General features: G+C 43.2%; 1 protein-coding gene across 1 annotated transcript; it reads right to left on the bottom strand.

Moving 5' to 3' along the window:
- Nucleotides 1-40,883: 40,883 nt before the first annotated feature.
- On the bottom strand, nucleotides 40,884-140,492 carry PRDM6 (PR/SET domain 6; the record flags this gene model as incomplete). The annotated part of the gene is made up of 7 exons (XM_081090344.1): nucleotides 40,884-41,818; nucleotides 48,718-48,894; nucleotides 57,228-57,570; nucleotides 69,286-69,410; nucleotides 72,892-73,019; nucleotides 130,639-130,946; nucleotides 139,919-140,492. The coding sequence occupies 7 exons, from the start codon at nucleotides 140,490-140,492 to the stop codon at nucleotides 41,704-41,706; spliced, it is 1,770 nt and encodes a 589-aa protein (XP_080946470.1). The 3' UTR covers nucleotides 40,884-41,703.
- Nucleotides 140,493-144,179: the final 3,687 nt, after the last annotated feature.

Here is a 144,179-nt window from a genome sequence, read left to right as displayed (position 1 = left end):
TAAGTAAGTAGAGCAGTCACAGTGCACAGCCGTTGGGAGCTTACAATATCAAACAGGAAATGTTTCATAGCCGGCAGGCACACTGGTGAGGCTGAACCCTAAAAGCATCCATTCACACCACAGGGCCCGGCTTTTTTCCCAGCCGGTGGTTCACCCATCTGCTTCCCAGGCTCTAGGCTGTCATTTAGAGGCAGCTAAATCCAAGCTCACTTAAAAGGACCATTTTGGGGGAAATTCATTAAAAATTCCTGTGCTAAGTCAGCCCTTACACCAGAACCTCCACAAGCCCAGTCATTTCCCTTCCACAAGATCCAGTGAGCCCCACACAGGTTACAAAGGGAATGTCACATTGCTCTCCATCCGGAAGCTTACAGAGGCACGCCCAGGTACCCTGGATTGCAATAGAGGCCATTGCAATAGAGGTGTAACGTTGCAACACACATCTTAGTACGTAACACAGGACATGCAAATGAGCCCCTGGAAGAGAACACCTCATTCTGACTTGTGGGGACCAAAGAAGGCCTCAAGGGGAAGAGGGCACCTGAATTAGGCCTTGAAGTTGAATTAGGTCTCTGATGGGCAAAGACCAGGGGCAGGGAGGCACTGCACACTTTTGGGTGGGTGCTGGAATAGGTAAGGGAAATGATGACTCCATGGGTCAGGATGTGGAGGGAGGCTTTCTCACACAGGGCCTATTTCATCCACTTCAAAACCGTCAGATCTGCAGGTTGGAGGCAGAATTGGGGCGTATTTCTTGCAGGGCCAGAAGTCACCCCTGTTTGCCTTCATCCTGCTGCTCCTGCTTCTCCTGCTGTTTCGTTTGGGAGACACTCCACCCCAGGAGCTCAGGAACGACAACTAAAAGCATGGCCACAACCCAGCCTGCAGCAGTGCCAGATGAACAAAGACTTTTGGGATTGTTTGGAAATTCAAAACCATCCAGCCATCCCTGCCGTTCTAAGTCACAGTCCCATGACCCAAAACAAGGCATGGTCACACGCTATTAAACACGTGTGGCCATTTTCTCCCGTCCTGGGAGTCGACGGAGGAGCCTCCGGGGGATTTTGTCTGCCAGGTGTTTGGCAGTGGCATTGACAGGAAAGGAAGCCTGTGTCAGCCTCAAAAAGTTTGGAGGGACCTCAAGGGGTGATACAGCCCAGCCCCTGCCTTTAGCTGGACAGCACACAGGCAGACATCAGAGACAGTTGCTTCTTAGAGTTTCTCAGAGAGGTCCGGTTTACACACTGATGTGTCCAGCCTGCTCCTGGATGCTTCTCTCTTGAGCCTCCCCTGCCACAGGTTATGCCCCCTTTACTCTGCCCATTGATTTGGGGTCACACCTCCAGGAGGCACCTGACTGCCTCCACTCCACATTGCCATAATCATCAAGGAAAAGGGTGACCTTACGCAAGGGTCATCGTGGGGGGAGAGGAAATATCCGCTCTGCACCAAATTCCTATTTAGTTATATCCTACAATTTCCTCTGCCCACGGTGATCTCAGAAGAAAGCACACAATCATAGTAGATACATGTTTCCACCAAAAGGAAGCTATTATTATCTCTCTCTTTTTCTTAAGAAAAAGGCAAATGATGCCTTAGTCCAAAGGATTTCACAACCTCACGTACAAAACCAGCCAAGTTTGAAAGAAAACATTTCAGCTACATGAAATGAGGCCTTTACCATGTGAGCAGCCAAGTTCAGGAAGGACTCATTCTTGGGTGAGTTACTCGAGATTCTCCCTGATTTTGCCGTAAGTCTGCAGTCTTCAGCATGACTCACAATCCCTTTTTTAATGTGGTCACTTATTCTAACCAAACATGTTCTGCTTCTATCCTGTGGTAACAGCACGTTTGGATTACATGTTATTTAGAAAAAATTGTATAGTGTTATTATAAATGAAATTCTTCTGGAAGCCTGGTTGGTTGTATATGGTGATTTCATCCGTCTGCCTACAAAACTGAAACAATTCTAAAGCTTTTGTGACATTCAATGAGGAGCTGTACAGAAATCGCTTGGAAATTATCTGGTTAAGAACAAGTAACATTTGGGGACTTATTGCTATTATTGTTATGATTTTTTAAAATAATTATTCTGGCTGAACTTGTTTCTTCAATCTATAAATTAAAATCCAGACAGGGAGTTCTCCACCAGTGAATGTAGAACTCAGACCCGCTACCCCAGATTTTCACCACCAATAAGATTTTTCTTCCTTTGAGAAAAAAATGGGTATGGATCATTTCATCCGGGACAGCAGGAACAGAAGTGGGTCTCTCATCATGTTTATAATAATAACTTTATACTCTTTACCTAGTTAACTAAACAATAGTCTATGTCAGATGAGCAGTCAAAAACTCAATCATTAAAAAAAAAAATCAATCATTTAATTACCTTAACAGTCAAGTGCCTGCCCACATTGGACAAGTGAAAGAAAAGATTAGGCTAAGATGATTCATTCATTCTTGGAAAAATCAAATTTTTCCTTCACTGTGAATATTGCATACTTACTATAGGAAAGTATTAGAAAAAAAAACACACCCATAATTCACACACCCAAAGAGCAACAAGTTACAATATCAGTAAATTTGTGTCTGTTGCTCTCTCTACTCATGGTTATTGGGTTGTGGATGTTTGCAATCTGTATTCAAATTTTCACATTATGACTTAACATTTCACGACAACTTTCCAGGCCTTTATTAATTCTTTTCACATTTTATTTTAAAATGAAAAATATTGCAAATAATTTACTTAAAGGCATTAGATGGTTTTCCTTGTTTAAAAAATGGCATTGGACACGTTTGTGCATAAAGCTTCCTCCATCTTTAGGATTAATTTTCATTGGATAAATTTTTCAGAAGTGAGAATAAAATACTGATGTGTTTTTCATCTTATTACAAAACTGTTTAAAGTCCCTAATTATTTTATTTAAGTGGAATCATTATCCCTGCTATAGAGAGCACTCCCTCCTGTGCCATAAGAGAAAAAATGGTCTCAAGGTTACAATGCATAACTTCATAATTTCAGAGGCTTCTCTCTCCAAACTGTCCCTACTTTTAGGAAAATCACATATTAATATGATTGCACTGTTGTTTTTCAAGATCAGGATTCCAATATTCTGTTTTAGAAATAGCTAGGTTTTAATTCAGTGTCCCGTGTAAAGGAGGGAACTCATTAAAGACTTGAAGGGGAGGGGGGAGGAGAGAGACAACTTCTCTTGGTGGTATTAGAATATTATTTATGTGGTGGGCCCTGAGTAATTTCATTTTGTTTTTGCACCGTTGTGCTATACAGTTCCCTGGGAGGGTGTGACACCGGGGTATGGGAATGTCTGCGTGCACACATCTCACATCTGCGGGGCCATGTGAACAGAGCGGCGCCAGGGCCCGGGGTGTCAGCTGGCTGCAGAAATCATGCTGCTGAGATTTACTTCCTGAGCAACTGTCACAGAGATTCCAGAGGGACAAATTCAAGAATGACTAGAAATTATAGACCAGATCACACAACTGTCATAAAGCTATCATCAGTTAATAAAACCAGGTTATTTCAATTAAAAAAAAGTTCGCTTTTTTCCCCCTTAAAAAAAATATTGATGTTGGAGGCCTTTGGAACTTTATCTGATCCTCCTTCTGTCTGCTGACTTTTTCATTTCCTGTTTCTTTCCTTTCTTTTTTTGCAAATAGTGGGGATATTTAAAACAAGCTCCCAGTGTGTTAAAAACAAATAGACATTCCCTAAAAATAGTTGAGCGTCAATGTCCTCACTCCCAGAGCCTTGCTTCTGTGAACAAAAACGCAGTCGCCCTCCTCCCCTCTGCTCCCACAGAAATCAGGCAGGGGGGACATCTGTAGGAAGATGTCCAAGAATTATCATGAGACTATTCTGAATGGAAAGCAAATCTGTAGTAAGGATGACTACAACGGTGTCTGTAAAATGCTTCCTCCATGAGCTTGGTTTAAAAGCAAATCCTTATTTATAACTCCACGGGGAAAAATGAGGGCACAGATAAGCCAGAATAGAAAATCTGTCTCTCTCTTCCACCCTCCCCTCCACACACAATCACTCCAGCCTTTCTGTGCACCCCATTACCTAATAGCAAGGTGATACTCTAGGGCCGTGGTCCCAACCTTCCTAATGCCGCGACCCTTTAATACATACAGTTCCTCATGTTGTGGTGACCCCCAATTTCACTGTTACAAATTGAAAATAATTAAAGCATAGTGATTAATCACAAAAACAATATGTAATTATATATGTGTTTTCTTATGGTCTTAGGGGAACCCTGTGAAAGGGTCGTCCGACCCCCAAAGGGGTCGAGACCCACAGGTTGAGAACCGCTGCTCTAGGGCCTTATCTGAGGCACCGAGAAAGTGGTATCAAGTAGCAGGCCCCACACCATCAGCACCATCAGTACCAGCACCATCAGCACCATCAGCACCATCAGCACCATCAGCACCAGCACCAGCACCAGCAGCACCAGCACCAGCAGCAGTACCATCGGCACCATCGGCACTCTTAAGGAACTCACAGACATTGAACAAGCCTATAATGTGGTGCTTTCTGCATGACAGGTGAGGAAGGAGAGGTACAGGTGCTACTGTGAGATCCCAGAAGAAGAGAATCAAACCTTGTGGGGGAAAAGGCAGCCCCCCAATGAATGCATATTTTAATCCAGACCTAGAACTTGCTAGCAGTGAGCTAGATGGGGAGAGGGCAGGGGAAGAACATTCCAGGCCCAGGATCAGCGCATTTAAAGACCCCAGGCCTGGTTGACTGCAGACTGTTCAGAATGTCTGAGATAGAGGGGAGAGGGTATGAGAGGAGCTGCAGAGGTCAGCAGAGATGACATCATGCAAAGGTCCCCAAAACCTTAAGAGACATTTGAACTTGATCCCAAGGACAACAGGAAGTAATCAACTAGATACGTGACGCAAGCAGATTTGCACGTGGGGCCCGAGAGTATTTTGAAATAGTGGTTAATTTCTTTTTCATCCTCACATTTTCTTTGTTATCTTTTCCCTTCCCAAACAGGTATCTGACTGCACTTGCCATTATTTCAGGGGAGTTGTTTACTTGCAGGGCAGTAAGAAGGTACACCCTGCAAGAATTCTGACTTTTATTTACAAAAGTTTAAGCACTTAGGAGAGCACAAGATTTGCAAAGGAAGTAGATAGGGGTTGTAGGGAGAAAGAGGGTAGAGACATTGGTTTCCCTCCAGGTAGAAAAATATAGATACCTTTGGAGATGGGGAAGAGAGGAGAGTATTAGTAGTCTGTGGAAGGGTGGGTACATGGGGATATAGTTTCAGCAGCAGCAGTGAGACCTCAGAGAGCTCCTGGAAGAGAAATAGAGATGTGGGCAAGGGTCATCCCAGAGAACCCCTGTTGGATACCTCTACAACCTTGACCACACAAAGCCCTGGAAGCTTGGCAATTCCAGAGAGTCATCAAAACCTCAATAATATGTTCTATCTGCCCAGAAAGAAAGATCTTCAAAAAGCAAGAGGAAGGCGCTCCATTAGAAGTAAAGTGCTACCGTATTCCTTGCACTGCTGATGTTGTGGACCATGGTTCACCAGGGGGACACATGGGAAGGCTTAGCCTGGCTGCTGTGTGGAAATGGATTGGAGAAAGGCAGATGAAAGATGACAGTGGCCTGTATCAGAGTGATGGAAGTGAGAATGAAAAGAAGTGGATGGATCTGCAAAATATTTAGAAAATAGAAGAGCAACTACTTGGTGATTGGTCAGACGTGGCGGTGAGTGAGATGGAGGATTCAGGGATGACTCCCAGGTTTCGGGCCTGAGCCACTGGGTGGATGGTGGTGTAACATATGAGTCCATTTCCTGTAGTGACTGACGGAGCACTTGGAGATTTTACCGTGAGGTTGTGCAACAGTCATATAGGGGGTGGAATATTTTACCAGTCGCATATGAACAAACAAGTGGTAAATGTTCCCAAAGGCAGAAACTGTAGTTATTGGTTAAGGATACATTGTCTCAGATGTCAACACGTTGCTAGAGATACCACCAATCAAAGTCCTTTCCCTCCACTGTCTCAGACACAGAAAATGAAATATCAGTGTTGAAAGAGGCCTCAGGAGTCCCATGGCTGGAAGGGTTCCCTAAAGCAGGAATCTTCTTTCAAAGGTATGTAGCAGCAGCCTCTGCTTTTGCACTCCCAGCACCTCCGCATTTAAGATCTTTAAAATGACACCACATGTGGGATTCATTCCAAATTATAAGAAAGTTCGCCTTATCTTACGTGGAACACTGCTCCATGCACTCGCTGCTCCCCGTTTTGCCCCCTGGAGAGTAGCTACACAGGCCAATTCCTCTGTCACACTACACTTGAAAGTTGCTGCCATGTTTTCTCAGCCTTCTTTACGCCAAGCTAAAACTATTCATTTCCTTCATCTTTTATTTTCACCAGTCAAGTAGTAACAGAAATAGCATTAGAATATGAGTTGCATGTTGTGAGTGCTGTAAGAAGTGGGGGTGTCTTCCCTGCTGAAAGAGGGTGTCTTTGCCCTCTGCCTACTGAACGAAGAGGGTTCTGAAGACCAAGAGGTGGGTGGAGGCAAAAAAGATGCTTGGAGCCTGGCCCCTGTACAGGGATGGCCACCCCACCATGACTGTAATGTGAATAAGAAACAACTTTCTCGTGTTAAGTCATTCAGAATTTGAAGTTTATCTGTTATAGCAACCGCTCTGCCTTCACTCTTACAGACATTGGGAGTCAGATGCGGCCATAACAAAAACTTAAAATATGTGGCAATGGCTTCGCAGCCAGTTCTAGGAGTTCGAGAAGTGGTAGGAAGGGTCAGGATGATGGTACATGTTCACTACTCACTGGCTTTAGCGAAGTATTACAAGAAAGAGATGAACTCGTCTCTTTGGAAGAACTGGCCAATTTTCAAGCAAGGTTGGAGGGAATAGAGAAAGTCAAGGGATCAGAATGGAAAGGCCAATTGCTTCCAAACCCCAAAGTACAAGAGATGAAATTAAATGCTTTGGTGGTAAAGGCCTAATACGACTTCCCAGTTGAACAAAGAGACTCAGTCCTAGTGTAAAAAATAGATTAAAGGTATATCACCCAACATACTGTGACCTGAACAAAACTGCCATGTAATTGAGACGAGAGAGAGAGAGAGAGAGAGAGAGAGAGAGAGAGAGAGAGAGACAAGAAAGCAAAGAAATATGAAGTTTTGAGAATAATATCTAAGAAAGAATTGAGTGTGGTTACTACTACAAGTACCTGACAAAAGCAAATAGACTGGACGTCTCCTAAATTTCTAAGAACTTTCTATTGGTAACGAAACTCTGAGCCTGGACCAAGAAATAAAAACTCTTGACTATTTAACCTTTAAAACATCCTTCAGGTCCCTGAACCTTCACTATCAGGAAGCAAAACGACCTGTAAGGGAGACTCCGCAAGGCCCAGTTTAGGGGAGCTCTTGGAGGTTAGTGGACAAGGAACATTTTCAGAGGGTGGAGGCAGAGTGCTCAGGTGGAAAACAAGGGACAAGGGTTTCTCATAGAGAGCAGGACCACAAGGACCCTCTTCTAGACCTGGTAGAAAGCATTATCCATCACCCAGAGATCCTGGGCTTTGAGCCAGATGCTGTCACTGGACGGGACTCAAAGTTGTCTCCTTGGGAAAGAGGTGACTATGGAGGAAGAAGGAAGTGGGTAAACTAGTGATCAGAATGCTGGACCGTGGCAGAGACTGCTGTGTGTCCACCAAAACTTGTTCCCTTTCTTCCCTTTCTTCCTGGGCATATTTCCCAGAATCTCTCGCATTTAGGTATATTTCCCAGAATCCCTTGCATTTAGGTGTGGCCACAGGGTTGAGTTCTTGACAATGGCATGTGATTGGAAATGATGTATGTCACTTCCTTACTAAAGAGGTTCAGAAAAAAGTAGTCTCTCTCCTATCTGCAGGGATAGCCATAAGATAGAAGGATGTTGGGTCCCTGAATAACTTCACAGAAGGCCATCTGATGGCAATACCTACAAGCAAGATACAAACTTTAATTGCCTTGGGTCTCTGAGAATTCAGAGTTTTTTTCTGTTGGCAGGTCTTACCTTCAGTAGGCTTACTTGAATAGCAAATAGGTCTTACTTTAACAAACACAATGCATTATCTCATTTAACACGCATCTAATAGGTAAAGAAATTCAAGAAGCTAACTAACATGTTCAGGAAGACTCATTAAGTAAGAGGGGCATCTAATGCTAGAACCTACGTCTATCTGGCTCCGAAGCTCATGTTTTTATCAACGTGTTACTCTGTTTCCCACGGAGCAGGCTTCTCGGTGCCGCGCCTCCTGGCTCTCCCTCCTCAGGATGTTCTTCGTTAGTCCACACTTTTTCAGAACTGAGCAGGATAATTTATGTCATAATTAAACTGGGGGTGAGTTGACCTAAATTTCTTCTCCCTTCTGGAGTCATCATCTATGAGAGCAGTCCAGGAACTCTCCAGTTACAACAGTGGCCACGCCTCAGCCAGGACCACAGACTTGAGCCAACCAGCACTCGCAGACTTTCTCACCTCTGCAGACCCCTTCCACCAACTGGCACTTGAATCATTATTTTTAATCTACGGGCACATTTTATAACCAGCCTGCTTAATTTCTTCTTGGTAATTTCAGCCCAGTGTTTCAGCTTGTCCACATTTTTCTTGAATCATCCAGATGATGGTCCCGTCTGGGACCATCCCACACTTTGTGAGAGAAGCAGAAACTCTGGATTCTTTCCATGACCTGTCACTGTGCAGAGGACTTTATGCGCTCCCTTCAATTAAACCTTTTCTCAGGCCCACTTTACAGATGAGGAGTGGACGTTTTAGAGAGTGGAGCCCATCCTCAGCCCTAATCGTGAGCGGTCTGAGTTGGTAGTTTATATTATTTTAAAAGTGGAGGTGAACTAGAGTTTACTAAGCACATACTTTTTGCAAGGTGCTTTATTCACTCCATCTCACTTAATCCTCACAGCTGTATTGGCACAGCGAAACTTGGAGGGAATAATTTTAAGAGATTAGTATTATTTTAGGAGGGTCTCTCTGTAGTAAAAGAGTATTTATAAATAAATAGTGGAAGCAGAAAGAAGCTACTGAGATATCTTGAGCCCAAACTAGCTAGACTGGGAATCTATAAAGTAAAGAGCTTTTTCCCTATGGACACTGCCTGGCACAGAGTAAGTGCTCAATACTCTTTGTTAAATTGAGTAAATGGCCCTGGCCAGGGTGGGCTCAGTTGGTTGGGTGTCATCCCGTGCACGGAAGGGTTGCTGGTTAATTCCCAGTCAGGGCACATGCCCGGGTGTCAGGCTCGATCCTCTGTCATACTATTCTTTATTAGTCTCTCTCTAGTCTAGAAGACAGTGGAATTTGGAGGCTCCAAGGAGCAGTTAAGTACCTCCTTGTCTTTACTTTGGAGGCTGAGATTAAAGCTGGCAGGGAACAATTAGAATGCACTTTTAGGAGCAGCCATTCACAGCCTACATCATACTTCCTGCTCACAAATCTACCAGCTGAGCTATTCACATGCTGTCATCTCAGGCAAAATTGTTTATACATCACATAATGCTAGTCTATGTTGTGTCTGTCGGAGCCCTGGCGAGGACTCCGTCCTGGATTGGATGGTTGGACCCAGGCACATGGTCAACACCAAACACGAGAGATCCATATTTGGGCATGAGTATGCCTTAAACACTAATGGGGTTTGGCACTACCGTGGCTCTGGAAATCCAGCCCACAGATCAAGTCACACATCAGGGAAAATCAAAACAGAATTAAGTTGGCAACTATTTCTTTGCATAGACACAGGAGGCATTTTGAGTTAAGTCTGTGAAACCCTGTTTTTCATGTTCACATCAGCATTTGGGCATGGCCAAATGTTATCAGTGCTCTATTTTATGCAACTTTTTCCCATGCACAGATGGAGGCCCAGATACAAACCTAAAGCATGGGAGCACATGATCAAATGGTACATTTTTTTCCCTAAAGAACTTTGAGATGACTGGATAAACACCCATCTGCCTACGACAGTTTGCATATGTTCCTGCTCAGTGGAGGGGGAATAAACAGGGTGGGGCCCGTGCTTCTCAGAAGTAGAAGAACAAAGCACTAAGTCTCGGGCTAGAATGCGGATTACTGGCTCCTCATTATCCTTGGCCTGGCCTTCCACGGACCCCGAAACTTGAACCTTCTCAGATGCAGCATCCATATTCCTTTTTATGAACTCGAAATCTCAATCATCATGGTTAACTCTTCGTTTGCCTAATTCTCTTTCCTTCTGGTCTTAGCTAGTGTGACCCTTTCTCTTTCACTCTCCACATGTCCAGACTCTAATCACCCTTCAAGTTCCAGGTCACAGGTCACTTCCAAATGGAATCACTCCCTCCTCTCTCTAACCTTGTAGCACGTCATGCCTCCATGAGGATGCGTGTCATCTTTACTCTGTGCCCAATTGTATCCTAAGAGAATTCCGGTGTCACTAGAGGGAGTGCTAGACAAAAGGAATGCAAAGTTCCAGGACCTGCTGGCGCCTCTGATTCCAGAGAGAAGAGTTTGTGCTTCTTGGTGATCCTGAGGCTCCCACCCGCTCCAGCATCTACCCTGCACTACCTTTTTCTAAAACATACACTTTTTCCCTCTTAGATTTTGGGAGGGGTTGCGGGGAGATACTGATCTGAACTGGAAAGGAAAATAAAATCGGAGCAGCTCTGAAATGAAGCTGCAAGAGTTTTCTCCCTACCATCTGCTCAGCCTAAGGGCTTGCCTAGCGGCCAATTTAGGAAATGAAAGGATCGAGGCCACCCAGGAAGGGAGTGAGTACAGAACTTAGATGAGACCAACACCGAGTCTTTGGGCATTCCAGGCAAGCTAGAGAATCAGAGGCTTGGCTACTCAACTGCAGCTGCAGTAACTACGTCAGAGGTCTTGACTGAGAATCCTGGATGGGAAGACCCCTTCCCTCCCCAGCGATGGGGAACAATGCTGACGGACACTTAAAGTGGGAGATCTCTGTAGTATTTCAAAGACTTGATATCTACCTATACCCACACACATGTCCTGTCAGCTAAACCCATTTCTTTACCCAGCGCTACAAGTATGCTTAGGAGGTGAGGGTGTGATGAAGGGAAGGGCTGGTATTCAGGCAGGTCCAGGGTAAAAGCAATTCGGCTGGCCTTTGTCTCTGGTTCCTGAGAGGGAGCCTGACAGGAGGACGTTATTCGGGTGGGCTCTCCCAGAACACATCCAAGTTTATGCCAATGAGATGGCTCAAGATGGGGCCGATGATGCCAGAAAGACCAACCATGTGATTAAAGGGTCGGGGCTTTGAGCCATGTGATATCAGCCCCGTCAATGAGGACGGGGACTGGACACTGAGCCAGGTGGATGATGATGTGCTCAGTCATACATAGTGAAATGCCAGTCACAGTTCTGGACATGGGAGCTGGGGCAAGCTTCCCTGGCGGTCAGTCCTCCATGTACCTGAGCACGATACTCACTGAGAGCACAACACTGCCCTTGGGCACCTCCCAACCGCATCCTGTCTATCTTTTCTTTTGGCTGGTTCTGACTTGTATCCTTATACTGCATAAAACTGCAATCCTAAGAAAAGCACTTTCCCGAGTTCTGTGAGTCACTCTACAAAATTATCAAACCCGAGGAGGTAGTGGGAACCCTCTGATTTGTAGCCAGTTGATCAGAAGTGTAGGTGGCCAAGGGTCCCCTGAATTTGCAGTGCCTAAAGTGAGGGTAGTCTTGTGGAGGACGTTGCCCTGGACTGTGAAGTCTAACTCCAGGTAGCTGGTGTCAGAAGTCATTGCAGCAGGAGAGTAGATATTCACAGGGAAGTCTGGGGACTGAATGATACTATTCCTAAATCTAGAGACCTGAGTTTCTCATAAAAGAATCAGGACCCAAATAACAACTCCATGTTCACATCTGTCAGAGGCCGGGCTGCGTCTGAAATACATACTGGTTCCCGGTATAACTAGTGCACAGTTTTAGTCTGTGTTTGTTGAATGAGGTAAGTAAATCTATTACTTTCACTACTTTTAATGTAATCAAAGTTTTCTAAAAAGCCACATGGCTGCCATGCCTGTTAAAAACAGAGTGGCAATATATACATCAAAATATTAACAATAGTTATTTCTGAGTAGGAGAGTTGGAATTTTTCAAAATATATATTGTTTTTTTGCTTGCTGGTTTGTTTATATTATGTTTTGCTTTAATAACCTACCAAATAAGGTTAGTTGGGGCCAGGTAGTGGCAAGTGTCTGGGAATAGAAGAATGTTTTCCAAAGGCTAAATAAGGCATTGGGCTCTTTCTAGCATTTCTTATGCATAACTTATGTAATAGCAATTTTCTCCTGTTGGTGTCATTTTGGCTCTGTGATCTTGGACAAGTCATTTCAGCACATGTTAAATTGGGGCTTAAACAAGATGCCTGCTAATATTTCTTTCCACCCTAAAATTCTAAGTGCATAACTAAAGACTTAAGCTTATGTGCTCAGAGCTCTAAAACATCTACAGATGTTGGAGGTGAGGGAGAGGAGTTCTTGAATAGGTGAGCCCCTGTGGGGGACATTTGCATAAAGCTGATTTAGCAAGTGAAAAATGGGCTGTGACAGATTAATGCTGGGAGGCTTGATCTGCTCAGTATCTGGCCCACACAGCCTGGTCTGATCAGATCTTCAAAGTCATATGGTCCCTATTTGGTTTCACAATAAATAACTCAGACTTATGAGTTAGACATCAATTAATGAAATCATCTAGCCCAGAGGAGAGCAAGCCTCGGGGCAGTCATTTTGGAAGCATAGACCATCCAGAAGTTTTGCCAACCCTTGGGCTTTTAGTCCTACCGGTGATAAAAATGGTAGGATTTCTCCCAATTCCAGATGACCTTTGCTCTGAAATATACCAAGAGCTGCCGTGGAGGTCAGGGAGGGATTGGCTCTCACAGACTTTACTGATGACAAAAGGCAATTCTAATTCTAGTCAGGGGTTGGACTCAGTAGTGGGAAGTATAGGGGGGTCCACAGGTAAAGAGCAAGAAACTGCTGATAAAATGAAGCTTACTTAATTTTTGTTTCCAGCCATCTTGAGAGGATATAGAAAGGACTCCAGGTAGAATTGTTTTGGAAACCATTAAAGCAGCATCTTGAAGCATCATGTTTTTGGTCGAGAAAGAAAATGCTGACGTGTTCAGATATACTGAGAACCAAACCCACCACGGGTCCTCAATAAATATCAAGCAATCAATCAATTCTCCAGCCACAGCGAAGCTTCCTGTTCCAAGCATGTAGTCATGGAAGGGAGCTTGGCCCAAGACCTAGCCCTCTTTTCCAAATGATGTGGCTCTAAACTCCAGGAAAAGTTCTGGATGGTTTTTTTCCTTCTTCTTCTTCTTCCCACAATAACTGAAGGCACAATCCTTGGCAGCCCTGGCAACAGTGATTGCCAGATCAGGACACCAAAGCAGTGAAGTGCTGCTGTGCCCTGGTCAAGCTTTTACAACCAATGCAAAGGGGATGGTCAATGATCACCAGGAGGCTGTTTGGAAGGGGCTGTACCTGTTTTCAGAAATGCTCTACGTAAAAATTGATGTGCCTTGGAAAATGGAAATCTATTGTACAGTACTCTTTAGCCATGGAAGCACTTGCTGGAAGATAGCTATAAATTGCATTTATCTGAGTTAATTTCACACCACTCAGTGTGCTTCAAAGGTGCCATTCTGCATTTTTTATTTAGTGATACATAGATTATAAATCTCACTTCTAAGTGTTGGGAAAGAGAACATTAACAACCCACTGTAATGGTTGACAAGCTACTAACAATTTTTAAACAGAGGCTATTGCAAAGACGAATACCACTGGAACTGAAACATGTGGAGTTACTCACTTTGCAACGTGTAATACTGAGGTTTCCCCAAATGTGAAATCACTTCTGAGGGTTCCACTTTTACATTGCCCTTTAACATGATGCATGTTTTAATGGTACCTTCCGCACATGATTAGAAAGACTGTTTCAGTTGTAACTTTATAGACCTTTTGATGGACCATTTGTCTTTAGCTTTGGAAAAGGGAACTAAAGTTATGTGATCGTGTGTGTTTTGTATTTAATAGCCATGTATCAAATCTCTATATACTTCTTAGTGTGGAGGGAGAATAATGTGATATATTAACTATGTGCGGGGGTTTTTTTTCCTTTGCATTTTTTAGCCCTGTGATCCCGTGAGCATCTCCCATTAGGACCATTAGCCACATGGCTTGCACTGGAGGGCAATTTCAGAGGGGACGGGTGAACAAAGGGGCAACTTATAAGGTTTTCCGTTCAAAAGCTGCTTATGCTTGAGTGACAGAAGAAGTGATGGTAATCAGACTGAATCAATGTCTCTGGGGCCCTATCCCCCACCTCCACCTAAAAGAGTGATCCCTAGAGCTGGAGAGAGAGAGAGAGAGAGAGAGAGAGAGAGAGAGAGAGAGAGAGAGAGAGAGAGAGAGATTTGTGAATGGCCAGAAGGTGGGGTTGGATACTTTGACAGGGTGGAGAATGGGTTTCCACTGGGGGTATTGAGAGGTGACCGCCCCCCACAAAACTCCTTTCATCACCATGCCTCTGAACAGCTAGCGGAATGGGATGCAGCCATCGGTGGGATCGAGAGCGGGCAGAGCAAGACATTGTTCCGGTGTCTTGAGACCAGGGCAAGCAGCTACTGCAGCAAGAGGTATGTCCTGGGGTTTCCAGCCAGAGGTCTGATCATTCATTGTAGCAGATGCCAACTTGAATGGTGCAGACCAGCTAACACCCAAAACACACAGTACATCAGAGCAGACGCCAGAAAATATAAAAATACAAAAAGGTTCAAGCAACTCCCGCCTCCTCAATATTTCACCCCCTGAACCAGATACCATGTTGCTAAAAGAAAGACCCTCTCACATCAACTCACATGCTTTATTGCCTAAGGAACACTCCCCCCAAATCTCCCCAGATACCTCGTTGCTGAGGTAGGCCCTGGACCCAGAAGCCCTGTCAGGAGAAGGGGTAGTGGGAATCCTCAAATCTGTAGCCAGTTGGTCAGAAGTGCAGGTGACCTGGGGACCCGAGTTTGTAGCTGGTCTGACCTTAAAATCACGGATCAAGTATTCGGAGGGACTAGATTGTGTTTTGGCTGTCAGATGAAGAGAGAAATAAAATCTAAGAACACAAATCCGTAGCCTGGTTAAATTCCTCCTCCACCAGTGCAGTGTGAAACAAATACTTTTTTTATTGTCTGCACAAACATAAGCAGGGCAGGAAACAGAGACATCGCAAACCTTGACGTAGTTAAGGTCAAACACTAAAGGTTTGCCTGGGGAGCAGAAAGTCATTAGAAGGCTGGCCTCCAGTCTCAGCCCCACTACTCACTAGCCATTAATTAGGTGAGTCGCCTGGGCTTTCTGAGACTCTGTTTTCTCATCTGTAAAGTGGGACTAAAGCTACTCTACTTCACAATGACTTGCACAGGGTCATGGTGAAGGTCAAATGAGAAAAAGTATGTGAATGCTGCTCTTAGGTATTTTAACTTTTTTTTTGAGCAGCAGAAACATGGAGAGGTCAGTCCCAAGAGCCAACAAGAATACGGGATGGCATGCACTTAGGTTATTCGAACGGTCTGTCCTCCAGATCTAAGATGCAAAAGCTCACTTGAGATTTCAAATAATTTTCTTAACTGGCATAAAGGAGAACAGTTGGTAGTTAGACCATTTTCAGCATAAGATCTAAACCCAGTAAGTGTGGAAGGTATAATGTCTCCTTCCCCTCAAATGCCAGGGAAAACCCCTCAAAATAGGTATTAACCTATTTGTATTTCATTGGTACTAACCTATTTGTGTTTGCTTTTAATTTACAAGGCTGATTTCTGGGTCCTTTTCTCCCTTTTTCAAACTAGCCCTTCATACCAGAAGAATGTCTTAAAAAGACAGTGTCTAACCCAAATAAAAGATGTCAATCCTCTTACGTTTCATCTCATGGAAAGCAAGTTAGAGGCCAGGAACTTACGAGATGCTGCAAAGAAATAGAACCATAAAAACGAGGACTGGTGATGCATAAACACACTCTGGGAAGGGCGTATGTGAATACAGAATTATTCAGGATTGGCCCCACGGCCTGTGTGGCCCACACAGACGCATGCCTGGAAGAGGCCACATGCACTCAACCAAAGTCTGTGTTTTCCTACAATTAGAAATAATACAAAATTGTTTCTTGCATATGTAATCTTTATATTTCATTTTACTATATAATGAAACTTTGGCATATACATATTACTGTACTTTATATGTATTACAAGGGGTTTTCAAGGATTGGACTACACACATTTCTTGTCTTAAATACTGATTTTGGAATCAAATCTCCATATAAAACGGATCTCATTACATATTTTAATTGTCAATTTCTGCTAAGTTAAAGAAAATTTAAATAAGAAAGAAGCATGCAACCCTCTAAGGTAGCGTCATCTTATCTATATTTATCTATCTTTGGAGAAGGCTATGATTCCAAATGCATTTGGAAGTGAATATCCACTGGGTTACAGACTTTTTGATGAGATTTGTACCTCCTTTGCTAACCTGCTTATTTCACGTACAGCTAACCCAGTTCCAGGGCTCACACTGTATTTTCAAAATCCACAGGCACTTGGCTTCCAGAGGTGCTGGCTCCGCACGTGGAACAGAAGGTAAGGTGAGTAAGGCATCAGACACACAACTAAGGCCTGACATGGGCAGAGGTGTCTGATTTGAAAACCAATCCATTTTAATCACACCCCAAATTAGAAAGATCGACAGGCCATCCTTGGGAAGGGATAATGCTCGCAGGAAGTCCAAAGATAATCTTAAATGGCCTCTTTGTTTTTGCTAACAGTCTCTGTGGACACACATGAATTTTGGGTGAGAATAGTTTTTGCAAGCGCAATGAAGAAATTATTATTTACATTTTCAACATGCAAGGTTGTGATAAATCCATTTTTCTGAGACCTTTCAGACTGCTTACTCCTACACGCCAATTCTGGAATTAGAGAGTAGCTGTGACAGGTCTTCCCAGCCTGGAGGAGACTTGAACGAATGGAACTCCCATGGGTTTCATACGTTGAGTGCTGGTGCAGAGGAGCTTCCCTAGCAGAAGGGAGGCAAGTGGACAATGATGGCAGCTGGTGGCATTCACTTGGTCCCTGAAGGCATCACTCATGGCAAAACCAAGCCCAGAAGTTTCGTCTCCAGAAATGCAGAGGCTAAAATCCACCCACTCTGGCCCCTTGGGAACAGGTGTGTGCAGGATACCTGGTCCAATGCTTCCACGCTGATGACGTTTTACAAATAACTACTTAGAACACACATTTCCATATTCCCTTCTATGGAGCCCTCAGTGTGTTTCAAGGGGCACGAAGGAGGCCAGTGGGTCCCCCTCCACCAAAACATTTCCACTGTTATCTGTTTTATATATTGTGATATTTTTAAAAAAATATTTTTTAATTGATTTCAGAGGGGAAGGGAGAGGGAGAGAGAGAGAGAAATATCAATGATGAGAGAGAACCATTGCTTGGCTGTCTCCTACACAACCCCCACCTGGGATTGAGCCTGCAACCCAGGCATGTGCCCTGACCAGGAATCAAACAGTGACCTCCTGGTTCATAAGTTGACGCTCAAACACTGGGCCACACTGGCCAGGCTATATTGTGATTTTGTTTAAGATTTTCATGTTTCATAGGTTCCACTGTTTTAGGACGTTTAAAAAAGTACTAATCTAAACTGCAGTCCTAACTATTATTTTTTCTTCTTCTTCACTTAATACCCCCCAGGTGATGCGTTTCAGAGGCTGGCGATGCATAGACAGAGAGAGTCCTTGAATCCATTGTCAATGGAGCCTTTCTACTTAATACTGTCTGGGTCATGAAGTATGTGAGAACAAGCCAGAAACACCTGTGTGACCAGGCATTCCTTAAATGTCTGTCAGTTCTCCCCTGACACGTCTCATTCTGGCCACATACTATAAACCAATGACGTCCAATCGGTCTTCTGCATAGTTTCCACATCTCTATCCTTGAGTTTCCTTTGCATAAGGCAAGTCTTGATAAAGTGCAAAGTTAGTCTCCTTCTAATTTTCAATTCAAGAACTTCCTAGCCTTCCCTCCTCGCTGGTTGGAAACTTCTTTGTCAGCCCATTTTGGATGGTGAATTAGAAATATGAGAGCCATCTTCACAATTTTTTTAGCCCAAGTAAAACTCAAACGTCCCTCCAAAGCCGTGGCTTTGCATTTTCCCTGCAGCAGGATGATAAAGGTCTCTGCGCATGTACTCATCGCTCTGAGGGTCGGAGAGGGGAGCCCAGCCATTGCTGGCCAGTTTTACACCACTTTTGTCCTTCCGCTTCTAACACATGGCTCTGGGCGCATGAGGAGTCCTGTTCAATGTTGAGACTTATTGTTCTATGGAGTGGCCCCTTGAGAGGCAGAAAACTCCGTATGTACTTGCAGGGGTGGGGAATGTCCGGCCGGCCCTTGGGCCTTGTTAGGATTGCACAATCCTTTGGTCTGGCCCTGCCAGGGCATTAGGGGTGAGTTAATTAAATGTTTGACCAAATAGAGCAGGCTAATTTTTAAGGTGATAATTTTGTATGGCCCACGAATGATGTTATAAACATACAAATGACCCGTGGCAGCAAAAAGGTTCCCCACCCCTGCAAGGGGAGCGCTTGCCCCAGAGGAGACCAGTTCTCATTGAGGAGTCGCTCTCTGGCTTTAGTGAGGGACATGGGCACTGCCCCTGAGCTAAGTCACCTACAGGATCCCCCCACCAGGCTCGTTCACGAACATCCCATTCCAACTACGGAGCGAGCGCCTGGGAATGGAGGCAGGTGTGGCTTCCACCGCGGGTCATCCTGAAGAGGAAAGCATGGCCAGGCAGAGAAGAAGAGGTGCCATCTTATCACCAAGGCCCTTTGATAGAATCAAGCACCCTTGACTGGCTGATGAACCTCGGGCCTCCCGGGGCCACCCTCAGCACAAACAGGCACCCACTCCTGCTCGCTGAGGAGTGGCTGTCTGAGAGCCTCACAGAGCTGGAACTTACAGCATCCCAGCATTGCTTAGGGCCCCTGGCTCAGCAAGGGCCACAGAAGACAGGCCTCTACTCCAGCAAAGCCCGCAAGACCCAGGCTCCTGACCCTCGCAGGGATGGAGCTGACCCCGCTGTTCCCACCCACCAAGCCAAACCCAGAGAAAGTGTTCGGCTGGATGAGGTATTGAGTTTTTCTGTTGGCTTCTCAGGTTGACCCACTGACCAAACATGCTACCCACCCCTGCTTGGGATCTTGCAAGTTTATAATCCATACAGAAGAAACGTTGTTATATAAACCTTGCCAAGACTATAGGCCTTTTAAATTCTCAACTAAGAAGCCGGAGAAATTTATGGCAGTGTTGCTAGATGGGGAGGCCAAGTAACGCACAATGTTGATCTTAGGTCTGTTTAAACTTCTCCTGCCTCCTGGCACTTTAAGCAGTAGTGGAGAGAAATCATTTACTCATAGGTGCATTAAGCATTTGGAAACACAAGGGTACCGGGGAGCAACATAATTAATGTGACATGTGTGGTCCTGGTCTGTGGAGGGCAGGATTGCACACCAACCCTGTAGCCACGCCTGTCACGGGTGGCACAAAGGCCCAACAGCATCTTTGTGGGATAAATAGAGGGAATTATATGAAGGCTCGGTTTTCCTACCAGTGAAGTCTTGGTGATTAACCAGCCCTCCCCCTGAGCCCCCGTAAAAGGACACACAGCTTGGAAATGGAGCGAGTCATCCTGTAAGGAGATCCAGTTGGCCCCAATATATAAGCACGTGGCTTTTAATGCAGGTTTTCTCTGCTCCTTTGTCATTAGTTATGGGTCTCCTGCTTTTTGTGTCTGCACTGACTGCAGGATTAGCCACAGGTGTCACTCAAGTTCAGCTCCTTTTAGGACAGTAGTTGGAAGAGAATGATATGAACCCTAAAGAGGAAAATCAGTACTTAGCACATGATTCGGCCTTCATCTGCTCATCGCATGTCTTTGTGGGAGAATCTGAGAGTCAACCCACACAGCATGCTTTCTGCCAGAGGTTGCACAGCGCCGGGTTTCCGGGAGGAGTGCGAGGCGAGATGCTGTGGGAAGCTCCTCTCCTCCCCGGAGTTGGAAGTGCAATGAAGGAGCCTATTTCACACGCCAGGTTACCTAGATTTAATATGAGACGAAATGCAATCTGATATGAGAACTGGTAACGGACTAACAAATGACTCAAGTAAAAAGTCATTTTAATGTTAGGTCCTGGCCATGAGGTACAACCTCCCTGGGAAGCCTGCTGACTGCGCCCCTGAGGTGCATGGCTGCAGGGCTTTTCTGGATGGGACGCCTAACCCTTCTCTCCCCTCCCCCAGCCGTCTCCACTTTAGTGCTCACTTGTGTGTAATCCGAGTATTTTATATACGGAACACTTGCTGGACTTGAAACTGGAGGAAAATATGCCTCAATAGAATTTATAATGTAACCATCCCACATGTCAGACTAGGATTTATTGGAATAACATCTCCTACGGATCTTCCATATCCCAAAGACCACAATCAGTGATGGAGATCTTTAAAAGAAAAAGGATGCCTTAGAAATGTTTTCAAGCTTAAGAAAGCTGAACTTATTTAAAGGCAATAGAATTATTTGTAGATACAAGGGAGGGAGGGAGGGAGGGAGAGAGAGAGAGAGAGAGAGAGAGAGAGAGAGAGAGAGAGGTGCCTTGGTTCCCCATTCCCTGCAGCAGGAATTACTTTCTTCTGCTTCCCATTCCCTCAGTCCCTACCCTCTTCCCATTAAGTTTCTTAGATTTGTGTATCTTTAGATGCAGACACTTTCTTCACTCAGGAAGTTATTCTCCTCACGCCTTGTGAGGTCTTGGAACAAAAATTAGTTGAGAAAGAAACAACTGCTCCTTCTCTGTCCAGAAAAAAAAAAAATCCACGTTGCATCATGTAGCTCAAAAAACATTTGTTTGGGGCAGGAAGGGGGGGTGGGGGGTCAGGCGGGGAGAGATAGCATTGGGGTGGGGGAGGAAGGCGGAGGGAGGAGAATCTCATTTCCTACATGTGTAATTTTTCTCCTTAGGGGCACGCATGAGCCAGCAGTCACTGTCTGCAGACGTGGTCTGCAGGGGAACACAATGAGCACAGGCAGTTGACTGGGTCCAACCTCAGAGTCAGAATGGTGTTTATGCCAGGGAGGGGTTTGCATCTCACTTTTTGGTCTAATTTCTTCATGTCATTCCCTCATTCTCACTCCCATAACCCCCTCCCCACCCCAAATGTTCAGGCTTTTCTCAACCGTGCACACACAAAATAATTGATGAAAAGTCGCTTTTACACTCAGAAAGTTCATGGCTCGCCCCGTGGAAGGCGGGGCAGCAGGGTTTGGAAAGGCCCTGTTTATTGGTCTATAAATCATGGTCGCCACGTCTGACCCAGCCGCCGGGGTGCCTGGGGTCAAGGGAGCCTTCGGGGCTCAGAAGCTCTGCAGCTCCTCTCTTTGCTGGGCTCTTAATCAGCCCTCCGAAGGCAGAAACAACATCAAACAACCGCGATGCCGAGAAGGACTGGCGGCGTAAGTGACTCAGCCTCTGCTTGAGAGAAAGAATGTCTTAGAGATTCTGCTCTGTAGTAAGCGATTTTCCTAATTATTTGGAGGCAGATGGGGGTCTGACAAGGGAGAAAGAAGAGCTCATTCCAAATAACACAAATGATTTAAAACCAAGAGCAAAGACATACATATCCACCCGTCTGAGCTCTCTCCTCGTTAAAATAAAGATGATAATCACTGCTTCTGGCACCCCTGAGGAAGCAGGGCAGCGCCCAGCGTGCTGTGGGTGCCGTCTCCCAGCCGCCTGCACAGGTCCGATCCGAGATCTTTGCGCTTCAATATTTCTCATCAGTAAAATGATGATAATTACAGAGAAAAGACATGCACTGTGTTTGGAATAGCCAGGTATGTACTAAGTGCTCAGTACAAGTTAGCGATTATCTTAACACCTGTCAAATGGCTAGTCTGATACCTAGGCACTCAATGAAAGCTGGTTTCCCTACCCACAATTTTGAATTATCCAGGACAAACCAGTATGAAATAATTACAAGAACATGACTTTTGATGCCAATCAAATCTGGGTTCAAATCCTAGCTTCTCCACTTACTCACTAGCTTTGTGATTTTAGACAAATTATTTTCTATGTGCCTTCGTTTTCTTATCTTTAAACTAGATAACAATGCCTGTATCACAAGGCTGCTATGAGGGAAACAATCAGCAACTCCACAGGAAAATGTTTCATTGGATGGTGATGTCTGGGTTAGAAGCTGCCAGAAGCCAAAGCTACAGGCTCCGTGTTCATTGGTCTTAGAAAAAAAGCATGGACTGAACTCCCACTACATGCCGCTGCTAGGTACTGAACATACAAAGGTGATTATCACACATTCCTGCTACAAGGAACTTCATGTCTAGGGAAGGAGACTCGTAGGAAACATCAATGTAATTCTCTGTAGCTCAGTGTTGTCAAAGCATGTTCAGAAGACCAGAGAAGACTCAAAAACATCCTGTCTCCTGATACACCTTTCTCCAAGTCTTCCCTAAAGCAACACCTATTGTCCTTCAGCTTCCAGACTGGACTTCACTTGGTCAAGGAAGATTCTCTGAACCCCAAGCTCTTACACACTATGAAGGCACCCCGTGTTTCTCAGTTTCTAGCATCCATCAATATTCAATGGCCTGCTCATTATACTCCCTCCTACCTCAGCCCACTAGCATTTCAGGGACGTGTTAACCCATTCATTTGGAAAATACAGTATACATCTTTTATACAGAAATCTTTTACCCTCCCCCAAAGCTGCTCATGGGTAAATGAACTGATTATGATGGTGACTTAAGTATTTTAAGACATCCTGGGGGCCAGTGTCTAGCAGCCTCTGGTCTGAAAGACTTCTGTGATCATCATCAACACAATCTATTGAGTCAAGAATTACTTTGAGAGCCCCCATATAAACCCTCACATATAAAGTCAAATAATTTTCAGCAAAGGAACCAAGATCATTCAATGGAAAAAGGGCAGTCTTTTCAACAAATGGTGCTGGGAAAACTGCATATCCACATGCAAAAGAGTAAACTTGAACCCTTATAACCATATATAAACATTAGATCAAAGACTAAACATAAGAACTAAAACTATAAAACTCTTAGAAGAAAACATAAAGAAAGCTTCATGACATTGGATTTGGCAATGATTTCTTGGACATAACACCAAAGACACAGGCAAAAAGGGAAAGAAATAGATAAAGTGGACTTCATTAAAATTTTCAAATGTGTATCAAAGGACACTATCAACAGAGTGAAAGGCAACCCAGAGAATGGGAGAAAATATTTGCAAATCATATATCTGATAAAGGGTTAATATACAGAATATGTCAAACTCTTATATTTCAACAAGAAAACTAACCTGATTTAAATATGAGCAAAGGGCCCCGGTTGGTGTGGCTCATTGGGTTAAGTATCATCCCATGCACCAAAAGGCCACCAGTTTGATTCCCCACCAGGGCACATGCCCAGGTTGCAGGTTTGAACCCCGGTTGGGGATGTACATATCGGAAGCAACCAATCACTCTCTCTCCCTCTCCCTTCTTCTCTCTAAAATCAATAAAAACAAAGGACATAAATAGATGTGTCTCCAAAGAATATATAACAAATGGCCAATAAGCACATGCAAAGGTTCTCAACATCACTAATCTTTAGGGAAATAAATGCAAATCAGAATCACAATGAGATCCCACTTGATACCATTGAGGTGATTATTATTTTTGGAAAAAAACACAGAAAATAATTAGTTTTAGAGAGGATGTGAAAAATTGTAACCCTTGCCCCACCGGCGTGACTCAGCGGTTGAGCATCGACCTATGAGACCTATGAACCAGTAGATCATGGTTCGATTCCCAGACAGGGCACATGCCCAGGTTGCGGGTCCAATCCCCAGTTGCAGGAGGCAGCCAATCAATGACTATCATTCATCATTGATATTTCTGTCTCTCTCTCCCTTTCCCTTCCTCTCTGAAATCAATAAAAATATTATTTTTAAAAATTGCAAAACTTGTGCACTGCTGATGGGAGTGGAAAAGAAGGCAGCCATTATGAAAAAAGACATGATAATTTTCCTCAAAAAATTAAAAATAGAATTGTTGTATATACCCAAAAGAATTCAAAGAAGGATCTCACAGAGATGTTTGTACATCTATGTTCATATCAGCATTATTCACAACAGCCAAAAGGCAGAAGCAACCCAAGTATCCACCAGTGTATGAATGGGTAAAGAACATGTAATATGTACATACAATGGAATATCATTCAGCCTTAAAGAAGAAAAAAATTCTGATACATGCTACAACATGAATGAAACTGGAAGATATTATACTAAGAGAAATAAACCATCACAAAAGGACAAATATTGTATGGTTCCACTTCATTTGAGGTACCTCAAGTAGTTAAATTCATAGAGACAGGAAATAGAATGGTCATTGCCATGGGTTAGGCCAGGGAGAGAGGGGAATGGGGAGTTATTGGTTAATGGGTATAGAGTTTCAGTTTGAGAAGATGAAAGTTCTAGAGATGGAATAAGGTGATGGCTGCACAAAAATGTGAATTCACTTGATGCTTCTTTACTGGACACTTAACATTGATTAAAATGGCAAATATTATATTATGTGTGTTTTACCACAATTTTAAAAATAAAATTAAAAATTTACTCTGAACTAAAAGCATTTTGGTAATGAAAAGAGTCCAAGAATCCCACCCAGCTTTGAAGTGTGAGGTTACCCCTATGGGGTAAGTCAGGTTTCTCTGAAAGGCTGAAGGCAGTTTCGGTTCAAGTAGACAGGTGAGGAGAGAAGGCAGGATACAGCCTGATGGCGTTTGGAATGAGGCTGGAGTTTGGAAAACCCAAAGACACTGGTCTGCAAGAGTTTCCCTTCCTGCTTCTTTAGATTCTAGTCTTGTTCAGGGAAATGGACTCCATCTGATCTGAGTCATCAGCATGTTTGGAAATGTTGCTTTGAAGCCCTTGTCCACGTGCCGGAAAACCTTAGCCTATTCCCGTCTCTTTTGTTTTAATGAAGGAGGCCTTGTGATTGGCCAGATGACTGCAAAGCCAATGACTCAAGTTCATATCCGAAGCGCAGGCCTGTGGAGTTCGAGCACTTTCAAAACTTGGGCCAAAGGTAAAGAGCAGTAAGGAAATGCTGCTGAATGAAAGCTGCAGACCTTGGGGTCCTGGAAAAGTGAGCAGTGATGAGCCAAAAGCAGGGGGAGGGCATGAGAAGCCTCTGGGTTGCATGGCCCATATTCACAGAGACTCAGCCTATGGAAGAGTAGCATGCCCCACCAAGTGAGTGCCCAGCTTGCACATAAAATGACTCAGTCCAGGAAAGCCATCTTAAAAGGAGAACAAGCTACAAAGTGGGAGGAAGACCAGGATGCTGGACTGATGCTCTTAACTGTGAGAAATGGTCTTTTACTCATAAACACCGATGACAGTATGGTTACCAGAGGGAAGGGGGTTGGTAAAGGATAAAGGAGGCCAAATATATAGGGACGGCAGATGAATTTACTGTGGGTAGTGGGCACACAATGCATTATACAGATCGTGTATCATAGAAATGCATACCTGACACCTACATAATCTTATTAACTAATGTCACCCAAATAAATTTAATTTTTAAAAAAGAAAAACAAGCTACAAAGGAAGACCAGGATGCTGATGGGATGCTCTTAACTGTGGGGAAACAGCCTTTTAAAAGAAAGTCAACCAAACCTATTAGTGACTCTTTGCACCTCATTTGGTAAGACTCAAGGAACCTCTACACGGAATCCAGTTTATTCACCTCATCTGAGGGACACATGGCCTTCTGTTATTTGGCCCAGAGAAAGCTCATCTAAGTTGCCCTTAGTTGACAGCAATGGAGATACCATTACCTCTCCCACAGACAATGCCACCTTTTAGAAAGTAAAATAGTTCTAAACCTGAAAACAGAATTCATCCAGCTGTAGATTTTGGCTTATTTTTATAAAGATCCATCTAAGAATAATTGCTCTTACAGAAGTTGCTTTCTGGACTGTTTCATGTGGGTGGTACCCTCATATTTGGGACTCAATGGATCATGCCCCTTCTTGCCCCTAAAAAGGAGAACTCAGCCAAGAGGCACTTTAATACTCTGAGCCAGGAAAATTCTTCATATAGGAGGTGCCATTGAGCCCTGAGAGTCTGTGAGGGAGACAAACAGCATAGTGTGAAGAAGGGCTTTTTCTACAGAGTCAGGTACAAAAGTCACTTAGAGAAGCAATAGGGCCAAGAAACAGCAATTCCTATCACCAGCTTTAGGAAAGCTGATGTTTACACACCTGAGGCTGCCCCTAAAGGGAGGCATATAATTGTCCTGTGGTTGCAGAACTATGAGCTCTCCAAGCCCCGAGGAAGATGAGTATTGCTGCCAATGACTTTTAAGAAACTTCTCCTCCCTCTTTCAAAGTTTCAGCTGATTTCCAAGTTCTCTTTGCTCTGAACCCGGGCTATTGCTGCTATGAAAGTCCCAGAATAAATCTCTGTCAATGGCTCAAAGGTTAAAACATTAGACATTTAAGGAAAAAATGAAGAGGCTAGGATTGAATAATCTAGATATACATATTACAGAGGAATGTTTCTACAGATGGTTGGTTGTTACTGGAGTTCTATCAAGGGGTCAGTGGCAGTTTAAAAACATGGCCAGCCCCCAAATTCTTTGACATTCCTTCCATTGAGAAGTCAAGGGTCCATGTCCCCTCCCTTGAATCTGATCTGGTTTGTAACAGCTTCAATCTATAGAATATGGTGGAAGATATGCTGGTCCTTTTGAGATGCTCTATTGGGGGGAAACCAGCCATCATGTAATATATCAAACTCCCCTAGGACTGCTAGGGACTCTGGTCAATAGCCCCTCTGAGCTCAGAGCTGACAGCAGGCATCCACTGCCAGCCACACCAGAGAGCTCTCTTGTACATGCAGTCACACCTCAGGTGACCCAGCCCCACCCAAGTGCTGGCTGCAACTTCTTGAGAGATCCCAAACAAGGACCGCCTCACTGAGCCCTTCCCAAATTCCTTATCCACAAAATTGTGAGTGAAGTAAAAAGGTTGCTTTAAGTCACTAAGTTTGGGGGTCACTGGTTATGGAGAAACAGTAGCCTGAGCGTGGTCTCTTGTAGTTTGGTGATTTCAGCAGAAAAGGTGAGGAGACAACTTTGTCTGTATACGTGTCACAAATTTACAATGTTAGGTTGATTATGGTTTTCAAAAAATCCAGTTCTGTCCTCAGTAACCATTATAGTCGTAAAAGTGACATGTGCACTGTTAAAATTACACATAAGGTTGTCATGGCTAACTTTCAGCTAACAGGATACAGTTATTCTTTATATTTGCATGTTGATGTTTATAATAAATTTGTACTTTGCATCTTTGTTATACAGACATTTTTATTTGTTAGGTGGCATAAAAGCACTTATATGCCAGGTACTGTTCCAAGTGAATACATTTAACCTTCAGACTGATCCTAGGAGGTAGGTACTATTACTTCTATCTCTATTTTATAACTGAGAAAACTGAGTTACAGAGAGATTAAGTATCTAGTTCATGGTCATATAATTCTTAAGTGTTGGGTTTGAAACTTGAGCCCAGGTAATCTGGCTTAAGTCCATGAATGATTTGACCCCTGCTGCATCATTTTATTTCCAAGTCTCTCTCTCTCTCTCTCTCTCTCTCTCTCTCTCTCTCTCTCTCTCTCACACACACACACACACACACACACACACACACATAATAAAAATATACACTTTGTGTCTGGCCACAGTGTATCTCAGTGTTGAGCACCAACCTAGGAATCAGGAGGTCACAGTTTGATTCCTGGTCATGGCACATGCCCAGGTTGTGGGCTTGATCCCCACTAGGGGTTGTGCAGGAGGCAGCCAATCAATGGTTTTCTCTCTCTCTCTCACCATTGCTCTTTCTCTCCCTCTCCCTTCCTCTTTGAAATCAATAAAAATATATTTTTAAAAAGTTGTTCTTCAAAATAAAGTACCTTTAAAATATGTATGTGTATGTGTGTGTCACACACATACACATACATATTTTAGAATAATGTCATAAATTTAAATGATCACCAGAACTCAAGTGGAAATATAAAGTATGTATTATATGATCTGCGGTGTGCAAGAATCCAAGTATATGATACCTGAAAATTACATTTTATAAGATCACCTACCCATTTATCCCTTATCTCTAGTTATGAAACATTATGTTATGAAACTTTATCATGTCAGATTAGCAAACAACTCAAGCCTTTCCCTTATTTTTAAACACAGCATAACAGCCTTTGTGGAAAACCAACAAAGTATTTCTTAATGCTCTCCATTAAGAAATGCCCAATCTCCTGCTGAGGGACAAGAGAGATGAAAAGTACAGAGGCCTCATTTAACAAGTCACACCGCTGCCAATACACTTGTAAAGCCAGCTATATATTTACTGGTTGATATCATGTTTGGCAAGACAGCAGAACAAGCTATGGGAGAAGCTCCCTCTTCAAGTGGCACCGAGGGTGTTGCATCATAACCACGACAAAGTGTGGAGGGACAATGACTTTCATGTGTAGCGGTGAAGAACATAGATTCCAGAACCAGAACGCTTCAATCCACACCCCAGCTTTGCTACTTGCTAGCAGTGTGGCAGTGGGAATGGGACTGCCCCTCCCCGTGCCTCAGTCTCCTCATGTATAAAAGTGATAATAATAGCACCTCAGAGCTGCTAAGAGTAAATCAATAATATAAAGCACTTAGGATAGTGCCTGGCAGAAGGCACCTGCCATATAAATGTTTGTCAAATAAGTAAATAAAACGTGTGCTACGGATAATTCACCCTGCAGTTGGCTAAAACTCCTGCTGTACAATGCAGCGCATATATGCCCATATGTGAGGGAGAAGTGTGGGACGGCTGTTGTTCTCATTAACATGGCAAGAGAATACTGTACAGAACAGACACTTCTGGTTACTCATTATTTGATGGGCTGTGACAGAAAAGGAAAGTTAGTTTGAGTATTGACGGGGTGCTAAACTATGTGTGCACCAAGAATAAAAGAATAAAATAATGGTCCATTATTAAATAAGTGTCAATCCATACCCAGCTTTATTCACCAAGAATAGCCTCCAAATCTTAATTAAATGTTGAAGGAAATAATGAAAATTGTAACTATAATCAATTCACGACCACTGGATGTCTTTTCGGTGCACTGTATGAAAAAGCAGTGATATACAGGCCTGCCGGCTCTCCACGCAGAGCTATCTACGACACAGCCAACCCATGGAACAAAGAATCACAAAAATCTTCATGGCACACAACACACATGCTGCTCGTGTCGGGGGACCACTGGGGATTAGCTTGGCAGCACCGGGAAGCTGGCTGGGCTCACACAGTGTCTAGGAGTTGGCTGGATATCAGCTAAAGCTACTGGGACAACTTGGGTCAGTTCCAAGTGTCTCTCCTCCTCCCCAGGCCTGTTCTCATGGCAATGAAAGAGGTATGAGAGAGCAAGCAGCAACACACAAAACCTCCCGAGGGCCAGGCTCAGAACTGGCACGCAGTCGCTTTACACACTCTATTGACCAACAAGTTCAATGCCAACTCATATCGGAGGTGTGGAGAAACACTCCGCATCGTGTGGCCCAGATACAAGCTCACAGGGCAAAGGGAATGAAAACAGAGAGAGGCAAAGTAAAAGGCCATTCAATCATTTTAAAACATTCCCGCGCTTCCCCCAATATTTATTCTCCAAGGAATGCAAAATGTACCTAAAATTGGTGGGCTGTATTTTTATGAACTGCTCATAATGCATTCTGATCCTATGATACGTTCTACAATATCATGAATTTTAAGTTAAAACCATAATTTCTTAATAAGACAAAACTAGAACACACATGTCTAACTGCCAAGAGCTTTTCTGACACTTGATCATTTTTGTCATTTTTTTGGAGAAAAAAAATCAATGATGTAATATTGGATACATTTTAAAACCATAAACAAATGCTGCAGCAGAACAGGAAAAAATACCTTTCACAGCCACGGCACCCAGAGTGGATTAGGAAACCAGCCTTTAATTCTCACGTTGAAATTTCAAATTTCCAACTTTGAAACTGTGTTATGTTCTTCAGGTTAGATTTCGGACACAACGCCGAATGAAATTTTCAGTGAAAAAATTCGTAATTCCTGGCTTTGTGTCTAACCTGAGTGTCAACAACTCTCTGACAAAGCCATCAGCTACCTGCTGCCCTTGCTAATAACTTAGAATTGGAAATTGTTTAAATTAAATTAAAACAAAGAAAGAAAAAGGAAAGAAACGGATGAGGTGTGGAAACTGATCTATGACTCAAGATATTCATCTTGGAGCCACTTGATGAGATTACCTTTCAGGAAAATAATTTGGGGCAAAGATTACAGATACTATCATTCTTATAGTTTATGTAAAAAAAAATATGGTGACCTTTTAAATGTTTTATTTATTATTTAAAGCTTATAAGAACTCTTTTAAAATACTATACCTAAGATTGGCAGGCTACACATATGCCCTTTGCCATTATATTGTCTACACACAATAAAAGTTTAAAAAAGAGGTAATAGTTAGCAAATGTCTGACAAGGAGCTTGCCAACCCCGAGAGTCAGCAGAATACAGATTCTGTATAGATGCAGGCATTTAACTGACTCAAGAACAGTTATTAGGAAGGTAGTCATTTTGCACGCCAAAAGCCACATGGAAAGCCTCACTGACCAATGAGAGTAAGAGCAAATGAACTTATCTCCATGGAGAGAATTTCCCAAAGTACACTTCCTTGCCCACTCACTGTTATGCAAAGTGCGTAAGCTCCATGGTGTGTTAGTTTCCTACAGCTGCCCTGACAAATTACCACAGACTTGGTGGCTAAACACAATAGAAATTTATTATCTCACAGATCTGGAGGCTCTCGCAGTTTGAAATCAAGGTGTCAGCAGGGCCAGGCTCCCTCCAAAGGCTCTAGGGGAGAACCTTTCTCTGCCTTTCTTAGTTTCTGGTGGCTCCGGGCATTCCCTGGCTTGTGGCTACAGCTTGTGGCTACTGCTTCTGTCTTCACATGGCCATCTCCTCATGTGTCGTCTCTTCTGTCTCTTATAAAGGATACATCACTGGATTCAGGAGCTGACTGGGCAACCCAGGATGACCTTGAGATCCTTAATTATGTCCACAAAGACCCTTTTCCAAAATAAGGTCACATTCATGGGTTCTGGGTGAACATATTTTGGGGGTACCATTCAACCCACTACAAAGGGGAAGGAGTATGGTAAAACTCAGAAGGGAATACAAACAGAAGCTTGAAATTTTTTTATTAAGGATATCAGAGATAAAGCAGATTATCTCATATAAAATGTGTGTGTGTGTGCCTGTGCAGGTGTGTGTGTGTGTGTGTGTGTGTGTGTGTACTGACTACCTGAACACAGGTAAAACTGAAGAAAAGACCTTGTAAGAACAGTCCCCTCACTATAATATGGTGAGTTTGTGACTAAAAGTTCTGTTTTACTTGCTCTGATCGGTACTAAATAATTTATTCTGGTTGTGATTGGGATTCCAAATAATTATTAATCCCTCACATTTGTAAACTGGCATAAATTCTATACACTCAGATCTGGTTTTAATTTGGGGATGGAGAAAAAGGAATAATCTAGAATAAGAGGTGGGAAAAAAATCCCTGCCTGGTTGTGTCACCCCTTTTAATGATAACGAAAGGACCTCTCTAACTTACTGATTTGGCCTGGCTTTCTGTCTAGGTCTCCATGGGCCTCATACCCAGTCATAAACAGGACAAGAAGCACCTATTACTGACCATGACCCATTCATTTTTTTATAGAAGCATCTCAGCACATAGACTTTTTAAAAAGTATTTGTTAAGTGAGTGTATAAATGAGTGATGAACAGCCAATACAAGTTGTCTGAGGACTCGAAGTCACATTAAAGCTGCTTGGAACTGTCCCAACCACAAGGCTGAAAACCAGAACCACCCCCCTGTCAGGCCCTGCCCTCCCCCCACCAAGTGGCACTGAACTGGGTCTATATTCTGACCAGAGAACTGGAGACGCAGGAGAATGGCGCCATGCGCATTCCCAGAGCACCCTTCCTTAAAGAGCCTCCAGAATGAGAGCGGTGTCCCACAGTGCAGAGTTCTACTAATTGCTAAAGGAGAGCCTCCCTTCTGATGTCATCGTTCTCTCAAGAAACGTTTGCATGTCATTCCTGGGCAATGGAATACCCCTGTGGTGCCACAGAGGAAGCAGGATAAAATTCAACTCCCTGTTTGCAAACAGGGCCAGCTGCCGAGCCGGGCCACGCAGGGGAGTCTGCATCCTTGTCAGAGCGCTGCCCACTGTGCATGATCAGATTCCTGAAAACGTTCATCTTCCCGTTGCTTAAGCCCAAAAGCCTTGGAGTCATCTTGACTTCTCTTTTTATATAACATCCCACAGCCAACTTGTCAGTAAATTCTGTCCATCTTCAAAATACACCCAGAATTTAACCACTTCCTGCGCCTGTCCCACCATCAGAGCAGAAGACATCGCCATCTCCCGCCTGTATCAAGAAGCCCTCCTACCCACCTCCATCTGCAGCCCACGTTCCCCTCCTCCATTCTCAGCACAGCAGATGGAAGGACGGTTTTCAATGAGATCAGGCCCAGCTCTGCTCAAAGCCAGTTCCCCCACCTCCCTCAGAGGAAGCAGCCACGTTCTCGTTGCAGCCTTCAAGCTTCTTACGGCCCAGCCCACTTTACCACCTACAATTTCCCGGGCTCTCAATCCACTCCAGGCTCTGTGTTCTCCCTGCTGTTCCTTGAAGCTCAAGTACTTCTTCTCAGAGCAAAGTAGAACTTTATGTTCTAACAGAACAAAAGGTAAATCCAACAGCTGGCTTTGGCTTTCTCGCTGAGTCGCCTGGCCTTGGAATACTCTTAGAGCAGGAGCTTTCTGCTCTTCTCCAGGTCTTATGAGGGCCAGAGGTCAAATGTCAAGGCCACCCTGCAGCAGAACTCCGGCTGGGCCTCTACATGTAAGTTTCCTTCAGAACAGACTGGACTCAGCCGAGCGAATGAGCGTGCAAGCACAGGGGCGAGGCGAAAAGCAATCTAAACATACCTGAAGAAACCATGGGGCTGAATTTTAACAGTCACTCTGATAGCTAGTGCTACAAGCATCCTATTTTCCAACATATGCGTTCCCAGGAAGAGTTGGTTGACTTCCTACTACCTAAGCTGCAGGCTAGGATCAAACAGTTGGACACGCAACCAACATGGGACTGGAGAGAGATACCATTGGCAAATTAAGTCAGCACAGGAATGTTTTATTAATCAAATATATTTACATGTCTTGGTCAATTATCTCTAAAAGTGTGCCTGTTTTTCATTTAAACATAATGTAATCCCATAGATTCTATCATAAGAGTCCAGCTGCATGCATGATCTCATGGGTCCTTTGTAGTTTTTTTTTAAAGATGTGTGTTTAATAGAGCTAAACAACATAAGCACATTGTTTCCCATTCTAACTGCAGGATAATCATTCTTGTCATGCCAGTGACCCGTAAAGTCAGCGCCCTCCCACCCACAGTGAGCTTCTCCTCATTCTCTTGACTGACTTATTTAAAATTTCCAAACCTCAGAAAACTGAAATAGAGCACTAACCCTAGACATTTTATGTGGTAGGAAGATGGAGACATATTTCTATTCCAGTGGGGGACCATTTACAGTAGTTTAAATGAGTATATTAAGGAAATTTACACAATGCCTTGACATCTAAATGTCACACTTCTATTAGCATACTATTAAGATAGATGTGCCTTCCCTGTAATCTAACAAAATAAATGAACTTGGGGACATCAGGTTTCCAAACTTACTTTGCTTTTCTGAGCCCAAGTTTTCCTTCGTGTGAGTCACCACCTTGGCCTCTGCATGTGTACCAAGAGGAAGCCTCTTTCTCCGAGTACTTATAACTTCCCAGGAAAAGAATGATTTTTGCTATTTCATCTCTCCAACTTGGAAGAAACCTGAGTATGTGTCCGAGCTTGTTCAGTGAAAGTCAAGTCTACGAGGATTGTTTCTCTCGTTAGAGAATGCCTGCAAGGGGACCAGCAGGGACTGTGAGTTGGTGGACATTTGGTCTGAAATGGCTGTTCTCATGGACATGTGGTGATCACCTGCTGTGACAGAATTTTTTTTTTTTTTAGCTCCAAAGAGTTCTGCGGTAGAAATATATCTCCAACTTGCTGAAGTTTGTATCAGGATTGTTTTCAGTTGGGAGTGCTGTGCCAAGCACAGGGGAGAAAGGCAGCAGCAGGGATGCTCTGCAAGGCAGGAAACAGGAAATACCAACCGGAGCCCATCCTGTTTGACTGACAGGGAAAACGTGTTCATCTTTTTCATAAACAAATGTGGCCGTTAGAATCCGAATTTGGACAAAAGTAGCATACAGTGTGGTTTCCATGCCATGGTGAAGAACTTCCTTCTAGTAAAGTCAGGTCATAAAGAAATTTTGTAAACTCACTTTTTGAGTGCGTCTTACAAATAGTCTCATCTAGACTGAGCTTAAGACCTTGAACTGGCTCCTTGAGTGCCTCATTCATGGAACTGCGTTACCTGTGCCTTGGACAAACCAAACCTGACCCCAGGCTTTCTATCTCACTGCTTTAAACCAGCAGGCAAACAGCATAAGCTCATATTCTTAATGGACACAACTGCGTAATTACTCCATTGATGCCTGAAAAGGCACTCACTTAGCATTCAGTCAGAACAAAGACAGACAACTAGATTCCACTTAGCCTTGTTCGGGATGCGTCTTCACTTGTCAATAGTGTTCAAGCCTGGTTCTTCAGTTTTGGCCACTGCCCAACCTCACCTGCCTTCCTGCCTGGTGCCATTTGTCCTAATGTGTGATCACATACTCGAGAGGATTTGTTTTCTTTTAATGCGGAATTTTAACTACATAGTTAAGAAAATAAAAACAATTCCTGCCAGCAATGGGGTGTTTGACACTCTGCTGTCCAGCCGCACAGATTTGGAGATTACAAAGTCGGCAACTACAAGGATATACTATATTTTAAGAGTATTTTAGCATTAAGGGATAGCATGGTTTCCCCAAACACATTTTGTAAGTAAATTATACTTGTGTTTATTTTTAAAAGCTCTCGTTCTCAGAAAATAAGCTTTGAATAAGGAAGTATTTTTCCTTTGAAAAGTTCCTATCCTGTGGGGGTTTTTTTGGGGGGGGAGGGGGGAATAAAGAAGTGGCTAAGAGCAGATTAAGTGTATATTTGAAAGGAGTAATGATAGTGTCTTTGTCACAGAGTAATTGGGGGTTAAATGAAATAATCCCTGTAAAGCACTTCAAACAGTGCCTGACAGTAATTGCACTGTATACGCTGCTGTCGTTATCATCATCCCCATCTACATCTGACGGAATAAGCTCAGACTTTATTTTTCCATTAAAATTCATGCAACAGAGGCTTTCATAATTCTAAATACAATGGTAGCTCCTCAATATATAGGGACGATGATTAGATAGTTTCATTGTCTTTGCTCTGTTTTCTGACTGACATTTTTATCATTGTTCATATTGATCTGATGCAACATCTGACATTCATTACTTAAAGGATGAACCGAAATAGGTATTCTAAATGTTAAACACAACCATGGATTACAGGCTAAACATCTGCAGCAAGGCTTCCACGGGTAGAGCAATATTCTTTTCAGTTTGGCTCTCTGCTCAGTTATACCTGACAGCTGGTCTCTGGGCTTGCAGAATTTAATCTTGAGAAGGCCTGAAATATGTGGCTCTTCCAGGGACTCCGTTTGCTGTTTTGTGGTAGTTCAGAGAAGTGCTGGTGATGGGAGAGCCTCAGGCCCTTGGGGGGATAAGTACCCAAACATCTAGTCACTTCATCAAATGTCTCCAAACCTCTTCACCCTGAAAGGATCCTGACAAACGAATGACGTTTCTGGAACTTGCTGTTACCACTTAGAGAAGCATATCTCTTAGTATCTTTCAAGGTTTGGTGTCAGGAATTCGTAAAGGCAGTGGGAAATAAAATTAAATGACAGGAAGGAAGGAAACAGAAGCTAACTTTTTGGAAAGTGTGCTTATTTCATTTATTTGTTATTCCTGGCCTGGTTTCTGCAGGCACATGTAGCCTTAATATGAGAATGACCGGTTTGCTCCAAGCAACCCACAGACCCCAGGCTGTTCTGAAAATGCCCTATTTTGTGCCATGTTCCCCATTTGAAACAACTCAACAGATATTGTATTTCATTTTTTAAGTTCATGCAAAACAAATATATAAGGTGTGCCCCCAAAATGCATACACACTTTAATAGCTGATAACTCACTTAATTTTCACTCCTTTTTGGGTTTAACTGATTTGAAATGGTGGGTAAAGCCAGACTAAGCTTTGAACAAAGAAAATTTGTAATAAAGTGCCAAAGACTTTTTTATGGGGATACATAAAAGATAAAGTTTAGGGTTCAAAACTGGCAGCAGTCAACACATTGGGGGCACACAAATACCGAACGAAATGACTCTTGATGGTTGCAATTCCGTTGCTTCACGTTACCAGTCAATAGTGCCTGGACCAGAACGGTCATCAGTTTGAAAATAGGCATTGACCAAAAAAAAAAATACTGTACATTCTTTTAAATTTTGAAGGTGAACTGTATATGAACACTGACTTTATAATAATTCAAAGTGTGTATACACTTTTGGGGGGACACCCTGTAGTAACAGTGCGACTTCTAGTATGAAAAGCAATTAAATACTAGTTGTTTGGGTTTGTTTGTTTTCCACAAGAACAACTCCTTATAACCAATGACTAGCAATGAGCTTTGCAACGATGCACCAGAGACCTGGGGGCTTGGAGGGCCATGCTGCTGAAGAGGAAGATCCTCCAGTTTTAGTGCATAAAGAGCTTAAAAAGCCAAAACTTAACCAAAGCTGCCATTTTTAAATTGGAGATGAGTATCCACTCTGTGCCCTTTGAAGCACCTGAGTGCAGTGTAGGCTTCCCCACCTCTGGAGGCACCACGGGCACACACCGGGGACAGGGCTGCATTGCCCAGACCCGTCACAGGAGGCTCCTCTGACCCAGGCAGGTCTGCAGTTCCTTCCCGGCCCTGTCCCCATTTGTTGCCTTATCACTGGAATAGGGTCATAAAACCCCTACAACTCTGGCCCTAATCCTAGTATCTTGATATTGTTGCTAAGAACCAAGAGCCCAGGGAGTCAACCAAAACCAATCAAGTCGTGCATCTTAATTTGTTTTGAAATATGCTCCCTTCTGATCCTCAGCAGAGAGTACATCCCTCTGATCCTGCAGGAATCCCTATAACTTCACTGAGACAATGGTCCTAGGACTAAGCTATCCATGCTACCAGCCTACCACTCCCGGGGAAAACATTATTTCCTTACAAATAGTCACTTGAGTACTGCTGCTTAATAGCAAGCACCTAGAGTGGGTGGGATCTTATACACATCAAGAGTTCAGTACATGTTCCTTGAGTAAATTAGTAAAACAATGAACCAATTGACTGATGAAAAAACTGGAGGAGTTGGTACATGTGTGTAAATCTTTGCGTAGCTGGACTAGAATGAAGTTTTTCTAAGGTGCAATCCAATAAATTATAAGCCCTGTGAAGACAGAAGTGGTATCATAATCTTTTTCTATTATGAAAAAACCGTTTCCCCCATAAGGCTAACGCTTGCCTGAATATTCAGTAACTATTTACTAATTGAATCAAATTATACAAATTACACAAGATTTCGTTTTATAGCTTTCATTACCTACACAGTAACTTTATAAAAGGAACCAAAATGAAAAGCTTATCTTAAGAAACCATGTGGCCGAAACCAGTTTGGCTCAGTGGATAGAGCATCGGCCTGTAGACTGAAAGGTCCCAGGTTCGATTCCGGTCAAGGGCATGTACCTGGGTTGCAGGCACATCCCCAGTGGGAGATGTGCAGGAGGCAGCTGATCGATGTTTCTCTCTCATCGATGTTTCTAACTCTCTATCTCTCTCCCTTCCTCTCTGTAAAAAATCAATATAATATATTAAAAAAAAAAAAAAGAGAAACCATGTGCATGTCCTGGGGAAAATCTTCAGCTCTGCTAAGGTTATTGAGCTACTTTTAGAAATGTGATGTCTGCAGCCCCACCCCTCCTCCTCTGTCTCTCCATTTGTATGTGGCATTACCTCTGGTTTAGACTCAGAGCTAGACCAATGAGCATGTGCTGTGATGGTAGGTCTTATTCTGGGGAGAGGGGGGAATCTGTCTCCATTGATCGAAAAGGGCAAAGGGATTGCTTCACACTCCGACTGTCTCCCTTTCTCATCTTGGCTATCCTTCCGTCTCATCAATGACTCGGAGCATTTATTCTCTTTATGCCATGATTCATTAGAAAGTCATTAAGAAGGGGGACTTGCCGAAACCGGTTTGGCTCAGTGGATGGAGTGTCGGCCTGCGGACTGGAGGGTCCCAGGTTCGATTCCGGTCAGGGGCATGTGCCTTGGCTGCGGGCACATCCCCAGTGGGAGATGTGCAGGAGGCAGCTGATCGATGTTTCTCTCTCATCGATGTTTCCAACTCTCTATCTCTCCCTTCCTCTCTGTAAAAAATCAATAAAATATATTTAAAAAAAAAAGAAAAGAAAAAAAAAAGAAGGGGGACTGGCAAATCTTTAGAACTGCATTCTCTACCACCATTTATAGTGTTCCAGGGGAGTATCTGCCAATTTTACATAGAAAATGCTGAAGCAATTGTTGGGCGGTTTTAAGAAAATCCCCTCCCCAGAACATACTTCAACTAAAAGCATTTGGGACTACATGATCTCAGTACCTGCTTCAAGGCCCCAAGTCAATGTGCGGTGAAGGCCTGTCTCATGGACAGACAACCTAGGGCCAGTGGTTGGCAAACGGCGGCTCTCAAGCCACATGCGGCTCTTTGGCCCCTTGAGCGTGGCCACCAAGTTTCAATCGCACTGTACATGCGCGCCCGCACGTGGTATTTTGTGGAAGAGCCACACTCAAGGGGCCGCAGCTTGCCGACCACTGGCCTAGGCTGTCTGCTACCCCCTTGGCAATGGCTCAGCAATGGGAAAGCTGTGCATGTACCCTATTTTCTAAAATATTTTTCTAACCAAATTTGGTAGACAATACATGCCAAGATTTTCTCCTTAATAAAGGAGAGAAACAAACTTAACTGGGCCCAAAGGCTAGAAGAATCTTTTGGTACAGAGGTTACTGCCATATTAAGTGACACTTGGGGATCAGATGGGAAAGCCATTGGAGTAGAAGAGACTATTGCTATGAAAGCCCTCCCCGTGCCAGATATCAAGAGCAAAGTGAAGGCTTCCCATGCTTGCAGGGGGAGGAGCTCAGTGGGGTGCATTGTGTTCAATTATGATAAGGGGCAAATGACTGAACTCATTTTTCTCGCAGGAAAAAAAATATTAGAAACATACAGATGAACCCCCTATTATTTTAAAAAGGTACAACCAAGTGTTTTAACCTTAATAAAGGGAACAGCTTGCTCATCTGTGCAGCCCATCTGTCACTGTCTCTCGGGCTTGGGTTGAGATGGCTACATACTCTTTCCACCCTTCCCGTTGCCACACGTTGTTGGCAAATGCCTCCATCACTTCAGGCGAGGAGCAGCAAAATCAGAACACACCCCTAGTGAGCAGAGAGAAACCTTTCAATCAGCCACAGTCACACAGCTTACGATTTGCATGGTAAGACGCCAACGAGAACTGGGAGGAAGCTGTAGGTGGATGACTTGAGAATGGACATAGGAAGTCAGAAGTGGCCACGCTCCTTTCGGGGGCCTATAATCACATACCTGTAAATTACAAACACAACCCGCGGAGCCGTTTTACTCCATTTTGAATTTGGCAGTGGTGCCAAGGGATGGGGAAGCAAAATTAAAAGGGGAGGAGGATTTTCTGAGAACCAAATACATGATGATCCATCACACTGAACCAGTGGTCAGTTCAGTGACATATCTCACATTCTTGTTGAGAGAAGACAACGGGAGGCCTAAAAAGACAAGGAGTTCCTCTAACGGCAGTGCTTGTTATCAGGCGACCAAGAAATCTACACAGAGATTGCTACTGTTAATGAAGCATTCTAGATGGAACAGTTTTATCTGCACTGGCCATCAAGGCAGACTCGGCCTCTGAGATGCTACTGTGAACTAATAGACAAGAGGACAGAAGCCTGTTTTTTTCCAGAAGTTGAATCATTTCATGTAAGATGATCCAATTTATGGAACATCATTGTTGAATTACCAAAAGCCTTGCTGAAGTTAAACTTACTTTCCTAGCACTCAATCCAGAAATCATGAAATTGTGTACATCATTCTTCCTTTCAATGGGTCAGTGCTGAGAGAAGAATATTACCAAGGGCCACAGGAGACAAAAAGGTAATTTCCATTGATAAATTTAGCTTTTTCCCGGGCAGTCTGTTCTACGCACAATCCTCGCTGTGGCTCCTCCTCTCCATGTTTCCTTGTCTCGGTTCCTTGTGCCTGTTCCTGCAGGAATGCTCCCTGCACACCGAGGAAGGAAGATGAAACTGCCTAAAAGGATCCCGACAAAGGGGCTTGGCACTATTTCTCGCATATTCAACACTTCCACAGACACAACCACAAAAAATTACTGGAAGCCTCGTACCTTATATTCAGCCTCATACCGAAGAACTTTTATTTTTGTGGGGTTTTCTTTAAGCTAAAATGTTACTGAAAACAAAATTTTCTCCACTAGCTGCTTCAGAACAATATACTGTATTATGAAGCTCCTTACATTTTACATGTTTTTGAAACAGGACAAAGTAAGTCCCCCATTTTCTTCCACGTCCGGGCTCTTCTGCACCAAGACCAGGCTGTTGGATGGAAGGAACCACGTGACAAGTGCATGAGGCGTGAGCGCGGGAAAACACAGAATGGGATGCCCGTGGGGCTGAAGGTGGCACCGACCGACCGGGCAGACGCTCTCGCTTCTGCTTCCACGGGCCCCGCCGGGCCACCCGCGCCAGGCCAGGCCAAACCGAAACAGCAGGAAGGAGGGCTGTACAATGGGTCCCCTTGGATCATGCTACTAAAAAAAGGTGCAACGAGAAACAAGTCCCTGTGCATTCTTAGTCACAACGGTGGGCAGAAGAACCCATACGATTCCTCCCTTTGGTATTAAATAACAGTTTAGAAAAGCTTTTTAGAAACAAAGCAAATACATGGTGGGACTGGACCTGTGGGCCATCCCAGGTCAGTTGTCCACTGAAATGAGTCTCATCCCTAGTCATAAATAAATAATCTCTTCCCCGGTCTGACTTCCACGCCAGGATCGATCTCTCTTAACATCTTACTTATTTTATTACTGCTTTTGGTTTTCTGGGACTGATTGAAAGTTGCTCCGAGGAAATCTTTGGTTTTGCTTAAGTGTCCGTGACATTTAATCATGACTTTCCTTGCAGTTTAATTCCAACCAGTCAATCAGTTAATCCACTTCGATTGATTCTGGGCTCTCGGTGATTGGCTTGCACTCATTGGGCATCCGCTGGTGCCGGCTCAGCTGGGTGGCCTGTGTGAAGCTCCTCTCACACCTCTCGCACCTGGTGGAGGCAAGAGAGAAAATTGAGACCAGGGAGCGGGGCCTGCAGGGTGCTGGGCGTCCTCTCATCCTGCCTAATCAGAACAGACACTCCAAAGTGGCTTCAGATTTCCCCGGCTCAAGAGGTTTAATTGGTGGCTCCTTCCAAGGCCTGGACGCCTGTGATGGGACAAAGCCCGTCTGATGCAGAACAGAGGGATCTGTCAATAGGCGGGGGAAGGTGATTTCTCCAGAGAGCCCTGTCCTGCTGCAGCTCTGATCGCTGTCAGTTCAAATAGATAAAGAACAAAAAGAGATTTTTAGGAGTGAGCCATCAAAGCAGCAGCTTGTCTCCAGTTTTCTGCTCCATAACCCGAAAGAGAAATTGATGACAAATAAAATTTCACCTGCTGCTCATTTAAAATCGAGAATTCGACTCCCCTCAAAACAGCAGCCAAGAGGCGAGCCTCTTGGCGTTTGGAAACCAGAGGAAGGAATGTATTAGTCTGCGGTGGTGAGGCAGGGTCGTGTGGGCAGTTGCTTTTGTGCAGAAGTTTGTTCTATTTTCACAGCCCAACCAAACTCAGGATTAGCATAATGTCTGTGGTTGGGTAGGGGCTCAAAAAACCTGAAATAAACCTATGATTGTGTGGGTCAAGAAGTTCACCTCTCCCCAAAGTACAGTCATAGAATATCCTTGCGGGCCATAATGAAGGGGTGGTGTGTCTGATGAGAAACCTGGTTTCACACCTCAAGACTATTTCCTCTCCAGAACTTAACAAAAAAGATTATAATCAAGGAACCGTGGGCCTGACCTATCTCCCAGGTAACACACATTACTAACTTGATGGCTATTCAATCTAACACACACACACACACACACACACACACACACCCCTAATGGTGGCTTCTAGTTTTTCTGTGATGGTTGGTGTTACTGGCTGGTTGTCTATGATTGTACTCACACACACTACGGCAGCAAGCTGAACCCAGTGACTTCCTGTCACTACCCTGCTTGCCTGGGCAGCCTGGAGCAATGGTCAGGCTCTCTTTAGGGCATAGCAGCCACCTCAGCCATCCGCTTAATATTCTCTCTTCAAACCTTTGAAGCAAAGATATTCAGGAGAGCTGCAGACAACAGTCTCTCTTTTCAATAACACTACCTTGGGTCCTGGGGTCCCTGAATAATTGGGAATGTGGCAGAAATCATCATGAGAAAAATCTGCATTGCCCTATGCTGTGCCCGAGTCTTGTTATCTGGTGAGCAGTCCCCTCTTTCTCCTTCTTTTTTAGTACAGTATACAAAACCCCCTGCCATAGGAATAATCACCTATAAAAATAGAACACGCCCATTCACCCCGCAGATTCTTGCACATTTGTGAGTGGTGGGAGGCTGGCGCTTGACTATCAGGAATGGCTTTTTCAAGGTCCCTATGCCAGGTGTGTGTGGCAGGGTGAAGAAGTTGTGTTTCTTTCAGGGAATAATTTTAGCAGCCTGTTCCACTGTTAAAAACTGCACTGTGATCTTGACAAATGTATAATGTCAGCTTTAATGTATCAGACCTATCAACTCAATGAAAATAACTCAGAAGTATTGACCAGCTAATGATTTTTGGTGTATTCATTAACGTCCACGGGCAGCTCATCCCCTCTCCAGAGCTCCTGGAGTGCTGATGACATGTTAGTGAATTGCTGATTGTTTATTAGAAAACTGATTAGTTCCTGGATTAGTGTGTCAAAATATACTACCTTTCACTGCTTGACAAACTTTCAAAGTATTATAGTCCTTTTTTTTATTATTTCAAACTCTAGAATCAATTTCGATGAGAGCAGAACCGCTGGAACAATTATGAGGCTTGACAATTTACCTGGCTCATACTTTTGCACTTCTAACCTTGTGTATTAGAATATAAAGTATTCAAAAGGAGGAAGTCTCATATTTCATAGAAGGCAAAAGTGTATGTGGATATGTAATATATAAACATCCAGATTGGACAAAGTCATTAAGAGGAGAATTAGGCATTTCTCAAGTGTTTGCCTACATGCCTCACAGATCTTTACTTATGGAACAGTTTGTTGTAATAGTCAGGGAATTTACGAAGTCAGATCTAACCATCCCATGAGATCATTACTGAAACTTCATTGTTAGTGCCATCTGCCTACAAGTGTGAGTAAAATTACACTCAGAACCAGGCTACTAGAAATATCTATGTGATTTGGGAATTAGAAGAATACAGTTGGTATTATTGAGGAAGAGAGCTTAGATATAAAAATATTTTTAAATAATGGAAGGACTTCAGTTTTATGGATATCATCTTTAATTTTAGAAAAATTTCCTTCACAAGTTATTTTCATAGCTTCATCACACTCATCAGAAGGACAGATTCAATGTAAATACCTAGGTTCTAGCACGTCAGATCTGGACGTCAGCTGGGTTGGCATTTAACCCTGAACTACAATCCCAGACGCGTGACTGTGCATGGGCACCTCTAAGCCTGGACTTCATGCAGGGGAGCAGGATAAGGAGGAGAGAGAGATGCAGGTAATGAGCTGGGAGCAAAGAAATGTTCTTGCACACAGGGTCCTCTTCCTTGTGATGACGTCACGGCCTTGAAGGGAACCTCGCCGGAACAGTGAAGTGGAAAGGCATCCAAATAGTTCAGCAAAGGGGAAGTCCCCAACTCTCTACCAGTAGGGGTCTCTTAACTGGACTCGATTTCCTTTTAGATTTGAGATCATTCTTTACTTACTGTGATGGTTGACTGGATTATAGGTACAGGGAGTTTAACAATTACCATCTGAAATTGACAGAGATGCAAAATAATGTCAAGTTCTGTTCCTTTCTGTGCCCCTCCAACCTGTCAAAAAATACTTCACGAACCAAACCACACTGTACAGGGGGCTTCATACCTATGATGTGCTCAGTGCATTTTTACTGATATGCTTTTTCCAATTTGCTTTGATTTTGCCTAATTCTTATTAAAGTATTAGCTGCTCTCTGGAATATCCTTTGATTTTTTTTAACATTCTGAGCCCAGCTGTCTTTACTTAAGGCAAAATGTAGTGATGAGTATTGCCCCTGCTTCTAACAGATGCAGGCAAGAGCCTCTCCTAGGATACGTCCTGGGCTTCCCAGGCACAGAGCCAGGCGGGACGCAGCTCACAGGGATCCTTCCAGGCAGAGCAACCTCCCTGAAATCCTGAAAGATTGCATTTAGTAACAGAGGAGAAAGGATTTGTCATTGCAAAGAATATGTTTTAGACTGCCAACTTCCTTCTTTATTTCCTTCCTTTTTTTTCAGTCAAGTGCTTGGCAATTGCTGTTAAATGAAACGATGTCTTGCTTTTGTTCCTTGTTTGCCATGACTTCCAGTCTCACAATACAAACTGAAAGCCAAGACCGGTAATATCATCCTTGGTATGCATTTTTTCCTATGTGCTCCTTTATCTTTAAAAGTCTAAGTCTACAGCAGGTTAGCTACCCGACAGACCTTGAGGGATGGAGGCTTTCAGTGGGAATTCAGCCAATCAGACTGTGAGGCAAAGCCTGGAATGTGACTGATCCCTTAGTGCCAAATCTTCTCCAGCCTTCCCTGGGTGGCAATAATCTTGATCTGCCTTCAAAAACCAAGTCGCAGCAGAAGATTTTAGAGGTTGGGAAGATGTGGCAAGTTCCATCAGGCCGGGACCCGGGAATTCTGTGAAGGCCTCCTGGGCCCTGGGCGGGTGGGACAATTGGGAGACTGAGCCATTTGGGGCATCTATCTGGAAGCTGCCCAACGTGGAGAGTTTAGGGTTGTGTATCTTTTACAAGATTCTTTTCCTTCTTTGCAACATTGTTTAAGCCAATACCCATTAGTTGAAGTAGTAAAATTAACTGTTGTGGTGAAACCCATTTTATTGACTAATCTGCAAGAAAAGTTTTTTTGAATGTTTGTTTTATAAGCTTGTAAAAGGACATCTTCATAATATTTACAAATGTCCATGGGACGGATATCCATGAGCTATGTTGGAAGATTCCCAAACTCCCTTGGGATAGTTCAATCCTGACTGATCCGTTTGTGTATGCTGAAGGACTTGGCTCTCCACTTTCTAGAAGATGTTAAAATCTTGCACTTACAAAATAAGCGTAAACTAAGTTCTTCCCCCAGGAATATATATATATAAGTTAAAAAATGCCTGCAGCATGTGGCTAATCTTAGTAAGAGTAGGAGCAGAAGGAACTAAACATACACATAGAATCTAATCCACCCAACTCTGGCTATTTGCTTCCCCCTCCCCCCAGATGAAAGTAGGTTATGGTCACAAAAGCATACATTTAGAAAGGAAGAAGACAAAATTGCTAAAGCCCTTCAAAAGAGTACCCTGATGAATTAAAAGTAAGTTAAAATGGCAACTCTATTGGAAACATGACAAAAACAGGATGTTAAAGAAAAAAAATTGAGTGGAGTCAACGAGGTTACACATAAGTAACACCTTAACATTAATAGAAATCTATTTCCCATTTTGACCCTGAAACCTCTTCAATTAATTACTAAAATCTATTTACACAGCAACAAGATAAAAATCAATCTGATCCTGGCACTGTGTCCGTCTGGCTGCCCTCTGTACTATGAGGGGCCAGAAAGACTGTCAGTCCTGCTTCTCTTTTGAAAAGCTCTCTTGCTCAAAGGCTCTCGGGGAGAGGAGCCACGGTCACCTTCCACATCCAGAGCAGTGGGGAAGCCAAAGTTTGTGACCCCCTGAGGGTCAGCCTGAGGGCAATGCAGAGCCCACCTTGCAGGACACAAACACCCGCAACAGGGAACTCTCGGGCTGTGCTAAGCCATCTGGTCCTAAAGGGACTTAAGAGACCTTTGGGCTAGCTCAGACCCAGAGGTCACAGCGTGGCTGGCGTTAGTGCAGGCTCCATCTGAAAACCCATTCAGTCCCCTTAGCCAGATGTCTTTATGCAGTGATCAAGATGCACCCACATACAAAGACGGAAGTTAAAACTATTTTTCTTATCCATGTCGTAAATTAAACCACAGTGGAAAACAGTGAAGGATAATGAGTGAAGGTGACTGATTCATGGGGAGTTGAGTGAAGATGACAACCTTTTAGGAGCTCCTCCTCGCTGGCAAAACAGAGGTGGCAGGATCCCGACCAGCAGGACTCTGCCATCCTGAGCTGAGCCTGACATAGACTGAGCACCAGGGCAACCACCACACTGGAGGTCCAGAGGGGAACTCATGGATAATGAGAGCCCCGAAAGGCTCCTGCGCTGATACTGAGCCAGGGGATGAGTTCTACTGCCTGAATCTTTTCCTTTTGTGCTTGGTCTTGTCCTACAGAAGGTAAATAGGCTATACATCTATGCCCTTTTTATTTGCCTTCTTAACCAGGGGAAGCTACTATGGTAAAAAGTAAAGAGAGATGTCAGAGAGTTGAACAGAAAGGAGTCCATTACACGGAGAGTAGAAAAGGCTTTGAGACCACCGACCAGTCATCCATACTACTCCACATTCCCAAGCCGTCCATATGCTGGCTGGGCTACCAGAAACGTCTCTTTCCTTTGAATGCCTTCAAAACACATCTTATAAATAAAACAAAGCAGAAACAGACTCATTGATGCACAAAACAAACATGACTGCCAGGAGGAGGAGGTTTAGGGGGCTCGTGAAAAAGGTGAAGGGATTAAGAAGTACAAATTGGTAATTTTGTAACAGTCACTGGGATGTAAGTATAGCATAGGGAATAGAGTAATAATATTGTCATAACTATGTATGGTGCCAGGTGAGCACTTGAAATATGAGGGTATGGAAAGAACTTTGTAAGTATATGACTGCCTAACCACTATGCTGTACATCTGAAACTAAAGCAAAATAATGTTGAGTGGAAACTGTAATTGAAAAAAGAAATTTAGGAAAAAACACTGACATCATCTCCCACAGACAAAATTGATTACTCCACCTCTACACTACTCTGAGACATTGTACACACACGGCTAATTGCATTTCACGTTTGCATCTTTCACTCTATGTGGTAAGACTTGTTCATCAATTGGGCTTCCCCATAAACCATGAGGTCTTCAAAGGCTGGAGGGCTGAGTCTCATTTACCGTTGTATCTTTTGTGCCTCGAAGGGCGCCGAGTACAAAAGAAAGTGCTCAATGAGTATTTGCCAAATGAATGAACACGGACATGAACGAACAAATGAATGAATGAATAAGTGAATGGGCCATCTTGCATGATACAGATGTCCATTGCTTTCATGATTGTGCTATATCAAGAAACAAACTCTCTTGCTCAGCCAACACCCTTGGAATTCAGTTTCACTTCTTTCTACATTCCCTGAATCTTCAAGAACTCAAACGCGCCCTGTGTTTGGACTTTTTTCTCTCACCAACATGGTAATGCTGATCCAAAAGGCACACTGAAAACTGCAAGTTGGCTGCCATAATAGAGTCAAGCCAAAAGGAGGGAAAAAATTCACCAGAATCTTACAGGGTTCAAGGTCCTCAAGAGATGTCCTAAATTGTGGCCACCTTGCTGATGGTCATGGGGCTTGCTGATGGCCGTAAGGTGCCACTCTGAAACTGAGCTCCCAGCTCCACTTCTAGAAGCACAGATCCACGGGAACTGTAAAGAATCTTAACATGACTTACTCCTACTTCCTTATTTTACTGATGAGAAAACAGTCCCAGAAAGTTGGTCTCATGTCCAAAGTTGAACAGCTTGAGTGAGGATCAATGTATAGGTTTCCTGACCTCATTTTGCAGACAACAGCCACTAAACAAGTAGGTCCTTTTACAGCCTGGACATTGACCTTCCAAGTAGCCTTCTCCAGCCACTGGCTGAGCCGGGCAGCACCGATCCACCTTGTCTGCGGCTTTCGGAAGGGCTAGGAGAAAGATGGGGTGAAAGGTTAGCCACCACTTACTTGAAGGGCTTTTCTCCAGTGTGGGTCCGGATGTGGTTGTTGAGGGTGGTGGCCCCAGCAAAGGCACGGCCACAGTAGCCGCACTTGAAAGGCCGGTCACTGGAGTGAGTGACCACGTGGTTCCTCAGTTCTGAAGGCTGGGAGAAGGACTGGGAGCAGTGGCCGCACTGGTAAGGTCTGCAACAAACAAACAGACTGCCTGGTCATTATCTTCCATGTTGGTCAGCGGGCGGCAGCAACGTGAAACAAAGGCCACAACTTCTTGGTGACATTTTCTGTTGTGCAGAGAACTCTGGCCACTAGTTTCCCACGGCTTGTTGCCACAGGAACAAAATTCACGTAACTACTGAGACATTAATTCCCAAATGGTTATTTTTTTTCTGGTATTACCGTTACCGTTTCAAGAACCCCAACTTTCTTATTTCTATCCCTTCCCCCAGGCCAATGCTAATGTGTTTGGGGGGGCACAGAGAGTACAGGCTTGACTAGCCAGCATCTTACAAGAGAAAATACGTAATTGTCTCTGATAATTCCCTGGCACTTTTAATTTTTCAAGAGGGTTTAAAACCACTTATCTACTTTAATCTTTACAGTAATCCTCTGGGACAGGGAAAGCGTCCGTATTTCTGTCGGTTCAGAAAACCGAGGATAAACTGTCCTCGAAGGAAATAAGCTCTTGATGCCAAAGTCCCTCCGGGGCAGTTGGACCTTATCCTAAGCGCCAGGTAAACATGCAGGTGCCTCAGCAAATGCATGTGTGGGTGTTTGTTTGTTTGTTTTGGGGTTTTTTGTTTCGCTTTGTTTTTTTAAATATATTTTATTGATTTTTTACAGAGAGGATGGGAGAGGGATAGAGAGTTAGAAACATTGATGAGAGAGAAACATCCATCAGCTGCCTCCTGCACACCCTCTACTGGGGGATGTGCCCACAACCAAGGAACATGCCCTTGACAGGAATCAAACCTGGGACCCTTCAGTCCGCAGGCCGATGCTCTATCCACTGAGCCAAACCGGTTAGGGCTGCATGTGTGTTTTAATAAATACTCATCTGTCTTGGGATCTGTTGACGGCACTGCCTCAATGTGGAGGTGTCTGATACACAAGATGAACGCAGGCATGCGCCCAGATTGGTTCCTTTGTAAAGTAAGTCCTGACTTCTACCTACTCTCCTCCACCGCCCCTCCACCCCCATAATATTTCTCCGTTGGGCCTTTTTCCTGAACTCTAGCTCCCCTGGTTCATGTAGTAGAAGCAGTAAGTCATCACAGTTCAGAAACGATGGGATGCCACTGTGCCTGCAGAAGGGCGACTACAATGCAAAAGCAAATGGAAGGAAGTTGTGGCAAATACGTGATAATTAGCAAGATTGCCAGAGAACATTCTTTCCAGCTCCTGAGAATCAGATCAATTTTGGGTTTTCATAAAATAGATTAAAATTCTATCTTCTCCACAGAAGTTCTTCTGCTTACTTCAGCAAAAGCTGCCGAGTGATAGAAACCTGGGCAGTTGTCACTATCTGAAGCTATTTCATGTCATTCTTCGACAGGACTCCAATTTGTTTATCAAAATTTTTGTTAGGAAGATTAAGAATCTGTCATGAGGGATATTAACAGCACTCACGAACCCTAGTGTACGGCCTGGACTTTTCTGGCTGCATTTAGAAAGCCAACGGTGCAAGTGGACTTAATTGCTCTACCTTCAACAAACACTTAAGCTCTGACGGCCAGAAACCAAAATGCAGGGCTAGGAGACAATGGTGGCCGAGCATGTACAACAATTCAATTAAGTGCAAAATAAAGCGGACCCTCTCATTTGTCAAGCAAAGTGCTTAATTGTGGCTACTTGCCTCACTGAACACAAATACCATTATTTTACCAGACTTCAGCACGCTGAGCACTGATTGTAGAATTTTTTAGCTTGATTAATAGTCCAGGATTGATCAATAACTCAATACTATACAATTTTAATTACTTACACTTAGAAATCTATTTAACTGCTCTCAAACAGGTTTCAAAGAAATATGTACGAGTCCTTGATAAGGAGTTTATCAATCTTGACAAATTGCATACACATTTTATTATAATTATAAAATAACGCTTTGAAAGCCATTGAAGTTATATGTAGATGAAAATGTCCTCCTGCCAAATCTGTTCTTTGTTATAACCATTAACTTTAGAGTTTTTCAAGAAATTACTCTCTCAGGGGTGAATGTTTTAAATGTTATTGAAGATTATAAATAAAATAATACATTATTATATGCTATATCCACTGACAATTGATTTTTCTAATAGTAAAGGGACCATTAACATTTATTAGCCTCTGGTTATCTATTTTTAATAGCTATCACAATAAACAATAAGCCACTAAACAAAACCAATTAATCTTTTCTTTTCTTTTTCTACCTCTGCTGTCAAAAGTTGGGGTGATTTATTTTCTATCGTCAGAAGTGAATCCATTCTTTTTATGTCAACAGTCACAAAGATTTACAAAAATGACCACGGAGAGGCTTGGGTTGCATTCTTATATCAAGGTAATACCAATGAAAGGCAAATGGGATCCCAACACATCACCTCTACCCAGCACCAGCCTGAGAGGTGTTTGCTAGGCATCTAGTGGCCTATGTGTGGCACAGCTTTTACAACGTTTTAGAATTTAGCTTAGCTGAATGAAAAGGTCTAGAACTGGAAAAATAGGAGAGGTAAGTGCTACTTCAGCCTCTGGCCCCAATCAGCGGTGGGACTTGGACAAGTCACTCAACTTCCCCGACTGTATTTTTTCACCTCTCACCTCTGGTAAGGGGGGTGGACTGACCTAGACGCTCTCCTGCACCCTGTCATGCTCTGCTCCTGCTCTCAGAGGTGTGCCGCCTGCGATCTGTCCATGACACAGCTCACAGGAGACGGCATCAACAACATGCTCTCCACCTGCCATCATGTGCACTGGCCAGTTCCCTGTACACAGAACTTCCCGTGTATGTGTGTGTGCACGCGCGCGTGCCATTTAAACTTACTTGGTAAACAGCTGCAAATCAGAGCAACAAGAAAACCGAGTACCAAAATGTAGGACCAAACTTTATTGTAGTTGATCTCAAAAAATCAAGTGGCAGTCTTTCTTCTAAGGTACTGTAAGGAATAAGATTTTAGACCGTAAGGTCACGTGCACCTGCATGGAAGCTGACTTTACGTAGAATTTAGAACTCAAATGTCTGCTCCACTTGCCAGTATAAAAACAGATTGTCTCTCTCAGCCTAGAAATCTATAGAAATTAGCCCTAAGAAAGCACAGACGTTACATAGTGAGTCAACAAGATCCCTTCTTCGCCTGGATTGTCAATATTTCCTAAAAAAAAAAAAAATGAATAAAGAAAACGACCCAGAAAGTAATTTTAACACTGACTTCCTCCTAGGCTTTCATCTAAGGATGTAGGAAAACATTCAAGACAGAATGAAATCCTCAAGCCCAAACGCAGAGCCTAGAAAACATCCTCACGGCTGTGGAATCTCAAACCTCACAACTTCTTTGGGGACAACTGGCCACAGGAGTTGAGACCCTGTAGGCAAGTTCCCATGAGCATATCCTGATGCCTCACCTCTCAATTTACCGCTGGGGGTGGTTGGGGACACAGGAATAATTGCTGTTACTCAGCTTCTTATTCTGATGATTAACAGTCCATCAACTTTTCAAAGATCTAGCCGAAAGGTAGGACTGAATATATTAAACTTTTGGACACAATCAAGTTCGCCTCCGAAGTTCTGTCTCGCTTCGGGGAGTTGTACCAGAAGAAGCAGGGCAGGACCGACATCGTCAAATGCTGCGTTCAGCTTCACCCCTTCCAGAACCTCATGTCATTGATCAACTAAATGGGACTCTCCTCTCTAACGCCCTTTGATTCTTCCCAAGCCATCACACACGGACAGCACTTTACTATTCTCAAAACAAGCGCAAAGAGCGTTCCTTGCAAAGGGGCATCTCACAACCACAATGAGCTTATGGCTCTCTGGCTACTGGAGACCTGAGGGGGGCACTGTTATCAGCAGTGTTGTCCAGTGATGGAAATGTTCCGTATCTACACTGTCCAATATGGGGCCACTTGCCACTTGACATGTGTTAGGGCGACTGAGAAACTAAAGTGTTATTTTACTTACTTTGATTAATTTTCATTCAAACAGCCTCCATTGGCTAGTTTCCACAGAGATATCAAGCTTCATGAAAAACTAGAATGAAATAACTAGGAGACAGACAAAGCCTGGGTCCGTTTCGTTAGTGTCTATGATGGCCGGTCAGATCTTAAGCAAAGGAAAGCAGGGGGACAATTCCGTACATTTCCCTGGCATTCTCCCTAACTGGCAGCTCGTCTGCCAAAGACTCCTCCACTAAAATGTGCAATTCATTTACTGTGAGTCTGTAATTGGTTTGGTGTACACACAGGAAAAGAATGAAACATTTAACAACATTAAGTGTGGTTTGGTTTAAAATATTATTAATACTTCTTTGATTTTTCTTTCATGGCCTGAAAGCCTCCAGGACAAAAGTTGTTCAGTTGGGGCCACTTCCTCTCCTTGCCCTGTTAGTCAGACCAAGTGCAAATCCCCAAAGACTTCAAAGGGAGCCTGCTGTTGGCTGTGTGGAGTGAGAAATGACCTGAGCTCTACGTGAGGAGGAAAAGGTTGCAGGGAAGCAGCAAAAGCAGAGCCAAGGGACCTGGAAAACATGGAATGCCAGAAAGAAGATAACCTTCACACTTGGGGGGAGGCGGGCAGTGGGACACAAGAACACTGACACATTCCAAAGAAACCATTATGGTGATGGATTAGCACCAAGCTCCTCCCACCAACAGCAACCTCGAGAGTCATCTTCCCCTCTGGTACCAACACAGCCATATACAAACAATGATACTCAAAACACAAGTGTGGGCAGCGGATGATGCATCCAGGAGGTTAAAGGCAAACTCTCCCCACGTGACACAAACAACCAAAAAAAGAGAAAAGGAAAAGGATGCAAAATGAAGATAAGCATTAAAAAGACACTTTCTGCAGAAAAAAAAAAGAACATATTTATCAGCAAATAATCCGCAGTGATTGAAGGCTTCGCTTACCCCTTTCTGGAGCCCCCCCAATGGGACTGTTGAGGGTTTCTGCAGCAGAAAAACAGAAGAGAAAAGGGATTGCTAACTACTGGTTCGAGCAAGAGTGAGTCAAGCTGCCCTGGCCTAGGTCAGAAGCTTATGTAAAACCCCAAATGTTTATGAAGTTCCTGGATGAAATCCTGGTTGGTCTAGATTCCAGCAGTTTCTTCCCTTTGAATTTGCTTAGGAGGAGAGGAAAAAAAAAAAAAGCCAGTTGACTGGGAGAAAGGAAGAAAGTATTTGGGGGCTTGTTTAATATTAACAGAACAAAGTCAAGAAATAACAATTCTGTGGCTCTTCGGACCCTCATGAATGTGAATCGTTTTTATGTGTTCAATGTAAATAACACGGTAGTAAAAATAAAAACCAGTGATGCTGGCAACCCTGGGTTTCCTAGGATCTCTTTTCTTTATATCAAGGCATAGATTTTTTTTTATGGCCCCTCACATGAAAAAGCTCACAAATATAGACACACAAAGTCTCTTTGATGAAGGTGGAAATGTCTTAGGTTTCATGGCTAAATACTTAGTCTGTTGAGTGAAAAATCTTTTGGACCTAAGATTCAGGGGCCTGTTTCAAATTTGGATCCATTTGAAACTCTAACCTGTTTACCTGCTGGCTTTGTCTTCTGCATCTCCCTTTCTTGCCTGTGGTTCTAGCGAGATTTTCCTATCAAAATAAAAGTGTTTGTATTTCTCAAATCAATGGGAAATGAATTCTGACTGGTAAGTTCCAAGCTTTTTCACTGTCTGTGTCTGAACTGGCATAAACTGCCAAAGATGGAAAGCCACTCGATTTATGGTCACTCCCTAAAGAAAACACGGACATTCAGCACTTGTCATTCTCCGCGTGGATAATAGAAAAGGCTCCAAATTTTGCAACCATCATACACAAATTTGATGTTCCATTTTAGTTTTGTATATTTCTCTTATTTAGCCCCCATGGGGTTAAGAATTATGGAGAGTATCTTTTACTTCCAAATTTGCTGGTACAAAGACAACATCCCAGGTTCTGGGACTGAAAGAAACTATTCCAGTCCCATTGCTAAAGGCAAACCATGTCTCCAGGATGAGACCAGTGGGTCAGAGTGACTGGGCATCTCCTACGTTCCCTTTATCCTCAACAACCAACTCGGATGTAATGAAGTAATTCAAGCATATCATCATCATTATTTTGCCTATAAAGGGACTAATTTTTTGAATTCTTAATTTTAACTTATTTATGAGTGATGGTGACCACCTCTCATGTCACCAATAAAGCACAGGAAAGTGAGAAGCAGAACCCACAGCGTGAGTAATCAGGTCCCTCTCTGGCTAACTACATAGATACTGAGCACCTATGATCTCACCTCATCTGGGGAGGGAAGGCGTAGCCACACCACGATTGGGCATCTGAGCCAGAGATGCCCGTCAGCGTCTAGCCCAGGACAGGAGGCTCATGCCACTTGGATGGTTGCCAGGAACTCTAAATTAGCTTGGAATGAGCACTGACCCAACAGTCTTTCAAGGAAGTGTGTTTTGTCCACATAAGTTTCCTGATTTGTCAGGTACTCCTCTGACAGTTTATATAAATGTGTTACAAGTTATGACACCATCATCTGCTAGGACAGACACCATAACGACTTAAACCTTAATACACACACGGTTTTCTAAGTGTGCCTGAGGCCAGTCCAAACAGTCTGTTTTGGTATCTTCCGATTCACTGTGACATATTTTCATTGCTTTACGTGACATTCAGTGTGGGATTATATTATACTCAAAGCTAAGCTTGCCATCCAGAAACTTTCAACTATCATTTCATTTTCACCTTGCACGTTCAGTTATTATAACAATGAATCTGTGCAAATGACAAATCTATCCACTTGAACTCACTCAATTTAAAAGTAAGTTTATGATAACAAGATACCCCTAAAATACTGAAATGCTTTGCAAACTTTGAATGCATCTATCTTGAGGTTATATGGATACTGGCAAGGAAGGCAAACTTTTTTAAAAGAATCCTTTCTGAGAGAATGAAACATTTTCAAAACTTTTGTGCCCCCTCTGAAGCCAATAGTACTAATTTTCACCAGGTGAGGGTTGAGGCTCTCCTACTGAAGGTAAAAGGTTGTAAAGACACAGTTGCCTTACCAGGCCCTAAAGCAAATGTTTCGGCATTAATTAGCTATAGCAATGATCGATGCTAAGTAAGTGGTTTCCAGAATGGCGCAAATAAAAACACGTACACATGTAAGTGTGTCTACGGAGCCTAAAATGATATTTTAGAAAAGACCCACCCCCTGTGCACCATGCCCACACCCTCCCTGCTGGCCTTCCTAGCACGTGTCTATCCTGCCGAGCTGGGGAGCGGGGAGGGAAGAGCTTGGTGTACATCATATGGCAAGGAGGGCCCTGTGGCTTAAGGTTAATCCAGTGGCCCAATGAAGAAAATAACTCAGGAGTCCTGCTTCCTAGTCTTTTTTTCTACTTCCAAAAATTATTTCCTGCTTTTATATTGAAAGTGATTTTTGATGCTATCCTTAGATATGTGAGGGTTAATCAAATTTCCACAGGCTGTGAAGAAGAGATAAAACACACTTTCTTCTTTTTGAATTAATTTGATTTTTGTCTTTTGCGCTCCCAGCGATCAAGGCTGTCGAATAAACCAGTTTTGATTCATAAATAATAGTTCCATTATATCTACTATGCCACTCGTCAGACTACCTGAAATTTTAATTCACTTGTTCAGCTAAATTTCATCCTCAGTTCATGGCCATAAAATTCTTTATTGACAAACTTTCAAACCAACTTTGACTCTGAGGTATCTAGTCCACATTTTTCTTCGGTGTGGATATTAGTTTATTGAATAAGTGGCATCTGTTTTCCTCCACATCACTAGCAGAGGAGGTATTTCCTTTTGACAGCTTTGCAGGATTTATGGGTTTGCATGCTCTGAAGAAAAATAGTACTAAGCAAAAAATTCCAATTCATTACCTCTTAGTACTTAATTAAGTTCCTACCCCCGGCACATTGGAGGTGAACCCTGAAACGACCGTGGCAGCAGCAGGGCGGCTGGCTGTATTATCTCTGGAAGACGGAGAGGATTGTAATTATCCTGACCTCATTTTTCCACCCATGATATTCATAACTGTTCCTATCTTGCTCCCCTTTAGACTCGGACTGTTTGGGAAGCAAGCGCAGCCTCCTCTCCATACCACTGTTTATGTGGCCCTTCTACACAGCCAAGGCAAGGGTGGCCTCACAGGCCTGTGACCTGCCAGAACGCAGACGCCTCTGATCACAGGGTTTCCCCCAAGGGGTGGCTGGAGGAGGTGACTGGCACCTGTCAGGAAAGCAAGAAGGGGTTTTACTAAGCAAACATACCGCGAGCGGAAGAGTCAGGGTTACCTGTCGGGGTTCTGCGTGCACACGTGCATCTGTAACAGGATCCTCTGCGTGAACGTCTTAAAGCACTGCCCGCACTTCCAAAGATGCCAGTCACTGAACTCTGAGTGCAGCTGGCTTGTGGACGTCGGGCTCGCCAGGACGCGCTGGTTTTTCGCGTTGATTTGGTTGAATCCGGATTCAATGGACCCCGATTTATCCAGGAGAGAGAAGTTCCTGCTGCAGGGCGTCTGTGGGAACACCACAGAGCGCTGCTGGGCGGCGGGGGAGAGTTTGCTGCTCTTGCCAAAGGGCTGCAGGGCATCTTGTCGGCACATGGCTTCCATGACCGTGGCGGGGACATTTACTGGGGGAACGACAGAGTTTACAGGATCAGTTTTATCGGCCCTTAAAGTAAGCACAATCACGTGCACTTTAAAAAATTCTTATAAATCAACATTTTAAAACTTCACTTTTCTGGATTCAGAATGAACATAGTAGCAAAATTAGTAACTCATTCAGTGCTTGTTTATCATGCAACTATTACATGCTTAGGGTTGTTCGTATGTGATCTTTGTCCTCATGAAGTTCACTTATGACTTTACACATAAGGACTCCCTCCTGAGGCTCCACACTGCACCCTGGGTTTGGAGGGAGCTCAGATGGGAGGCACAGCAAGAGAGGGGAGAGAACAGCAGACTGGCAGAGAAGGTGGCCTTGAGCCGTGCAGGGAAGGTAGGTTCAGGCCTTACAGCAGACCCTGCCAGCAAAGGACAGGTCTTCAAGAAAAACTGGCTGGAGATGAAGGGAATAATACGAAAGGAAAGACACCTGGAGACAGAAGTCTAGCATGCTGGTGAGATGGTGAGAGACACACTGACCAAGCAGGGCCATGGGCTCTCGACACTGTGGGAATAAGGCAGGGGGCGGGGAGGCTAGACCTCAAACAACCTTTAAAGTCCAAAAAATAAAAAAATAAACAAATGACTTCAGGCCTAGAAAATAGATGCAAACTGTTTCTGAGCAGAAATAGCAAGAAAAAAAAACCAGTGTTCAGGGAGGGCTTGAGTGAGGCATGATTTACAGACAGGGTGCCAAGGATAAAGTCAGAATGGAGGCAAGGGTATGAGTGCTTGCAACTTGGGCTTTGGAACTACAAAGACCTAGGTTCAAATCTTGTCTCTACCTTTTATAGCTTGGTGATCTTAGGCACAGTTAATAAATCTCTCTGTGCCTTAATTTCCCCATCTGCAAAATGAAGATAGTGGTAGTAATAAAAGTACCAGCAGCACGGTTTACTGGTTGAGGTGGCCTAGATTTTAACTCCACTATTTACTAGCCTTGTGACTGTGGGCAACTATGAAACACTGAAGTCCACATATAGTCCTTGGTCAAATGTAAAATGATCACCCAAAAGGCTGAGTGAGATAACGCACAGATAGCATTTAGTAAATGCCAGGGTTAATACTCATTAGATGTTGAGCTCCATGAGCCCTCATTTCCTCCTCTTTACCCCCTTTTGTGAGTTTTAAATGAGGTAACTAAAATACTCATCACAGGGCCTACCATCAATAATAGCCAATTCTCATTATTTATAGAAGGAAAAGGGGATAGACTGAAGGAACCTGGCCCTAAACTGGGATGGTGGCAGTGAGAGTGAGGAAAGAACTAGAAGCAACATTTTTGAGGGGGGAAACGTAATATACTGGAAATTTGTTTTTCTTCTTATAAGTTGTTATTGTATTAAAAATATATATCATGTATTCACTGGTCAACCCACAGATTCAGAAGTGATTAGAAACTAATATGCTTAAAAACTATTATTCTTTTTCTAAGTACCTACTGTGTCAATAAATGCATTTATTAGTTATTTCAGGGGTCACAAAGATTAAAGACTAGAAAGTGATCAAGAGAAGGAAATTAAGAGATCAAAAAATTTGAAAAGGTTGTTTGGCAAAAAGATTGGGGATGGGAAGTAAACCGTGGCTGTTGGCCATAGTTCAAGGCCATGTGGAAGGAGACACATGAACTGGGGGCTCTTATCCTTTCCAGCCACAGAGCACTGCTGAGGTCGCTGCAGAGCATGAAGACTTGAGCACGCTCGACTATGCAGAGGAGTATGCTGCAAGGGGCTCCGTGCTGGAGTGGACAGACAGGGAGACACCATGTGTTGGTGTGCTGGCACTGAGCATTCTTTAACTCAGAACATTCGGTGTAATCCTATGTAATGAGACAAATCCAACAGAAGGAATAGCTCTGCTCCATGTCCATCCTACCCTGAGAAGGAAAAGGAAAGCAAGAGACTCGCAGGCCTGGAGAGAGCAGAGAGCTTTCCTAGGTGACAGTTCTTGACCCTGACTGCACCTGAGACTCACAGGGGAGACTTTTTAAAAATTAGATCAGAATCACTTGGTAGATTCTGGGCACCTGCATTTCTAATGTGTAATTGGGCTGAGAACCAGTGATCGAATTCTACTCTCTCTTATTACAAAATAAAAACAGCTCAAGTCCAAGAAGGGCCAATAACTTGCCCAGGGTCACACATTCAGTTATTGGCACAGCAGAGCTGGAAGCTTTAGCTTTTTGACTTCCAGATAATTTTTTTGCTGACCACACTCCTACACTGTCTCTGCTCACAAGCTGTGCTTCAAAAATAAAAAGGACATTTTATAGCCAGTACATCTCACATGAACATGTCATATATACATATAAATACATATACAGTGGGGCCTTGACTTACGAGTGTCCCGACTAACGAGTTTTTCGAGATATGAGCCGTCTCTCGGCCGATTTTTTGCTTTGAGTTGCAAGCTAAAATTCGGGTTACGAGCCAGCTTCAGATACCCCACCACCAGTTGGCGCAGCGAACGTCACAGTGAACGCCACAACATCAGCCCGGCATCACATGTCTCACTCGTTCACTTTAATGACATATAAGTAATTTGGGTTACGAGCTCCGTCACAAAACGAATTAAACTCGTAAGTCAAGGCCCCACTGTATACCTATACACACATACATACATACAGGTTTATGTATGTATGTGTTTTTATATATAAATATTTATGTACAATTTCAACTTCTGGGGCAAAAGTGTATGATCAATATAACAGTTATCCATACATTTTAGACTTTTAAAAAATCTTTGATTGCACACAGACTGTTTTTTTAAAAAAGGTATTGAAAAATGAGGAGCAATATTTTCTCCTACTTTGGCACTTTTTAAATAAAAGAATAAAAGCAGCAGCATTGTCAGAAATGGGGGTGGAACTCATCTCGTGTAGCCCGTTCATAACTAATCTGGGAGAGACACAGCACAGAGAAACCCACAAGTTTTCAGACAACAGTGAGCTCCTGCGGGCTGCGAAATGCCCACTAACAGGAAGGAAGGCACGGTGGGAAGGCGGTGGGATGAACATGTCATCAACATGCATGCGAGCAGGAAACCAGCCAGAGCTTCACTGTTGGGAAGAAGGCTGTGATGCCTTCGGGGGGAAATAATTCAAGTAACACTCTAAGTATAGGTTATAAATCCTGACTTCTCATTTACCCTCCTGAAAAGCAACCTAATAAATTAATTTTCAAAAACTGCTACGGTCACACAACCTTTATACTAACTAAAGAATTTGTGGGCCAATTAAGTTTTATTAAGTTTAATGATCAATGTCAAAATGGTAATAAAGGAAAACTTCAACCAGTTTTTATAATAACCTCAGATTTATGAGATCTGTGTTAATGTTAGTAATAGTAGTATTTAGGCAGAGTGGGAATGGGTGTAATGAAATTCTTGTCTTACTTTTTCTTTTCTGGGACACCCCAAAACAAATGTAATATTTTTTTGAGATATAGGTAGCAATGCTTGCACCCCAGAGATCGACAAAGTATCCTTTCTTCAGGACCTAAAGGACACAGAGATTTTTCTTTCCAAATACCAGTCTGATTGGCTATAGCAATCGAGAGCATTAACAAAACGCAGGGAATTATCAGGAAAAAAATAGGGAATGAATTCAGAAAACACTCATCCCAACACAAGACGGTACAGACGACTGCAAAAGGCCCAGAGATGACTGACTGAAGGGACCAAGAGGATGAAGTGCTTTCTACTTGAAGACAAATGGCTAGAAACATCTCTTCAGTCTACAAAACAAAGATGAGTGGGAGGACGGCCAGCTCTTAGAGCCCTAAAGGATACAGTACAGTAAGGACATAGAACATAAACTCATCACATCCTGGAAAATTAAAACGTTGAGAGGCAAATTCAGGATCCATAAAACAAAGTCCTGCTTTCCTCCCTTGTCCATTCATTCAATCCACAAGTAGTTACTGAGCATCTCTATCCCATGCCTGACACTGTAGATACGGGGAACGAGAGAGCCACGGCCCCTGGCCTCCCGCCACTTAAACTCCAGAGAGAGAGACAGACAGTAAACAGATGTTGTTACAAATAACATCAGATCTAAAATTCCACTAATGGCAAGTTGTAAGTGATTCATTGTAAGTCACCGTTCACTGTAAGACATCTTCCAGGTTCAGAAAGAGTAAAATGTGACAAATATATAAATTTTAGAATTAATATAACAGTCGATACAAGTTTGATCAGCTCTATGAGAGAGAAGGGATGAATCCATGTGGGTGTGAGGGGCGGCGTCCCTAAAGCATTGACCTTGAAGGTGAGTCGTGAAGGATACGCAGATCAGACAGGTGTGAAAAGAGGAAAAAGCAATGCAAGGAGATGAAACACCGGCAGCTTTGCCATAGAGTCCGTGTGTCGTGCTGAGGTGAGAAGGTGCTCAGCAGCACTGAAAACCAAAAGAAGGCTAATGTGGCCAGAGAAAGCGGGGAGGGGGCGGCAGCTGGGGCTGGAGAGGAAGGCAGTGCAATCGCCAGTGCCTGTGGGGGCTGGGCAGGTAACAGAAGGAAGTGATGGGAGGCAAATCGATACAATGGAGGATGTTGGGGTCTGCAGCAAACTGAATAGGGCAGAGCCAGCCTAATGATGCTTGACTCTAATTTTGTAAAACATTGTGAGCCATGCAAAATATTTCTGAAGACTATGTGTGGCCCAAAGGCTATCATACACAAGATTTATTATGAGAGTAATGACAAGCCAAAAAAAAGAATGTAAAGCTAGGGGATGGTGTGAGGTGATCAGATTAATATATTAAACGCATCACCACTCTATATTGTTAACTGAAAAAGTGAGGTGCAAAGCAATGTATATAGTATGTTACTATTTGTATAAAAAGGGGCAGGAGGCAGAGGGAGAGCCAGAGACAGAATAGGAGAATATGCTTGATGCTTGAATGGGGAAAAAAATGTTTGGAAAGACACTTGAGAATCTGCCAATTGATAACCTCTGAGAATTATATAAGCCCATGGTCCTCTGGATTTTGATCTATGTAACCAAATACCTATTAACAAAGCAAGTAAGCTGAGACAATAAAATAAGCAAATCAATGAAAAACTTTACTTTCGCTGCTGTAATCCTAAAAGGACATTGTGACATGCAAGAGGCAACTGCAGCAGTCCAGACCAGGGCTGGTGGTGACGCTGACCCGGGTGGGGACAGCAGAAACTAAAAGAAATGCACTTAAGAATATACAACCACCCAGCCGGCATGGCTCAGTGGTTGAGCATGGACCTATGAACCAGGAGGTCACGGTTCGATTCCCAGTCAGGGCACATGCCCAGATTGTAGGCTCGATCCCTAGTGCAGGAGACAGCTGATCAATGATTCTTTCTCATCACTGATGTTTATAGCTCTCTCTTCCTCTCCCTTCCTCCCTGAAATCAATAAAATTTCTTTTTTTTTTTTATAAAGAATATACAACCAACAGGACTTGATGACTGACTGGTTAGAAGGGTGAGGAAGGGCAACTGGATGAGTGAGAGTGAGAGTTACTGAGCTGGGGGAGAGGCAGTTGGTGGGAGGGAGAGAACAGGTTCAGATCTACATGCTTAGCTGGAGGTGCCTGTGGGGCATGCCAGTGAAGATGAGGAGTAGACCGTTGGACAGGAGTCTGGGCTCAGTGGAGATCTGGACGGGAAACATCAGCCTGGGGGTGCCTGTCTTAAGTCAGGTTCCCTGGGAAGCAGACTCTGAAGTGGACATTTGGAGCTTCGCGTGCAGTTTCCTGGGCAGTGCTCCTGAATCAACACCTCCTGGGAGTGAGGAGGATTCTGTTGAGAAAGGAGATGAACAGGTCTGGGCCGGGAAGGTCCTTAGTTGTCCTGCTTTGGGACAAGGGAACCATCTTCAATATCCCCTACAGTGACTGTCAGTAGACATGGGCTATGGAAGAGAGCATGACCAAGGAAAGTGGCCCTCAGGCTAACGGTGATTCCTGGAGTCGCACGCACCTGAAGGCTGTGGGGGGATGGAGGGATGAGTGCCTCGCCCTGTGCCAAGGGTGGGGTCTGGGCAGCCCCCGAGAGGCCAAACCTCCCACGACAGCAGATTCCCTGTGCTTGTCATTGTCATTTCTGTGTGTGGGTGCGTGTTCAGTGAGTGACCTGCTGGAGTCCTGCACAGACTCAGAGGCATCCCAACGGGGTCACCCCTCCTTGCTTCTTCCATAGCCCTACAGGATTCTCCACTTCTGGGCCAATTTTTATATCTGTTTCCTGGCCCAGGATTTCCATACCTGGCAGGCAGAACCAACCCAAGCCACGCCAGTCCTTAGCGAGAGTAGCTTTATCGAGTGTGGTATTCTATTCTCACCCAATGGCTCAAGAAGGACACGTCCTTGGCCTGTTGACTTGAGGTTAGCTTTTTTCTAGTCCCCATTCAGGTACAAAAAGTAACTTCCAGTTCCGGATTTATGTAAGGAGTCCAACTCCAGCTTCCCACTGTATTCGGGGAACTGCCCTGACCCTGAGCTGCACACCCACCCACACCCCGGGCTCCTGGCTATGGCAGCTCACAGGGCGGCTACGTGGTGTTGTGTGTTGTGGTTGTGGGCTTATGTGCCTTCTCCTAGACCAGCGATGGCAAACCTATGACATGCGTGTCAGAGGTGACACGCGAACTCATGTTTTCGGTTGGTTTTTCTTTGTCAAATGGCATTTAAATATATAAAATATCAAAAATATAAATCTTTGTTTTGCTATGGTTGCAAATATCAAGAAATTTCTGTATGTGACACGGCACCAGAGTTAAGTTAGGGTTTTTCAAAATGCTGACACGCCGAGCTCAAAGGTTCGCCATCACTGTCCTAGACTGAGTCCGTAAGGAGAGGGTCTGCGTGTGTGTACCCATCACCATGCTTCCCATGGGCCCTTGCACAGATGTTCTTGTTGGATGCGACTATACTGCAATCTCCTCCACACTCATGGATATAAAGTTTAAGTAGGACCTTCTTTATCCCAGGGCCAAGGTTTTTCATTATTGGAGGGATAGTGAGGGTGGGGAGCACTACATAGGGGTGCCCCTTTTTACTTTCTGCTCTTTAAAATCAAAAGACAAAGGCCGGCCTCCCGGAGGCAGAGTTCACTCCAGTGCTGGCAACTCCCGCGTTGCCCTCAAGTTTCACATTCTGCTACCTCAGCTTCATCGGCCGAGGCAGGGAAAGCTGCAGGAAGACTTGTTTGACATTTATTCCCAGGGTTTTTTTTTTTTAATTTCCTCTGAAATGAATATGAACACACCACGGTCTTTACACTCTGCAGGAGCTAATCCCCACTGGAAACCTTCTTGGGGCACCTCGCTCCTTCTCGCGGATGCAATCTGTCGACATAGGCATTCCTGCAGGCTCTCCTGAAGGGCCCACAGTCCATGCAGTGGCTCTCTTGTTGGAGCTCTGTTACATTTAAAACGATGGCTTTAAAAAGAAAATAACATAGGGATTGCTTCCAGAACCCAGGTGCCTGTGTGAAACGCTGCCTTCTGTTGGAGGCGAGGCGGCTTTCAGTGGCTTGTCCGGGCAGTGCGTGTGCCCCACGGCTTCACGGCCACTGCCAGGGGGGCGGTTACTCGAGCCTGAACCCACCGCACACGCTCCATAGGAAATGTGTACTTTCCATGTTGAAAGAACCATGAGAAGAAAATGATATTTTTATAAATGAAAGTGCTCAACCAGTACTATTCACTGAGCAAAATCATATTTTCCTTTAATGTCTTGGGCCAAATATCAATTGCATTAACTAAGAAAAATCTGGCTGAAATATTTAATCCCCGGATATTTGATGGCAATCAGATTCTCCATATTTATCCAGTGAGCAGGTATTAACTGTGTGCTGTGTGCACAGCACCATGTGGAGGCATTTTGTCAAGTAAGTGTTTGATCGCAGGAAGCTTTTGTTAAGAACAGTTCTTCAAATTGATTTTGGAGGTGGGGGGGGAGACACAGAGAGAGAAACATCGATATGTTTTTCCACTTGTTTATGCATTCATTGCTTGGTTCTTCTATGTGCCCTGACTGGGACTGCACCCGCAACCTTGGCATATAGGGTCAATGCCTTAACTGAACCGAGTTACCCCGTCAGGGCAAGAAGCATTTTTTAAGGCCCTTGATTTATTTTGTGACTAACTCGAAATAAAAATTCTTATGTTTGCTGATCCCGTTGAGGTTAAATTTCTCAGTGCTGAGGAAGCCGATCTGTCACACTACCTGCCCAGGCATTTCCCCACATCTGTGCTTTTAAATCACACAGAGTATTTTCTCAGTACAGAATAAGGAGTCCTCAGTATAAGCATTCCCAGGTCCCTGAGTCACATGGAATGAGAATCCACCTTCGAGTTAGAGTCTAAGTCATATATCTATCTCCCCCACCCTCTCTGATGCAGCTTTCTGCTGGTTTCTTGGGTGGCCAGTCACATGACAGCTATATGACTTTGAGACAGGAACTGAAATAAAATTCCTATAATACCCTTAGGGGGAAAGGGGATTGTCACTGTTGAGCATTTTAGTCAGTGACTTAATTCCTTTTAAAGTTCCCTCCGCCCTCACTTAGAGCTTAAACTCGACCCAAAAAAGCTGCTTAGTTTACCTACTGAATCCACAATACTTCAAGCTGCTGTGGTTTTGTGGATTTTCTTCCGAGGATTTCAGGTGCTAAATGATAAAACATATGCCCTGGTAGAGTTTATTCAATACTCTAGTCAGCAAAGCTTCATCGGGTTGGACTCTAGGAGAAGGAAGAACTGAAAAGCAAAGCAAATGGTGTTTCCAGAAAGTACATTTTTTGATGGTATTGAATCTGAAGCCCACAGGTATGCTCTCAGACACCGATTTTCAGGTGGCTGTGAACAGTACACAGGAATCCTCCAGCCCAGCCTCAAAGTCTCTCTCATCATGTAACAGAGCCATGATGCGGAAGCAATGTTGTAGATGTGTGACTTCCCAAAGATCCATGTCAAGGGTAAGAAATGCATCCCCTAAGTCATTGTTCCATGGCACTTTTCCTTTCTAACTAAATAACTCAGTAAATGGCCATTCCATCCTTCCAGTGGCTCAGACCAAAGCCTTGGAATTGTCTTGACTCCTTTCTCTCTTACTCAGCATCCAAGGTGTCAGCAAGTGTTGTTGGCCCAAGGACCAAAAGGTTGCCGGTTCAATCCTGGATTGCAGGTTTGGTCCCTGGTCCTGGTCGGGGCATGAGCAGGAGGCACCCACGCGATATGTCTCACTCACATCTATGTTTCACTTTCTCTCCCCCGCTCCCTTCCACTCTCTCTAAAAAATAAAAAAAAATCAATGGAAAAATATCCTCGGGTGAGAATTAACAAACAAAAAACAAATAGAAATATATCCAGAATCCAACCACTTCTCACCACCTCCACCACGTCTACACTGCTCCACACTACATCATCTCTCCCCTGAATTCCTGCTCCACCCTCACCCCTCACTGTCTCCACGCAGTAGCCAGAGTCATCCTGTTACAACTTCAGTCAGATCATATCACTCTTCTGCTCAGAACTCTGCAATGGCCTACACAGTAAAATGCAGGGCCCAGACAGTAGCCTCCTGGCCCTACAAGCCCCACCTCCCCCCAATACCTAAGTTAACTTCTCTCTATCTCTCTCACTCCCAAACATCTACACCAACCTCTGTGATGCTCTTCCAACAAGCCAGGAACAGTCCTATCTCAGGGTCTTGCACTCTTGGACAGCAGCCTGCCTTGGAACACTCTTCTCCCCAGTAACACTTGTCCTTTCACCTCCTTACGTCTTATCCCAAAGGTCACATTTCCAGTAGGAACCACCCTGATCACTCTCTAAAACTGTAATTCTCAATTCCTGGCACTCCTTGCCCCTTCTCTGTCTTGTTATCTCTACAACACTTATCACCACCTGACAAACTATTCATTAACTCCTTTATTTGTTCATAATCTGTCTCCCTCCACAGGAAGGAATGTTTCATGAAGGCAGGAATTCTTGTCTATTTTGTCCACTGCTGTATTTGCAGCACCTAGCAAAGACACTGGCCTAGAGTAGGTGTTCAGTAAATATCTGAACAATGAATGAACGAACGAATGAGCAAACAAATGGCTAGTTGGACTATGGGGTTATGTACTTTAGAACTCTAGGCTTTGCTGTTTATTCCCAGATAATCTTCAACACACATATCATAATAACATCTTCAGAGTCTGTAGCAGGTTTTATTAAAGGACTTCTGGAATCCTTTTGGATCAAATGAGGTTATGTCGAGGCTCTACATAGACAGGCCCATGCCAGCAGGTCGCGTCAGGGTGGGGGTTTGGGGGCCTGATACTGGTGCTTTTTCTGTCCAGGGACCTAGAGCTAGTGCTAGGGAAGCTGGAGCCACTCTGGGATGAGAGAGTGTACTGGCCTCCACGCCCCTATCTGCCTCTAACACCAACCACACACTCATGTCCAACACTGAGATTTTCTTTTATGCAAACACACACTCCCTCGAACTGGGGTATCACTGCAGGAAAGAAACTTTCCAATGGAAACTTGGGAAGACGGAGGAATGTACTATATGTCCAAAGATTCATGTTTTGATTTGAGATTGGTTTTGGGTTCAAGTAGAAAAGGAATGTTGATAGTAATACGCCTTCTGAGGATTCTATTTTTCACAAAGAAAATAAAGGCAACATGGAAAAGAAATACCTGATCATCAGCATTTTGTTCAGTAGTAATGTGAACATTTTTTTTTGGAGGGGGGGGGGCGTTTGTGTGTGTGAGAGAGAAAGTTAAGTGGAGAAGGATAAAGTAACAGAAAACTTGTTTTCAAAATAAAGTTTCTTGAATAGATCTATTCTCTCGGCTTCTTTTTCTGTTGCATAATCCCAAAGGATCAGTTCACAGATTAGTCAATTTTGGGACAAGAAAGAAAATAGCATCATTGAAACCAGTGTTTCTCACTGAAGGTCATCAGAATGACCCAATTCTGTTTCAAATACTCAAAATCACCTTAAAATATTTTCCAAAGAATTGATAAAGCACCGATATAAGGTTTAAGTGGAAATTGCTGCAAGTTTTCATTTGCTTAGATATTAGATTCTTTTTAAGAAGATAATGGCTGCCTTGGCAAGAAGGATAGAAGAACATTACACGGTTCATTCAGGCTAAGAAATGTAGAGGGACACACATTCCTCAGTCATAGGTCTACGATTTTTACCATCATTTCTCCTTGCAGTGACCACTTAGGAGAAAGCACACGCCATGGACGGGTGGGGTGCTAGTCCTGCTGAGCGGGCCTTGCTTTCTCCTTCTCTCATTTCTGCAGGGAGGGTGACGCGGCAGGACTGTACGTCACCTTAGGAGCAGCTGTTGTACCTTACAAGGTACCCTGCAAGGTGGCAAGCACAGAACCAGACACACAGTAGGCACTCAGTAACTCCCCGCTGCCCGAACATAGCTGCCGGCGATTATGTGAAACTCTGACATACGTTTTGACATTGTTAACAGGCACAGAAGGATTGCCCTGTAGAAGGCAAGATGCCCTGCGAAAAAGCCAAGGACACACAGGGAAAAGAAAGTGATGGAACAGACCGTGCACGTTTGCGTCATATAGCAGAGTGAACCGCGTGTTTCAGGAGTTGCAAACAACACTCTAAAACGTCAGCTTTACAATAGGGACTTTGAGGTGTAAATTCAGAGCTAAAATAAATTCTTACAGTTTTCATCCTGGGCAATGCATTGTAAGGGGATCCCAAAGAAAGACGTATAGCTGTCATTGTACCACACCAGAAGCTCGGTGCCCCTGGGGATATCTATACAGGCTCGGTAGAATATATTCGACCTATTCAAAACAAAAGAAAACCCAGCTTAGTAACATGTAGCACTCATGTGCCCCATCACATTCTCATTGCCCCCCAAAACTTCTGCCCATCTCCACCTACACAGTTAATGCTTGCAATAAAACTAGCACCCACCTTATTGTTCCCAGCAGCCAATGAAAGCCTGTAACCCAGTATGATAAACAGCTCACAGTTTATTTCCACAGGGTCCCTTCCTACAGCGTCTTGGCTGAGGAGACTGATATTTGGCCCAGGAGACAGCAAAAAGGAAGGGTTCATTTTTAAAAAAGAATTCCATCTCACACTGATGAGAAAATTCTCTCTCTTGGCAAATTGCAGACACTGGTGCCTCAACCTTGTATATAAATTAACACTATTGATTTCTTATTTGAAGGAAAAGCATTACGTGTATTCTTGCAACTTGGCATTGGGAGTTCACAAATTTGTAATAAAATTAAGCAGCTCTGTGATGTAAGGATTGAGAGAAATAAAAGTCCCCCTCCCATCGCCTTCCTTCTAAAGTTAGATACAGGGAAAGAGAAACCCCCTCTTCTGTGAAACGGATGGCAATTCGATAAGTACTAGAGAAGCACTTAACTCAGGTGGAAAGATTACACTCTGAAATGATAGAGTGAAGGTACCAAGAAAGAAACATTATTTTACACAGCTTTGGTACTGCAAAGAAAAATTTACAGATTTTTTAAAAAAATGAGACCGCAACTGGTTTTCTCAATGAAGAATTGCTGCAAATATTAGCCTCCAGTTCCAGATAAAAGCGCTGAGGGTTGGTGGGCCTTCACTGCAGCCTCTCTGTAAGGAATGGGCTGTAGCCGGCAATTTGTTCCTTGTACAACACTGCAGACAGAAGGCGAATCCTTCACCACATTTTTCATAGCAGTGAGATATGCACTTGTCAACATATTTTGTCACCACAAAGTGGCTCTTGGCAATAGGATCATAAAGATCAATAAAAAAGTGCAGATTCTCAATATTTTACTTGCAGCTGCAAAAATTTCATTTATCTTGTTATTTTCCTTACTTGCTGCCATTCTGTCTCACGAGGGCACTGCTAGCTAAGCAGAATGTTTTTCCCCAACATTCTATGAATATCTGACAAAAACTCCAGCCAGTTGTCCGGCCCTCACTACCCTTCCTCCCTCTGCATCCCCGAGCGCTGTGCATTTTATTAATTCTTTCCACTGCTACATAAAAAAAAAAAAATCAAAATTGGAGCCGAGCTATAAATCACTGGCATCTCCTAACTTGAGAAAAATTGAGTCTACTTTGTACTTCACCCTTGTAACATTTCATCTCTCGGTTTGGCTTCCCTTAATATAAACACAGCGCCCGGCAAATGAATGTGCTAAAACCAAATGACACACTTTGCCGCTGAAAGAGCAGAACTGTTTTCGAGCGATGGGTGGTCCTCGGAGGCACGGAGTCGGCCGAAAGGGGAGGGGGGGGGGGAGTGTAAGCGTACACCGTTCCTTACAAGCGGGCAGAGCTTCCAAAACTCGCAGAAATCTCTGCATGCTGAAGCACATCAAAGGGATTTTTCCCTTTTCAGATAATATTTCCTTTGCTGACATGTATTTAGTATTGTGGTTGGATGACTCATAAAGATAGCTCCGTGGCGTCCCCACACAGTTGAAGCAGAGCACATGCCAACAAACATTATTGTCAGCCTCAAAATAAAAACAAAACGTTCAGCTCAGGGTCAATCAATCAAGGGCGCTTTGAAGAAAATTCCATTTAGATATTACAAATCATAACAGAACGAATCTAAACCAGCTGACTTTCTGTGAAGAGGACATTCATGTACAATAAAAATTAGGCTGGCTCTTCAGGGTCCAACTTTTCTCTTTTCTTACTCTTGGACGTGGTCACCAGTGACGGATGCCAGTGTTTCTTTTTTTAAAATTGTGTTTTTGTAGCTCATTTTATAAAGATCTGAAGTAATCGAAAACAGATCGGCACGGCAGAGAGAACTGGGAGTTTAAGCGCCCTCAAGAAAGGGGAGCTATAAAATCCGCTTACTATTGGCAGCTAGGCAATGACTTACTCATGCCCACCTTCCTCGCTGGGCTTTCTCGTTCGCCGGGATCCCGACTCTGCCTCAAGAGCTCCCTGAGCGCTCGTTACAGGCCCAGCCAAGCTATCTCTTGCTGAATGGACAAGCGCAATCTTTACTAATTTTCTAGCTGCGAGTTTCATAAAACCTTCATCACAGAAAGGCAGCCTCAATAAAGGTGGGCCAGGCCTGGACACAGCAGGGTAAGGAACTACTGCCGTGCGCTGTTTCATGTGACCATTATTTCATGACACATAACTGCACAGGAAACCAAGGCAGTGCAGTGTCACACGCTGCCCAAACACGCTCCTTTGGGTTGGAGACCTTCAGAGAGCGAGCCAGAGTGGTGCAGCCTTTAACCTATACGGGGCATAAAGCTCTTTCTCTCTTTTTTTAAAGGCTTCATTTAAAAAAAAAAGAAAGGAAAGGAAAGGAAAATAAAGAGCCACAGGCAGAACTCCAAGCTGCCGAGCTCAGGGCCTCTTGCTTTGATGTGTCAATGGTGCCTAATAAAGTTAAACAGTTGCTTCTGATTCTAAAGGGAGCATGGCTGTTTATAACTGAGGTCATGTATTTATACGGCACATGTTTTCGAGGGAATTTTGAGAAAAGAAGGCTTAGTGGTAGGGCTTTTTTCCTATGTGATCGCTTGTCTCCACGCCAGCCTTCTTTAGCACTAAACGGGGAAGTTTGACCAACAGGTGCATGGAGATGTGGCTCAGCATCTGCTTCTTAGCCTCCCCCCCAACCCCACCCCAGAGGCTCCCAGAAATGGGAGTGGCTCCACCTTGTCTTTGGGCAAACAGCTCGGAAAGCAGGGGCTTCCCTGTGCCCTGGAACCGCCTCACCTCCTGAAACATATTCTGAATCGTCCAAGGACCAAAGTCCAACGGGCTGGCACCTTTCCAGGGCTCAGGAGAGGTCCCTCTGGCTCAGGTGCTGCTGCTGAGCACAGCGGGTTTGGAAAAGCAGCCTTGGGAAGGCTGAGGGACCTTGGTTTCCCGGCCTTTGTGCAAATGAAACTGTTCCTCCGGGGAGAAGGCCTGAAGGTGACTGAAAGCGAGGGGTCTGGGGCTGGATCTGCACGTCTCCGTGTGTGCGCCCATCAGCGGTGTGCTGGGCCCATTCAGCCAACGTGGGAGTTCAGGTGAGGATGTGGAAATGACTGCACCACGTGCACTGAGTAAAAGAGGCCTTCTACTAGGATCTTTATTCCTGAATTCTCATGCAAGGACTGTTGCAAGAACTAAGGTTTCAGAAACCTAGCCATAAATAAATAATTTCTGCCAGTCCTTGCAGAGGTCCTGCAAAAAGCCCTGCAGAATTGTTTCAAAACTAGCAGCAAGCCTGAATTCGTATATGCAAGCCCAAGGGCTTCCGCTCCATAAGTGGGAAATCGAGGTATACTTTACCTGTACTGAACTACTGTTAGATTCTGCTCTCCGCAGTGCCTTGCACATCGGATATACCTCATCCAGCTCGACTTACTAGGTTCCCCACCATCAATAAAGTGCTGTAGTGTCCCATCTTGGTCATATATCTAGAGAAGAGGTCAGAAGGTCAAGCAGTTAGAATGAATCATCAGCAATCATTTTCCCTGCTTCCCTTGGTGTCTTTATGTGTCGGCTGCAGAAATTTATTGTCCTCCGCTTTGCTAGTGCTTATTGATGCTCATGGAAACTCAACCGGAATAACAGGGAAATATTTTTCAGTGATGCAAGTCAATCACACTCTTCTTATCAAGCCAATCTTCCCTGTATTAAACATATTTGTGGTATCTCAAGGATGTGAGGGACCATGTTTCCCAAAGGATATTTAACCTATTTTGACAGGCTTCTCTTAAGTAATGAGCTGCTGGGTAAACAAAGCCAGCTGAAAGGAGAGGCCACATGGACACGGCTGGAACATCCACACTGCAGGCCTCCAGGCTCCAGCACACAACTGTCCGAAGGCATTCGGAGGCAGCAATCGCCTGCCCTGCAAGCTGGGCGACACCCAACAGGAGGCAGGTGGAGAGTGATGGAGCTGTACCAGGCCTGGTCAAATAGACTCTGATGTGGATGAAATAAATGGACTCTCACCTCAAAGAAGATGTAGGACTGCAACTGTCCGGACCTGAAACTACTAGGAGAGGAGTCATCAAAAAAGAGAGACCCTCGAAAAGGAAAAAATACTGTTTTCTATGGATTCAAATGTCATAACTGAGGTTGGTCTAGTAACAATTGCCTTGGGTCATCTCAAACAGATTTTCTTTCAACACTGCATTCAAAGAAATGAAATCTGCTTCAAACCAGGCAATCCGCATGGGACAAAAAGGTCTTATGCGAAACAAGTAGCCAGCCAGGCACAGGTGGAGTCAGTGCCAACAGCAGAGGCAGGCAGCTTCCAGGAGCCAGGTCAGCCCTGGTCACCTGGGAGGATGTGGTCCCTACAGGAGTGGGAGATCAGAGGTTAGATATGGACAGCAATTCTAGGTCATTCCCTGTCCAAGGAGGATCCAGGAAGTGGTACAATTCTCAGAAGGACCATTGTGAAGCTGGACCTTTTCCAATAAAATCAGTGGTGGTATCTAACACAGCATGCCCAGAGCATCCTAAGAAATCATGTCTTTTACTCTTGCTAATCAGCTTTACACTTCTTCCTAAACAGTCATAGAGAGTAAGTCTTACAGAGCCTCACTGGTTACATGTAGGTCTTAAAATTACTATGGTCATTCACATTAATTTAGCTCAGCATTTCTATTGTGGGGGGGTCAAAGGGCTTAGTGATGACAGCCCCCCCCCTTTTAAGTCACCATTTTAAAACAGCTCGGTTTTATTTCTTTTCTTGAACTCAGTTTTCCACCCCAACCTTTCCACTAACCCCCACAAATAAAAGACACCAATCTAATAAAGACTATTGTTTGAGAAGTTATGATGGCATCAGATGCCAGAGTGGTCCCAGCTGATAATCATTATAGTCAAGAAGAATGAATAAATCATTACATTATATTTTAGATTAATAACTTCTTTAAATTCCTGGTTTGGGGATGATGGCAGAGAATGGAATCATTTCGGGGGGTGGATACATCTGCTGCATGAGCAATCTGACGACAGACTTGGTATTTAGGTTAGATGGCACTGTAGTTATTTTGTTGTTTTTGTTTTTGTTTGTTTTGATTTTGTTTTAAGAAGCTCGTTCAAAGATTGAAGGTCTCAACCCCGAGCCTGCTGTTGACAGCCCATGAACACTGAACAAGGCCATCAGTTCCTTAAATGCCACTGTTTATCTAATATGGAGCCAAAAATGTTGATGGCCCAGCCCTCTGCCCTGTCCTTTCCCCATGAACAAACAAGCCTTCCAAGAGAACTGCTGGTGAAAATAATTATGAAGCATTTTGAGAAATGCAATTCTCCTTTGTGCTTCTAGCCAACATCCCAGCAAGGAAAACTCTCAACATTTATATGTAGTGGATGCTACCTTCTGTGTTAGCTCATCTGAACACCAGACACTAGCCAATCAGTCTTGCAAATAAATAGAGCATAAAAAGTGTTTCCTCCTACACTCTTGTTTCAACATTAATTTCCTTAAATTAAGCATATTGTGACTACAGGAATCCTACAACTTTTGTCTGTCCAATGAAACTGCTACTTGCCTTAAAGAAAAGTAGACAGCTGCTTGGTCAGACTTCTTATAAATATCACACAATGTAGAACATGGCGTGAGGTTGAGTCTCCCTAGCTTCAGCTAATACTGATATTAAACTATTTCACAGGAAGCTGTGATGAAAATCCCGTACACCTAATTAGAGCCCATAATCGTGCAGCCAATCAGAGTTGAGGAAACTCATTTGATCTTGATTGATCCTCTTCCTGCCCGCAGCCCCCGGAGCCCAGCTATCACCAAAGCCGGCTGAATTTGCCTCTTAAACTTTTCAGGTGCATCCATCTCTCCCTCCGCAGTTAGCCTCCTTGCTCACAAAAGTATTGCAATAGTCTCTTAACTGATCTCTCTACAGCTTCTCCAGGCTTCCTCCAACCTCTTCTCTAAATGTAGCCAGAGTGATCTTTCGGAACACAAATGTGATGACCTCCATATCACCCAACTCTCCCCCAAATAAAAGGCTTCATAAATGTCATAAAACCTCAAGTCATAACAAAGTTTATCCACAGTAGGTGGGAGCTCATCCTGCTCTTGTGGCCAGCGCCTCGTATCAGTTACGCAGGGAGGCCAAACGTGTGCTTCTGCATTGGGCCCCATATCTGTTAAGAGTTAACATTTAAACTCAGTGTTTCTTAAAAGAGAAACAATGGACCAGAAGGCACTGATGCCTATTTCTGTTCATGCCTCTAGTTAAAGGAGAATAACATTGGGAAAACACCCAAATGTGAGTGCTAAATGGGAATTAAGGACGACATCTCAAAAAGGTTCTAGGTACTAATTTGGGCCCTATCATTATTCTCCATCACCAGCTCAACTTTGTTTCCATCGAAGAGCTCAGTTTAAAAAAAAAAGAAGAAGAAGGGGGTAAAATCCTGCATGTAACTCAAGCATACAAGGACACAGTGCCTTACCCATCTACTGTACCAGAAAGGGGCTGATGTTCTGCCTCCTACGTGAAAGGGGAAATGTTCCAACCGGTTTCAGTCTAGAGTACCAGCAACAATTTCAAGTTCAGGAAGCTTTCGAGGTTGCATTAACATCTACATTTGTGTGACACTAAAGGAAAATTTGAAGTTCAATACTGAATAGGTGTAAAAATGTAAGGATTTTAAGGAGACAAATTAATGCCAAAACCAAGAGTTATTTTGTATTTATTACCTTTCAGAAGATTTTAAATAAGCAGAAAAATATTAGAAGACATATACAAAGTGTTTAGACAATCCCCTTAGGACCTATGTATGTGTGAAAGGTGAGAAATTTTATTCATTCAAATAGTGAGAATGAAGGCAAAGAGTTAGATTTAGATTAGGGAAAGGTCTGTTCTGAAAGAATGCTTGACTTCAGCAGTTTTGATGAAAACTGGATTTTATCCTGAATGAACATAAACAACCAAAATTTTGAGTTGAAAATGACTCAACAATTTCACATCTAGAAAGTTACTCCAATGAAACACTGATATGTGTGCTTGAGGAGACAAGTTCAAGGGCATTCTCTGTTGCACTGTTCATAATAGTGTATCTGAGTATCTGAGTATCATCAGAAGAATAAATAGTGGCTTACTTATTCAACGCAATAGTATAAAGAACTTAAAATGGCTGAACTAGATCTGTATATATTAAGATCCAGTTCATATAGATAAATACCAAAAAATATACCTTGACTGAGAAAATCAGGTTGCATATAATACCATTTGTTAACATTTCAAAATGTACAAAATAACATTATTAATAGCCTACCTTATAATAGTGTTTATTGTGATATACATATGGTCATGTATCTATCTATCTATCTATTTATCTATCTATATCTATCTACATACATATTGTAAAATTCTGAAAAGGCACACTGGAAAGATTCCTGATAACGTCCTCATAGTACTGGCTTATTGGAAAGAAGAGAGTGGAGTAAAGGGAAATAACACTTTCTCTGCAATGCTTCATTTTTCCTAAAAAATAAAAATAAAAAATTCCTGGGCAAATTTGGACAAGTGTTAACACTTACTTTTTTGGCGGCCTGTATACTGGCTTTCTATATTATACTTCCTGCTTTTTAGTGTGTGTTCTTCCCCCAAAAAAATCAAGGAGAGAAAAATAAATAAAAAGAAAACCTAGCCATTTCTTTCTTTGCAGATTAGTTTTTGCATGTGTTGTTAAAATAAAGAAGCTGACTATTTTACTCAAGATTAAAAACTATACCTGTATTATGCTCCTGGGAAAAACAGTTGTAATACATATCACTACATTATTAATCACTGGTTTCTTTTGTGATTGTTGCTGTTGATAATAGAAAGCCACTGTTTTGGGTCTGTACTTTCTCTTTTATCTTGTATCAATGGGAGCAGAAACAAAGGGAAAAGAGCTAATTTTTACCAAGTTAAGGGGGTTTTTAAAGTTTTCAATTCAATCATACTTATTGGGATGTAACATATGGGGTTGAAATAACAATCACAAATTCTCCCTCATTACAAACCATGTGTGGCATTAACTGAAAACCACCAGGCAAAAGACGTGTTTTATTGCAATCCTGGATATTAGGAAGCACCACTCTTTCCCACGATCTTATTTTCCTAGAACAAGAATCTACTTTAAATGAGAACAGCATGAGCAAAAAATGCACCAACATTGTATCTTATAAACCCTGGTTACGAGTGGCCTGTCCATGGCTCTGTCATTTATAAATGCTGCCAACTTACATTAACAATAATAATAATCATAGAGACAGTGTGAGCCACAGACTGACTTGGGCCTATTTTAATATAATAGCAAGAAAACCATCTTTTTGATAAGAATTCGTGTATGTTGGTGCCTCTGAGCAATCTGTTTCTCTAAAGTCAGATCTGCAGACTAGTGGCTCCCAGGCTGAATTTGGGCAATTGACCAACACTGCTTTTCCTCCACTTACATGCATAGCCCCTGGACACGGGCAATAGGGTGGTGAAGATGGGGGGGGGCAAGGAGGGGCTGGGCAGAGGAGACTAAAGAAGGGGAAAATGTATTGTTGACATCTGTAATACTGTCAATAAAAATACATAAATATTTAACATTTTTGAAAATTTTACCTATTTTCTTGAGAGAGAAAAAAATCAAAATATGGGCACCTGCCCATTGTCTGGTAATCATCCACTGACACTGAGAAAAAGTAAGTGGACTCTTTAGTTTTTTGTTGTTGTTGTTAATCCTCACCCAAGGATATTTTTTCCTAGTGACTTTTAGACAGAGTGGAAAGGAGGAAGGGGGAGAGAGAGAGAGAGAGAGAGAGAGAGAGAGAGAGAGAGAGAGAGAGAGAGAGAGATGTGAAAGAAGCACATTGATTGGCTGCCTCCCAACCAGGGCCAGGGATGGAACCTGCAACCCAGATACATGTCCTTGACCAGGAATCGAACCTGAGACCCTTTGGTGTGTGGGCTAAAGCTCTAACCACTGAGAACATTGGCTGGGGCAAAAGTGGTCCCTTTAGATTGCCCGTGTGCTTTTCTAGTTTTCCACAGTCCCTACCACTCCCTATAGTCTGACATGCTTCCTCAGTAATTCACTTACCTGCTTGGCCTCTTTCAGTATCTAAGTGTGTAATCCCAGCTGTAAAGGGATTACTGCTCCCCTGAATGAGTCTGGTACAGCAGGGCCACTTTCCAGGGAAACCGTTTGAACTGACAGCTTGGAAACACTGCGAACATTCATCACTCCTGTGTTGCCCGAAGCCATCCTCTGACTGAGAGCCGGCTTTCTGTGCTTGTTTTCCAGGGAGCGGGAGGGCAGAGAAAAGCATGCATTTCTTTCATTTTTACCAGCACAGGCTCTCAATGATCTTTTTAAGCAAGGGATCCTTTTTAATGCAAAGAAGTCTAAAATGCAATTCCACTTGAAAAACACGAAAAGTTGCCCTGGCCCACTATAAAAACAGAAAGAAAGTTTCCTGGTCCACTATAAAAATGGGTAAAAAGCAAGTCCACCGGGAGCACACCGCCAGCTCGGCGAAGGAACCTCACCCTCGCTCTCTGAGGCGGCTCCTGGGGCCTCACCAGGGGCCTGCAGGGAACTGAGGGACCCTGTTTGAAAACCACAGGCAGCACACTTCCTCCAGCAGGTGGACCTCCATGAAGAGGTCAGTCACCAGTTCTTCCGCTAGAACACTGAGTGCCTTGGCCACAATTAGAGCCTCGGAAAATCAGATTTGGAAAGGAGCTCGCAGACCATCCGTTCCAACCTCCTTGGCTTACACATAAGGAAACGGGGTCTCCAAAAAGTTGGTGGCTGAGACAGAGCAAGAGTACTACCAGTCCGTGGCTGAATGGGGCCCAGTCTCCAGGCGTCCTCACACCCTCCATCACCTCTGCCTTCCCATCGGAAGGGTGCTGAGGCCACCCTCAGCTCATGCAACCCTGCAAACACCCAGAAGAGAGTCACTGCTCCTAATGAAAGGAACTTGAATTGTAACCAAAACAGTAATCTGTTCCTCCCAGAACCTGGGTGCCTGAATTTTGGCATGAGAAAAAAAAAAGGTTTTATACGAAAATAATTAGTCAACTTCTGTTGAGAGGGAGAGGAGAGAAAAATTGGGGATGACATCAGGGAGGTGTAGGAGAAAACCAGTCATTCTAATTTATGTTTTCATTTCCCAGATGAGCAGGAAGGCGTCCCAGGGTCCCTCTCTGATGGTTCCACACGTTGGATGCCCCTGTGCCGAGGCCCCAGACACCAGCATTGGGTCTTATGCTAAAATGCCAGCCTCCTTCAGCTTCTGCTGAGCAGCTAACATGAGGGAGCATATTTTATGCCCAAACATCTAACACAGGGCCCAGCATGTAAGAGGAACTCAAAGCATGCTGAAGTGAACTGAATCTCCACAGTAATCCTTCAGCTTCTAAGACCGCTCAGATTTTATTCCAAGCTTGGGAAGAAATCACCACTAAAGGCAATTAAAACTTCATTTTACTAGTAAGAGCTCACAATCAGGGCTTTTTTTTAGGAGAATATGACATCCTCCTTGAATCTAACTTCCAGGGCTTTTTTTGGAGTATATGACATCCTCCTTGAATCTAACTTCTTATAATTCTACGAAATGCAAGGGTGAATTTCATAAGAGGATTAAAATGTCCTAAACAATTACCACAGAAACTGGCTGAGGAGAGAGAGGACTTGGGGGGTTTTCCGGTTTAGACCTGAGGACCCAGCACTGTTTGGGGTCTTCTCACTGCACATGGAGGATCTGGGGAGGAACAGATACAAAGACGGTTTCTCAGACTTCTTCCCCCTATTCTCCACCCCATGCCTTTATAGGGCCCCGTCTTTCTGTAAAATTCAGAAAATTAGGGTTTCAATAATCGAGTGTATTAGTAATCGGAGAAACTCAATGGGAAAATATCCTGTTTGCCACAATGGATAACAATGTTTTCCTGTGAGGTTTCTCTGTGTCAGGAGGTGCAATGCGTTGTGGCCTGTGGACAGCAGTGAGCCACAGCACTGTTCTGACTGTGAAAGGTTAAAACCGGAATACCTCTGTTGCTAAATAAAAAGATTTTACTTTTAATAGTGTGGTTGTTAGTGACGACTTCTTAAGCACCACCTGTGAAAACACGTGAGGGAAGTGAACGGAGAGGATAGAGCGCAGAGGTTAGGAGCACGCATGTGGGTGTCAGCTCCCCTACCTGTGAGTTACAATCGTGGCTGCACCTCAGGTGGCCGCGTGAGTTTGGGCAGGTACGTAATTTCTTGAGGAAGCTAGACAGTCTTGGAAAAAGAGTGGGGCTAATGGCGGTCAGAGGACTGATAGGCATGAGCTACTACATATGAAGGACTCGATGGGCACTGGGCACACAGTAAGCGCCCAAAGAGCATTAGCTGTTTTTTAGGCCATCACTATAACCATACTGAAAACGTCAGCCCAGCATCATCTCTGACCTGCTCGAGGACACTGACCACAGGATAATATGCACAGCATAGCCAGGGGTCCTCAAACTACGGCCCGCGGGCCACATGCAAATACAGATATTGTATTTGTTCCCGTTTTGTTTTTTTACTTCAAAATAAGATATGTGCAGTGTGCATAGGAATTTGTTCATAGTGTTTTTTAAACTATAGTCCGGCCCTCCAACGGTCTGAGGGACAGTGAACTGGCCCCGTTTAAAAAGTTTGAGGACCCCTGGCATAGGCAAACTCCCTGTTGCTAAAATTACCAGTTTGTAAGCTCAATGAAAGCAGAAATGCATTTCGAATATTTTTTAAATTTATCCACAGCTACCTTACACAGGCTTTGTATATACCAGGAAATCAACTTCTGTTGAGAGGGAGAGGAGAAAAAAATTAGGGATGACATCAGGGAGGTGTAGGAGAAAACCAGTCATTCTAATTTATGTTTTTATTTCCCAAATGAATCTATCAAAATATAAGACAAAACATTTAAACTACTGGATGAATGTGAATCCTACCTAGAAAATAGTAAAGAAGCATTTCTTCAGTCCTACATTTTCCATTACCTAAATTTCAATCGGTCTTCAGTTAACACAGCGTTATAAAAATGTCATCCACAAGACACAAGCTCCCACCGCACCTTTAAGAGCATTCCAGGAGCATCCCCGGAACTAACAGGTAGTTATTACAAGTGTTCTAATTAATTACGGTTTAAGGACCCCAAAGACCTCTCGCTGAATGCCACCGATCATGCAGGGTTGCCTGACCTCTGAGACCACTGGCATGTCTGGCCAGAGGAGGTCCAACTTACAGTGCCTCATTCCTACCTGAGCCAGGGACATGTCAAGGTAGGTGAGCTGTGTGTGTGATCCGCTGTACCTGGACGAGGAGTGGGGCACACTGTGGACGGCAGCCGGAGCATCAGATCCACAGAGACCCCTGTTAGCCAGGGGTTCCGGGCACTTCCTCCCAAGCTAGAGAGGGAGATAGCAAGAACACCACGATGGTCTCCTAACCGCTTTACTTTTAACCTTTCCAATCAAGCAAATCAAGGCTTGAGAAGACAGACCCCAAAACAACGCTTTAAAAATGAGTGAAACCATTTGTCCCCACCTTAACACAAAGAAAGCAAGCCCTGGCCGGGACTCGGTTGTAGCATCGTCCTGTACACCAAAAGGTTGTGGGCTCGATTCCTGGACAAGGCACATACCTAGGTTACAGGTTCCATCCCCGGTTGGGGCGCATACTGGAGACAACAATGTTTCTCTCTCACATCGATGTTTCTTTCTCTCTCTAAAATCAATTTTTTAAAAATATGCTCGGGTAAGGAAGAAGGAAAGAAGGGAGGAGGGAGGAAGGGAGGGAGGGAGGGAGGAAGGGAGGGAGGGAGGGAGGGAGGGAGGGAGGACATCAGGTCATACACATTTATGTAGGATTTTAGTTTATGAAATACTTCCACAGGCTTATTTGAGCCTCCTAACTGACCTCGAAGCAGGCTGGAACATTATTCTGTTTTATAGGTAAGAAACCTTGGCTATAAGGTTAAATGACTTGCCCACAGTCAGACAGTTCATGAGTGTGACAAGGATGAAACCCTCCTGACTCACAGGTTGTCATATTATTGCTATTTTCATCACATCCCAGTTGTCGTATCAGAGAGAAATAGTACAGCTTTTCCTCTAAAAGCATCTGAAATTCTCCAAAGGAGGGCCATAAAAATGTTCATAATGATTAATAATGGCATTTATAAAGCAAGCCTATTTTCAGAGTAAATGTCAATTTAGTGAGAATTACTTAATCTGTCAGTAAAATTTATACAAAGCAACCATGCCATGGATAAAGATACAAGTCCCCAACACCGTATTAAACCACTCTCCTTCCGCTGGCAACGGGCCATAATGGCCGGGAACATCAAAAACCAGGTGAGGCAAAAGTTTGTAGATGAAGATGCATATTTTACAAGAAAAGCTTTTTCATTAAAGCAAATACTAGCTACTGTGGCCCTATTTATTTGTGTTCAGATTTCCAACTTTTTTCTCCAGTATATAATACTATAGGTGTTTTTCTTCTTTTCAATCATTTCTTTTTCCTCCCTCCATTAGAATTAATGTCTTTTTGTTGTTACTTCTCATAAGAAAACTCTTTCCCCTTACTTTGGTTTGGACTGTTTTGGAATGCTCAGAATGGCAAGATTTTGAAACGAGGCTTCAAAGGGCAAGTAATAAACGCCCCATAAAATAAATGAGTAATGGTTATATACACCGTCGCGGTATTTTCAGTAATGCTGATAGAAAGCTATATACTGTACTTTGTCAATTCACATTCATCAAGTCCCAGAAATATTAGAAAATCATTAGAGGTTTATGTTGAGCTTGCAGATAATACTAACATATAAGTCAAGACTGAAATATGGTCATCAGAAAAACAGTTGAAAAGTGTCAATAAACTGTAAAACACCCTTGGCGGGGTTTGTGAAGCCTGCCACAGAGCGCCGGCCTCGTGAAGAAATGGAAACGGGTATTTTGGTCACACTGTGGGTCGGAGACTGGTACGTGTCAGGCTAGCAGGAGAGGCTGGGCGACTCGGGATCCCAGCCCAGAGATCTGGGCGCTCCCGAGAGCTGCTGAACAATGGGTGAGTCACACTTATCTCCGGGGACGCCAGCAGCCATCAATACGAAGCCTGCCATCCATCAACCTGGGGTCCTCTTCAGACATCCTCTGCCTGCTGATCAGAGGAAGACCTGGGAGAATTAGGCTTCCATTATCAGGACTTTGTCTGCGATCTGAACAAGTCACTGAACCTTTAACTTTTCACTTGGCAGAAGCCTCGATGCTGGAAAAGTCCTGACAGTTCATTCATTTTGCTCCATCCCGGAGCCAGCTGATGTCTGACTGGTGAGACCCGCCCTCTTTGATGTTGCACTCTTCCGAGAGCGCCCTGCTGGGAAAAAAATTTTATCCGTCCAAATTAAAGAGAAATATTTCTGCATCCAGCTGTTAGCTGTGACATGTCTGCCATTTTTCAGGGCACTGGCTTGGTGCCATCCACAGGCTCGGCTGCAGACCTCTTTTCCCCTCTCCTCCGTGGCAGCAATAATATCCACAGTGCACAACTGTCTCCATGTCCACACAACATCAACACGAAAAAGGAAAATGCTGCTAAGCCTGCATTGCTAAGAACAGCCTCAGAAATAGTTTCATGTGGCCATTCCTTCCTTTCATTTCTTTTTAGTATCCTCATCAATGTCTTTCACAAACTCCAAAATTCTTCGACAGAACTCACCCATTTAAAAATTGCTTCCGGCCGAGACCGGTTTGGCTCAGTGGATAGAGCGTCGGCCTGCGGACTGAAAGGTCCCGGGTTTGATTCCGGTCGGGGGCATGTACCTGGGTTGCGGGCATATCCCCAGTGGGGGATGTGCGGGAGGCGGCTGGTCGATGTTTCTCTCTCATCGATGTTTCTAACTCTCTATCTCTCTCCCTTCCTCTCTGTAAAAAATCAATAAAATATATTTTTAAAAAAAATTGCTTCCGTTCGGTTTACTAAAAATCCAGTTTTTAAGGTTACCAACAAGAAGTCCTGACTTCTATTAAATATATTTACAAATGACATGAATTTGGAGCCTGTGCAGACTTATTTCATATGTACGAGTCCACGTTTAAAAATGGACGTTTGTTCAGCGGAGAGAAATCTGTGTAAATGAAGAAAAACTCTCACGGAAGTTTGAATATTGAGATCTAAGTTATTAAGGAAGCCTGTATCTTCTCGTATTTATTAAGTGCCGGGTTGGGGGGGGGAGGCTTATAAAGATTGCTGCCATGAACTGTGTGTGTGACAAAGACAGCTCATGTTGTTACCACGCTTTTCTCCATACACTGAGATGAATGAGTAGAACACCCCAGTTCCCGATGCGCGCCGCCCCCCACCCCCTATTCTGGCCTCTGCTCTCTCATTTTCACTTTGGCTGAGCTGGAAAGGGATCGGCGGCACCAGACCTCAGCACTCCGCGTCAGAGCATCCTGCCTGGAGGCGGGTCTCCCACTGACTAGCAGAAATGCACCATCCTTTCTCACGTCGGTAAATGTGAGTTGTGAAAAAAGCAAACAGCAAAAACATGTTGTATGCGAGAAAGGATCAATTTTGGAAAATAAACCACAGGGAAGTCCGAGCGAACACGCTCCTCCATTCGGAAAAACAAAACCTTACTTTCCATCAAACAGGAAAGGGGAACATTTTGTTAAAATCATTCTAGAAATATTACCAGTGTGAGCTGATGGGATCTGCACATTATTCAAAATAGTATACCAAACAGCTCTGCACCGGAGAACTATAAAATAACACACTAAAGTTAGTTCACACACTGTGGCACACACTCGAATTCTCAGTGGTTCATACAATGCATCTATGGAGTACTATTTAACCCTCACTATAGCGGAAACTTCCGGTTTATAAATTCTAGGTAAGACCATAGAGACCTTGGTGAAACTGTTACTGGTTTTACACTTCAACGTGGGAGCTAATGAGGAACACGATGTCCAAGAAACAGCTTGGACCAGAGCCTAGGTGCAAACTGCTATGTAGACAGCAATCGTATTAAATGCTTACATGGTAGTGAGTAGGGAATATCCCTGAAAAATCAGACAGAGGCAACTTCCATGTATGTGCAGACACACACACCATGCCCTAGAACTCACCCGTGGTTTTTTTTAGTAAGAACTTTCTGAAGACACAAAATATTTGTCCCAATGAAGTAATGGTTTCCTATGGTTTTACTCTCTTTTCAGAGCAGACTACAGCTTTATTTCTTCGCTGAAATGTGTCACTCTTTAAATTATTATGTTTTCCTAAGTCTACGACATTCTTTTCCTAACCACACCAATAAAGTGTGATTGTCAGACACACTTTATTAGAGGGAAAGTGACCATCTGTCCAGGGCACAAAACATATTTTCAGGTCTTAAATTTAGGAGACATTCCTTACGTCAAGTCGAGACACTCATTTCCCGATTTACACCTTCCTGCCCAGGATCCCAGGACAATGGCAGAGACACTATGAACCCTCAGTTTCACAGTGCGCCAGAAAGGGAGCATCTGCGGGTGACAACTGGCCCAGGCCAGGCATGGTCCCGAGGGAGAGCCCCGAAGTTGCTCTCCTCCCAGCATAACTGTTTACAGGAAAAACCGAATAAAATGCTGAGTTTGTCCTGGAACAAGAGACATGGGACAGAGGTGGATTGGGCTTCTCTGAACCATTTTTTTTGAAGGAAGGGTTGCACAGTTGTACAGAGGACTGAACAAACACACTCGTTTGCCATAGGTCTCTTCCCTATCAAAATACAGAAGGTGAAGTACCAAGGATAGAATGTGACGGCAGTAATGGTGAGCCTGGAAGGTACACTGCTGCCCTTCCAGGCAACACTCTTCCAACAAACATTTTGTAAGCAGCTTCTATGTGCCAGCCACTCCGCTTAATGCAGGGCATTAAAAACTTAAGTCCCAGTCCCTACCCTCAAATAATTTATAGTTCAGTAGGAGAGATACACATATAAATCAGGAGACATTTATTCTAGCACCACAATCTGTAGATTTTTCCCCACTCAAATTTTGGACAGTTGATGTCTAGAATTAGATTACTAGGTATGGGAAGGGTAATCCATTATAATTTTATAAAAAGAACAACAGAACATAACGAGTTAAAACTAGTTATTTAAACAAATTCTGGACTGTGAAGGTAGCATTAAGTAAACACTTGATTAAAATCTGCCAGACTATAACCTCAATGAGGACAAAGATAAAATCTGTCTTATTTGCCACACAGTATCCCTAGCAATTAACACAGACCTTAGCTTACTATAGGTGCCTGGTGTTCAATAAATGTGTGTTGGTTGGTTGGATGGTTGGTTTGTTTGATTGTTGGTTGGTTGGTTGGTTGATTGGATGGATGGATGGATGGATGGATGGATGGATGGATGGATGGATGGATGGATGGGTGAGTAGGTGGATGGATAGGTAGATGAAAGGATGGATAGTCACAAGGATACAGATGAAAGGATACCCAAGCCTTAAGGGCTGGACCATGTCTGTCTGCTCTCTGGGCAGGCCAACACAGCCAAGCAGAGTTGGAAATCCAACTGGGAGAATTTTAAGGGATGCAACATTACTTGAAGAAGTGTTCTTTGCCTCACTGGCTAAAATTAACACTTATCTTTTCCAGTTCTTTGGGCTTTCCCCCCCAGTTTTATTGAGATATAATTAACAAATAAAACTAAGATATTTGAAGTGTACATCATGGTGATTTGCTATGTTATACATTGTAAAGGATCACCCCCACATATTATTAACACATCCATCACCTTCACATATTTATCTTGTAGAACACTTAAGTTTCTTTACAAATGCCCAACAGTCTCTGAAAGGTTGAGTCCACTGCAAAACAGTTGGATGAAGACTTCAGATAATGGCAAGGCCAGAGGCTACTCAGAGCCTGGCACATACCTGCCTCTCTGCCAATGTTGGTCCCTCCTCCCATCCCAACTCCCCAAATTGCCCCCTGCTGAGGGTTATTGTTGCTCCTCCTAGCCTTCCCTGTACGTGACTCTCTTTCTACCCTCCATCCTGCGTCAGTCCCTCTCCACGGGGTCCAGTGCTCACGTGCACCAGGATCCCAGTAGCTGAGATTTACTCCTAGCCCAGGAACCTAGGTCAAGGTGCTACTCCCAGAAAGATTATTTGCATTTTGAGCTTTACCTTCAAGTGAGGCTTGAATGGGGGCATAATGCCCTTTGAAAGAAATTCAAAGAACCATGACAAGTGCTGAAGTCATCCTGGGAGGACAAATGACCATCCTGGGACTTCCTGTGGCACACGTGGTCCGTTTGGGTCCTCGGACAGCGCCAGGCTGAGGTCTGACTGCGTCCCTGCAGTTCAGGACAAGAGGACAAGCCTCCTCAGGAGGTGGGCTCAGGGGAGAAGGTGGGGATTCTGGTGACAGGGCCACCCCAGCGCCTCCTGCAGAAGAGCTTTCTGCGAATCCTCTCCAGGGCATGCCAGCAGGGCCAGTCCATGAAGAGCCTCAGTGTGGGCCTTTGAAGTGATTTTCAAATGAGGTTATACATACAATCACAGACAGATTGACAGGATTAATAGGAGGCCTTCTTTACACACCCCAACCGTGGGTCCTTTGACTGGACCACACTGCCTGAAGTGAGCCATAAATTAACATTTTTATAAATCCTGTAATTAACGTATGAATAGCACAATCATATCTTTCTGGTATTGAAAGCAGTAAGTTGTTAAAGGTAAACATTCAAAGTATATCTCTGTTTTTGTAACCCTGTTTGGGTATTCTTTTCCATTTTTCCATATATCAAGGGCCTCAAAAAGCGGAAGTGGCCCAGGCATCTCCTCAGCCCTGGTTTGGGCTTGCTGATAAAGCTCCCTTCACGCAGCTGGCACTGGCACACGGCGCTGTCTCACCAAGAGACGGTCCTGTGTTCCTGGACAGGCAGTCAAGTCCATGAGGCAAGATTCCTCGGAAATCCAAGCAAGAGACCCAACAAACCTGAATGTCTGGGGTATGAGGTCTGCAAATCCTCTGGTTAGCAAAGGAAAGACTAATGTCAACACCAAGAAAGGCAACCATCTAATTACCACATTGTTATAACCTGTACACTTCCTCATTTTTAGACAAGACTTAGAATTCACTTCTTTCCACAGGAAGCATTTATTTCCAAAGAAAGAACAGAAAGAGACCTCTTACACTAGGATCCACAGAGAGGTTTCAGACAGGGCCACAAACACCCTAAAATTTCAAGAAAATGATGTATTTATATCTAAGTCCATAGATTTCAGTAGATTCTCAAAGGGGGTGTGTTCACACATGCATGTGTGTGCACACACATGCACACACAACTGCAAAATTCCATACATTCGTAGAGAAGGGCAGTACTGGATGAAGTAAAAAGGAGATAAGGGCATGCGTGGAAGAGCTAGAATTCTTGGGGGTGTTTTATGTACGTTTCAGGAGGTGCTCTTCAAAAACTGGTAAGTTTCTTTGGTCTCTGAATTGGTCTCATTTTTACCCTGAGCTTCCTATGCTCCTTTTACCACATTTTCACTTTGTATTTGATTGCAACTGTTTTGATGTATTGGTTACGCCTAAATCTCTGACCATATTTCCAGGACCACTGGAATGGAGTTCTTTGGTGATTTATTTCATAAGGCTGATATTTTTAGGTTAGACATCCTGTGAGTGGGCCAGATCACATCGGGCAGCTCAGTTTTTCAGCTTTGTGGACATTAACCACTGCCTATTCTGGATTTAGTGAGTCAATGGTTATTAATACTCCAAAGCATCCCCATTTAGCTTTGATCAAAACCTTGATGGCACCATTCATTTTTCCTACTAAAAAGAAAGTATATAATCACATTAAATCAGTCCATCCAACGGAATCATTTGCTTTTTAAGCTATAAAGGTTTTATATATTTAAAGTATTGCTTACCTTTCTCTGGTTCATACCTTTATATTAGTTATTGGTAGATGAGCTACAAATAAGGAATCCTGGGTTGTAATTCTGACTTGGGCAATGCTAACTTTGTGATGTAAGTAAGCCACTTTATCTGACTCTGCATGTCCTCGGATGTGAAGTATGGATATTAAGAAGATGATCTCTGAGATCCTTCAGCCCAACATCTATGATCCTATGAATTGATGACTATGTGAATATGTCTTAAAGGTAAGTATGTGGAGCCCTGGCTGGTGTGCTCAATGACTAGGGTGCCATCCAGAGCACTGAAGGGTAGAGGGTTCGATTCCCAGTCAAGGGCATGTACCTGGGTTGCAGGTTCGATCCCGGCCCAGTCAGGACACGTGCTAGAGGTAACCAATCACATCTCTCTCTCACATCGATGTTTCTTTTTCTCTCTTGCTCTGTTCCCCCGCCCCTCCCTTCTTCCCTCCCCCCTCTAAAAATCAATGAAAAACAATATTCTCTGGTGAGGTTTAACAAAAATAAATAAATAGTAAGTATGTAGCTGCTGGAACCCAGATGAATAAAAGCCATAACACAACGATTTTGAGAATATAAATAATAATATTGCAATGCCCAATAAGGGGGGGAATGGGGGGCAGAATAACATAACTGTAGGTCACATACTTTTTCATTAGAACTGTGCAAATTTAATTATAATTTATGTCTGCCAACCTATAGTGTATAACTCTACACTATAATAAACTCAAGAATAAACTCTTGCCCTGGCCAGTGTGGCTTAGTTGATTGAGCATCGTCCCATGAACCAAAAGGTCACCAATTTGATTCCTGGTCAGGGCGCATGCCTGGGCTGCAGGCTTGATCCCAGTAGGGGGTATGCAGGAGACAGCTGATAGATGTTTCTTTTTCACAGCAATGTTTCCCTCTCCTTCTCTCTTTCTCTCTCAAATCAATAGAAACATACTTCTTTTAAAAAGAAAAAAACTCTTAAGCAATTATAGTTTTAAAATTCCACATAATTGTAAGTGAACTCAATTATACCAATGTGGAATGTATACACTTGGATTTCAGAGAAATGGAGACAGGGTATTGGAGCAGAATCAGGCAGCCTGGGTCTGAATCTTGGATTCAGCAATTAGGAGCCGTGTCATCCTGGGCAAAACACTTATCTCATTTGTAAGATGAGAAAGATGTTAATGCAACTTCAAAGGGCTTTTGTGAGGATGAAATGAAATAATGCATGTGTCTGACACATAGTAAGTTCTCAATAAATAACACCATTATTATTGCTTCTTACTGTGGGTTTCAATATTTCTGAAAAACGAAGTACAAAAGAAAATGACAAGAGGATTTTCATTCCTTGGCTGTGTGTGTTAAGTGGGATTGGACAGAGCAGGAATCAAATCTCAGCTGCGTGACGTTAAGCATGTTACTTAATATCTCCAGTTCGTTTTCTGATGTGTAAAAAGAGAATAATCATCTCAGAGGCTGCGCAAGGATTTACAGAAATAAGGCATATAAAGAGTGAAGAATAGTGACTACGACACAGCTACAAGAGAATTCCTAGAAATTTTAGAAAATAAAAATTATTTTTTCTGTAGTTTCAGTGATCCTGTATTATAAAATACTAAAAGTGTCAAATAATAACAAATTCTAAAAAACTCTATACAATTGTTTTGAAATAAAAATATAAATGCCAAGGTATCCGATAATGTTTGAAATATGAATTGAGGTACATTCAAACTTGAAAATAAATTTCTAAGTCATCTCAGTTTTACTTCATTGGCTCACATTGGATTTCATTTTAAGTTAAAGTAATAGTTTAAAGGGGAAAAATAATATTAGTTTTACATCCTCAAAACAATCAGAATTTCATATATATATATATATGTATATATATATATATATCTCCCCCAAAAATGTATACATGCTTTGAATAATAATTCCAAAGTTTCTTTCTTTTCAGATGTTAAACCCAGTGGAATTGATCATTATTCAAAGTGTATATACATTCTTATTTTTGGGACACCCTGTATATATGTGTGTGTATGTGTATGTGTATGTATGTGGATTTTTAAAATTATTTTACAAAACAATTCTAAGTTTGGGATATAATTACTCAAAACTGGGTCATAAAAGCAAGAAAGTAAAATCATGAGAAGCTTCACAGGATTTATACTTTTCTCTCTCAATAGAGTAACTAGCAGAAGTAGCCCTAAAAAATAATTGACTTTATTTTTACAAAAACATTTAACTTAGAATCTGAGATTCAATTTGAAAGAAGGGACATGTCTGATGAAAGATTAGGCCAATAAATAACTTCAGAAACAATCATACCTATAATTATAATGTATTTAAGAACTAACACCTTGCCTTCTCTTGATTAGTAAACTATTTACAAACCAAAGTCCGAGCAAGAGTAAATGAAATAACGTTTCCATGCACCATAGGGAGGACTGCATACAAAGATTGTTTCATTCATAAAACCCATTTCTCAGAACTTTGCTCTCTTTAGAAAGCAAAATGATGTAGCCTTATGAAGATATCTGCCACCTTTTTATTAGGTAAGAGTATTTTTGTTCTATAAACCATCTTTGAATTTCTTTTTCCATAAATTAAATACATGTCAAATTCTAAATGGCATAATTAAAACCCAATATCTTTTTACTTAAATAATTTTGTCTCGCTTAGACATTGCATAAATCTTGGCTAGTTTGTACATTTTTGCTTTCAAGGATGTAATGCAACCATTGGAGCTGTTACATCACGTAAATAAATTTCAAAGATGGTATTAATATAAAAACTATATCACATAACCCTAAAAATTTAAGATAGCTGCCAGAGTAATAACCAGATCATTTTTCCAAACAAATATATATTTCATCATGTCATTTTGAACTTTTTCTGAACTTTTTTTTTTTAAAGAAAGAAAACTACAATTGAGACCAAATGTTTTGTGAAAGAAAATACAGGCAAGTCGATTTGGCCAAGCATAGACAATGTCAAGTTACAGATGTTACTATATCTTAGAACTTAACTAATTTTTTTCACAAGCCACAGTAATTATTAAATAATTATGATCTGAAATTATGTCACTTAGGAGGTCTATGAGCTTGCAACAGTGCTTAGAATATTTTTAAATGGTTTGATATCAGCTATGACTACCAATTGCACAGTTCCTTTTTTAAAAAAATTACATTCAGGGTTTACTGCAGTTTGCAGTAAGAGCTACAATTATGTCAGCATCTTTTCACAAACAAATTGTAAAAATGAAGTCAATTGTTTTTTAGGGTTAACTCTGGTTGTTGTTACAAGGGCAATTATAGAAACTAATATTGCTATTGAGTTAAAGTACAAATTCTATGGTGCTTCTCATGGTTTTATTTCCTTGGTTTTATAACCCAGTTTTGAGTACTTTATCTCAAATGCAGACTATTCCTGAAGCTCCTTTTTGCCTAACCCTAACCCAAACCCTTCCTCCTTCCAGGTGGTCCTCCCCATCACCCTGCCCAACCCTCATGCTCCTTTCTCTCCTATTCAGTTCAATTCATGTTGGTTCCAAATCTCTATTATCTTTCAAGTCAACTCTGTGCCTATAACAACCCAAAGTCCTGAAGTTCCCATTTTAAGGACCAGTTGGATCAGTCATTACATTCAAAATAGGAGATGCAGTGACTTTATAAAATTAAGTCACCAGGGTCCACACAGCCTGCACACACTGAGTGACGCCTATTTCACCAAAGATGGGTTCAGCATGTGTCAATCAAGAAACAATTCTCTGAAGACCCGTTCAAGAATATCAAAGGCCCTAGGGCCCACACTCTCCTCTCTTTCAAGCTCACCATGCAAAAAAACACAAAAATTATGGGGGGGGGGAGGGGGAGGATGGATGCTAATTTAAGAACACAATGGCACGACCTAGCTTTCAGTCAATTTTATCTGTAACTTCAAGCAGTACTCCTCCTGTATTGTCCCCAGGAGGAGATCAGTTTATAGATCACCCTAAAAAAAAAAAAAAAAGTGGCTTTCAGAACCTACCGAGCAATTCCATACTATACTTTAAAGCTGATTTGGGCCAGGTTGGGTCCCTAGTTGGAGAGAATAACAAGCTGTTCTTTTACTTATTTGTCAAAGAGGTGTAAATTTATTATTAGCATTTTTATTCACTTAAAAAAATGACCCAGTACACTTTAAAAAGCAGGAGGAGGGGCAAACCAAACACGTGATGTCTAATACGCCCAAATCCTGAACATTCTGATGATGTCGGCTTTGCTTTAAGAAAACTTTTTGACAGTTCTCCTTAAAGCATCCAGCTTCCCCAGAGCCCTAAAGCATGACTCGAATAAAACAGATTCAGAATATCTATAACATTTCAAACACGCGCTACTGTGTGCAACCGGGTTTACCTGTGTGTACACACAGATAAGGAGAGGAGATGATACAGGCGCTTAACCATCTGGGCTGAAAGTGAATGAGTAAATGTTCATAGGCGTTTGATAAGATAACCCGCCACTATCAGAGCCATTCCTGACATTTGGGTTTTCATATCTGCCTTTTCCTTCTAAAGTGCATTTCACACTTCCCTCAACTTGGTGCAATCGCCAACAACTACTGCTTCTTTTTGCACTTAGGATTCCAGAGTCTGTCAGATGCTGAACCAATATTCACTGTGCTCTGACTTTTTAAAAGTTACTAGACTAGGAAAAACTTGGGCCTACAAAGTTTTTTAAATCTTTGGCCATATAATCATGAACGAAAAAAAAAATCTTTAATTATAGAAAACCATGTAGGCCATCATCCAGTTCTCTCTCCATATCTGAAACTTGGAGTAGGCAGGATTTCCCTCACCTCGGCATTGACATAAATTATTTTTGCTTTCTCTTTACACTATCGGTACCATTATGTATTGAATATTCTTCTTTAAATCAATTTTTCAGGTTAGCCTCATCATAAGCGATAATACTTATAAAATTATGGGTTTGATGTACTAGATGCAAGTAATTTCAAGCTCTGTGGATCTCCTGGTTTGTATATCCATTAGTAAAATGTCGGGGTCATGTTAAAAGTCTCTTTTAAATTAAAAATATTTGATGATCCCAGGATTCCTAGAGTGATTTGTACAGTCACCTTACACACTAAATCAGAGCAGAACCAGGTCCAGACCTCAGGGTTCTGGACTCCCAATTTAGGCCCCTTTATCCTCATCCTACTGTGCACACGAACGTTCACGTGACGGGGAAATGAGCATACTGGGAAATGACAGCAAATGCCTATCTAGTTATTAATTTTGCCAGGGATGGTTCCAAAGGTGCACCATATATCATACCCCTTCCTCCTCACAGCCATCCATACACCTATTTCACAGATGGGAAACTGAAGCATGAAGAGAAGTAACTTGCACAAGATTATAGGGTTATTTAGAAAGTGATGGAGCTCAAATTGGAGCCCCAGAAGACTGGCTGCAACATGTGGGCTTTTATCACAGCAACATGCTATGAATTTGGGGTGCCCCTCAGCTGCTTAGGTTCCCATGCACACTTTGCTGGCAGAACTCTGAGCATGTGAGAAGAGCAGAGGGGGCAGACAGAGAGAGAACATCAAAAAATAGTATCAAAAAGAATGGCAGCTAGAAAATTATAAGGAAACAGAATACCCTGCAATATGGATTCTCTTGCTCTAAGTTTAGCATAAATATGATCAGCAATATTCAGTGCTACTTTTAATAGCACTATAAGCAAATGGAAAAAAATCCAAATAACATTACATACCCAGCCTCTTCCCCACAAAAAAAAAGATTAAAATTAAAAAGAAAAACTGTAGCCAAAATGTTCCCAAATAGAGTCAAATGTACTAAAATATATTTGTAATCTATTATATTTACTAGTTAATTAGTTTCTAGCTAGTTGGTGTTGTTTGTTTGTTTGTTTGTTTGTTTGTTTTTACATTTTCATTCTTTCTACAAAACAAATAATAACCATTAGAAACACGTTGATTGGTCTCCTAGGTATCTACATGGTAAAACAGTCCACTGGATTGGGTGAATAATGTCATATTTCTACTGCCATTCTTGGCCAATGTGAATCCTATACTCACATTAAAACAGGGCAGAAATAAAATAGAAGTGGTGTGATTCACTTTAAGCCTCTGTAGTTCACGTTATAACAAGCAAAAAAATACATTCAATGTTGTATTAGTCTTATGATCATAGTCTTAAAATTTGTAAATGCAACGATTCCCCAAAGGAGATAAAAGTCTGAATTCAAAGTGGGATGAGGCTGGAAATACAGCTTTATATTGAAGTCTTCCCTGAAAGTCTCACTGGAAACCTAGTCAAGGCCACTTCAGGGACCTCTGCAAACACCATGCATGTCTAGCAGAACAGTGAGACTTAGTCAAACACGAAAGTTTCATTTTTATTGTAAGACCTAAGACAGTGGTCGGCAAACTCATTAGGCGACAGAGCCAAATATCAACAGTACAATGATTGAAATTTCTTCTTTTTTTTTAATATATTTTATTGATTTTTTACAGAGAGGAAGGGAGAGAGAGAGAGAGTTAGAAACATCGATGAGAGAGAAACATCGATCAGCCGCCTCCTGCACATCTCCTACTGGGGATGTGCCCGCAACCCAGGTACATGCCCTTGACCGGAATCGAACCCAGGACCCTTCAGTCCGCAGGCCGACGCTCTATCCACTGAGCCAAACCGGTTTCGGCTGAAATTTCTTTTGAGAGCCAAATTTTTAAACTTATACTATATAGGTAGGTACACTGTCATTAACTTAATTAGGGTACTCCTAAGGCTTAGGAAGAGCCACACTCAAGGGGCCAAAGAGCCACATGTGGCTCGCAAGCCACAGTTTGCCGAGCATAGCCTTAGACCATCTGAAATATAATTTTAATACTTGAATTTTCTTTACTTAAGGAGAATGAAAATAAAAATTAAAAAAAAAACATTCCAAGGCAGTGTGACAGTTAACAAAACAAACAAATGAACCCCTAAAATAATTATGTTGACCTCGGCTGTCCAAATAGATTGCTCTGGTTATTTTAATATTTGTGTAACCCAGATAAATATGTATGTGTTGGGGGGTGTGAATGTTCATGAATAGAGTCCTAGGAATTTAAAATTTCATCCAAAATGCAGCAGTTCGCGATGACTTAATAAGTTTGATAATGAGACACAGAGACTTTAATTCTTAAAGCATTTGTTTTATTTCAAAGCCGTCAGGGGTGATTAATCAGCATTAGTAATAGTTTAGTGGCTTAGAAATAGTTCCTGGGGCTCTGGACTAGGAAGTTAAAAGTAGCTTGGGGTAATGCTGCATTTCCAACATCCCATCTATAGCAACCACTAATGGACACACCCTGAAGTGTTCTTGAATGCACAGGCCTTAAATATAAAGCTGAGCTGCAACCCTGGCCATGTGCACGGAGTGGAGCCACCTCAGGAAGAAACCTCTGCATTCACTCTGGTAGCCAGGGATGCCTGCTTTGTTTTGGTTTTGTTTGGGGGAACAGCCTTAGCTGTTTCAGGATGGCGAGTTTCACAACCCAATACTGCCTTAAAGACTTTCCACTAACACTGGTATCTGAGTTAATGATTTCTAAGCCTTCATTAAATAGGATGAGAAAAACGGTTTACATGCACATAGGCCAAGGTGGCTTCATTCGTGTTCATATAACACTTTGCATTTGTGTAGGACTTTAATGTTTTCAAAATACTTTCATATATTTTACTTCACTATGGTTTCCAGTCTATGCAAACTATTTAACAACGGCTAATTCTGGGGTGACCACGATCTTTACATCAAGACAACCACAGAAATTTGTTTTTAGCCAAAGCTGAATTACTTAAGGAGAACAGGGATTTGGGAGTTTTTTCTTAAAGAATTTTTTTTTTTTTGCCCCTTTTATGCGTTTATTTTGAAAGATCTGGCTGTCCTTATTGCCTGTGGAGGCTGAATGTGTCAATCACTGCAGGTTAAATGTCCCTGCAATGTGATCATCTTCTTAAAACCCTGTCTTTGCCCTAGCCAGTATGCTAAATGGTTCAAGCATCAGCCCTGTACACCCAAGGGTCATGGTTCAATTCCTGGTCAAGGTCAAGGGCGTGCGGGAGGCAACCAATCAATGTGTCTCTTTCACATTCGATGTTTCTCTCCCTTCCACTCTCTCCAAAAATCAATGAAAAAAAATATCCTAGGGTTAGGATTAACAAAAGAAAAAAAAATAACAAACACTGTCTTCTATAACATCCTATCACACAACTATGCACACTGAATAGTAACTGGAGATGAATCAATTAATTGCAATATACTCAAAGAATTAATTCCTGGGATCTAAACCACATACTATTTGGCAGCAGTCTTATACTAGAAATTATTGGTGAAAATATGAAATTAATAATTTTTATGTGTTCACAGTTATTCAGACTTAATTTCATTTAATTAATCTATTTTATAACAAACACATGAAAAATTTCAGTTCCTTTCAAAAATAAATTCAAACATGCCCATAAATTAGCTTTCTGTGTTTCCTACTGTAATTTCAAATATATATAAATTAAAATGTTTTCTAAGCAGATTGCAGGAATATAACATCTAAATCCACCTACTTATACCAATGCATATTTTTGTTCACTGACTGTACCAACCCTCTTCATTAAAATAAGGTTAATCTATTCTCTTGAAATTACAATTTTTATTCCATTTCTTCTAGATGCTAATTTGAAGTACTAAAATAAACACCTCAACTGAAAAACTTAACTGACTTTGAATGCATCCACATTCTTTTAGAGCTAAAATCTCCAATAATTAAACCCAGTATGAGAGAGAGAGAGAGAGAGAGAGAGAGAGAGAGAGAGAGAGAGAGAGAGAGAGAGAGAGAAGGGGGGGAATCAAAATGCAGTGGTAAATTCAAACTAGAAAAAATATTACATAAACCCCACATTTAATTTTCAGATACATTTTTGAGTTTTACAAGGGGAAAGAGCTAAATCTTGACTGACAATATGAGAAAGATATTTGGTAATAGGACAAAGTGACTTTGAGTTGTTGGAACTCTTTATACAGAAGTATCCCAAAAGTTTGTAAAGTGATCCTTAACTGGTTTGATTAAAAGAGGGTAATTAATAAATGGCAAGACAGAATGAAAAGTTCACTGTGGCATGTGATAAACCACCCAAGAAGTTAAATCAATAGTTTTCTGTTTAATTTCACTATTTATTTTTCCATTTGAGCTGCCAGTATTTTTTAGCATGCTATGGAAAAAAGAAAAACTTTCCCTCTTTTTTTTTTTCTTTTGATTGATAAACATCAACAGATTTTTGTTTCAGTCCAATTGAACTTTTTCAAGATGATCCTCTCATTTGCTGTCACACTTGTGGTGAAGCCATTATTCCATCAAAACTCTTTAAACAGCCGCCCCTTCCTTTTTTTTTTAACTACTTTGACAAGAACACCATAAACAGTTCACATCACCCCTGACCTTCAGGGTGTATATCATCTTGTCAACATGTAAACAAACACACCATTGGTTGTATTTTAATAGATTTTGTAAATATCAAGATCCAATTTATCAAAAGGTTTGCCCTAAGTGACAGCTCTGAAATTTGAATTGTATTTGCAATGCTAATTCTGACTTTTAATGAAAAAGGATATTTTGGTTGTGTTTTATCCTTTTGTCCTTTTGTCTTTCCCCCCCCCCCCTCAAGGATGTGAGTAAACTACCAGAATTATTTTTTCCCCTTTTCTATGGCAGAAGTTTTGACCCTGATTCCATCTCAACAGGAGATGACTTGTACTAGCAAAAGTGGTTATTTCTCTCAGAGGAGAAACACACGTTTGTATAGAAAAAATGTATATAAGATTCCTACTACTCTCTCCTAAGTTTGGCAAAATTCGTAGCCTATAATAATAAGATACCTTATTTTAAATGGAAAAGGAGGTGACGACAAAGGAGAACACTATTTCTACAATCAAGTAATTTTCGTTTTGATTCCACATTCACAGCCGTCCCACACTAGGTGTCGCTGGCTTTGTATCTTCTTTTCAAAACATAAACTGTGTATCAATATTAATGTGCCCTCTTTCCTCACAAGGCCCTTTATTAGGGAGATAATTATAGGTACCCTGTACACTTCATGAGCAAGGAGAATTGGATGGACAAAAGGTTCTGTTCATCAGGAAATGGTCTTCTAGATAATGTTTGTGAAAGATAACATGTAAGGTTTATCAAACTTCAACAACTGTAAAGATATAATACCTATATCTTAGCAAAACAGAAAAAAATAACAAAAAGTGAATACTACATCTGGGAGCAAAATGTTTTAATAAACAATTAAAACCTCTACAATAATAAGACAATGGCAAGGGTTTGTAAGAGATAACTGACCTGCACAGACACGTGTGTGTGTGTGTGTGTGTGTGTGTGTGTGTGTGTGTGTGTGTACACAGACAGCCACAATTTTATCATTAGAAATCATCCTTGGAAACTGTCTTGAGTAGCATATTTCTGAGTCTGGGCCAACCACTCGGCCCAAAACTCTGATGCATTTAGAAACATTCAAAGCTTCCTGAAATGTCAACACACTTTGAGAGTGCTCAACCAGAGATATGGGATGATATACCTACTCTTGTGAAAAACTAAACAAGGAAACCCATTAGAAGGTACTTACAGAACATCCAAGATTTAGAAACTTCTCTTTGATACAAGTTAGAAAGAGGAAACAAACAAAAAAAAACCCACATAACTCATTGTTACTTGGACAGAGGAATTTGTTTAGCCTTATGTGAAGGCTGAGCCAGAAATAATTCTAATTCTGAGGGCCCGAGGTGTTTCTCCACATTTATGCACTCCATGTGTTAATGAACGGCATTTTCAGTGCTGAAAAGATCACAACGTAGGAAGTTAGCTCCGGGAATAAACAAAGGAAATTTGGGTCTCTCTACATGAACGTTTTCAAGATGATCCAGAGACATGGAAGCATGCAACAGACTGACGAATCTCAGAGGGAAGGGGAGGGGGGAGGACAGGAAGAGATAAACCAAAGAACTTATGTGCATATATGCATAACCCACGGACACAGACAATAGCGCAGTAGGCCTAGGGGAGGGAGGGCAGGTGCGGGTTGGAGAGGGCCAAAGGGGAGAACAAGGGAGATATATGTAATATTTTGAACAATAAAGAAAAATATTTTTTTAAGAAAGAGAGAGAAAACCCTTAGAAAATAATTAGCATCCATTGGAAATAGCATGTGCATAAACTCTCTCTTTCTCTAATGGTAATTAAAGGGGAAGGAGGAGACAGTTATTGTGCCTTTCCTACACAAATGATATTTCAAAGTATCCAACTGATGTCAGACCCCTTCCAGCTAAGTGAGTGTAGAAGAAATGACAGAATCCAAAAACATCTATTTTGCAATCCCTAATGAAATAATTGAGTCCAGCTATGGTCATCAACTGATGCTAAGACTCCAGAAGAAAGGTGCATGAGAACTAGACATTTGCAGGGTGCCAACGACTGACTACTTGTTGGTTATAAGGAGAAAGGAAAAACTTTATACTGGAACAACCAGGCTGTCACCTGTACCACACAGCTACACCTTGTTGATGCTAGCAGTGGGACAGCTAGTTATGATGAACCCCACCAGGTCATGCAATGTGAAGGACATGGTCCCTTCTATGAAGTATTCTTACCAAAAAATTGGTCCTGAATCTAAGTAACTGTAGAAGGACATTTTTTACTATTGTAAAAATGGAAACTGAAAATGGACTGAATATTAGATGGAGGGATTATTGCTAATTTTGTTAGGTACAATTAGGTGCAATGGGCTTCTGTGTGTGTGTGGAGCTGTATACTGAAGTACTTAGCTGTATACATGATGTCTAAACACTTCAGCAAAGAATAAATAGATTTTTTAAAAATAAAGTAGGACATCCAGAAAGCTAATGTGCACACATCATGACTATACTTTTACAGTGTCGAACACTGACATATGCTAGTAGATTTCAGGTCCGCTCACTCCATACCAAAAAATGGTGAGGAGAAGGTATGCAATTCAGTTTGGCTATTGTAATAATTTCACTTTATATAACATATATAAAATTATGTTGTACATGTAAAATACACAATTTTTATTTTTAAATATGCAAATACATCTTAAAAAGAAAGACAGGGGTGCTATAAGAAGAGTGCATACTTTGGAATGAGACATGCCCAAGTTGGAAATAATAATGATAGCTAATATTTACTTATAGACTGCTTGTTCTGTACTAGGCACTGTCCTGAGTGCTTTATAAGTATTAACTCATTTAAACCTCAAAAAATATAGTATCGTTATGTCCATTTTGCCTTTCAGGCATCTGAGACACAGAAAGGCTAAGCAACTCACTCAACACACTTATATTAGGGAACAAAGCTGAGATGCAAACCTAAGTCATCCTCTATGCAAAACATTTGACATTGTACAAGGCACCATAACAGCTCTTCAATATCAAAAAATAATTCCTATCATCATTGTTCATTCATCAAATATTTATCAAAACTTGAGGATGTACATTTGAGTCAGACATGACCTTTGATCCCACGCTGCTTTTATTCAGTCTGAGAAAGACAGATATTAAAATTTATGACTACAATACATCATGATGTTTAATAGATTTAGCCTCTCGGGGCCTCAGTTTTTGATGTCTAAAATGGAACTAATTAAACTACCCTCAAAGGGATGATTCGAGGATTTAGATGGATAATGTGAGCAAAGTATACAGAACAATACCTGGCACACAGCAAATGCTGTTAATATTAAGAATGAGGCTCTTTTAACATAATAAACAGAGTATAGTAGCAGCAAATACTGTATGTTACTAAGAATGAAAAAATACACGTGCAACTTTACAGCCGTAAAGCTTCTCAGACGATCTCTTGGGAAAATTACTAACGGCTTATTGACTATCATTTGGCTCAAATGCAATTTTTAATCTCTTAATACTATAAACACTTTAATGGAACACATAGACTTTATCGTTTAAACAATATCCTTAAATAAATGAGAGCATTTAAGTAAAGCCATTACAAAAAGAGACCCCCTGTGCCTGGTTGTAATCCAAAAACATTCGTGCACTGCCGTGTATTAAGAAATTAGTTATTCCCCATGCTTGAGAGTTTCCTGATTCTTCAAGATGTGTTTCAGAGCTAAGTGCTGGTGAGAAAGAGATAAAGAGAGGAGGGAAAAAAGGAGGACAGGAGGGAGGGAGGGTGAGCGGGTAGGCTGCAGCCAGTTCAGATGCTATTTTTATAAACTAGAATTGCTTAGGTTTGAAATGCTGGATTTTCTGATTCTTTCTGGCTTAGATCCTAAGTGAAACAGAACTTCATACTCTAAAATTGTTTAATGCAATAAAGGGAAGAATACATTTACAGAGAACCTACTATGTGACAACCAACATGCTACGAAATTTAGATAACGAATCAAAGTTAGCTAGGTAAGATTTGTATTCCTCTCTTTACAAAGGAGAAAAAGGAAGCTAAGGAAAATTAAAAGTTATTTGTCCAAAGTCACACAAAGCACAGTGAGGCTTTGAATGACCTGCATGGTTGCTAAGGCCTTATTCATGATGTTATCACCACGCAGGTCCTTCCTGAGCACATGATGGCTCATTCCTAGCACAGCCCTAAAAGGAAGAAAGATGCTTGGGAAGGTCACACAAACAGCTTCATTTCATGTCTTCAAATGCTGTTGTGCTTGCTTGTAATACAAGGTGTTTTCCAGACACCTAGAGTCAGTGGCTTTGGGGTAGACCTACAGCTCTAAGGCCTACCTCAGGAGGCTCTTACTGCACTTTATCAATGATAATCTGTATGCCACGTCCTGGGTTTGATATGATCCTACACTGCTCCATAGTAACATATTTCCTGAGGAAACTCTTAGAATATCATTTCTCTAAAAGTTCTGATTTAGGATCAAAATCCTTTGCTTTACTTTCATCTGTCATCTTTCCAGGCATAGATTTAAAAGTTAACAAACCTTGAGAAGTATTAAGTCTCACAACTAACAATGTTTTCATTTTTGTAACCCCAAGTAAGTGGTCGCTTCTCCATTTTCCAGATCTTTTACCCTCAAGCTTACAGTTCTAAGAATTCAACATGAGAACTTTTTCTCAACCTCTTGATTTTTTTTCCTTCCACCTCAACTGTCAGATCTTCCCAGTGTGTCTGGTGAAAAGCAGTAAAAGAAAGTGAGCTTTGAAAATAGGGTGAGGTCTTTTGTATAAATTTTGCAAGTCTGAGTTTTCAGTTAAATTTGCTAAGTTTTTTGTACCAAAACAACAGAAACAATAAACATTTGCCAACTTTCCTTATACCAATCGAAGAAACTATTTTGTGTCTGTCACATACAACATAAAAAGCTTATTAATGATTATGATCAATACAATAACGCTTGGGAGGCTAGGATCAAGTGAGTAGCTAAAAGGTTTCTTTCTTGGCAACCAAGGTAGGGACTGGTAGGAAACCTTTAGAAATTCCTGTTATTGGCTAGAAATAGTCTCCTTAAAATTCATCTTATTTCCTACATTCTAAGAAAAAATTAGGAATATGTATCACCTGTTATCCAGGAGGTGTATCTTCCTTAAACAGACAAAACTTGGTTAAAATGAAATTCAAGAACTGGTAATGTCTTAAAAGAACTGGACTGGTTCTGAGAGTGTGTCCAAACCCAGGGATGGTGGTGGCTGATATAAGACCATTTCCATAACTAATTGGCTAAGCCCAGAGAAAATGCTCATCCAAATAGTAGTGGTCCACTGGTCACTGCCAGGCTTTTTGGCCCTTCATTACTACAGAGACGCTACATTGAAACTTCAACAGAAAAATCATGATCGATGATGCGGGTCAACAACTCCCTCCTTTCAGGCTTTTAAGCAGTCACCTGCCTCCTTTGACATTACACGCCAAGCAAGCGATACAGTGATTGCCACAAATGTGATGTAACTCAAGGAATACTGGTCTCTCTTTCTGCCTTTATTGATACTCCCTGACCCCCTCTCAGATTAATGAAGACGACTGGGCCTAGTTATGCAGAAATAAGAGTGAAAAGCTGAAATGAATTTGTAAGATTTCTTTGCAGGTTGGTTCCTTACTTTCAGAACTTGTCTGCTATCCCACTTAGTCCCTACTTCCTAACTACTGAAATGTAAGTATTTAGGACCTTAAAATAATATCTGGTCAGCTGTAAATGAACTATTACATCTTCTTTCCCCCTCCCCCAATACACACATAAGAACAGAATGAACATACAGAGATAGGATGCTATAGTGCTGGCATCATCCTGAAAATGAGACATGCATGCTGTTCTCCAAGACCTCTGAGAAAGGACATTCACAATTTCTCTCTGGCCCCTGCACCTTGGGTCTCGCTGCCCTTCAGAGCAGGGAACCCCCTCTCTCTTCTGTGAGACCATTTTGGGAAACTATCTCTTTTTCAGATGTCTGAAACCAAAAATATCTTTCTTCTAATTTTCAAGTCCTTCCTACTGGTAATCATTTAAAAAGCCAAAGAAATGGAGGAGGAAGTGAACATTCTGAATATCAGGTAACTTATTTCCTAAGCCAAAATGCAGTTTCTCCCAACCAAGAGTATCCATCTAGCTTACATTCTGCTTTAAATCTATTAAGCACATACATGGAGTAAGATTGGAGGAGGGACCATGTCAAATAGGCTCTGAATTTCTGGCAAATGGCTCACTGTGTATTTCATTTCAAAGGCCTAATTATGTCTGCATAAATAAACTGTGCTACGCAGCTTGATGCATGGCCATTTGTCATATTAAAACAATGGCATCCAAAATAAATCCCCATTAACATTGTTTAACTTTAATGCTTTGGGGTGTTTGCTACTCAAATGATTAAAAAATGGAGTGATTTATGATACCACAATTTAAATGAGGCACCAAAACAAATAGACTGTGACTCACTAAGACCTAAAATACACTACAAGCCCAGCTGGGTTAGCAGTGCAAGACACCCACAGCTGACGAGTCCGTGTGTGTGTGTGTGTGTGTGTGTGTGTGTGTGTGTGTGTGTGTGTGTGTGTGTGTTTATAAGGATTGAGTAAGGTACTCGGAGAGTTTTCAGAAAAAAATGCAATGCAAAGTTTTAAAGAAATGTTTTATAAGTTGCTCACACTCAGTCTCTGGAGAAATACTTGTAAATGATGAGGTTCTGGCATCAAACCATTGGGATAGACAAAATAGGAATGAAGAAAAAATAAAAAATTTTCATAGATCTGGATGGAAAAGCATTGATCTTTCCCCCCCTTTGTTTTACTTTTCTCTTTTAGAAAACTGTAGGTAGAATATCTTTATTTTATATGAAGAAAAAATACAGAGCTTACTAGTAAAGACATATCCTTTCAGAGGTCATGGCTCAGTCTTCAAAAGTAAAACACGTTGCATAGGCCAGGAAATTAATAAATGGCAGAGTTGTCTAACTCTCCAGACTTCCCTGGTCTTAACCATAAATTTTCCGGATGCAGCAATGTCTTGGTTTTTACTGCTGTCAAGCTTGTCCACTTTCCTCCTGAGTAGAGCCGTTTCAATCCCTGATCTCTGTCCCACCTAAATCAGGGCAGTGCGATTGCCAAAAACAGCAAAGTCTCTGAATCAGACACTGTATCTATGAAAGACCCAAATCATTGCATTGAATGCCAGCTCTAAGTTGGGCTTTTGTCTTCAAAAGCAGATTTGGATACATGCATCTACCAAAGGAGTAATAACATTTTTGCCTTAGCCCTTGAGAAGCAAACTTCCTGTAAATACTTCCATAAAAATACTTGGAGGTCTTTTGAAACAAAGCACCATATGAAGTGTGTCTAAACAGCACAAAAGTAAACTGAAATTTGGCAACATTCATTCTAATAATGTGAATGGCTAAAGTGGACCATTTAAGATAAAAATCATTTCTTTCCATTTCAGTCGGAATTATCCTGCTGACCATCTACACTGAAATAACAAGATCAGCTCTTCCTGTTGTGCTGCATAAACAGTCACAAACGCAAAGAATTTTGGTGTGTTTGCGTAGGATCACTGCAGCGTGAAACAGAGATGCACAACCCAACAGGCCTTCAACATAAAAGGAGCAGCTGCCCAATCAGGCGGGTCATCCAAGGCGGCCCGCCCAGGCCAGGTCAAACTTTCCCAGGGATCCCTTCTTCCCTGACCTTGCTCATTCCACTCTGGTGAGTTTTGCTTAATGGCTGTAATCCACTCCAAACCATGGATTTCTCCAGTTTTTTCAAAATATTCAAATATCCTAGCTCTCCCTTTGCCCACCCAAACCTCAGCTGTCTCTCCCTTTCTTCTCCATGTTATTCCTTTTCAGTTACCCTGTAACGAGAACTCATCTGAGACAAGAAACTAGACTAAAGGCAGCCAGAAAGCCAGATAAGAAATCAAGGGGCATATCTTAGGGTCTGCATCAAATGGGCCTAAAGTTTCAAGCTTTACTAGAGTGGTAATAAAGCTTGCATGGGAGGAGAAAGTGAACACATGCCTACTGCAGCATCAGTATAAATATGGGAAGAGAATGAAGCACAATAAAGATGAAAATAATATACCCAATTGTAAAATATTTTTCCTGCAAAGTTGGACCCCAAAGATCTTAAAAATAATTGGCAAAGTGTATTTATTTTGGATTCATTTTGCTTACCCATGAAATACAACCACCTATAGAACCTGGACATTTCATTATCTCTGCTAAAAATACAATATCCAAAATGCTCAAATTAGATGGGGAAAAAAAAAATTCAGTACCAGCTACATGTTCCCATCATCCTTGTTCCCTGTAATGGGGGCTGAGAGCTTCTGAACTGACCACACAGGTGGCTTCCCAGACCTCCAAAGCATGTTTTCCTAAAATTGAGTCAAAAGGCCCAAATCATGAATCATTAGGTGTAATGTGCCTCAGAATGCATAACTGAGATTCTATATTAAAAGCCACTAATACAAAAAAGGGAGGGACACATAAATGGTTTATAATAGAAAAGTCCACAGCATAGACAAGGGATCAGGGAAACTCTCAACCACTCAGAGTAATGTAAACTGATACAACTCTTCTAAAGGCAAATTAGGCAAAATAAAAGCCACATAAACATTTCAACTCAGAAATACAAAAATTAAACCAGGAAAACAGTAATAGATGTACAAAAAAAAGCTATAGGGATTCTAATAGAGTATTATCCATACCAGGAAACAATTTTTTTTTTATTGTATGATTTTTAGAAAGGGAAAGAGAGAAAAACACTGACTTGCTGTTCCACTTATTTATGCATTCATTGGTTAATTCTTATATGTACCCTAACCAGGGGGTCAACCCGACAACCTTGGGATATCAGGATGATGCTCTAACCAACTGAGCTACCCACATTAAATTGGGGGACAATTTAAACAAGATAAATACCAAAATTAGAGCATACCCATATGCTGAAATACTAGGCAGTCACTAAACTTATAGTAAAGAATATTCAGTCATTACAAAAATGTTCATAGGATTTTAGAGTTTGTCTATTAAAAAGTTTACTACCATATGAAAAGACTAGAATGAAGTACAATGAAAATACTAACAGTATATACTTCTAAGCAGAGAGATCATAGATCATTTCTTCCTACTTCCCTACATATTCTGTATTAGTGGGGGTTTTTTTAAATATATTTTTATTGCTTTTAGAGAGGAAGGGAGAGGGGGAGAAAGATAGAAACATCAATGATGAGAGAGAATTATTGATTGGCTGCCTCCTGCACACCCCCTACTGGGGATTGAGCCCACAACCCGGGCATGGGCCCTGACCAGAATCGAACCTGGGACCCTTCAGTCCACAGGCTGAAGCTCTATCCACTGAGCCAAATCAGCTAGGGCCATGTTCTCAGTTTAAACACATTTTTTTTCTGCCAAGAAAAGATAACTACAGATATGATACAAATAGAGTAGTTTTAATATAAAGTTCTCAATAGAAAGCAGTGAAAACACCCCTAACAAGGAATAACCACTGGGATGAAAATGAGTGATTGTAGGAAAAGTCATATATCATCTCAATCATCATCCATACAAGAACTGAGTCCCATTCTGAGGAAATCCAATAAATAAAGGGTTCACATTTGTAAAATAAACTAGAGAACAGCTTACTCCTCTGCTAAAAACCTCATTCCAAATGTGTCTTAAGTATTCTCTTTTGTACAGGGGGTCTCAAAGCTGTCTGTCCATCAGAATCAGCAATAGCGCTTTTATTAAATGCAGACCATGAGACTACATGCTGATGATACTGATTCGGTAGGTTAGAGGGGAGACTCAAGAATTCTCATTTAAAAAAAAAATCCTCCCTAACTATTGAACTCTTATAGATTAAAAAAGACCTAAGAGGTATTTCAACAAAATGCAATGTAAAAATCTTGTTTCAACTGTTATTCAAACAAATCACTTCTTAAAAGATAGGGGAGGAGGGAAGGTAAGGAGCTATGAAAGGAGATACTATTATTGTTAATACTACTGGATATGATGACAGTATTGTGGTTATGTGCTATTTTTTATCTGTATCTTTTTTTTAAAATGTTTTTATCGATTTTTTAGAAAGAGAGGAAGGAGAGATAGAGAGATGGAAACATTGATGAGAGAGAAACATCCATTGGCTGCCTCCTGCATACCCCCTACTGGGGATCAAGCCTGAGACTGGGGCATGTGACTTGACTGGAAATCCAACCAGTGATTTCTTGGTTCTTGGGTCCACACTCAATCACTGAGCCACACTGACCAGGCTTACCTATATCTTTTAATCTAAAGTTTCTGCAGATTAAATGTTATAGTATCAGGGAATTACTTAAAATAGTCCAACAAAAAAAATATATACAAAATGAAATAAAAGCAAAGCCAAAAAAAAAAAAAAAGGCAGGAAAGAACAGAGGAAACAGAATGAAAAGAAAAATTATTCGAGATACATGCTGGATACAAGAGGATTTAATATACTATCTACTTATTTTACTCTACTGCTTATATTTTAAATTCTATAAAATGTTAGAGGAGGAAAAAGTATCCCAGTGGTTTAAAGATATTTGGTTTGTAAAACTGGAACAGAAAAGTAAGTTTTCAGGACCCTCTCTCCTATATAAAGTAAGGAATTTTTCATTTTTAGAATTATCATTTTCAAAACATTAGTGAGTTACTGTTTATAAACAGCAACTCACAGATCCTTAAAACAGCCCTGTTAAGCCCAAAAGTTTAAAAAAAGGGGGGGAACCCATATTCAATAAATACTATTGAATATAAATACTATTTATCATATATTACCTTACCCATTACCATAACCCCATAGGAGAGAAATAATTTCCAATATATAGAAGTCAAAATTATAATGGAAAACTATAAATATCATAGATGCTAAATTTAGTCTAACAATAAGGAAACAAACAGTTAAGCAAATTATGACTCATTCATTTGGTAGACAATATACTGTATAGAATGATTACAAAAATATTAATGATATTAGGACATGTTTAAGTAACAATTTTAAGTAAAAAAAAATTTTCAGCATAATACACACAAATATACATATATAATTTTTTTTAGAAAAAATACGTTTAAAATTTTAGAGTTTGTCTCCAGGTAGTGGGCTATGAAATTTTTAAATTTTGTTCTGCATTTTCTGAATTTTTGGTAATAAACATCAATTACCTTTTACTAAGGAAAAAACACACACAATTTAACAGAGAAACCCAGCATTGCACAGCTAGTCATCTACTCCCCACAGACCAAGACTGTGGCCTCCTGACTCTGTCCATGTATGACACTGCCTCCAGATCATGGAGCAAGAGCACATCATGGTCACATCACATCCATTCCACAAACAAGCACAGAACATCGGGCACCCATGTCAAGACAACACTTCTCAGACATAACACATTCCAGCATCAAAACAGTACCTAGAATAGTTTTAAATAATGCACATTTGTTTCTATTTAAAATTTTCCATTTTCATCTTCTCAAAACATTTATCCACCTCAAAGACTTTTTAAGAGCCACTTTAAATCTCTTTTTGGGGCAAGGTGATCTGAAAATAAATAAGCCAACCCCTTTTTAAAATGAAAGATACTCAAAACTCACCAATAACTCTTTTTAAGATATCTAATGTGTACTAGTATTGTAGAAGAAATAGTGAGGAAGAAAACCTTTAAAATTGTTTAACTCAACTTAAAATTTTCAAATTAAATAAATTTTGATATATGAAATAAAATTTTTAAACCTTGTATAGAGCTCTGGGATAAAACTGAGCTGACTTAACTTGGTAGTGTAACCTTATAGATATACATTAATTTAAATGTCTTAACTTGCTCCCTTGAATTCCTTTCTGTTGCTTAATTTCCAAACAAGAGATAGTAATGCTGGTCTTAAATGGATGAATCATCAGGGCAGGGTCTGACACCGCTGACAATGTAGTTCTAAAAACAGAAACTATAGATTGTCAGAGAAGGAAGTTTAGAAATATCAGCTGAGGGTCTGAAGCATGTCTTGGGAGGCCACCCAAGGACTCCAGCCTTCCTTGGAGTCCCCCAGCCCGAAGCTCTAATCTGCAGCCCAGGAACAGATGCATTCCTCCAATTCCAAGAGGGGGCAGGGCCAGGCATCACCCCAGAAGCTGTGGTCACTGCAGCAGGAGGAGTGATGTTGCAGCTGAGGAAGCAGCCGGGGCCCTGAGGGTGGCAGGCCTGGAGCCGGCACGTGCTGGGTGCACCGGAGCTCCAGCTGCTCTCAGTGCCTCTCCCCTCGTAGCTCTCTCTCCCTCTTCTCATATACACACTCATCCTCTTGTCCAGGTCTCCACTTCCAGCCTTTATCATCCATTTTGTTCTCATTCCTTTTTTTTTTTTAATCTCTCGTCTTGTTCTTCTCTACACTAATCTGGGCTTACTTTAAAATTTGCATTCCTTAGTATTCTTGTTACTTGGAAGGTTCGTTTAGGTTTCAGGTTATTTTCTCTCTCCCATGTCTTAATGTGTAGGAGATAGCAGTTAATGCTACCCACTACATGTTAGCCACTCAGTATGCTATCCAAATTTTTCTGGAAGTGACATATAGACACCCTCACTCCATCTTTCAATTCTGTGCTCCTATATAACTGGGATTTCTAGATTTCTGTTTGTTTTTTTCTGTTGTACGTGCACAGCTCTGTATTGTTTGTGGAAAGACTACATAAGGGCAGAGACAATTAGATCCCCAACTCTTAACAGAACGCAATCATCTGTCACAAAGCCTAAGATACTCCTCTTTGTTCCAATAGAAGATCATACAACTGTGTGTGGCCCTACCACAGTCACCATCAGAAAAGAAAAAAAAGTTTCTAACACAAAGAAGTGTTATCCACCTTAGAGAGGTTGCCATTCCCCTTTCGAGCATTATTCTGTTCCCATCTGTCCCCTCCTCCTCCTTTGTCCATCTGATTAGATGGTACTTGGAGTTACAGACCAAATCTAAGACCTTACAACATTGGAGTGCCCTCCCAGTGCTGTGCACCCCCACTGACAGCTCACGTGGAAGACAAGCTGTGCTTCAGTCACTGACATTCTCTGGAGCTGGGATGCCTCCAGCTTTATCAGAATCTTTACCAGCCTGAATGAAGGCCGATCTCAGGCGGCAGTGAAACTTCCATTACCTCTAGTTATACCAGCTGACATATCATCTGCTGAATCAAACCCACGTCCCCTTCATCTGCCACCAGCCCTCCTCAACTCACCCTCCTAGCAATTATGTCATAGTTTCCTCTTTGCACTTCAACTCTCAGCTCTCCAATCAGTTTTCAAGAAATTCATCAACGTGCCTTCCTGGTTTTTCAGCCTCCTTTCTTACTATCACCCCACTGAGAGGGACCCCCAAACCAAGCCGGCCTTTTATAAACAAAAATGACTCTCTTGCTCCTCCTCTGGGCCTTTGCATGGCTATTCTTCCCACCTTAAATTCCAGCTCTCCTCCCGGTTACTATTCCACGTACTCTCATCCTTGACAAACTTGAGTGCAAACCTGCCTGGAGTGGCCTCAGGTGGCGCTCCTCCCTGCTGCTGCCTCCTTCACGCTTCAGTTATCCCTCTGGATTGTCTCAGTCAGGTGTCTAACATACATACTCATCTTGCCTGATGTGCTTCATCTCGATCTCTTTCTCCGATAGTTGACGTCTTCCTTATATGTAGACTGTAAGCTCCTCCCAGGCACAGACTGTGTCTTTCTGACCCAACACTATCCTTCAACAACCCTGCATGTAGCACCTGGCACGTAAGAGAAGCTTATCAAATCGACACTGAATGAGCGGATGAATGGCTCTCCTTAGTCCCAGGGCAAACACCTCCAGAACTGGGACTGCCTCCATCGACACTTTACGCATCTCCACAACTTCGGGTCCAGTTCTCAGTTGGACGGTCACCATGCAAGCAAAGCAATGTTGCTGGGACTTCACATTCATCCCCACGCGACACGCTCCACAGTTACTTTCAATAAAACTCCTCGCTCTGGCAACTTCAGCAAGATTTAAATAGCACTTCCATCGTTAGAGATCTTATGTCAGCAGGGGGACGCTGAGAAAAATCCATCCCTGACTCCAGCCAAGAGGAAAGGTGACAGCACACCAGAAGGCAACCCACCTTACTTCCTACTAGTTATCTAGTCCTTTCTAATGGGTCCCTAAAGCATCCATTTTAAACTTTCCAGACACAAACTTGCTGCCATCCACAGTCAAGAGCATGAAATTTTCCACTGTGCCAGGCCCCTGAACAGAGTTTACAGAAGTAGAAGTCGCTGCCACTCTTCTCCCTTAGCCAGGAAAAAAAATGACCAAAAACAGAACAACAACAACAACAACAACAACAACGACAACACACACACACACACACACACACACACACACACACACATACCTCAAATGACCCACTGCCTTCTAGGACAGCCTCCAACCTTGGCCTTGCCGACGTTAGCCATAGTGCCTAGCAGAGATTGACTGGGTATGTTTACTGCTCTCTTCCAGTCCCACCCACCTTACCAGGAACCCTAAGACTGTTAAAGGTTGCATAACTTTAGAGTGACTTTGGACATGGCTCCCAAATTAAATGGACTGTTGCAATATTGGACATCCCAGGAGCTCTAGGGGGAAAGTCATCAGAAAGCCCAAAGCCCTTTAGAGGATCCTGAGCTCCTTTTCTGTTCATGAAAGCCAGGAGCAAACCCGACTGGCGTGGCTCAGTGGTTGAGCATTGACCTATGAACCAGGAGGTCACTGTTCGATTCTCAGTCAGGGCACATGCCCAGGTTACGGGCTCAATTCCCAGGGTGAGGCGTGCAGGAGGTAGCCGATCAATGATTCTCTTTCATCATTGATGTTTCTATCTCTCTCTCCCTCTCCCTTCCTCTCTGAAATCAATTTTTTTTTAAAGCCAGGGGCAAGACAAGAGTCTCACAACAGAACGCGGTAGTGGGAAAACTAGTTTGTTTGAGGTATGGAACATAGGAATTTGCCAGCTCCACAGAAGTGAAATAAATTAGGGAGAACAAGGAAATTACTGGCTGGGAGACGGAGTTATTATGAAAAGCTGATTTCACTGTCCAAAAATGTTAGCCTGCATTTATTCTCAAAATTATCCAAATATTTCAGCAATTATCTATTTATATGCTTGTTTTCTGGACATTTCCTTACTGTTGCTCTCCAGTCTTTATAAAGTGTGAAAGTGATTTGCTTTTGAAACCATTTCCTCCCTTTCATCACAACTACAAGACCTAGTTTATCACCCTTCTGGATCCACAAAGATCTGCACTTGGAAAAGGGTTTCAGCTGGCCTGCAGCAAAATGTCCTGGGATAGGAAAAAAATGTTTCCTTCACTTTGCTACACAATTAAGTTTGATTTGCATATTTATGCCCTCCAATAGCCACTGTGGACAGTGGTCCAAATGTGCTTTTAAAAGATGTTTCCGCCCAGCTGGTGTGGCTCAGTGGTTGAGCATCAACCCATGAGCCAGGAGGTCACTGGTTCGATTCCCTTCCCAGTCAGGGCACATGCCTGAGTGGCAGGCTCAATCCCCAGGAGGGGCGTGCAGGGGGCATCTGATCTATGTTTCTCTCCCATTGATATTCCTCTCTATCCCTCTCTAACAATCAATAAAAACATATTTTTAAGAAAAGATGTTTTCGTTTTCTTGGAGAATTCCAGAACTCGAATACAAGATGTGAAAAGATATGAAACAACTCTCTCCATTGGAACCCAGTTCAATATTACCTTGGCTATGCATTGCTTGCAGACCAACTCCTCTCTGTTTTGTACATTTCAGCAAACAAAGCTCATAATAATGAGCGCATGAGTCATGCACATGGAGGTGAGTTATAATTCAAATCGAATTAACTGTAAATGCAAGCAATTGGGGAAAAATTAAGGCCTTATGTTCAGTGCTGTCGCTACATTTGTTAGGGATTTCATCACTGTGTGGAGGCGTGCAGTTCCAGGCTAACATTTGGACAGATGGAAAGCTCCCCTGGAGCACACGGGTCAAAAGAGGCAGTCCCGGGCCTTCTGGGGAAGGGCAGGCCGCCTCCTGGCCCCAGCTTCCCCGTCTCACTCACACCAGACCAGACCGGACAGAGCGCTCCTGCATTTCAGAGGCTGCAGCTACAGAATTAGTGCACGGGTTGTGAAATCTCTTATAAATTAGAAAGAAATGGACAAAGGCTTGCTGTTGCTCTTAGAATTATGGTCGTTTATAAAGTGAGTTTCTCTGTGCATAATTCTGGCAAGCATGACCCAAAACGCTGAGGGTATCAAATGGTTAGTAATATGTCCAAAGTAAGGAGAGAGGGAGAAAGGGAGGGTCAACACAAATGTCCAAAAATTGAATTCAACCATATTAAGCATATATAGCTAGTACGTTTTTATAGCATATAACTAATAATTTTATTGGCTATATCCTCCAAGAATTTTCTGTATGTGGACAGTGTTTATAACTTTATGAGGCAAACAGCATGTTTTCATCTATATATTAAAATAAAATCTAACTGCAATAAGAATGACACCAAATTAATTATATAGCTCATTCGCTTTTCCTTTTATTTTTCTGCGTTTTCCAAATTCCCTTTCATAATTATCTTTGTCCCTTGTCACCATAAAAAAATAAAATAAAATAAAGACTTCACAAGAAGTGCTGTGAAAAATGCAAGAGAATAAGGGAGATGCCCCACTCTGGGTAGAGGAGGTGAATGAGGTTTTTGATAGAAGATTTGGGTGAGTCAGATTAAGCATCCCTCTCTTTGGGGAAGGATTCCAGGAAAGGGCCACAACTGGAACATATAATGACCTCATGATTAAGAGATCCCAACACATTTAGGAGTGGTGACATCATTCCGAAGCCACTATCCTACTGCCTCACTGTCACGTTAACCATGCAGACAACAGTGAGGACTGTGCCGATACTAGCAGAGGAAGGAAATGAGATGAGCCACCCAAACCATTCCAACTACAGGGGTGGGGCAAATGTAGGTCTGCAGTTGTGAATACACAAGACACAGAGTTTATTCCTGTATAATTACTTATTAATTACAGTATTATTTTCATATGAACTGTTAAACCTACTTTTGCCCCACCCTGTACATGACTCTTAATCCACGTTCAACCTGCAGGTCCAATCCACAGAAATTATGGAACTGGAGACATAATAGCCCTCCTCTAGCCAAAGCTTGGCCTACCCACACTCCCCAGCTGACCTCAAGTGGTCCCATAGACTTAAATAACAGCTAGAGGTTCACAGCTCCTGACTTCTCCAGCCACCTCCTGTCCTTTGAGCTCCTCTGAAGAGCGTCCATCCTTGCCCCCCCACAGACTTTCCTCCACACAGCACCCAGAGTGATCAACTAGATCTACTTCACTCAGAATAAATGCTAAGTCTCTCCCACAGCCTAAGTTATCTGAGCTTATCTCCCCCCACACTCCTCTGAACCCTGGGCTTCTGGATGCTGGCCTCCCTGACAGTCACAAGGCTCATTCCTTCTCCCATCAGGTCTCTCCTCAATTTTCACCTTAATAAAATCGCCCAATTTGGCCAATAAAAATATAGGATGCCCACTCAAGGTTAAATGACATATAACTAATACAGAGTTTTTAGTCTAAGTATGTCCCAAGTATGAGCTTACCAACTGAGGCTGCAATATCAAGTGATAAAGCAGAAGTTTCACAGCTGTCAAGGGAGTTGGTTAAAGGAAATGTGGACAGCGTAGTAAAAACTGGGATTAGCCCAAAGTAAATTATTGGGTGATGTGACTCTAAAAAGGCAAAAGATAAAGGGTGACCACAAAAAGAAGGGCGAGTCTTCCTGGTCAAGAGCAGGTCACACACACCCCCCCAAAAAAGCAGCAGGTCAGGCTAGATCCCCACAGTGGACAGTAGCGAGACAGTGGACTTAGCAAGATGTCGGTAAGGAGAAGGAACCGGTTCCCTTAGGGTGAAGGAGCAGACAGGTGTGAAGCTGGGCGGGGCAGGGCTGTGGGGCTCCACTGAGGAGGGGCTGATCTTTCCGGAGCATCTTTCCTCCCAGTCCCTGACTCCTGGGTACTCACCATTTCAGTCCCCAGGTTCAATTCCTTCCCGCAGGAAGTCACCTCTTTCTCCTGGGCACCAGGAAAAGCCATGTTTTGTGTGCTGTTTTTAACTGGAATTACTCCCTGGCCTGCTTCTCTAGGTCTTTGAGGGCAGAGTTGGTCCTGCCCATCTCTGTGACCTGTAGGGCGCCTCATTCACGGTAATTTCTCAATACATGTGTGTCCCTGAGTGCCGGGGAATTTGCATTTTCTGGGGTAATAAATATAAAGCCCACAGTCCTAGAACCAAGGTGGACTTATCATGTCAAGGGCCCGAGCTACGGGCTTCTGTGAAGCTCTGGCTGGGCTGTGCCTGAGGAACCAAAGCAGTACCCACCAAGGAAGGGGCTCTCACCAGGTGCAGGGGCCAGGTCAGCTGCACGGAGTTCAGGTCTGATAGTGGGGCAGGCAGCATGGCCTCAGACTGAGGACTCTGTAGCCCACAGCACCTCAGTGGAAATCCTACCCTTACTGCATACAACCGTGGGCAAGTTACTTACCTTCTCCGTGCCTTCATCTGAAAAGTGTCTTCATCTGAAAAATGACTACCTCCTTGGATCAGAAGATGAATTAAGATAACCTCCGTAAAGCTCTTAGCGGGGTGCTGGGCACATGGTCTCAGCTTAACGGTGGTAGTTCTCATTACTATCAGATCAATGGTGTTTATTAAATGCCTTTTACGTGCCAGACATTCTGTTAGTTGCTAAGATACAAACATACTTAAAAGCCGTTACAGTAACTCCAAAATGTTGGGCTCACTGGCCAAAAAGGACTATGAGAGCACCATGAGTTAAGGATAAAGTGACATCTAGTTGAGGAGATGTGCAATGGGGGCAGTTAGTGAACTCAACTTGAAACGATGTCAGGATATCGAAATGGAGATGTCCCTCAGACGACCAAGGATGAAGGATGTAGGAGAGATCATGGAGCACATGTAGTCTGAGAGCCACTCCGCATACGGAGTCAGTGAAACAGTAGGAACAGGTGAGCCGTCGGAGTGTGAGAAGGTAAGATCAGAAAACGGGCTTGATGTTACTAAGAAAGGGGAAGACAGAAAAAGATCAGCAAATTTGCAGGTAAAGTTGGCATAGGGAAAACATAGACTACAAATCGCAATCAACATGAAGGAGTATACAGGGCCTCTCTATACGCTACAGGACTGCACGGAGGGGCTGGCGGACACGGAGAGGGCTGTGCAGTCAGAGGAGTGCTGGGAAGAGCTGAGGGGGCTAAGGTGGCTGCTCATGGTCACATGGCTCAGTCCCAGTGAGAGCTGGCACTCAGGCCCTGAGAACGCTACCAAACGCTTCCTAGTAGGCCACCTCCTCCTGAAGCACACTTGGATTACTGAGGGGCTCATTATATGCCACAGTTTACATGCAGCATAAAGGTTTCTGCCTTTTTGGCTGTTTCCTTCACCTGACCAGGTAAACTTCTGAAATGTAGGAAAGATGAAAGTCATAGGAGTCAATTTTGCTGTCTGTTAGTAGTTATTTAATATTTAACCTATCTTTATATCTATCTATCCATCATCTACCTATCCTTCCATCCATCTATCTGGGGGATAAAGGGTAGTAAGGGGAAAAAATGGAAATGTCCAGAGATTAGCCAAGGTGTAGCAGAATGAAAGCAAAGTTGAGACTAGAATTAATACACAAGCAAGACTCGGTATGGAGCTGAAGCAGAAGCGAGGCCAGGTGAGCTCAAGAGCAGCCAAGAGAAGGGAAGAGGTGGGAAGGGAGCCACAGGAGTAAGGTAGAACAAGGTGGAGCCTGGCATTTGCTTCTTGAAGTGCAGTCCCAGGACCACACAGGACATTTGCTAAGAAAACAGAGTGCTGAGCCCCAACGCAGTTCTACTGAATCAGAATCCTTTAGGAGCAGGTTCCCAGATTGAATTTTGCTGACCTCCTTATGCCTGTATGTTAGAGTTTAAGAATTACTGAGCTAGAGGAAAAAATCACTGGAAAAAATAAATTACTCTTTTTTTAATTGTCATAAAATACACATAAATTTTACCATTTTATGTATAGTTTAATAGTGTTAAGCATATTCACATTATTGTGCAACCTGTCTCCAGCACTCTTTTATCTGACAAAAATGAAACTTTATACCCATTATTACCTATTAATATGCCCAGTATTCTTACTGTTTATTTGTTTAATACCTTTGCTAATACCCAACTAGCTATCCTAGATTTGGGGCTGATTTGTTATCTGTGGAGTGCAGATATGAATGCAGCAACCAGGTTTGTGGGGCAGGGTATAATCTGGTTCATAAAATATTTTGAATATCACACCTTCTTAGGTTATTATCTAAGTAAAAACTCCAGAAACCATAACAGAAACCACAATATGAAATAAGTATGTGTTAGGAAAAAAAATATTCATTTTCGTCTACATTTTTCTTCTTTATGACACGTTTTGGAATTTGTGTTTATTTTTTCATTGAAGATTTCTAAATGCAGACTATCACCTGGCATGCTTGATTGTCACGGGGTCAACACGGACACACAGTCAGAATGTGTGTGACGTACGGTTACATCCGTGTTCACTGGCACACACACAGCTGCACAACCCCTTTTATGGACAGTGGCAAAACGTGCCATTATGTCGATTTGTTGTCATTTAACATTTATTCACAAGCCACACTATGCTAGGCATTGAGATGTTTTTCTATTCAGAATTCAACATCTAGTGCCATACCCACCTGATGAACTGCTCCTGATCTGGGGTCTATGATCAAAAGACCTTCTGGCTTAGGGCTTCCTCATGATTTTTCTTGGTGTGACTAAGTCATTCCCCTTCCATTTCACTTTGAAAGTCAGTTCTCTGTTGTGAGGATTAAGAGTGATTTCACTTTCTGAAATCTTGTACCTCTAGGAAATGTTCATGTGCCCTTCTTGGCCTCCATTAGAAATGTAGTTTTAGAAATTAAAGCCATAGTTTAAACAATAAAGAATTTAAATTTAAAAAAAGAAATTAAAGCCAACCAATGACTCTTTTTACATCCAGGTTGTGTGGTATTCCTTTAATACATAATTTTGTCTTACTTATAAGCAGTGCTAAATAAATGTGCATTTAAATATTAGCTAAGCCTGATTTTGTGGTAACTAAATCCAAACTGGGTGTCATGGTCTACCGAGTATAATCTTTGGTTTTAACAGACAAGTAATGCGGTTATTTATGACTATCTGCACAGTCCTCTAGAGACTTAAAAATTACTATTAAAATTCCAATTGAAAAAGTAAAGTCTCTCTGGTTACAAAAAAGTCATAAACAGTGTCTCTCTAATTTTCATAATAGTCCAGTACAACTCCTTTTTACACATGGAGAAATAGAGGCACAAAGAAAATAAGAAGTTTCACTGAAGCCTCACAACTAGATAAATTAATGTCTTCCTACTTAGAAAAGCACTTCAAAAAGATCTGATCTTTTTGCTAACAACTTCATGTGCAAAAAAGGAAAACAAGTATTTCCTCCTTCCTCTCTGAGGGCCATTAAAATCTCCCTAAAGACTCCAGAAAGGCTCTGATTTTATTAAAGACGTGCTATAAAACATGCAAACAATATCGGTAGAAGTGTTGCTATAATATCAGTAGGCTCTGCAGACTGTTAATGAAATTTCCCACCAGGAAAAATACAGAGAGGGGAGAACAGGACTGGACACAAAATTAAAATCTAATCATGCGTGAGCCAAATTTAAACATTTTCAGGAGATCCTATGAAGACTGTCCCATTGGTTGCTGCTTTAAAAATGTGTTTTGCAGTATCAAGGAGATAGTGCAAATATGAAATAAATATGTATTATATTAGTCATTTCTTTAAAGGACATTATAAAAGTCTTCAACAATGGTTACCACTGGTTTATATTTTCATATAGTTTGAATTCTTATGATGAGCATTCTTTTTTATTGCTTTTAGATAGAGGGGAGGGAGGAAGGGAGGAAGGGAGAAAGGGAGGGAGGGAGGGAAGGAGGGAGGGAGGGAGGGAGGGATTTGCTGTTCCATTTATTGATTAGTTGATTCTTGTATGTACCCTGTCTGTGAACTGAACCCACAACCTTGGTGTATCAGGACAATGCTCTAACCTAGTGGTCGGCAAACTCATTAGTCAGCAGAGCCAAATATCAACAGTAAAATGATTGAAATTTCTTTTGAGAGCCAAATTTTTTAAACTTAAACTATATAGGTAGGTACATTGACATTAACTTAATTAGGGTACTCCTAAGGCTTAGGAAGAGCCACACTCAAGGGGCCAAAGAGCCGCATGTGGCTCGCAAGCCGCAGTTTGTCAACTACTGCTAACCAACTGAGCCACCAGGCCAGGGCCAATGAGCTTTAATTATTTTTAATATAAAAGTTCATTTCTGCCGAAACCGGTTTGGCTCAGTGGATAGAGCGTCGGCCTGCGGACTGAAAGGTCCCAGGTTCGATTCCGGTCAAGGGCATGTACCTGGGTTGCGAGCACATCCCCAGTAGGAGACGTGCAGGAGGCAGCTGATCGATGTTTCTCTCTCATCGATGTTTCTAACTCTCTATCTCTCTCCCTTCCTCTCTGTAAAAAATCAATAAAATATATTTTTTAAAAAAAGTTCATTTCTACCATTTTAAAGCTTAATAATTAGATTTTCCACCTCATAGATTATGCAGGTAAAATTTTAAATTGCAATAAATTGAAATTAAGTGCTTTCCTCAGTAGCACAATATTTTCCGGAACTCTTTCCCGCAGGTAGTATTTGTGCATTTTTTTTTTTATCATAAATGAGGTTTAATATTAGTTTGGGACAAACACAACAGATTCTGAAAGCACTGTACTCTAACCTAGAATTTATTATGGGTTATCTACCATTCTGGAGTTTACATGAATATCTGAGAATTTTAATTCTGTTACTTTTGTGATAAACCTTAATATTCCCAAGTGTGCTAAAAATCTTGGTGCTTTACAAGACACTGAAAACATGACTTGATTACATTTCATTTGATTCCAATTAAAAAGCACTTAAGAAGTTTCTACTGAATTAGATTACACTGAATGTTTCTATAGAAAACACCTCATTATCTGAGGCAGCTTTAATTTAAAATGATCACAGAGAGTGAAAAACACTGTTCATTTTAATAAAATGGGCTTAATCCCGTATCATTTCACAATTGCATGCAGTAGATTTTGGTTTATTAAATAAATGTACAAGGGTGCTGGCAAAAACATCTATAAAACTGAGTGCTTCATTCAGTTCACACAAAACAAATCTAGTCACATGGCTTTTAAGTCTTAACAGAAACCAGAAATACTGCCCCCCCAAAAATTAATAAAAATGAGGAGATAATATCAAGACAAGTGAAAATAATGCCTTTTCGTTGAATTTTTAAGCAGTGAATTTTACAATTAAGTAAAAATGAAAACGAACTTCAGAGCAAACATATTAAGCAACCATAGTCAAATAAAAATGCAGGGTGCCACCAAACATAGCATTTCTCCTTTTAACCAAAGGAATACCTTGAAATCAAATTAGTGTATATATAAAAATCAGGACAAACTAAAAAATTTTGGCCTTCCCAACAGTGTTAGGCAATTTTCTAAAATGTTATTTTCAAGCCCCAGTCTGAGATCCAAGAATGGGAAATTATGATTAAAAACAAAAAGATGATTAAAAGTAAATGCCTGAAGTCAGTTATTTTGTACGAAGCATAAACTGCTAGCTTTCAATGGACAGAAATCTGTATACACATTTGGCACGCCCATCTCTGATACTTCAGAAATAAAGGCAACTTTGTGGTTTGTGGTTAGTGATTAAGTACCAAGTGAACCTGTGCGTGTTCTTGTATAGGAAAAACTGCAACATTTTGAACGTTTCCCACTTGTAACAATGTCTTTATTATGCCTTCCAGAATTAATTGACCTAAAATTCAGCGACTCCAAGATATATCTATTGGATAATTAGAACTCTAAGGACCAACAAATAAAACACATTATTGACTTTTAGTTCTTCAATCAAACAAATATTTACAGCTGCAATTTGCGAAAATAATTTCCTTTTAGTTTGGCATCATCTCAAAATCTGTGCTACTGATCTGAAGCATATCAGGATCATCAACACCCTCCTCCAAAATTAAGATTGAAATATAAAAACAATGCTGCATCATTTAGCACAACTTGCATCTACCTTCCCAGCCTGGGTGGGTCTCCTCTGAAAACAAGTGAAAACTCATTATTTTTAAGCTTCTTTGAAAGTCTGTCTGACCTTGAGACCAAGAACAGCAGGGAGGATGAGGAATAGTGACCTGCTTTAGTGACCAGTAGCTATAGATATCAGAGAATGTGCTTGTTGTCAATGATCATTGCTGAAATCTGTCTATACCACACGGGAACGATCAATTTTGTAAATGATTGCAATAATCAAGGAAATTGCCTAATTTATAAATCCTTGCATACAGCATCTTAATGGATTCCTCCATTTTAATGCTGATGCCTTCAGAGCTAAATGAATTGTTGTCCAGGCTGTCATTACACGAAATGATAAAAACATTCCGTCTGGTGGGGAAACCACATCTCATGGATATTCAGACTCTCAACCCATAATCACTCATTAGTGACTTCCATGAAAGTTTCACACTGCTGAGCCTTAGGAAGAGCAAAAGAGGCGGCTCGTGTCTGCGCGCTCCTGTAAATCCCTGCTTTCGTTTCAGAATTTGAACAAATTGCCTTTCCCCGAACTGTAATGAACTGGTTGTGTCCCCAGTTCTGACAGCCCCATATTGTCAAAGTTGATCCTTTTTCACTGGGCTGTTTTTTGTTTTGTTTTTTACCACCGACCTCAGCATCAGCAGGTTCGGCCACTCTCAACTTCCAAATCCTGAAGCACATCAACACGGAAGATTCCGGATGCACCCAAGCAAATGGGTGCCGTTCCACCCCTGCGCTCCTGCTCACAGGTAAATCTATGGATGGTCCATGGAAACCGAGGCTGCACGCTTAGCTCTCGCCCTAAGCCCGCCACACGTAGATTGCTCTTTTCAGTTAAACCCTGGCCAATTGATTCCAGCCAATAGTGTGCTGTCAGTACTTTACTTACTGCTCAATCTCACTAACCTGACATTTATGGTGCACTGATTGGCCTCTGTCAGTGGTGCTGGTTGTAAATTCACTTTGAAAAGCTTTGTGTTAACAGCCTTCAACCAGGCTCCAAGAAGAGTACGAACAGGCAGCCTGACAATTGCTCGACCTCCTGCCCTTATTACAGTGAGTAAATCAGGGTTTGAGCCATTAGGCTGGAGCCTGGGGCCTACACAAAAAGGATTGACATGACGAAAGGTCAACCTCTGTCACACATGTGTAACAATTTGGATAATGGAATTCTGTAACTTATCTGAGTGAGGTGGCAAATGCTTACAAGGAACGGTATATTCTGCTCTGGCTTCTCTGGCTTTTATGCTAAGTAGTTATACCAGAGTCTGTATTTCTTGTGTAAATACACAAGGAATGCCTGAACTCATGAAATCTTGGAGTATATACGATTCTTAAAAAGAAAGAAAGAAAAAGACAGAGCAAGGCAGTCTAAAAGCGGTTCTGTGCATGCATTCTTAAAAACAGCAGAACATTTTCCCCACACTATCAACGTATCACATCCACCCTCTGAGAAAAGAGAATGTTGATACTGTGGACATGATTCCTCAGCTAGCTACGAGGCAGTTTTCGTATTCATTTTTTAAAACCCATAGTATTATACTCCAACTATAAGTGATTTCTGGATAACAATAAATTTACTCCAATAATTAAAACTGCCTTAATTGGCACTGAAATATAAAGGCTCCCCTGCAGGCTTCTCAGACCCAGTGTTGCCATAATCACATTTTCACCAGATCGCTTGCTGCCATGCAGTCACGGGGGGCGGGGGATCCAGGAACGTCTGAGACTCTGATTTGAATTTCTCTACCCCACTTTTAAGTCAGTGTGAAAAAAAAATTTTTTTAATTATATGCTGTAAGAAAATATGCAGTCAAGAAATACTTCTGAATTATTTTCTTTACGTGGATAAATTCTATCAATAAAAGAAGAAATCTGTAAACAATAGATAAAGTGAACTGACTAATGAGATACAGAACATATTACTCTTTATAAAGCATTTGCAACTAATGCACTGTAGCATCACGTGCATATCTGGATGAAACCTCACTAGCATGAGAATTTCCAAATGGCTGTTATAATTTTTTTTTTTTAAGCAGGGTCGTTTTGGGACTTAGAAAACCAAGGTGGCACTGTCCAGGGGGATGCATAAGTTAAAAGGAACGAGACTTTACATGGATCTTTTCAAAGCCAATTTTAAGTACTAAGTTTTGATTTTTAACACAATGCTGGAAATGATTCCAACAGGCGGCAGATGGTTTTACAGTTTATGTAAAACTACAAAATGCTCACACTCTATCAAATGGGCACCACTGTAAAAGACATCTTCAAATCAAATGAGGCAAAACCAAAGAGATATACCAGCTGTTACCCTGCATAATTTAAAACATAGTAGTAACATTACTATGGTTTATTTTTAAGGAGAAATTATTTGGATTTCATAAAACTGACACATTCAAAACCAAGCTGACAAGCAGTCTAGTGTATTAAATGATAAATTACTGAGAAACACAATTTTTACTTCAATATAACTGTGACAGCCACATAATTCTATCCCCTGGTGTTTTGATGAGTCAAGCGAAATTGAGCCAAATCTATAAAGCAAAATATGGAGTATATAATTACAGTACTATCACTGGAACAATTTTTAAATGATTTTAATTTGATTTTAAAATTATTTTAACTTAAAATAATTAATTTTAAATTATTAATTTTCAACATCTAAATCCATACAAATGGGTACAGTACTATAAATGGAATTGGGTCATTTATAGAAACATAAAATACATTTAAAATATAAAATCAATTCATTTCCTTTTAGTACCAATTACTTATGATGGTTTTGAAATATAAACATGCAGCAATGTGTAATATATTTTTAATATTGGTTTTCATTGAAGTCTTTTGACCTAACTTAAATGTTAATGATGAAAAATAGACCATTTGCTTAAAAGCAAAACTCTTATTAAATCTAAAATATTATGGCACAACATCAAACCACAAAGAGAACCACATTATGTTATCCCTTTTGATTTTCTGAAGAAAAATAATGAAAATGTCCACATAGTAAAGTGAAAATGAGACACTCAAATTTACTCAGGCAAAGGGAAAACAGGTTCTGTAAAATTAAATCCCTTTCTAGTACCTTGACTGTAATCCTAACAAGTCACTACATTATTTCAATTACCAGAATAATTTTTTTAGGTACAATTTATTTTGTCATCATTGCTAAAATTTCTTGTCAAATAAGACTTTGAATTGAAAGGCCTGAGTAATCCTGGCCTATCTTAAACTGTAACTATTTTAAACTTCTGTATTTTATTCCAGTAGAATTTTAAGTATACACTGTGTACATTCCTCAGGTCCAGCCATATTAAATTCTGATGTTAAACAGAAAGGGGAAACCATGTGCAACTAGATTAATTTATCTCAAGGGAAAAGAGCACATTAATAATTGAGATAATGTTTTCATAAATGTTGGAATCAAATGTGCCTTTTCACTTCTTTATTAGAAAACACATTAGGATAAAATTATCTCACTCTCATCAATAAGACCTAATTGCTGAGAAAGACTATGTTTTCTTTGCAAAACATTCAGAAAGATTTTTCCCATTACATCCAAAGGGCTAGAAATATATCATGCATTCAAGTCTTGTTGGAATAAATGTATGTAAGCAAGGCAAGTGATTATTTAATCCATCCTGTAGTGTTTTTGTTTTAAACAATCTGAATTTATTATTTCTTGTAGTGCATATTAAAATTCTGATTTTAAAAGAAATTGGCCAAAAAGAGATTAATACTTTGGCTTTTAGCTTATTAATCTCCTTAAATTACAAAAAATTACTGTCATTTATTGCTAAAAAAAAAGAAAAGAAAAACTCTTAGAACTTCCTATAAACACTCAAAAGAGTCAAAACATATTTAAGGTAATAGAATGATATTGAACTTTCTTTAAATTGCTATATTCTTAAGAACCAGGATTATATACAAAGATGATAGCACACTTACAAACCCATCAAACAAGCTCTCCATAGCTGATGTATGTTAAATATTAAAAAGTCATTTTTCTACAAAGAAAATATAGCTTTTAATTATTAAACAAAAGGAATAACTAAGGTGAATCTGATGTTTTCTCTAATAAGCCTTCATGTGTATAATAAAGTACAACCATACTAAAAACAATGAACTGTAAACTGAAACAAAAATCCATCATCTACTTGGAAACAGTGACGGGAAAAGATTAGCAATCCATTTATTGTACTGAAATAAAGATAAGTAACCCTGGTAAGATCCATCAGGACCTGAGTATTGAACTCTAAATATAAAGACATTTCTTCATCAGCAAGTGACTTGAAAAAAAATGTGAGAAAGAAAAACGATTCCAGTTGACTTTTAAAATATAATAGTCATGATTCAACTGCTTTTAATTTTTTTAAAGATCTGCTTTATGTCAATGTGATATTCTGGAAGATATCTAAAAGAGTGTGTTTTTAAAATGGATAATTTTTACATGAGTCACTAAATAATTATTGCCAAAATTTCCTATAGACCTACAGTGTATTCCAATTACCGATTCTTTCTAAATATAAATAATAAAATGATTAAAAATTTTCACAATTGAATTTAGGTTTGAAAGGAAAGAATAAAATTTAAGGAATAATCCAACATTTAGAATCTTCTGTTATAAATATAACTTAATTCAAATAGTCACATTTCATAAAAATAATAAATCATAATGCTTAAAAATAAATGATACTAATAAAAATCTGAAACCTATTACAGTGCTTTTTCTTACCAATAGCCATCGACTCTAAGTTCCCTGGCCCCAGTCAGTTACATTTTACATGATCCCTCAGGAGACTGATACATTTTCATGGCTGCATTTAATATCCCTTCAATCTCCTAAACATGTGTTATTCTGTTCCTACAGATGATAAAAACAGATAGACTGTCCTGAATTGGGAGAAGGGACTTGTAGATCATTAATGCATACACCAAGCAACTCATTTTTATAACACAGAACCACTTCTATGCACCACTACCTCCAACACACTCAACTCACACAAACAACAGGTAAAACTCACTTTATGTCTATTGAAGTATCAACAACAACAAAACCTAATTAAATTTCCCATTCTCTTTACTAAAACAGAATTTAAACTTCATCAAGAACAAGTAAAGGCAATAAAAGAAAGGCTCCACGTTTTTAGTTTATTATATATCAATCATGTTCTATATGCATAGTGGTCTCCTGACAACATCCCAATCATCCACAGCCATTTAGGAAAAAAAAACACAACTTAAAACTATAGGATTTCTTTTTTCATGTTTATGGATTTGTCCCCTGCCACTTTAACCCCAAGTCATCAAAGGGCAATAATGTTCACTTTTAACAGTTTCAGATAGAGCAAATCTGTACCACTGAACAACTGCTTCATAATTTCCTCAGAAAAGTATTGGCAGATCTTTAACTGTATGGTGTTACAGTTCCTAATAACACCACTGGAACATGAAAACTGACTAGAAGTGTTTTATAAACTTTAAACCACATTGGAGGTTACAATTAATTAGTCAGAAACAAAAAACAACTGGGAAATATTTCGAAACTAGACGCTTTGATTATTTCCCACTTGTCATTTTTTTTCTATCCAAAAGCTCTAACTTCTAACCTGCCTCTCTGTACCATACCAAGCCATTTTCTCCTGCCTTCTTTTCCTATCAAAATTTCTGTTAAAAAGAGAAAAAGCACTATTTGGTAAAATAAATATGCCCAACTTTTTTTTTTTCCCCTCATTCAAGAATCTTACGCAGAAGGACTAAATTTCACTTTAGGAGTGAAATGAAACCTGGAAGCCAGGCTCAGGGCACCAGCAGATAACTGTAGGAAACTTAGCTCATACCCTATGCAAGCATGTCAAACTCGCTGCTCGCAGGCCTTGTCTAAATAAATGGGGCCTGCAGCCCGCAGCCCGCGAGTTTGACATGCTTGCCCTATAGAGTATGTAACCCATATTCCCTATTTGATCATCTTGGGGTGTTGGGCTGTGAGCTCATACTCTTAGCTCCTCCCTCATCAAAGGGAGCTTTGGGACACAGGCCTCAACATCCCATTGCCAGCAGTCATGTAAGGGTTCTGGAGGCTGGGTCTGCTTTGCACAACACTGTATCTCCAGGGCGTAACACAGTGCTGGGCAGAATGAGTGCTCAGCAAAAATATGACTGGGTTACTGAGTCCCATGAGTTTTAGTTAGTGAATATGAGGCAGCTCACAGTGCAAATAATCATCTTGACTGGCCACTGAGCCAAGTGTGAGGGGCAAGCTGCTGTAGAAATGACCCATTAATGGAGCCCCAATGTCCATGCCAACTTGGCTGCTGACATTTCAGAAACTTTCTTTTCCGGCTATTCCCACTCCATTATATTGCCTAGCCTCGGTCAGGCAAGATGCTAGTAGTCTTACCCTTAAGAGTAAGACTTCTAGCATCTTGTATTTCATAAATAACTCCAAGGGTGGGAGGTGGCTAGCTAGTGGGGGCATTACCTACAGGCTAAGGGTCTGTCTCTGCAGGAGTGGATCTCAATCGTCAACCATGAAGCTCTGGGAGAAAGCTCTGGTTAACATTTTTCAAAGAGGTGGTTTATTTTTAAGTAATAGTGTCAGATAAGATTGTGCTATTGAAACATTGTCTTCAACTGGGTTATTGTCACAAAGTGTGCCTGTGTTTTGATTTTTGATTTTCTCGAAGACTGTTATTGCCATACTGCAAAGGACAACAGAGAAGAACCAGAACTTGTGATTTCTGATTCAGGGCGCTATAATTTGCTTACTGCGGGAACTTTGAAAGTTATGAATGAAACATGTTGCAGTCTCTCAGATTCGGTGTTTACAAAATTGTTTTTATCTGACAAAATGAGCTTGACTCTTTCCTCCTATTTATGCTAGGTTCCTTTTTGCCCAGTCCACAAAAACATACTGGAAGAGCTTAGAATGGGACAAAAAGTTCACCCAGCTCACACCCCCAAGGCCGGAGCTCTCTGCTCCATCTCCTCAGCTGGTTTCTCTTTCTCTCAAGAAGCCAGGATATCAAAGACCAAATCCATCTCAGCTGCAACAGAGGCTCCTTAAGGGATTCCACCGTCGGAAACCTGCAGGCCCTGTGTCCCTGGCTCGGCTGCCTTTGTGTCAGGTCTTTACAGCAGATGGTGCAGACACCCGGCATTTGCATGACCACAGAAATCTGTTCTCCACTATTACTCTCTAGGAAACAAGGGAAGCTCTCCCCGAAGTTGCCACCCTCCCAGGGCCAGGCTCTCGGCGGCCCAAAACTCTGGCTCCGCGAGGCGGCGGGCGACTTACCTCCCAGAGATGCTGCGTGTTTCTCACGGCGCCGGCCTGCACCTTCTCTGGGGGCAGGAGTACGCCCTGGAAGGGCCCGATCCAGGTGCCCTGCTGGATCCTCTGCGCCGCGCAGATGCCGTAGGCCAGGCCGGGCACGGTGCTGGTGCACAGGCACACCTCGCGCGGCAGGTCCCGCAGCCACTCGGGCATCTCCGGCGGGGGCGCGGCAGCCGCGGCGCTGCCCGTGCTCACCAGCCGGCGCAGCGAGTGCAGCGGCCCGTGCATGGGGCACTCTCCGTGGCGGTTGTCCGCGCACATGTCGCAACCTGCCGGGGATACCGGGAGGGAGGGAAGGCAGAGGTTAACTCGGCAGCTCAGGGGCCCACCCTCCGGTAACTTCCCGAGACAAATGCATCCCCACCCCCGGGAGCCACCTGCAGGGAGGTGAAGGCGGGAGGGCGCTGAGGCTACTGGGAGTCGCGGGAGAGGTGAACTCAAATCTCTCCCTTGGAATTCGCTGAACCCAAATCCGCCTGGTACCGGGTCAGAACCCCGAGCGCCCCCAAATGCCTTCCGAGCTGGGTGTGGGTGGCGTTGTGGTGTCCGCTGAACCGACGGTTCGCGGCTTCTCCTCCCGGCTTCTAGCTCTCCCTCTCCCCTCTGCTCCAGTTCCCTCCGACCCTCCGGGTGCCCGCGAGTTCTCCCTCCATCAGGTGTTTACTGTATCAGGAAGAAAGCCCGAGACAGAACGCCCGTCTCTGGCCAATTTGGTATCTAGGAGAGATTCTACATGGGTCGCCTCTTTTTACAATTAGAGAAGACACTTTAAAAATCACCAGGGTGGGTGGGCAGGCCATTCCCACTCCTCTGGCCCCACGCCCCCACTCCAGCGCCCCAGAGGGCACAGCCCGAGCCCCAGACACCGGGGAGCGCGGGATCCCTCAGCGCCCGGCAGTGCCCACTCTCCGCGCTGCAGCCATGCGGGCGGGCGGGCACCGATGGGGAGAGGAAGGCTGTTCCGGCGGGTTAGGGGAGTCCATGCTTGCGTGCCAGCTCTTCCCAGAAGCCAAGAAGAAACAAATAGCAAATTTAACGATGGGGCAATGGGTCTTTAATGATCAGAATACAGGTTCCATGGAGAGGGCCCCAACTCCTGCCCAGACGGCGGAGGCCTCAGGCTAAAGGCTACCATCCTGCCTTACAAACTGGAGTTGTTGTGAAGCTGTCTCTCTCCGATGTTCCCCGAAGCAGCCAAAGCGCAAAGGGACCCCCACCCTGGGGGCCGGGCTATAGACACCCAGTGTGCTTCCACTCAAACTCGAGGTAAGAGGCCGGCGGCCGCGGGGAGCAGGGCCTGCGGCAACCGCGCTGTCGGATCGCAGCGCCCTCGGGGTTATTAATGGGCCTGGCGGAGCCGCCGTGTCTGCGCCCCAGCCCAGCAGACCTGCCTCGGGGAGACAGCCTCGGCGCCCGCTGGCGAAGCCCGCCCTCCCTGGCCCAGCCGCCCTGGGGAGCAGAGGCGCCCCCAGCCCTGGAGCCTGTGGCACTGGGCCTGATGTTGAGCCAGTGCCCACAGGGGAACGATTCTGGGGGGGGGAGGTGGCCCTTGGGGCTTCTCTGCGCTGGGCCTTGGTCGCAGCCAGTCCTGATGGATCACACAGGGTGTGCCCTCTTCATGCTGAAACAGACAAAAACGCTCAAGGAACTTGTGGCAACGTGAGTCACTGAAGAGTCTTCAATGAAGGAACCTCATCAACCCCAGCATGGAGTGAACCCTGGTTTTGCCACTGGCTTCACAGCTAGCCGAGGGTTGACCTGTTGACTATGTGAGCATCCTCTCTCAGCGAAAGGTTCCAGACAGCTCTGCTTCTCCTTGTTCAGCTACTCCACTCCTCCCCAGAGAGCCCAGGGAATAAGGGGACCATGAGTGCAGCTTCTTGGAGGTGTCCCCGGGCCTCTCAAGTGAAAAACAACAACCTGTTTCTGCAGGTATGATGTGTCCATACCTCTGGACCTCCATCACACAAAGGCCCCCTCTTCCAGCAACACAGACTAATGTAAAACGACCCAGTCCAGCTCTGCTTCTGACCTTAGGGCAGTGGTTCTCAACCTTCCTAATGCCGCGACCCTTTAATACAGTTCCTCATGTTGTGGTGACCCCCAATTTCATTGTTACAAATTGAACATAATTAAAGCATAGTGATTAATCACAAAAACAATATGTAATTATATATGTGTTTTCCGATGGTCTCAGGCGACCCCTGTGAAAGGGTCATTCGAGAACCGCTGCCTTAGGGCCTAGACAGGAAGCATTCTCCTTCTCCACATGTCAACCCTTCCAGAACACATGCACTTCACACACCCTCTCAAGATTCTGACTGTGAAAATAAAAACTTCGAAATAAAGGGGGAATAAAAAGAAAAACAAAAGTTCATAATTACCAAGTGCCAGCTATGTTCCAGGCACCTGCCTATTTTAACCCAAACAATCGCCATATTATCCAACTGTCATGATTCCCATTTTGCAGATGAAGCAATTGAGCAATGTAACTTGACTACGGATCAGAAACTAGAAACTGGTAGAGAAAGATTCACAATCAGGTCTGCCTGACTCCAAAGCCTCCAAAACTAGACTAGTAGAGATTTAGGAAGACTAATGAGAGCCGGGAGAATTTTATATCCAAACTCGTAACTCAATCAATAGAATTATTTCACGGAAATCACTCTTTGGGGGCCACAAAATCGCTAATTGAATTACAGACATTTCTCTCCCTCTTTCCCACACTCTTGAGTTTGGGGATAAAGTAAGAGAATAAATTGGAAAGTGAATAGATAATGCCCATAATTTTGAATTTTAGTATCTAACTTCAGAGATGGACTTTCAGCACCTTAGCAAAGATAGCTTAAAACAAATGACTAAACAAAGGCAATATGTCCATAAAATAAATCACCCCCGGTTTTTTATTAACTGACTGTCCCTTTCTGATTGACTCAATGAAACAAAGGGTGAGAAGCAAAAGTGTTTAGTATTCACTCCCCTAACAATACATAGTAGAGATTCTGTCAAGTCCCAATAGCTCCACAACATGGAACGTCACACCAACTATATCAGTAATAAAATAAGGAGCTAAAGTACTAACTTCAGCCACAACCCGCCACCACCACCACCCCACCACCCCCCGCCAGACAACAAGCACACTCTTAATATTTGTTATACATGATACACTAGTCCTTTCTCTAAGAAATCCTCTAAAGCTCTCTTCAACTTAAGTCTCCAGGGGAGGTTGAAAAACTGAGTAGCATTTTGCAGAGTGAAAGCTGAGGCTCTCCCAATATTCAGAAGGCGACATGCATGCTGGGTCCACGGCAGAGCAGGCAAGGCCAGTCCACTGTAACTAGTCCACCCAACACGAGTCTTTTGAATTTATAAACCACTTTGTGCTTTAGCAAAATATTCTGTCAGAAAAGTTGACCAATTGCAGCAAAATACTGTTATATCCTAATGTTACTGGGGTTTTGGGGTGTGTTTTTTTTTTTTAATATACAAGCTCTGTCATTGAAAACATTTGGCTTCTGACTTATGTCTTGTAGTCCCAAAGCAGCTTAAGGATGTTTAAAACAAGTAACTGACTACCAGGGGTTGACAAATGTGGCACAAGTAGACAAACATTCTAGCAGAGTGTTTTCTAGACAGCAAGCCATGAACATCTACATGAAAAGGTTTGAGGGAGAAGTGAGCTAGATGCCCAAACCACACACACGCACACGCACGCACACACATATATTACACAGCATTCCATGCCAAGCAATCCATAACATAAGCCTATTTGTATTCATAAAGAGGAGGCAAATAAAGGTTCTTACTTTCTCCTAAAGTCAGGGTCAGCTTTCTACAAGTTCATAGTTATTATTCATAACGGGTTTTCTATAACTGTGAGAGATATTATAATATCCTCAAGCAAGATACTCTGAAATGCCATTTTAGTATCAGAAATATAAGAAATCGTGCTCGCTTTTCTATCTTGAATAGGTCTGTGAAGGCCCCTGCGATGGGTTTCTGAGTAAGGGAATGAGGTATTATTAGGTTGCAGACTCCCTCACCTCCTGGCTTCAGCAGGCCAGGCCAAGGAGAGTGAGGAGCAGACTTTCACTCTTCATTTCATAGCCTTTGTATTGTTTGGATGTTTGTACAAGTGCATGTATTACTTTTGTAGTTGAAAATAAATCTATTTTAAGGTTAAGGGGGGCAAAACAGGCCATGGGTGTGTTTGTTTGTTTCAGGTATTTTCATTTGTTGTTCTAGGAAAGGTAAAATATAAAATGTTTCAGGCTCTTTTTTTTTCATGTCTGGAGAGGCCAAAGGCATGTGTGGGTGCAGGCGGAGCTAGGACCCCTGAGAAGCACCAGGCACAGGCAGCCTCCCCCTGCCCTCGCTGATCCTCTGGAAAGGGAACCAAGGAGCAGCTGAAAAGTCTGCCCCGCCTAGGCAGAGGTAACTGCAGGGCTATGAATCCTCCCCAACCACCACTGAGGTTGCTGCCCTCAGTCTTGCAAGCCCAGTCCAGTGGGGCCAGCACCCATTGATCCTTGCTGGATGACTCTGCCCAGGAGTGCCGCCTGCTGGCAAGCCTCTCATGCGCTCTGGGCGTGGTGATGGAGGGAAGTGTCGCTGCATTTTCGGGAGGCTGGCTGTAGGGACAGAGGGCTGGCGGAGCTGGGTAGCTGGTAACCTCCCGCACCAGAGTTCACGTCCAGACAGCACTCTCCCCCAGCCCTCCAGCAGCAACTGGTTATGAGTGAAGTATGCAGTGAGCAGTGAGGCTGCAAGCTGGAGCCTCCTAACCTAGTGGGCATTTTGAAGGCCTCACCCCCTTCCTACTAGCATGGGGCTTTCTTGCAAGGCCACGGAAATCTGGAGACCCTTACTAGGCCGTCCTCTCCTTCCACCCGGCAGGGGTCTCCCAGGCTCCTCAGCAAATCCGGAGGCCCGTGAGTTAGCCCAGCCACGGGGAAAGGGAGCCGATTGTGGCTGGGCCCCAGGGGAAGCCCAGCTGCCACAGAACCTACTGGAGGGCTCTCCCGAGGCGAGTTTAAAGCGCCTGGCCAAGCTCGGAAGCTTGGGTTTTCCAAGCTCAGCCTGGCTGAGGCTGGGCCGGCCAGCTGGACCTGGGGCCAAGAGGGAGAGACAAAATGGGGAGGAAAAGAAAGAGGGAAAGAGGAAATGTGGATTTTATTGGTGTCCCCACACCTGTATTTATAAATTAAATGGGAGCGCCCATGTGTGCGGTGAGAGAATATTGCATGGAGATAAACCGTGCAGCCCTGCCCCTGCGAAGCCGCCATATACAAGGCGGAGATGATGAATAGGAGGCGCGAGAAGAGATCGAAGCGGGTCTGGGCTGGCTCCACTCGCTCCTACAAAACTATAGGGCAATTAATTGTGGCTTGTCCCCTCATCCTTCATCTCCTGGTGGCACATATCGATGGAGATTACTGCTGATGGACCATTTTATCACCTTAAATAAACAGTCGCCACCTCTTCTAACCTCAATCTAATATATGGCTCTATGTTCAGTTTCAGGGCGCGAGATAACGAATGATGTAAAATAACTAAATCATGTGTGTTATGGGGATGGGATTGGACCTGCACACAAAAAGGGAGAAAAGAGAAAAGGAAAATATAAAACACACAAACCCACACACTGATGCACAGCCTCCCGCCTACCAGGGACCAGGTCTGAAGTCCCAGCCACTAGCCGGCCACGGACAGCTGGGACTCAGGTGTGCAGAGTGTGCCTCGTGGCAGGAAAGCTTGCTGGTGGGTGACTGGGCCCGGACGCTTCCTAAACAGGACGTGTGTTTTCCAACTGGGTGGGAAGAGATCGGGGAATGTCAGAAAATACTCTCCTTTACCTCTTACCCTGACTCCCAAACAGACAAAACAGTGTTGGGTGCAGATTTCTTTCTCTCCCCTGGACACTCTCCTCAAACTCTTGGAAAGGGGGGCACTACCAACTGGAAAGCCTTGGGCCTCTGCTGTTCCTGGTGCTGTTCCCTGCATAGCAGGGCTCGCCCACCCCAGGAGGGGATAGAAGGTCCTGATGCAAGAAACTGGGTGGGGTCCTTAGCTCTAGTCTCCCTGTCAGGTTCAGGGGAGGAGCAACTTCCAAAAAAAGGTATGCGAGGTTAATTGGCCCAGACCTTTTGATACAAACACAAATTCCAGGCCCAGCCCGGGGGCTCTTACTACCTTCCAAGAGTAGTGACAGGGTTTCAAGCGAGGCACCAGAACCTGAGAAGAGGCCACTGACACGGAGCCTGCGGAATCAATGGCTTGGGGCAACCCAGCAGCAATGAGGGCAGTAACACAAGAAGAGGAAGAAAGGGTCCCACCCCCCAATTATATCACACATTGCCCCACCGGACTTTCAGGAGATGAAAGAAGAGGCAGCTAGGCATTCAGAGCTTCAGTGGAAAGTGTACTTCAACCACGGAATAAATGGAATACATGGAGTTGGATATCAGCAATATAATGGAACAGCTCACTCGCCTAGCTTGCATGGTTTCTGCTGTTTTTTCATCTTTTTTTGTGGGAAAGAGAGCTAAAAGACCTTTCGCTCTGGCATTTGCTATAGATGCGAATCAAGTTTCAAGGTGAGACTACTGTTACTGATTCACAGGCTTTACTGGGTTGCTGATCCCAGGCAAAAAAGTTACTCTTCTGTAGGGAACAGAGAAGTGAGGGGGTCCCTTTCTTTGCCTTGTAAGAAAAAGAGAAAAATTACTCAATGCAAAGTAACAAAATGAAGCACTGCTGAGTGGTCTCTTCACGGGGTTCTTTTAGAAAATAGCAAAAGACGGAAAGGAAAACTGGGGATCTCTCTACGTCATAAATTAATAGGTGTTTCCCTTTGGCCTGCCTCTCACTTCCCCCACCCCCGCACCCACCCAAATACAACCTGGGAAGGGTGAGAGCTCTGGTTTTCACCCTCTTTCAAGTAACAAATATACCAACTTCCCCTGCCTAGGGAAAGTTTCCCAGCCTTTGCATTTCTGATTTTTGAGCCCCTAGTTAGATTAAACTCAATCACTTCCCACTTCACCTTTGTAAAACACATCCTCTGGTTTAAAATGAATGCCTCCGCTTGCCTCCCATTACACAGAGCTACCTCCGCTATTTTCTTTCTCAACTGCCCTTTAATTAGGGAGCAACATGAAGTGTAACTCTAATAGGACGATCTGACTTCCTTTCCCCTCCGTCTTTCTTATGCACTTTGCATATTAAAGCAATCCATTAGACTCAAAAGGATATACCAAAAGACTAACACAATAGAAATAATTTAAATAAGTCATACTTCCTTTCCTGCAACCAGAGGGAAAAAGTTGCCTAGGCAATAAAGTGATTCAAAGAACCATATATTAATTAGGAATCTAACCCAATTCTTTCTCTGGTGAGAATATAGTGAATCTCAAGACGGCCTTGTAAACAGTATAGGAAGCTCAACACACAGCCAGGGCGGTGGGGCACGCTGCTGGTGTCTTTTCCGGCACTGTTTTCATTCAGAAGAGAAACTGCAGGCAGGATGAAGCACTATCAGTCCACACTTACACTTAGCAGTAAGGAATGCCTTTCCCAAAGAATAATCTTTTTATTTCACATTTTAAAAAATGCTTTGTAAACAACACATGCAAATCCAGTAGGAGAGAAGTGTTTTTAAAAACCCATTAAGACAATACAGTTTTTACATATTTTCTGCAACTCTGAAATGCAAGCATCTTCTTAACTGCAGAACAAATCCGAGTGGAAACCGTCCTTTTAAACCAGCACTTTACCTTCAGATTCTACAACGGAAAAAAAGTAAGTACAACTGCTCTCTTTGTTAGTAATAATTATCTCCATTAGAACAACTACCTCCCACCATTATGAAAAGATTAATACAACTTAACCACTAGGCTCATGCCTCACGCTTTTTCATCGAAGTAATGACTCTGGGAGCCCTTCAAATAATTATAAGCTGGAGGTATTTTGTTTTACAACGAATTAAAAAGGTCACGGGATGGTAGCCATTCTGCAAGAAGGGACTTATTAAAAACAGAATAACAACAAATGTTTATGATCCTCACACAGAAGCTAGATGAAGGAGCGAAAGGAAGAAAATGGTAAGTGCTGATCTTTCAAATCCTGTATTGCTTTCAACCTGACTCTGAACCTGATTTAATGTTCTCCCCAGAGGTCTCTGGAGGTGTATTTAGTACTTAACGCGTTAGGTGTAAACATAGCACAACTTTCGAAGTTACCAAAAAGGATCGGAGACAAAGCAATACACATTCGTGGTCTTCACTGGGAGTCTTGCTTCAAAACCTCAAAATGGAACCACACTTGTGACGAGCGTTTGAAATTATGAACATAGGAACCGAAGCTGGACGAGACCTGAAGTTTAACTAAGTATTTACTATTTACTTGGGGGACAAGGAGAGTAAGCTTCTTAAACTAAATTACTGTCGCCCCATTTTTACAAATAGCCAAGCCATCAAACGTGGCTACGGACTGCGAACGTTTGAAGGGGTCAAGGATGCAAGGAGAATGTGGGACCCGCAGGGAACAACTCTATCCTGAAGACGGAAAATTTCTCACGAAGCAGCTGGCATTTACTTTCTAAATAAATGGTAGACCTAAGAGTAATGCCTGCCTGCTGGAGAAACTGACCCAGAATTATCCAAAACTCCTAGTCCCGCGAGGCCAGGCCAGGCAGCAGCGCCCGGCCGTTCCCCTTGAGTCCTGGACAACCCTGCAGCCCGAAACGAACGGACAGTTAACCCCAGAAGTAGGGTAGAGAGGAGAAGCAAGCCCTGGAATCCACGCTCCCCAGGAACTCTGCGTCCCTATCTTGTCCCCCTCCCCACCCCACCCCCAGGGCCAGGCCAGCCGGTTCTCGGGACTCCCCGTCGCGCGCTGCCTGGAGCCGGCCGTCCCCGGGCACCGTCCCGCGGGAGGGCGGAGGTCTGAAAGCCCGGGCCGGCAGGCGACTCGAGTCCTACAGCCTCGGGGCTGCGGAGCAGAGGATGAGCGGAGGGGAAGAGGTTACCCCGAGGTGCCAGCCGGGAGCCCCACGCGTTCTCCTTCCTTCTCTAACGCCAGAAAACCTTTGCCACTGTGCTCTGGGAGGTGCGGGCCCGCTGCCGGGACCAGTCCACCACCCGGGGTCCCTCTCGTCCGGGTCGACCCGCCTCCCCGACGGGCGCCCTCCCTGGACGGCGCCAGCGCCACAGGAGAGAGCGCGCGGGCTGCGGCTACGTACGGTTGTTGGGGTCGCTGGTGTGCTGGTTGAGCGGGATGATCTCCATGCGCTGCTGGCCGTACAGGTAATAGTCCAGCTCCTCCGCGCTGCAGCGGAAGCGCGGGGCGCCCCGGCCGTCCCCGCCGCCGCCGCACTTGGAGGGCCCCGGGCCCGAGGCGGCGCCCAGGCACAGGTCCTTGGGGGGCAGCGGCTCCGCGGCGACGGCGGCGGCCAGGGGGGCGAACACGGGCAGCTGCGCCACGGGCAGGGCCGAGAGACCCGCCAGCGCGGCGGCGGCGGCGGCGGCGGCGCAGGAGGCGGCGGAGGAGGCCGAGGTGGAGGAGGAAGCCGGGGTGGAGGCAGCGGAGGAGAGCGAGGCGGGCCGCGGGCGCAGGCTGTCCGGCGGAGGCTCCGCGCGCTCAGGGGGCGGCGGCGGCGGCTGGAGAGGCTGCGGCGCGCCCAGGGGCCCCGCGGCCCCGCCGCCCTTGAGCGGGCCCCCGCCGCCGCCGTGCGGGAACAGTTGCTGCCAGTGCTGCAGATAGGCTGGGTCCACTTTGAGGAAGGCCGAGCCGCCGGGGTCTCCGGGCTTCAGCATGTCCGACGCCTCACGCTGGGGGCAGAGGGCAGAGAGGAGGGTGCGTGTGAGCCGGGCCCCGGGCCTGGCGCGAGAGGGGCGGGCGGGACAGCCGCCGAGACCCTGGAGCGGGAGCCGCAGCCCTTGGCTTGGCCAGGAGCAGCGCGCTCCGGCGGCTCCTTCCTCCCAACTCCGCTGGGGCGCAAAGTTTACTCTGAAGCTGCCGCGCCGCGCGGTGGGAGCTGTGTCCACGCTGCCTGGCCTCGCAGCCAGAGGCGCCGAGCTCCCACCCTGCGCTGTCGAAGCCCGGAGCGCAGGCGCTTCCCCGCGGAACTCGGCTGCAGGACGCAGCCCCCACCCTCGGCCGACCCTGGCCGGAGTGGCGCAGCGCCCGAGCCGCGTGGGCCCCCGGCGCTAGGAGGCGGGTCAGCCGCGCCCTCCGCCCCCCCCCCCCCCGGACCTCCACCCTCCTATCCCAGGGGCCCCAGACACTCAGCCCCAGAGGAGCCTCGTCTTACCTGAAAACTCGGAGCCGCCGGCGGCGGGTGCGTGGGCGCGTGTCTCGGGACCCGTGCGAGAGCGTGTGCACCCCGGGGGCGCTACATGCCCTCGGCAGCGCGGAAGGAGAGACCTGAGATCCGGCCGCGAGCACGGGCTACGGAGGCCCGCGGAGGGCGCGGGAGCGCGAGCGGACCCGGGCGTGGGGCAGAGTCGCGGTGGGTTGTTGCGCTCGGCCGCTGCGTCCGGGCTCCTTGGCTCCGCGCTCTGGCAGCCTCCTGGCTGGACACGTGGGTTTTACGACAGCACAAAATACAAGCGTGTGTGTGTGTGTGTGTGTGTGTGTGTGTGTGTGTGTGTGTGTGAGAGAGAGAGAGAGAGAGAGAGAGAGAGAGAGAGAGAGAGAGGAGAGGGAGAGATGGGGTGGCAGGGGGGAGGGGTGGGATGGGGGGAAGAGGCGGGAGGCAGGCCAGAAGAACGAAGGGGAGGGAAGAAGGAAGTTCTAACTCGGCTGGATCCACAAACTGCCCGTGCGCCTTCCCCGCACTAATACCTCCTCCGCTGTCCCACCCCCGACTTTTTTTTTTTTTTTTGCGTGACGTCTCCCGCGCGCCTGTTGTCTCTTTCTGCCCATGATAGATCTTTTCTAGGTACCGGCTCTCTGCCCTGATGGAGAAAACAGTGGGCATGCGGAGACCGGAACGCACCTCCGCACACGCGCGGGAGTCCACGTCCGGGAGGCGGGTCCGGCCGGGCAAGTGAACCAGTTCCCGGGACGGGGTTTGAGCTTTTGCCGGGCCCCGTTTGCAGAGGAGTACAGCCTCGACCAGCCCGCTGCGCGACTTCTCACACAAGCCCGGAGGGTGGGGGGTGGGGGCAGGAGGGGGAGTTGGGGGCGGGACGGGGCGCGCGCCGGAATGAGCCTCAGTCCCCAGCGGAGGAGGCAGGCTTTATAGAGCTGGGATACGAGAGACCGTGGGTCTCTAAAGGGCGGCCGGTCCTGCAGGGCTGGCCGCTGGCCTAGAAGGCGGCTGAATGGATGGAGCCCCACGTGCCCAGCGCTCAGCCCACTCACGCTCTCGAGCTGTCTTCCTGGGGGTCTCGCTCCTCCTCCTTGCTGGATCTGAGGCAAGTATCCAGAGCTATGTCTATTACAACTGCTCCCGGACAGGCGAGGCTTGTCCTCCTTTGGGTGCCACGGATGGCGGGGGTGGGGGGTGGGGTGGTCAGGTATAGATCTCTAGTCCCAAAACCTAGGGGGCGGAGGGGCAGCGTGGAAGCACAGCCCCAACCCGCCACCCTGTCCACCCAGCGCCTTGGGCCACGCCCGCCCATCCCTGTGCACACACACACACACACACACACGCCCAGCTCTTCCAGGCCGTCGCAGCACTCGGTGGGCGAGGGCAGGGTGTGTGAAACTGGCCCGCTCGTGCGCTTTCCCTCGCTGGAGTTCTGTACACACCTCAGAGAAATGACATTTGTCTTTGTCCAAACACACCAACTTGTCTAACACCCGCCACTCTAAGCAATTACTAGTCACACTTTCCTGCCTTCTGCTTGTCTCTTTTTGTCTGCCTACACTCGCGTCGTCTGAGCCTGGGAAACGCGTTGTTTAGACTTTGTCCGGGTCTCACGCAAGATGCCTCGATGCCGGTTGGAACAGGGTGGGACCGAAAATGTTTTGACTGGCGTCGTAGTGACAAGGCCATCAGTCATCCCTGGAGAGAGTGATGGTTCCCACGTGTCAGGCAGGCCCCGCGAGGGAAAGCCCACGGTGCTGTGGACACAGAGGCGCACCAGGCGGGCCCCACGGGCTGTGAACAACTTCATCGGAAGGAGAGGATGAAGGTCCAGGCCCGTTTCCATGGATCTGCTCGCAGAACCGCCGCGCAGTGGCTGTTGGGCCACGAGGGCAGGGGCAAGCCCTCTTTCTCACACTCTCCCGGCTCACTGCTGAGAAAGGAACACACTCTTCTGTTCTCCGGGACAGGCTCCGGGACAGGCTCCGGGACAGGCGGGAGCCCCGGGGTGGGCTTAGACTCCGGGCAGCCCCGCCGCCTAACTGTTTCTGCCCAAGCCGGCTGTGTACAAGCGCTCGCCCCCAGGACTGTCCACCCCCAAACACACTTGAAAAGCTCGGGACTTTGAGAAACTAGTGACAGCAACTGCTTCCGAGGCCTCATGCCGCCCACGCTGTGGGAAGCCCCGCGGTCCTTCGGAATAAATTTACGGGTCGGTTCGTGAGCGCTTCCCACGTGCCGGGCGCGGGTAGGCGCTTCAAGTGCGTGTATCTGCCCAGCCACGGGGAGGAGGCGCTATCATTCACCCCAACACGGCAGCGGGGGGCACCGAGGCTCAGAAAGGTTAGGTAGCTTCCCTCAGTCACCCCACTAATGAGCGATGGAGGCGGACTCAAACCCCGGTCCGGGAGGCGCCAAGTACGTTTTCCTGCTCACCCTCGCCAAGCCTCCACCCTCGCCGTCCGGACAGACGCCAGAGGGGTCTGGAGGCACCTTGGGGGAGGTTTGGCTCCCCTTTTGGCTGGAGAAGAGGCTGTAGCGGGGCCTCCTTTGCCCACTATGCCTGTGTGTGGTGTTCCAGAACCGCCAGGTCCAGGACCCCCGTGGCCCCTGGCAGAAGCGGGTCTCGCGGAGACCGGAGGCCTTAGGGAGCCCGTGTGCAGGAGGTGGGCCAAAGTTCTACCGGGCGCTCAGAAGGCCGGAATCCGGGGCGCACGAACAAGGAAGCTGTGGAGGGGGTGTAGCGGGGATCCGAGCATCCTCGGCGCCTTTCCAGTAGCCCCTGCTCCCACTGTGACTCCAAGAGGCAGCGGGGTTTGGCGGGGACGGGGTTCTGCGCTCTCTTCCCCCACCCCGCCCCGCACGGCCGCGATCTGCCCAGGACGCAGCCCACTCACCCCGCCGATCCCGGGCTGGCTTGGTCACCGCCGCCCTGGCAGCCTCAGGAGTTCTTAGGAAGTGAGCCCACGGACCATCAGAACATGCACCCCTCAAATCTGCTCGCCTCTTCTTTAGAGTGAGACCGCGGAAACAAATCACTTCGACCACTCAGAAAGCGATCAAACCTTTATAAAAATCCATCGCTCCCCAATCGATGAGTGAATATTTGCTGGGAATTTGTTCCAGAGGAATAAGTAAGGAGCGTGAGTGTATTAAATGCAAACGGGGGGACACGGTGGTGTTTTTC

This window comes from Myotis nattereri, assembly GCF_964212035.1.
Source record: "Myotis nattereri genome assembly, chromosome: 4".
NCBI classification, from domain to species: Eukaryota; Metazoa; Chordata; class Mammalia; order Chiroptera; family Vespertilionidae; genus Myotis; species Myotis nattereri.
Note: the sequence above shows the minus strand (reverse complement) of the source record. Positions and strands in the feature narration are given on the sequence as shown.